At 36.8% G+C, this 144179-nt stretch overlaps 5 protein-coding genes, 1 long non-coding RNA gene and 1 other non-coding gene across 8 annotated transcripts in view; 4 read left to right on the forward strand and 3 right to left on the reverse strand.

Moving 5' to 3' along the window:
• Positions 1-5359: 5359 nt before the first annotated feature.
• rrs1 (ribosome biogenesis regulator 1 homolog) lies at positions 5360-6687 on the reverse strand. Its single transcript, NM_200062.1, is given in 1 exon segment — positions 5360-6687. A coding segment is annotated over 1 exon segment (1041 nt). The 5' UTR covers positions 6679-6687; the 3' UTR covers positions 5360-5637.
• A 259-nt stretch (positions 6688-6946) lies between these two features.
• Positions 6947-7036, forward strand: trnar-ucu (transfer RNA arginine (anticodon UCU)). The gene is given in 2 exon segments: positions 6947-6983; positions 7001-7036. It is a non-coding gene; the product is annotated as a tRNA-Arg (tRNA).
• An 824-nt stretch (positions 7037-7860) lies between these two features.
• Positions 7861-99579, forward strand: pola1 (polymerase (DNA directed), alpha 1). Its single transcript, NM_001305464.1, has 37 exons — positions 7861-8040; positions 8762-8886; positions 8954-9050; positions 9952-10026; positions 10152-10267; positions 10475-10537; positions 10666-10767; positions 12618-12765; positions 12845-12995; positions 14891-15066; positions 16674-16786; positions 16862-16972; positions 17064-17138; positions 17238-17376; positions 18341-18495; positions 18598-18682; positions 21599-21660; positions 21765-21854; positions 21933-22049; positions 22127-22302; positions 22841-22970; positions 24747-24866; positions 24966-25062; positions 25139-25263; positions 26535-26681; positions 27298-27420; positions 46881-46913; positions 47018-47110; positions 49461-49666; positions 49789-49921; positions 51206-51337; positions 51421-51595; positions 58886-59064; positions 62595-62726; positions 77510-77626; positions 85738-85834; positions 98690-99579. The coding sequence occupies exons 1-37, from the start codon at positions 7992-7994 to the stop codon at positions 98830-98832; spliced, it is 4407 nt and encodes a 1468-aa protein (NP_001292393.1). The 5' UTR covers positions 7861-7991; the 3' UTR covers positions 98833-99579.
• Positions 99580-102276: 2697 nt separating this feature from the next.
• On the forward strand, positions 102277-104287 carry LOC141380702 (uncharacterized). Its single transcript, XR_015525027.1, has 2 exons — positions 102277-103651; positions 103927-104287. It is a non-coding gene; the product is annotated as an uncharacterized LOC141380702 (long non-coding RNA).
• Positions 103883-109668, reverse strand: arxa (aristaless related homeobox a). The gene is made up of 5 exons (NM_131384.1): positions 109485-109668; positions 108348-108897; positions 106615-106660; positions 104824-105149; positions 103883-104190 (listed from the first exon to the last, which is right to left on the reverse strand). Exons 1-5 carry the CDS (start codon positions 109666-109668, stop codon positions 103935-103937), a joined length of 1362 nt encoding a protein of 453 aa, NP_571459.1. The 3' UTR covers positions 103883-103934.
• A 21239-nt stretch (positions 109669-130907) lies between these two features.
• On the forward strand, positions 130908-142406 carry hgd (homogentisate 1,2-dioxygenase). 2 transcript variants are annotated; one of them, NM_152966.2, is made up of 13 exons: positions 130908-131029; positions 132250-132321; positions 132409-132497; positions 132932-133097; positions 133183-133274; positions 133872-133906; positions 133996-134075; positions 136380-136479; positions 136564-136688; positions 137658-137762; positions 137841-137967; positions 141867-142048; positions 142126-142402. In NM_152966.2, the coding sequence occupies exons 1-13, from the start codon at positions 131015-131017 to the stop codon at positions 142267-142269; spliced, it is 1332 nt and encodes a 443-aa protein (NP_694498.2). In that variant the 5' UTR covers positions 130908-131014; the 3' UTR covers positions 142270-142402. The 2 variants fall into 2 exon arrangements, with proteins under 2 accessions (NP_694498.2, XP_087164244.1); XM_087308118.1 differs by lacking the exons at positions 130908-131029; positions 132250-132321; positions 132409-132497; ... (2 more) ...; positions 133872-133906; positions 133996-134075 and adding an exon at positions 134848-135426 and having other exon boundaries at positions 135593-136479; positions 142126-142406.
• Positions 142407-142411: 5 nt separating this feature from the next.
• The window catches only part of ndufb4 (NADH:ubiquinone oxidoreductase subunit B4), a 3435-nt gene continuing 1667 nt past the window's right edge, over positions 142412-144179 (reverse strand). Inside the window, 1 exon segment of the mRNA NM_213033.1 lies at positions 142412-142578. Within this exon segment, the coding sequence (NP_998198.1) occupies positions 142516-142578 (63 nt within the window). The 3' untranslated portion in view covers positions 142412-142515.

Below are 144179 nucleotides of genomic sequence, written 5' to 3' on the forward strand. Positions count from 1 at the left end.
TTGAAATAATCTTCTGTGCTCAATATGGATGGATATATTTTGAGAAACATGGTAAAAAATGCAGTAAAAATGATGGGGTGAAATATTATCATTTAAAATGTGAATGTTTTATTGTTATTGTGTTTAAAATGTAATTAATTATTGTATGTATTCATTTATTTATTGTTGCCAGTGATCTTTTACTTTTCCTAAAGTTAAAACAAAACATTTATACAAATTAGACATTTAATATGAATTAATAAATGAATGATTCATATTAATATTGAATCACTTTAGTCCCTTTTATTTATCTGGGGTTACCACAGCGGAATGAACCACCAACTTATCCAGCAACTGTTTTACACAGCAGATGCCCTTCCAGCTGCAACCCAGAACTGGGTTTATTCAATTCCCCTATAGCGCATGTCTTTGGACTGTGAGAACCCCGGAGCATCCCAGACGAAACCCACGCCAACACGGGGAGAACATGCAAACTCCACACAGAAATGGCAACTGCCGGGATCAAACCAGTGACTTTTTTGCTGTGAGGCAGGCAACAGAGCCACTGTGTCGCCCCCTAATTCATTCATTCATTTTCTTTTCGGCTTAGTTCCGTTATTCATCAGGGATCACCACAGCCGAATGAACCATCAACTTATTCAGCATATGTTTTACGCAGCGGATGCCCTTCCAGCCGCAACCCAACACTGGGAAACACCCATACACTCTAACATGGACACTCATACACTATGGCCAATTAAGCTTATACAATTCACCAGTACAACATGTCTTTAGACTGTGGGGGAAACCGGAGGAAACCCATGCGAACATAGGGAGAACATGCAAACTCCACACAGAAAAGCCAACTGAAACAGCCAGAACTCAAACCAGTGACCTTTTTGCTGTGAGGCAATGGTAGTCACTGTGTCGCCCCCTAATATTGAATTTAAAAGTTTCGTTAAATAGAGAAACAAGTTTGGCTAAATCAAATGTCCACTAATACTAATTCAATAATAACATTAAGTAATTAAACTAAAAAAAAAACAACAGAAAATGTATAGCAGTATTATATATGATATATGAGCAATTCCATGCATGTCAACTTTGCCAAAAAAAAAAAAAAATTCAAAAAAGTTTTCACCAAAATACAGAATCTGTTTCTAGGTTTTTTGTGTAAGCAAGTATTTTACAATGCTTTAGAAATCCTCAAGAATGTCTCTATCAGTGTTTTCAAACTATAATATTTGATTTGCCAAAGTCACACAAGTGCCAATTTCATATCTGTCACATCCATTACAGAGAGATGTCACATCCATAACGAAACTTTTTCCTCATAAATTCAAAAATCTTAAATTTAAAAAAAAATTATAATAATTTTGTTCTATAGAGAGCCAACTTTTCTCCTTTTGAATAGCATTGTTTCTTTTGGGTTGTGCAGTTTAATTCAGAGAATTTCTGCAGAGTATGTTTTATGCTGTAAACTCACTGACTTTTAGGTCACATCCATAACACATGTTTATTTTCCTCATTTAAATTACAAAACATCATGTTTACAGTTAGATATTTCTGATCCAATAGATATGTGGTAAATTGCTCTGGAAATATATCAATAGATGTTTCGATATAATGTTAACATATGCTTTCTCTGTCAATTTATGTGTTGAGTTTTTAGACTTTTCACTGCAAATGTCACATCTAAAACGCTGGAATTGCTCACACACATACACACACACACACACGCACACACACACGCGCGCGCGCACACACACACACACACACACACATGTATATATATATATATATATATATATATATATATATATATATATATATATATATATATATATATATATATATATATATATATATATAGCTATTATTATTATTTAGACAAATTGAATGTTTTTGTTTGTTTGTTTTCTACAAACAAAATCTAAATCTAAATCTAATCTAAAACTATTTAAACAAGAAAATGATCAATTACATTTTCTAAACTAAAATCACAACTATTAATAAAACTACAATAATAACTGTAAAATGCCACTAAAACATCTTTTTCAACTTTCATAATAATAAGAACTGTTATTAAAAGCACAAATAATAAATAATAATGCATCAACTCGCGTAATTCAGATGAGTTCTGAAGGAAAAAAGAGTACCAGTCTGATGGCACCAGGCAATTCAGCTTTGCCATCACAAATAAATTACATTTAAAAAAAGGTAATAAACATAATAGCTCACAATATTCCTACAGACTATATATCTCTAAATCTTTACATTAAATCCATCACCAAATGTTAATTGATCAGTGTGCGTGTGCGTGTGTGTTGTCAGCTAATGGCTGTGCGCCACCACCTGTTTAGGGAGTGTGTCAGTGTGACGCTGGCAGGAGCAGCAGCTGCCCGCGTGTGTCGGTGGGGGGTTTGATGGGCGTAAAGATGTGTAATTTGCAGACTCATTATGTGTATGGTGGCATTACTCACCCCATGCCTCCCTAGGGGACTCACTACTGTCCCGGTCCGCTTTAAACAGCGAATAGAAACAAAAGCACAGAGAAAAACAGATTAGCTGCATTCGCGCGCTGTCCTGAAATGCACAAATTTACGCCTCCGAAGGAATATGGTTTATGGAATGGCGCATGTTCATGAAATACACTAAATGATAATATGACTCAGCTCAGAGACACAAGTTGCCCTGTTGACCCCCCAAAAAAACACCGCTGTCAAGCTTTGAGAGAAAGTTTGACGTCACCCATTCAAAATTTCAACTTGGGCCCCCATTAGTGTAGCGGTGGTGTGTTACTACCATCTAGTGGATATATTGCGCATTACATGTCTACTGGAATAGTGCTAAGGTGAAATATGTGGACTAATTCCCACACACAGTGCCTACAGATTTGACTTTAATATACAGTATGAATGTATTAATTAAAACATTTTAATTATTTTAATTATGACTGTTTTGTTACCTTTGAGTAACAAAACAGTCATAATTAAAATAATTAAAATGTTAACAATGTTAACTGTAAACTTTAAAAGTAATGAAAAATGAGTGTCAATTTAAGTACATTTTTGAGTGGCACTTTAATAGGATTGAAGTTTGTTTTAGAAGAAAACACCCTTTCAGGTTTTCTACTTGAACCTTTTAGACTTCATTCAGTCCATTACTTTAATATAATATACATTAAATATTTATGTAACTTAAGAGTATGTTTGAACTTCTTTATGTAAAATTAAACATGAAATAAAATTGTACAATATATGAACAAAAATCTCTTATTTGGAATAGCCTGCATCTTAACTGATAATATTAATATGTATAGAAAGTATAAAAGCAACTTAATGCAAAAAGGTCAAATGGAAACCAAAGGAAATGCAAAACATAGTCTACAAAGTATGGCACATGAGTGACAAATTACTCAATAAATTGAAAATAATTGTTTTAATTTGATTTATGTTAAACTCTGACTATGAGCAACACTCACTGACTTTATTTGGCTTTTCGTGTTTAATTTGACAAAACACATAACTTTATGCCAAATAAGTCACTGACGAAAAATGAAGCCATTCAAATGCATCAAACTGTTCATTGCCCTGCATGTAAATGTGCTGTTGCATCCTAACAAAGATCCCTCTGTCTCTCATCCATCAATCTGTCCTTTAAAAATGCTGCTCACTAATCCATCACTCCTTATATATGTCTGAGGAAATGATAGCTTTTTTTTGTTATACTACAGCTTATGTTTCATGTTTAACTGGTATAAAACAATATTAACGTTTTTAACCATTTGCCTCTTCTTAATCCCACATGCTGTATCAATAATCATTCTGCATTCTAGGCACAGCAGTGCTAATTGATTTTGGCATTAAATGTGCCCCATTTTTCTGTCCATTGGCGTGGGGTGTTTGTGTCTTGATTGTTTGACTAATGATGTTTTGCATGCCTGACAGCAGTCAACAGATGGGTACCTTCCCCTCTCGAAGCCCCCCTCACCATGATCTGAGATTATGTCGCTGGTCAAACACCATCCATCAACTCAAGAACAGGTTATTAATTTGTAGAAAGAGCCACCAGTTCTGCAGACACATCAATATTTCGAACATATGGTGTCTTGTTTCTCATTTGGAGTGAGAGGGTTTCATTTACAATATATTATTATAATACTGAAGTCTTGTCTTTTTGCATCAATTTGAAAGAAATGCATGTTTTAGCATGATCAAAGGTGGTACTTCATATATTCATTTAAAATTGAACAAGCTTTCAGATGCAATTAATGAAAAATGTATTTTCTGTCAGCAGGTTGACAGGGGATATCTCAGTACTGCACCATGCATACAGTATATTGAACCCATTTTGACATTACAGTTTCAGCAAATACATAAAAAATAAATTCCCTTTATTTTTAATAGAATATCGTGAGTTAAAACTGGTCTGAAATTAAGAAATGTTAAATATGCAAGAATAAAAGGTTTATATGTTGCTGACATAAACTGCATGATCAAAAAACTTTTTTCATGATTTATCAATTCAAATCAAACAATGAAATCTTTAATTAATCAAAATCACTTGAAACCCAGTATTGATTTTTTTAATTTGAATATTTTAGTTTCATAATTCAAGAAAACACACTTACATGAGTATTAATTGGATTATACTTTATATTAAATTATATGAACATTCTATTAAAGTGCAGATTTTACCCATTAACAGCAAGATTTTTCTAATTCAATACGTATTTAAGCTTTAAAAATTATGTATTTTATTTTCGGCTTAGTCCCTTTATTAATCCGGGGTCGCCACAGCAGAATGAACTGCCATCTTTTCCAGTTTATGTTTTATGCAGTGGATGCCCTTCCAGCTGCAACCCATCTCTGGGAAAGCTTTAAGTTATTATTTTATACATATTTGTCACATCACAGATCAGAATAACAGTAGGTTTCATTTTCACATAACACTAAATGACAATACAGCGTTTTTAACTCATATTTTTAATTTCACAAAAGTTATTTAAATCACTAAACAATTTAATTAGATTTAATTTGATTGCTGTAATTAAAAATCACATTTGTGAACTTAGGTAGACACTGAAATGGGATGTCTCCTCTATTTGATGGTATAAGATAAATCTAATCATATTCTTTTCATTAAAATTGCTCAAATACTTTATTAATTGAATCTTAGCTTCAATTTTTTAAGGTGATATTTTAGCTTTATAATTCTAAAATACACATTTGATGATATTTTATATTACATTATAAGAACATACTATTTAAGTACAAATGTTACCCATTAACAGCAGGCTTTGACACATTTATACTCATTTTTAAATAACTTTGGGGATGAAATATAACCTCATTATTCACAATATCCAACCAGGAACTGATGGCAAATCAGAAAGAATTTTAATTTAATGTGAAAACACAATTACGAATGAATAACAGGAGTCAATATTAGATGACATTTATGAAAACGGTTCAATGATCTTAATCCATGACATATGTAGATAAAGCCTAAACACATAAACAAACCCGATTCCTGTACTGAATCAAACTCCAGCCGCAAGGCACTCAAAGTCATGACTTAAGAGAAGTTGAGTCGTGTGCAATATTTATTATATTCTACAATAAACATCATAAGTCCACCACACTGCTTTAAATGTTAGCGCTTTCCTTGCTTCATCTGAGGTTTGCGCCCTTTGCCTTTAGGAGCTTTTCCCTTTCCTCCAGGTTTTCCTTTGCCTTTTCCTTTACCAGGCATGCCTCCCTTGCGTCCCTTCTTTCCAAACCCTTTCTTATTATTCCGAGCAGACTCCGAGTCCTCTTCCCTCATCTGCTTATTCACAGCTTTAGTGATATCGAGACGGGGCTTCTTACTGTCCATCACCTTCAATAAATCCAGCTGTTTTTGCTTCTCGCTACTGAAGTCCCCAATAAGAGGCTGGAATTTCCTCTTCTTCCCAGTGTTTCTGGCTGGTTTTTCCTTGGGCAGCTTCTCCTGGAATTTGCCAACCGATGCGGTGGATATTTTGGCCAGACTGACCGCTTGTGCCAGCTCCGCTTTGGTCTGCTGGGATGTAGGCAGGAGTCCTGTTCCAGGAACCTTGACCTTCTGAGCTCTGGCGATGTTTTTGAGTCTGTTGTACTCGTTTCTGGCCACTCTTTCCTTTTTGGCTTTATTCCTTTTGGCGAACTGGTCTTCGTTTGGATCTGCAGTCGCCGGGACCTCAATCAACCACTCTTTGGTGTCATCTTTGGCACGTTTATACCCCCATCTCCTCTTCCACTCCTTGTGAACTTCATCCCAGACCAAGTTGGTCTTCTTTTTCTTCTGAATGCCTTTCAGCTTGGCAAACTGTTCCCATTTAGTAGGAGGCTTAGGTTTCGGTGCTGGTTTTTCTCTGGGTAGTTTAGTGGTCGGTTCTGGCAGCTTGGCGACGATCACTTCGTCGACTCTCTCTGTGGGTAGTTTCCATATCTCGTTGATGAGAAGTTGTGTGTTGTCTCGCGCTAAAGAGCGAAGACAGTCCTCCCGTTTGTTGCCTTTAAAGTCCCGTGTGTCAAGTCGGTTCTTGTCAAACGCCAGCAAAAGTCCCGGGTCGAATTCAAGATCCAACTCTTTGAGCACCGTAATACTTTTGAGCTTCTCAGCCTCGTCTCTTTCAGCTTTAGCGAGCACGTCTTCAATACTGCACGAAGCCATTTTGGTTCTACTGACAGACAACGTGGGTTCCCACATGTGCCGCTAAAAGCGGAAGTCTGGTATTTCAAAATAAAAGAACTAAAAACTAACTTAAAAAATAAAATAAACATTTCAAATGAGTTAAAGAAATATAACAATCTTTAAACATGTTTTAGCTAGTAAAACGTTTATCCTAAGTGTATATGTTTATGATACTAACTAACTTACTTCGGACGAAAGTTGTTCGGTCGAATGCAGGAGTAGCGATAAACCGACAGGACGTCCCATCGGCTCTGTGGCGCAATGGATAGCGCATTGGACTTCTAGATTGTTGAATGGGGTCATTCAAAGGTTGTGGGTTCGAGTCCCACCAGAGTCGACATTTTTGTGATCAGAATCAATAAAGTGGCCACATGCCAGAAGTTACCTGAAGTGCTCGAAGACATGATTCAAACGAACCTGACTCAGTGATTCAGTTTGTGGATGCGTGAATCTTATAGCCGAACCGAACCGGTGGGTTAAGCATACGGAGCAAATGGTTCGTTTTGATAAAATATTAAATTTATTTAGATATATATCGGTTCTGTGGATGTGTAACCTGGGACAAATGATTGGTTTCTAAATGCCAGTAAAACCTATAAGTGAAACCCATAGTTGTGGTAGAAATATTGATTTATTTATTTTGTTGCAGTTATACACACGCACGGTTGTATTTGTTTTATCATCGACCACTACAAATATCTAAAAATAATTAATTATCCTTAATAATACTTAAATTGTGTTTTTGGTATGATTTTAAAACTGATTTTTTGGATCTGTTTGGATTATATTATTACTGAACAAGTGATACTGAACTGATAATATGATTTCTGAACTGATGCCAATGTTATTCTTGAAAATTCTAACAGAAAAAATCTGGAAATTGCCTCTGCATACAGTATGCAAACAAAAACAAACTTGTTATTATTATTATTATTATAATTATTATTATTATTATTATTATTATTAGTAGTAGTAGTAGTAGTAGTAGTAGTAGTAGTAGTAGTAGTATTTGCATTACTGTTCAGTTACGCAAACAAAATGATCTTTAATTGTAAAATAACAAAAAACTCAAGTCTCCGATATAAAAAAATGAATGTGCTAAAAAATACACTGAATAAAGTCTGTCTACAACAGTTCGAATCAACTTGTTCAGATTGGTCGGCTGGTGAGAACGTCATATCCGCTGCTCGAGTTTCCCCGGGAAGACACTTTGGCGCGGAAATCTGTTGTTTTGGCTTCGCCCTTTGTAAGGAGAGAGAAATTCTACCTCGACTCAACCGCATTTTATATCAATGGCTCCTGTTTCAAATCCCGATAAAGACATGGACGGCGGAGATTGTGGTGAGCGTGTTTACAGGGATTAGTGTTGTTAGCTAACACAATATTCCAGCTTTCAGCTTAGCGGATGCATGTAGTGTACTGACAGCGCTAATGCAACATGAAATACAATACATTACATTGATTTATCTGAGCTAACTTAATCGTTAAAATATGCAAATACATTACCGTGTATCATCATTTTGTCGAGTAAACGTGATGTTTCGGTCCTTAAACATGAAGTTTGAAGCTGAACATGTCAGTATTAAGGCTGACAAATGTTTCTCAGTTCTCAGCTAGCGTTAACGTTACTCTTTCCTGGATAATACTTTAGTGCTTCTTTGGAAGACGTTTATGTAACATCCCAGCGGATGCCCAGCACTGGAAAAAGAAAATTAATAAATCATAAACAATAATAATGTAATATACAGTGACATAATAACACTACTACTACTTACTGCACTACTAACACTACTACTACAATATAATAATTATACAATTAAAAATATTCTTATTGCCACAGATGAAAATATCCTTTATAATGAAACAATATTGAAAAAATATGATATAATTATAAATATTCTAGTCACTTAAATGGTCTTTTTAACAAAGAAGTTAGCAAAATTTCACTGAATCACATTTGTGGATTTATATATATATATATATATATATATATATATATATATATATATATATATATATATATATTTTTTTTTTTTTATGCCACATTTGTTTATGCCTTTAGATGCATCCGACACATGTGGCATTGCCGCCTCACGTTCCAGAAGGGAGAAAAAAGAGAAAGTCGGGCGCAAGTCTGCTTTAGAGCAACTTAAAAGAGCCAAGAAAGGAGAGAAAGTAAAATACGAGGTGAGATTCAGCTGTTTGTACATTTCATCTCTGCTGTTTCAGCGCTTTGACATTGTGTTGTGATCAGGTGGAGGAGTTCACCAGCATTTATGATGAAGTGGATGAAGAGCAGTACTCGAAAATAGTTCGGGAGAGACAGGATGATGATTGGATCATTGATGACGGTCAGTCATATTTTCATACTTCAATCTCCAATATGCAAATTTCAGTGTTTAATTGGTTGTCAGATTAATGTGCCTGTAAAATGCTGGGTTCTACACAATTCATGTCTTCATGTGTCCCAACACAAATCGTAGGGGTGTCAAAAGTAAATAAAACGCTCCTACTACTTATCCTACTTGATAATTATGAACAATTCAACTGCTTGTGAGTTTGTTGGAAAGTCTTTCATTGACACTAAAGAAGGCACAGCACACAAGCCACTATTTCACTACTTTTCACTACTCTCTTCTAAAGCCAATCGCCACCTTTTCTGTTGAGTGGGCGAAGACAACAACCAATCATATGGGTTTAAGACCTCGCTTGACAGTGCTCAAAAAGCAAGCGGGATAATATTTACATTTAGTTTATTTGCAATAAATGCTCATGCTGTTTTCTGTGCATGTGTTTGAGTTTTGTTTGATACATTCAAAAAGAGTGTTTTCCTTGAGCGGGTAAAATAATAGTTACTGTACATATATCTTACTGCTTGTTTTAAAGGACACATATGTATTACAAATAATCTAAATATAAATATATTTATAGATTTTAATGAAAAAAAAAATCTTGTGTTGTGAAGAAAAACTCTAATTCTGTATGGAAGGCATCGTCAATGCATTGTGATGCACAGAGATATCGAATTGAACCCTATCGATGGCATGATAAACATAACCAAACCATGAGACCAGTATAGATTCACACCCCTAACAAATCAAATTTAACATAATGGATTTTATAAATTTAAGATGATTTAACATTGAAAGTTGTCTTTAAAAAAACTCAAGAATTGAGTTGATTCAGCTCATTTTAAATAAGTAATTTAAACAAGCAGCAAAAATCATTTTTTAAGTGTGTGTCTTTTATCAGATGGGACAGGTTATGTGGAGGATGGCAGAGAAATCTTTGATGAAGAATTGGATGATGATGCATTGGGCCCTAAAAGTGAGTGTGGGAAAACCAGCACCTTTTATTTAAATTTTGTCAATTTGCAATATTAACCAGTGTGTTTGTGTTTTATTTAAAGTTGTCTTTACCAATTAATTATAACTTTATTTATATGTGAGCAGGTAAACAGGCTGCAAAAGGAGGTGATTCGAAAAAGAATGTGAAGAAATCATCTGTCAGTAAACCCAACAGCATTAAAAGCATGTTTATGAACAGTAATGTAAAGAAACCTGCGGAGGTAAGAGCTTTTTTAATTCACAAGATGCTTCTGTTTGTAACTGGCCATTATATTAACTTTTTTTTGGTGTGATTTTATAAAATTAAAGATTGGTTAAACCAAAAAGGAAACTTGTCAATGTTTGTAATAAAAACCCAAGTAAGGCAAGTAAGGTAATGCTTGACTAGTGTGTAAACAGAATTTTGTTTACCCATGTTTGCATTGTAGAAACATGTGGATTTGTCTCAAGATGATCTGCTGGGAGATATTTTGCAGGACTTGCACTCTGAGGTGAATCATTGTGACATTTTGTAATAAATGGATGTCTTTCTGCTTTTAATACAAGCATGCTACAGGTGCTTTCAATGTTGTTATTCATAACTTATTTTACACCTCATATTCATTTGAATGTTTCACAGAAATCAGTTGTGCTCACTCCACCACCGATCATTACTCTGAAGAAGAAGAAAACACTGGGCTCCCCTATGAATCCATTTTCAGTCAAACCACAGATGCCAAAGGTAAAAATCCCTAGTTTAGCAATATAAAACTTTGTATTGGTGTGTTATGAGTACTTTGGTCTTCTCTCTTATTTCCTCATGCACTACATCACTTTTTGGATGGGTGGACTTGTGTGGCTATTCCAACAAATTCAACCACTTGAGTGTTTTACTACTAAAGCAAATATATCTTATGTGTTTTAAACTACCTCAGTAAGTGGTTGAAAGTGGACAAGCTCAAAACAATTTAGACACCTAATCATGCTGCTTACTTGACCAAAATGCGTCTTAATACCTTGCATTACCCTTCCATCCAAGTCTACCTCAGAATTAAAAAAAAAATGCTCCAAAATGGGTGTGGAGCTTTGCGAGCAGCGTGAGGAATGAGCATGGCTGGCAGAGCATGGGAGAAAGAGGGGAGCGAACAACTTTTGTCAGTTGGTTCACAAAATGAGACAAAAGTACTGAGGAGACCCATGATTTTATTGGTTACAAAGTTAAAATGCAAAGAAATAAACAGTAATTAATCTAATTTCCTGCTGCATTTGTTATTTGTAATATCATATATTTAATAACGAGAATTTGTTATATCATCATAAAGATAATCGTGTTTTTAATTTAATCGTCCTCAATCCCCGGGTCTGAATGCAGACACAGTGGATAGCAGTGCAGCAGGTCTCTTTTCCTGTCTATTTTAACCATTAGCCTTGCTGGTAATCTGGAGATTTTAAAACATAGGCGAACACAGCAGCACAGATAAAGGTGACATGCCTCAATGATAACAAACTCAACACCATTCTCCAATCCTCATACAGCTCTCCCAACAAAAATGCTTGCTGCAAGCCACCAGCTGTGCTGTATCGGCCCTCACAGCATCGCAGGGAAAAACATGCAACAAACCTCATGGATCATTGAAACAAAGACATATGACCCGTGCTGTGCAGACACTCTCTAACCAAGTCATTGGGTCTCACTGCTTGGCAGGTCTGCCTTGGCTTTGGAAAACTAGTACTCTCATGAATAATTAAGAAGCAGGGTCTTCTCATAGGATAAGAAAATTCTGCTATGAATAATAATGAGAAACTGACGCATCATCGTTCCACTAGCAGATTCGAGCTACATCACTGATTTTGATCCGGCCCCAAAAATTATTTCAAACCCGAAAGATGAAATAAGCTGACAAAAGCTCAAAATTATCCAGTTTTCCCCACAATTAAAGCTGACTGCTGCTAACATTCTTAACTGATGTTCAACACACACAAATCTGTTAAAAAAAAAAAAAAGTACTCCAGGGTGTCTTGGACCTTTTAAAGACTAGAGCAATGCCTTATAAAAATAAAACTTTGCCACCACCGCAATGAATTAAGAATTGTCTGAAATTAAAGTGAAAATGTTTTTTTTGCTAGTTAGTCCCCTTGCATCAATTAAGTTCATGGTGCATACAAGTTGCTTATAGTACAATTTACAAATACACATACAAATACATGCATATATTTATGCACATACACGTATGTAAACCTCACATACATAAACATGCATACACAAATATAACAAAACTTAAAGGTAAAAGATAAACCAATCAATAATTAACATTTAGCAGCTGGACCGCGCTAGGAATAAAAGTTGCTTTGCTCTTTGAGTTCTGCAACCTGGGCAGCAAAGTTTTCCTTCTGATGGAAGCCATTCAAAACAGACCATTAGAGGAATCCGATGCTATCCTATTGGCTAAAATAGTTTTTAATTTGCAATAATTGACCATATTTCTGTATTTTTTTTTAAATGAATATGTGCAGTTTGGATCAGCATAAAAGACCCCTTTAAGACCTATTTGTTATAAACTGTCACTATTAAAGCAACGTCTGATCTGACAGGAGTTGCCTGAAGTCCACGTATCAAAGCCGAGGCCTGTGGTGACACGAGTTCCTCCTGCTGACCCTTCGCCCAGGTCTGCAGCTTCTGTTGAACCTAGTAAAGCAACTGCCGCACAGATAAAGAAACCTAAGATCGAAGAGCCTGAAGGTAAATCTGCCCTCTTTTAACCCTGTAGTATTTGGGTGCCATTTCTTCAATATCAAATTGCTTTTTATTGTCATTTTAGAGGAGGCAATCGAGTTTGATGAGATGGACTTTGATGAGCCCATGGAGGCAGAAAACCTGGAGGAGGAGCCTGTGAAAGAGAAGGCGGAGCCCGAGACCAAGCCCATTGTTAAAGTGGAGCCTAAGACTGAACCACAGGATAAAATGTTAATGTATGCCTGCAGACCAATATATTGTCACAGAGTTTAAATATAATTGGCAATTGGTGATAAATCTGTCCACTTTTTAATTATTTTTTACTAGGGATGCACCGATATGGATTTTTTTGGTCGATACCGATAACTCTTCAGACTTGGAGGCCAATAGCTGGTTGTACTGCTCTTATGAACTGAATAATCTAACTCAAAGCAAAAAAGCTATAATTTCAAAATTGCAAGGTGATATTATAGACATATATTCACGATTTCACGTAAATCAGCATGCAAAAAATGTTTTATTTATTTTTCTTCATAATAAATTAACATGCTACTTGACTGTTGCATAAAAATAGTATGTTAAATACCAAAATGGGATTTAATTAACAAGCAAGTTTAATATATTTTAAATAAAATGAAAATGAAAGAGCTAAGAATTAAAACCCAGCTCAAATGTTCTTGAATAAAACATGTTACAGTGATGAACGTGTACAAATATGTCATGTCCGAAAAAGCCTTATTTAGAGATGTTTTGACAGTTCAGAGCCACCGTACAAGCGAACAGCTAAATACAGACTGTATTTCTTTAGAAAATGTTCGTTCTCGCTGTCAATTTCGGGAAAAACGATTAGTGAAAAGGTTACGATAATCCGCTGCTAGGGCGCAGATTTGCCCCCGGAGTCAGATTTTGATACAAACCTGAGTGTTGAGCACACAGATGACTTTATGACAAACACAGAGCATAATATCTAGACAGACTGTGGCGGCGAGTTGAGGGCGCAACTCTCCTCCGTGCTGCCGTGAAAGTTGTCAGATCACTGTGTGTGTGTGTGTGTGTGTGTGTGTGTGTGTGTGTGTGTGTGTGTGTGTGTGTGTGTGTGTGTGTGTGTGTGTGTGCGCGCGCGGTGACTGCTCTCACGCAAGCTTGTTATAATCTATGAATATTCCTATTAAACTGAAAACAATCTTACATCAACAACACATGGCAAACAACGCATGTTAAACGCATGCATAATAACAAATAATCACTTTAGATTATAAACAACCCATCAAGTTGTTTAGCACTTGTGCAGCGCTTATTTTATTTTACACATGTAATATTTTTTTCTGAGGTGATTTTAAAGCAAAATACACTATGGCACTCAATTAAACATATCTACAATGATAAGGAACATGGATACTTACTAAGTTATTAATGCACAGCAATACCACATGAGGAAAGGATGGACTTTGAAGTATTAAACAATGTGAGAGAGCTCCATTGTAGTGCACAGGTTAAGTCTAAACACGTTCCGCCCACACATGCGCGAGGCAGACAGTTCTGTACAATTACGTAATTTATCCGCTTAAAGATAACGGACTAATTTAGACATCGAATTGATAACGATAATCTTAAAAATAGCATTTAGTGGCCGATAACGATATGGACGCCGATATATTGTGCATCCCTAATTTTTACATTTTTATTATGACACCATGTTGTATATCAGCACTGCTTATTTATGACAAGCCAATCTGACATGAAACCAGATATGACCTTCATTCACGTTCCTAAAATGGCTCCTTTATTACATACATTAACACTCATGCATCAACGTCTTATTTAAACAGTACTGTGTGTGTGATGTCAGATCAGGAGCCCAGTGGAAGTATAGATGTGATATAAATCAATTCTAGCAAAAATGTGAATGTGTTTACTGTACAATCAATAAAAAATCCTGTGACTGACTCTTCTTTAGATAAGCGCATTGTTCTCAGTTATTTTTAAACACTGATTTTCATTTAGTTATATCTATTAGTCAGCAGGAATGCTTTGTCAGTATTGGCATCTGCTTTTAAAAACAGTATATCAATTGACCTCTACACTCATAGCATGAATTAATGCAAAGGATCTCCCTGTTTGCCCTCTTCAGATCTGGACTGGTTGGGGGCATGGGCTGGGAGAAGATGGAGGAGGGGAAACCCATCGAGACTCCGGTGGAAGTGCAGGTGGACTCGAGTCAACTCCCGCTGGTGGAGGGACCAGATGGAGATATGGTCTTCCGCTTCTACTGGTTGGATGCTTTTGAAGATCAGTATAACCAACCTGGTGGGCATCTCTTTTTGTATGCTTTCTATCTAATGCACAGGAATTGAAATCCTAATTCCTAATGTTTTTTTTTTTTTGTGATTCTGATTTTCATTTTTAATTGATCTTTGTGTATAGCACGTCTTACAATGTAGGTTGTGTCAAAGCAGCCTAACATAGATGAAGGGGAATAAAAGGAAGAGTAAATTCCATATTACAGTGGTCCCTCATTTATTGCGGGAGTTACTTCTAAATATAACCCGCAATAGGGGAAATTTGCGAAGTAGTCAGCTTTATTTTTTACAATTATAGATGTTTTAAGGCTATAAAATCCCTCACTGTACACTTTATACACTTTACTCAGACAGACTTTAACATTTTCACACTTTTCTAGTTTAAACACTCTCAAAGTTCAAACTTTCGTAGAAAATAAGTTCAGTATTGTAGAATGAAACAAAAGATCAAAGCATGTTGTCGGGCACAAACATTGCTGCCAGCAAAAGGTTTATAAAGCTTTTTAGCTTATGTGTGGATAATGTTGGCATCCAGCGTAATGTTCTTTTCCTGCTGTCACTGATCCACAAAACAACAGCAGACTCCATTCTTAAGGGGGTCACAACCCAGATGGACCGTGCTCATGACAAGTAGCACACACACACCGGACTCACTCATTCACATGTTGTTAAAAAATGAAATTATTCGGACGGCGCTCTGTGAGGTAGCAGAAATATGGACAGTGTCCTGAGTCGTCGCTGGGCACCACAGACAGACCCTTACTTGGGGGTGACCAGTAGGCATTTTAATTAAAGGACCATGGCGTGATTTATGCACATGACATATGGCAATTTTATATTAGTTTATATTGGTGGATGCCACTCTCTCTCGCTCTCTCGCTCGTTAATCATGCTTAAATACTTGTGCTGCATGACAATTTAAAAGCTTTTTTAGTCCTCGTGCACGAGATTTAAGGTTTGCACTGTGCTGAAGTCTGGTCTGAAATGAAACGAAAGCGTAGAGTTGATGTCATTTGCTTTGGTTTTCAATGACGCATGACTCGCATTGACACTGCAGACACGATGGCACAGATCTGATTCATATCGGATAAATTTCCACGTGTGAACTAGGCCTGAATCTGATTTGAGTAAAAAAAATCAGAATCCATGTGATTTCTTCCTGCTTACATGTACATGGCCTATATCTGATCTGTGTCACATGGGAGGAAAAAAATTGGAATTGAGTCGCTTGAACCATGCAGTGTAAATGCAGCCTAAACGTCTCTGTTAAAGTTCAGTTTAGTTTGGACAAGTGTAATGCAAATGTCACTGCTGAAGGGCGATCTACTAAAGAGCATGGTCAGCTCCACCAGTATCACCCAAGCAAGCTAGAGGTGACCATGGTCAATTGATGAAAGTGAAAAGGAAAAAACCTTGAGAGAAACCAGGCACAGCTACGCATAATCAGTTCTCCTCTGGCCAAATATCTTGGGCAGAGCTCCATTAGAGCTGCATTTCATGCTTTTATAATTAAGACAAATGCTAGAATTACCAATTTACATGTTTATTTCCTCATGTTTGTCGAACAGAAGCAGTGTATGTTTGCAGTATGGTTTATTTGTGTTTTCTGTACAGGAGTGGTGTTCCTGTTTGGAAAAGTTTGGATCGAGTCTGCTGAAGCACATGTTAGCTGTTGTGTTGCTGTAAAGAACATAGAGAGAACGATGTATCTCCTTCCACGAGAACATGTGAGCCCATTCGTATTTAGTCAAAACTAATATAAATTAGTTTATGTATTATTTATTTTATGATCTGCGTTTTAGAAAGTAAATCTGGCAACCGGCGAGAAGGGCGTTGCAGTAGGAATGATGGATGTGTACAAGGAGTTCAATGAGATCTCTGAGAAGTTCAAAATTATGAAGTTTAAATCCAAGGTAATTGCTGCTAACCAGTAATTACTGCTTTATGGGATATTGGAGCCCCATACATAAGTGTTTAAAATCATGCTTTCCTCTTTCACAACAGCCGGTGACCAAGAATTATGCTTTTGAGATCCCAGATATCCCCTCTCAGAGCGAGTACCTAGAAGTCAAATACTCTGTGAGTAGTTACACACACAAAACAGTCATGTATGTTTTATTTGAAGTTACAAGAATGAGTCTGAAGATTGTTTTGTTTTGTTGTGTTGTGTTTTTGTAGGCTGAGATTCCTTCATTGCCATCTGACCTGAAGGGCACTACATTTTCCCATGTGTTTGGTACCAACACCTCCAGTTTGGAACACTTCCTTCTGAATAGGAAGATTCGTGGGCCTTGCTGGCTTGATGTGACAACCCCTCGTAAGATTGAGATCTTTTAGCACGAAAAAGAGAGTTGTGCAGTATTTGTTGACATTTGTTACTTCAGTCATCCATTTTTAAACACTGTGGCTGCATCCAAAGTAGCTACTAACTTTGAATTGGCCATTATTCCACAACCATTAAAGGTTACATTAAATTCCAGTTTATCATATTCAGCATTTTGTCATTTATCATTTGACCTATCCTTGCCAATTTCTTTGATTTAATGCAATTCACAGTGTCTCCCATGGCCTATTTTTATGAGTGCTATGAATTTAGACATGCTACTTTTCTGACATAATTTTTGTTAGTTTGTTTTTATAGTCTATTGTATACAGAGTCTCTAATGGCCTGTTTCCAATGAGCAGTACAGTACTGTGTGGATTTGTTTCTATTTTCACCATCATAGATAACAAAATTAGAGATACCATTCACATGTCATATTTAAAGGTGTAGAGAGTGCATGAGGCAACACTTGCACTCTCTATTTGTGCATTTACCACACATATACATTTGAAATCATGAACTGGAGTCAGTAATTTGTTAATGGCTTCTTACACCTACCATGTTAGTGAACCAATAGTAGAAAAACAAGTGATGATCAGTGTGTCCTCATTACCAAACCATACTGTACTGAGCCATGCCACTTAGTTGAAACAAGGCAGGAATAAATCAGTCATTGTAGACCAATCATTCACTAACTAAGTGCCACCGACTTGCAATATCACCTACTTTTGTATTTACAAAAAGCCTAACTGATCATGCACTAAAACAGCAAAATGCTATTAAATGTTATTAAAAAATCCAAAATATATCGATATATTGTTTGTCAATATTGCACACCTTTAATACAAACCTACCATTGCTATTTCTATATTTTTTTCTGTCATCACACACTTGGTAACACTTGATAATCATCATGTTCTGTAGTAATTGCAGTGTCCTCTTTCTCCATGCCCTCTAGAGTTAAGCAATCAGCCTATTAGCTGGTGTAAAGTGGAGGCCGTTGCACAGAAGAGTGACTTGATCTCAGTAGTAAAAGATCTGTCGCCTCCTCCACTGGTGGTCATGTCCATAAGCCTCAAGACCGTGCAGAACCCCAAGACTCACCAGAATGAGGTAAAAACTGAATCTGGGTCGTCTGAGCCGTCTTATTGTGGTAGCTCAGCAGCAGTTATTTAGCTTTATAAATTGTTCATCGTTTTGTCTTGCTTTGAATAGATTGTTTCCATCGCTGCCCTCGTTCATCATACATTTCCTCTGGACAAAGCTCCTCCACGGCCGCCGTTTCAGACTCATTTCTGTGGTGAGTTTTTCCTCTGGATTTTCATATGCGAGAGTAAGATCCCAAACTGAGTTCAGATTTGTCCAGATTTGTGTTTTTGAGATTTAGCCATCAGAGTCAGACACTCCCATTAAAAATAATTTTCAGATTGCCAGTGCTGGCTCATCACTAAAGATTAGAACTTTATTTTATGGTCATTTGTCTATATGTGTGCAAATGTGATCTTAGAATCAAGAAGCTAATATGATATGGTATTTAAATCCATCTTTTGCTCAAATCAATCGATTAACCGTTAACCGAAAGGGTGCGTTTGTAACCGATTAATGGTATCAGTTAAATGAGAAAATATTATATGTTTTTAAAGTTTTGGCTGCATAAGGCACCGATCACAGCGAATGCGCTTTTACATTGAGAGGCGCATCTTTTAAATAGTTTATTAACGGCCGCGAGTGTTTTACGTGCTGCTTATGTGCTCTGCTTTTGCCATTGCTCGAGCAGAAAAAGTGCGTTACGCGAGTCGCGTCTTTTTCATTCTTCAGTCAAATGAAAGCAGAGCAGGGTTTCCATTGAGGTGACTGCAGTGTTTGTGTTGTCAAGACTACTGTGGTGAATTTTTAATGATATAGGAGAGACTTGTCACAATGTTTTTTTTTAGCTGCATTCTTTTGCTAAGTTATTTTTGTTAATATGGTTTGATAATCATCCTTTACAAATAGCACTGTTTTAATATGTAGTAAGCATAGTTGACTGGTGATCTGGACTTGTTGAAAGTGTAATCTATCTAAAATATAGTAAATTATTGATTGTTGTTTAAAAGTGGTAAATTTAAAAAAGAATGTATTGCTTTCATAAAGCACGTTTTCTTGAAGTTGTCATGACTTATAAAATGTTTTATTTATAATCTGGATAACTTGTAAGTTTTGTATTAAATTGATTTACATTTTATATTTTTAAAATATAAATAAAAGTTTTCTTGCATTACAGAGAATACTTCATGTATCTTTTCAACCTGTGGTATTGACAATAGGAAAACATTCTCTCGTTAATGGGAAGATATTCTATTTCAATCTTTTTTATTGGTCTTTTGTGTGACAATACAAATTAAATATTGAGAGGTAAACAGTAATGCATTATCTATTTTTAATCCCTCCCCCTAACCTCTCATTCATTAACTCAACAAAACAAATACATAAATACCAAATTAAGAAAATTAAATACATAAGAACAAGACATCAGAATAACTGGATACAGATGGGAAAATTAATAACAATTAAAATAATTATAATGAATAATAATAATAATAATAAAAACTTCTGATAAAATGATAAATGTTACAGGTTGCTAGCACCAGGTGTAATAGGCAGGCCTTTGATGTAATCAAGAAAGGAATCCCGAGTCTAATGGGAAGATATTCTATAATACAAGAAACCGAGTGCTAATTATTTAGCTGTTTTATATGTATTATAAGGGTTGAATGAATCTACTTTTTCGATGGTGAGATTATTAAATATAATAGTTCTATATTAATGCTATATTTGAAATATTTAACGTGTTAAAAAAAAAATTAACACAACGTAGTTGCAGTTTTTTTATTTCTTTTTACGGCCGTGGTGTGTTCAACATGCAAAGAAATATGGATAAGACCAAGGAAGCACTTTTTGAAGGCAAGTTTCATACATATAAAACAGTATAAAACAATTAATGTCGCATTACCAGGGTATCCAGCATTTCCTCCAGAGTTTCATGCAATTTCGGGTGTTTCATTTTTAACTTTCAACTTCTGATTTAATGGAATTTGATACCGCATGGCAAACGAAAAGAAAAACCTCCAAATTTCGTGACTCTATGGTCCCTTAAGGTAATCAAAAATCGCTGCTTACATGGTAGAATGGTTTATTAAATCAGAGTATTGGTGTCCATGTAAATTAAGTGAATGTTTTATTAAGTTTGACCTGTTTCCCCCTTAAATGCAACTTTTGTAAAACGGCTGCTTAGCGTTGTTGTGTCAGAATCCCTGTGAAATAGGCTACAGCCATACGTTAGAACGCTTAGTTTAAGCAAATTTGATGAACCGTGTGTTCATGCGTGTTAAATTTGAAGCTAGTCGCTCCAGCTGCCCTGTCCTGTGCGCGGTGTTTGTTTGTTTGTTTGTTTGTGTGTTGGTGTGAGGGTGTGGGTGGGTGGGTGCATTTCTTAGCCACAAACCTGCCTAAACGTCATTATCCGTAGCCACTAAATCAAAAAGTTATGAATTGCCGTAAGATTGCGTTGCCCACTCAGCTCACATCATTCAAAAGATAAGGTCCACATTGTCCACCGATAGTGTCAACAGACTGGCTGGTTTTAGCAACTGGCTGAATGTAAAGGAGGACTAAGCAAAATTGTTTCTGCTTTATAAATAATGTTCTCAACTCACAGCAATACAACTTTACAATGAGTACAACTGTTTGCACTCAATACTTTATTGTTATTAAAATTTTCCATTTTCCACATCTGCAATTGCCTGTATTTTGGCATTTTTTTGCAGTCCACTTAGAATCTAACTTGGAAATAAATTTTTTCTTTATTGGCATTGATTGTTTTGAAATTCAAATGGCATTAACATGCCTGTGTTTTAATTTCTGTAATAAATATGGCTGTCAAGCCAGCATCTTGATAGTTTATTGTGGGTATGTTGTTTACATGAAGAAATCTGTGTTACAAGTTAAACAAAAATTCTAATAAACAATTATATTTTCATAAATTGTTTTTGTCTTGCGTTTACCTTAATTTTACATTTAAAATGGCAAAATTACAAGATTCAGTTTTTTTAATTTGATTTATCACCATTAATTTTCAAAAAAAAAGTGTGATTAATTAGTAAAATTTTTAATCGATTGACAGCACTATTCCATATAATTAAATATGTTATATTTAACTAATTACATTCTTTTGCAGTGGTGAGCAAGCCTAATGACTGTGTCTTCCCTTATGACTTTAAGGATGCAGTTAGGAAAAAGGTTATTTTTTTTAATCGCCTACATTTCTATTATTTTTGATTTCTGCATGAGGTTATGGAGCATTAAATAAACCTCTGCGGTCTTTTTTTGTTTGTTTACCTCAGAACGGCATTGTCGAGATTGCTGGTACAGAACGTGCGCTTTTAGGCTTCTTCTTGGCCAAGATGCACAAGATCGATCCAGATGTCTTAGTGGTGAGATTAAATGCTTGACTGGAATATTACTGATGAATTTTATTAATTTTTAATTCAATCACCTTTTTTTTGCTGTAGGGCCATGACATCTTTGGTTTTGACCTTGAAGTGCTTTTGCAGAGGATCAATGTGTGTAAAGTACCTCACTGGTCAAAGATCGGCCGTCTAAGAAGAGCCAACATGCCCAAACTGGGGGTGAGAGAACTATTTGGAAGCACTGAACTCTTAGCACATTTTGAATTCAGTGTTTTTAATCTATCTGTGCATTACAGGGTCGCAGTGGCTTTGCTGAGAAGAGCGCAACTTGTGGGCGCCTGGTCTGTGATATTGAAATTTCAGCCAAAGAGCTGATCCGGTGCAAGAGTTATAATCTGACTGAGCTGGTGTCCCAGATCTTGAAGGCGGAGAGGCCGGTGGTGCCACCAGAGAACATCAGGAATTTCTACAGGTGTGGTTGCACACAGTCCTGCTTCCGTTGTGTAGCACTGTTAACCCTTTCACGAGTACAATCACACCGTTCAGAGCACACATCATCAGCTGCTAAAGGCACTGAGGCATAAAACGAGGGTCTGGTGCTTGTCAGAAATAATTGTTTGTTTCTGTTTAACAAATATTTTATTTTGTGTTTCAGACCTTCAAATACACATAAAAGCAAGCAAACAGAATTTAAGATTTGACAATGGAGATGGCAATAATAATTATTTTTAAATATAACTGGACTATGTGCTTTATTCATGTAGTATACACTGTTTATGTTTCTTGAACGTTTATTCTAATAATCTGAAGAAAATTATAAGTAAATCCAGCAGCTCTGACCTCTCCTGCAGCGTAGACTAAACCTGGCAGTGCCCATTGTATATCAAATAATATGATATATTATTTCGGGTGCTCCTGTTTACCCCTCAAGTCCAAAAACATTTGGTATAAAAAGAAAACGAATGAGGGTTAAATTATTCCTATTTGTTTCTTTCTTTCTTTTGCAATAGTGATTCCACACATTTACTCTACCTTTTGGAGCTCACCTGGATGGATGCTAAGCTCATTCTACAAATCATGTGCGAATTAAATGTACTCCCGCTAGCACTGCAGATCACTAACATCGCTGGTAATGTCATGGTAAGATACATTTATAAATGGTTATAACTACACCAATGCTAATCACATTTTAGCTTGGTTACTTTTGTATTTAGAATGAAGCATACGTTTTCTGTTATTATAGAACGAGTCCCCCTGTTTGAGTAAAGGTTTGGGGGTGTTTACAATGTAATCTTAAGTTGCATTTTACCTTTACTCAAAAGTTACAATAATAAACAATTGTTCACAAAAAAAGATTGAAGCATGAATGTATATGTACGTTTGTGCAACAGTAGACCATTTTATTTGAATAGTCTGTGGAGCCATTTAAGGTTGCATGTTTTCTGATGTTTCAAACGCACACCTGAATCTGTTCATTTCTGTTCCTGTCAATATGATTTAGTAGCTACAACAGCTGCAACAATCCCTTAAAAAGAACAAAGTTACATTTTGAATTACTTTGGATTGTTACTTGATAAGACAGAAAAAAAAGAAAAGAAGAAGAACCCAAAATAGCAACATGAAACATTGAAACAATTTCTGACCACTTCATCTTTTTGTAACCAATTTCGTTTGGTATAATTTGTATATTTATTTTAATGTAATTTTTGTTGGTCAGTTATATTAAACAAAAAAAAAATTAATACATTTTAGGTGAAATGACGAACAAATGACGACGTTTTTTTCCAAAAATAAGGTAATTATGTATTAAATTCAAGTAGACCTATTATAACATCTAAAATGTAGTAATTCTGACAAGTTTCTTTATAATTCCTTGATAATTCGAGTAGTATCACAGTACTGATTGGTATTGTGATACTTCACCTGGTATAGTATCGTAAGATGAACTAATGGACTAGCATGCATACGTAGTGCATCAGGAAAGTATTCATAGAGCTTTACTTTTTCCACATTTTTTTATGTTATAGCCTTATAACAAAATGGATTCAATTAATATATTTTCTCAAAATTCTACACATAATACCCCATAATGTCAATGAGAAAAAAGATTTTTTTGAAATTGTTGCAAATTTATTAAAAATAAAATAAAAACTGAATAATCACTTGTTCATAATTATTTGGGAATCTTTGCCCATTACTCTTTGCTGTACCTTTCAAACTCTATCAGGTTGGATAGAAAGCGATGGTTTACAGCCATTTTCAGATCTCTCCAGAGATGTTTAATAGGATTTAGGTCTGGGCTCTGGCTGGCCCACTCAAGCACATTCACTGAGTTGTTGTAAAGCCACTCCATTCATATTTTGGTGATGTGCTTTGGGTTATTGTCCTGCTGGAAGATGAACCATTGCCCCAGTCTAAGGTCAAGGGCGCTCTGAAGCAGGTTTTCATTCAGGATATCTCTGTACATTGTCCTGACTAGTCTTCCAGTTTCTAGTCCACTATGAATACTTTCCGGATGCACTGTACACACCCATGCACACATGCTTGTAAAGTGTTTTTCCATCGATTCTCTTGTGGTGTATATACAGTTTATTTTTACTTTAATTTTATTTTTAAATAAATTATAATTATTAGTATAATAAATATAAATTATTCTTTTTACAAGTTTAAATACTTGTGACACTTTGTAATGCATTTTATGTTTTTGCAAAAGAAATTTCAGTCAGGCCTTACAGATTTCAATAAGGCTCTGATACCGACCATGTTCATTCTACATTCAGTATCCCTCTAATCCCAATATAAAATTCAAAATTTGGCTGCTGATTCATCAGTGCTTCTCTAATTTTGTATTTTTGAGATGCATGACTCCTAGTGATGCGTGTAATTCTTTTTTTCTGTAATGCTGTTCTCTTGCAGTCTCGTACTTTGATGGGTGGACGCTCTGAGAGGAATGAATATCTTCTGCTCCATGCTTTCCATGAGAGGGACTTCATTGTTCCAGACAAGCAGTTCTTCAAGAAGGCACAACAAGATCTGGTATGAGATCTTTTCTCCTCCATTACTCCAGATGTCAGACCATTTTAATGGTTAATAATTTCCTCCCTGAGCCTTTTCATCTTTTAATCCCGATCTCAGGGTGAGGATGAAGAGGGTGACTCTGGAAAGGGCAAGTCAAACAAAACTAGGAAGAAGGCAGCATATGCTGGAGGTCTGGTGCTCGACCCAAAAGTCGGTAAGTCACTGTTTCTTTGTTTCTCATGCTGCATGTTTGAGCTTCCCAAATCATCTCATCTTTGTTCTGTCCCAAGGTTTCTATGACAAGTTCATTCTGCTGTTGGACTTCAATAGTTTGTACCCCTCCATCATTCAAGAGTTCAACATCTGCTTTACAACCGTTGAGAGAGGAGCTACCAACACACGCAAGAAAACTGAGGTGGGTGTCTAAGGGCGTACTCGCACTATGTACAGTTGCATTGAACTGGGCCAAAGCACGCTTGTCCCCCTTCCGTCTCCCCCGACGGCCCTCACTCATATTACATTCGGGCCTGGGCACGCTTACGTCATCGATGATGTTCAGTAAGCGCTCTCGCTCAGCACACTGGAGATTTCTTCAGTTATATCGTTTAAGTCGTTTGATATGCAGTAGTGATGCGCGGATGGCGGTTATATCCGCGGGCGCTGCGGATAATCTGTGGGTCTGGATTAAAAATACATTATGATTAATTGCGAGTCGGTTGCGGGTGGACATAGCGAGACATAGCAGTAGACCAGCGAAAAAGCAGAGAGTGGGCTTTGCAGAATGGGAAGATGAGACGCTCAAAATAATGGATGAAGTGCAAGAGTTGCCTACTGTTCAAAGTTTCTTTTTGTTATCTTGTTCTTGTATCTGTAAAAGCTAAAATGTCTTATTTTTACTTTCTGTATCTTTTTGAAAATGAAGAAAATGATGTCTAAAGACAAACCTTTGTTATAAATAAATGTTCATTTAAAAACGTTCACGATTAACGTATTATTTTATTTTCAGAGATGTGCAGATTTTAGCTGATTGAATCTGCTGTTAATATTTAAGGTGGCCTATCATCATGCCTAAAACAAAGAATTACATTTTTAAAGTGACCATCGGGTGCGGATACATATATCAGATTAAAAATATGTGTGAGTGGGTGGATGATTGGTATGAAGCCGCGGATTCGCGTGTCATTTCAGCTGATCCACGCGTCTCTAATATGCGGTGACACACAGTCAAATATTTCGCCGAACAGATCAGCCACTTTTGTCGCTCATAAACAATCGTAAAATCCTCGTGCTGCAGGAATTAGGAGATTTGCTGAAGGTGCAGCTGTTGTGCAGTGAGGGGTTTGTGTCTTTATTAAACTACGACAGTTTGCGTTCATTGAACAGTAAGAATGATTAATAAATCCATATCAAACAAGCCCTTAAAAGTAACTTCTCACTTTCAGTTTTGGACTTAAGCACGTTTAGCACTCACCCACAAGCGTACGCCCCAAAGTCCAAGTGAACTTCACTCTTCCAACTGGGCCAGGGCCAGCCAAGTGAACCGTGCCTGAGCCCGATTCAGAGCACTCACACTTCTCAAATGATCTGGGAAACCGTTCGGATAGCATAGTGTGAGTAGGCCCTAAGAGTGTCTGCGTAGGTATGTTCATGTATTTTAAATATTAAGATCTCTTCCATTTATTATAGGAGGATGAAGATGAGATTCCTGAGCTTCCGGATCAGAGTCTGGAAATGGGCATTCTTCCCAAGGAAATCCGCAAACTGGTGGAGCGCAGACGACAAGTCAAACAGCTAATGAAAGAGCCAGACCTCAACCCGGATCTGTACTTGCAGGTAAGTGCAATACCAGGCAGGATGTAAAAGGTGTGTTTGGCAATTCAAGCACTTGCATGTTATAAGACTAAAGGCTGGTTTATACCTGTGATCGCCGTGACCCTTGGTGCATACCTTGTGCGTAGCTGTTGCTCTGCAGTAACACTTCCGAAACGCTAACTGGCAGTAGGTTACGTTCCTTTGTATCGAGTGTTTTTTTTTTTTACAGTTTTTTTTGTTTATCCTGAATGGTACCTTAATATTCAAGTAGCTAAAACTTGCCCATTCTGAGCTGGGAACTGGCAGACATGCAACAACTTTAATCATGAAGTAAACACAAAACTTCTGGAGCTCCTTTACAGCACTCCACACTTGTAAACACTCGCTCCAATGGGCTCACAGCTCTCAGCACTGCCCACACTCATCACCGATACCAACAGAGCAATCACAGTGCTTGTGCTACACGTAGTTGCGACTTGTAGTTACAGTTTTTTGAGAGGTGCGCATTTGCGTCAGCCACCCCAAGGCTGCGCTGGACCATACAAATGCGTTTGATGTAGAAGTATAAATCAGCCTTTACTTCTTCTTGCTCTGTCATTGTTAAACGCTAAGTGTCTTTGTGAATGTGCTCTCATAGTATGACATCAGGCAAAAGGCCCTGAAGCTGACAGCTAACAGCATGTACGGATGCCTTGGCTTTTCCTTCAGTCGCTTTTACGCCAAGCCTTTGGCAGCATTGGTCACGCATAAAGGAAGAGAGGTATGTGACAAAACACTGTTATATAAACTGTATTGTGTATTTAATAGGAATGTACCAGTATGTTTATGTCTGTTGCATGAAATGATTTTTTTATTTGCAGTGTTTAGCAGTGTCATCTTTCATAGCTGTTGCAGTGTTTGGCGCATGAATACAATGGCCTATCAGAGGTGTTTCAGGGTGTCCGTGGGGTCTTAAGTATTAAAAGTTTATTAATCAATTATAAGAAAATTAAAAACCCCTTAAAAGGATTTCAAAAGTCTTAATCCTAATTTTACGAGGTCTTAAATTTTGTTCAAGCTTTATCCAAAGTGTTTGACTCCAAAAAAGCATAAATATTTAAATTTTCCTCCTAATATTAACAGTGGCCAAACTCCTCAGTTAAGGTGATGTGTTGTAATTTGCGACAAACGCCAGAAGGTGATGTCACGCTCTCCACATGTAGCCAAACCATAGAGTGAAACAGACGGCAATATGGGAAAATAAAAATGTGCAAACTCCAGGTTGAAGAAAGACGAGTTTAAACAGTGGCTGAAGCCTGTCGCTGAAAACAACCACGTAATTTATTCTTTCAAGCTTCATTCTTCTTATTGGAGTTCTGTTGCATGATTGTGCTCCATTTATTTAACTACAACTGTTTATTAAGTGAAAGGTTTGATGCGGATTAGAACTTGAAGTGGCGATGAGGTCTTAAAATATTCTGAGAAGGTCTTTGAAGTCTTAAAAAGGACTTGAAATTACCTTTAGGATTCCTGCATATACCCTGTGTTTGTGCAGTGGTTAAAATATCAATTGAAAGAATTATGAACATGGATATACAGTATTTTAATTAAAAATCCATATCCTCATTGGAATAAAGGATAAAACAGGATGTCAGACAGAACTGGAAGGAAAAGTTCATTTACTCATTTGCCCTTTTCTTGTTTCAAATCTCGAGTTTTTTTTCTTCTCTTAAACACACAATATATATTTTGTAAAGCTAGAAACCTGGAACCATAAGAAAAACAAATACTGCTGAAGTCAGAGGTTACAGGTGTTCAGCTTTATTTAAAATATCTTTTGTTTAATAGAGTAAAGAAACTCCCAAAAGTTTGGAACCGCTTGAGGGCGAGTAAATATTGAAAAAAATTCCACCTGGACTACTGCATTGTTTTTCTAGCAGGTGTTTTCAAAACTAACATCAATAAACTAAAATATGGCCAGAACTCTGACAGGGACCAAAATCAGAGAAAACTTTACTCCGGTTTTGGAATCTCTCCATTGTCTACAGATTCAGTATTGATTAAAAATCCTTATGCTCGCATACAAGGCCCTTCGTCATTTGGCTCCACATTAATCTGTCTGAACTTTTAACAATACTCCCCTTTGGTTTGTTTTATGTTTCTAGATATTTGAATGTTTTTTTTTTTTTGAATGTTTTATTTTGAGCGGTTAATTTTTACTGTTATTATAAAGTGTTTTTTATATCTGTATCGCTTTGAGAACTAAGTTTTAAAAGTGCTATATAAAAAGAAATTATTATTGTTGTTATTATTATTATTATTTTCTTAATAATGTTATTAGTACTATTATTTTATTTTTACTATTATTATTAGTAGTAGTAACTTATTCTTACTGTTATTTTATAATTTTTTACTATTATTATTAATGTTATTATTATTAATACCATTTTTCCTATTATTATTATTATTATTATTATAACTATATATATTTTACTACTACTACTATTATTATTATTATTATTATTAGTAGTAGTAGTAGTAGTAGTAGTAACGTATTCTTACTGTTACTTTATTATTTTTTTACTATCATTATTATTATTATTAATACAATTTTTATTATTATTCTTATTAATATTAGTACTATTTTTTACTATTATTATTAGTATTAATATTATTATTTTTTACTATTATTAGTTTTATTACTACTATTATTTTATAAATTTTTTACTTATTATATTTTTACTATGATTATTTTTACTGCTATTATTAATACTTTTATTATTAATATTATTAGTATTATGAATATTTTTTACTTTTAGTATTATTATTAATAATATTGTTAATACTATTTTTGCTATTATTATTATTATTATTATTATTATTTTTACTTTTGTTATTTTATTTGTATTTTTGTAACTTTTATTATTATTATTATTATTATTATTATTATTATTATTATTAGCTTTTAATGTCTAAAAAGTGCAATTTTCTTTTCTTTTTTTGAAATTTAGAATTCCACCCTATGGTTGTCCGTCTCTATTATGTATTTGGTCTCCTGTGTTCCAGTTTTGTTTTAATATGGTTTATAAACTACAATTTATTAATATTGTTGTTTTTATTTGTTTTCAAATTTTTGTAAATTTATGTAAACATGCGAATATTTTTGGTACTTTTTATCTTCTATCTGTGCAACTTTTATAATACATTTCTAGTTTTCGTTTTTCTGAAGTAAATGTTTTTCCCAATAACTGAAATTTCAGCAAACAATTTTATTAATTTTAAATAGTTTTGTTTTAAGTTTTGATATGTTATTACTTGATTTTCAGTGTGACTTCATAAAACCAAACCTAAAATAATTTTCAAATATGCGGTTAAAATGTCTTGAGATGATACCTTTTCCATTCATTAGTCAACAACATCACCATGTTCATTTCCTGCCACTAGAGGGCAGTCTAAAGCCAGCGTTCCCCGTGTCTCCACTTGCGAGCTGCTCCTCAGGCCTCTGGCTCTGATTTCACTCACCTCCTCATGAGCCTCTGTTCTCTTTTGTGCTTTAACCAATTTGACTTGATCTCTTGTTCCTTTTATGCCACCTCCTTGGCATGATTGCCGGCTACCTGCTCTTGACTTTAATGAGACCAGACTTTGAAAGCCCACTGGGGTGCAGCAATACAAACGGCGACACATTCACATTCATACCCCTCTCCCGTCTTCCACACTGCCGCTGGGCGTTGTGGGGCATTGTTTGAAATGTGGGGGGGAACCAGTAATTACAATCTCTTTGCATTAGCCACAGCATTCAACACGCAGGCTTTCACTGCCTCGTTTGTTAGGAGAGCGACCGAAAACCCAGTTAATTCAATGAAAGGACGTTTGCCGCATCGATTTATGCGTTTGGAGATGCAGATTTGCAGTGCTGAAACCACTTCACTGGAGTCCGCCGATATTAATTCTACATCTCAGCTTGACTCAACAACTCTAATTACTTTGATTAGTCTTATTGTGATACATATTCTCCACTGTCAGCCAGCAAGGTGCCAAAGCGTACGCTAAGATGTTTTGATGGCGATCAATGGGAATTGGAAAGAGGGATGGTAGTGGCACATACTTGCGTTACGTTGACCTCAACATTGGTCGAGTGATTTGAATACTCGTTCATTCAGATGCCGTTTATATTTTGATTGAGTAGCTTCTTTCTCTGTTGAGAAGCGTGTTAGCGATAGGCTTTGGTGTTGCGGATGTCATTTTTTCCATGGCGATAAAGATGCTTGATTTGTCCCCCTTCTCGTCTTTCCTGATTGGCCTGTGGTAAGGGGATCTGGACAAGCCCCTGGTGATTCTCAGCTTGTTGAAATATGCGGCTTCTCAAACTGTGATTGAGATGACGGCTGTTTGGCAACAGTGTCCGAGAGATTCAGCGCTCAAACTTTTTTAGAGGGCAAGAAGTCAAAGAGGCAATTTTCCCTTCGACATGTTTCGGCGGTGCCAGACTCGCAGAACGTGGATCGTAACCGTTGTCTAATTTGACAATTGGGCTTTACGATCGTCAAACACTAAATCCTGTCAGTCAGACGGTGCGTCGGTCTGCTCTTCTGATGGATGGTCTGCTGTCTGCACCATCATTGTTTTGGGATGAGAACTACAGGCGCTCTGCTTTTAATAGAGTTAACTAATGCTTTCTGAGAAGCTAGCTTAGCGCTAACCTGCCACAGGGGTGTAAATTCGGCCAGCAGGTGTTGTAAAGTGGGTTGATGTCTGGAGGTGCCATGAGGGAGAAAGTTTTTAGCTTTATTTGTTGCTTGCTTTGAGTGAAGGAATGAGGTCTGCTTCTTAAAGCATGGGTGTCAGCTTTTTCAAATTTGATTTGGGTGCTATATACAGTGCTCGGCATAATTGAGTAAACCTCATTTTGAAAATGAATATTTGTATCCATTTCTCGGTGAATATAGGTAATGTATTTTGGTCCCTTTAAACAAAACAGATTTATTAAACAGATATATTTATTAATTAATATTTTAGTCACAACATATTTAGAAATTGAAAGATAATACAATTAAATTTAAGTAAAATATTGCTAAATAAATTACAAACTACAAAATTTTAAACTTAATATTTCAATTTTTTTGCTTCTTGATTTTTCCTCTTTTTTTTAAATTTGTATTTAATATTTTTTTTATAACATAAATTTGGCTGTACTAGTTTTTGGACCCTTATTGTAAGTTATTTTGTTAAATAAGTTCCAGATTTGGCTTCAGTAACAACTAATCTAATGTATATGCACAAATATAATATTGTATAGCTTCCAATTAAAAATGAATTTAACAGAGAGATTTGTGAGGGCTGTGCTCATATATGCTGAGCACGGTATATATATTTCCATGTGGATAAAGATACATTTATACCATGTCAAAAAATGTTTAGTACAATTTTGAGGGAGTTTTTTTTTTAATATTATAATTAATTAATTAAAGGATTATGGTATATAAATCCAGCTTTTTTTTAGCATTTTGAAATTGATATTTATTTTGAGAAATTTTAAATAAATACTTTTTAAAGCAATTAAAATTTTAATGAAAAAAAATGTATTTAGCTTAAAGTGCAATGTAAAGGCTTAACTTGGCGCAAGTTAATTAGGCAGGTCATTGGACAACAGTGGTTTGTTTTCAGTCTAGAAAAAATTCTTAAGGGGGGTTGATAATATTGACATGAGCTTTTTTTTAAATAGGGGTAAAATCCCCTCACTGAAAGCATTGAGACTTTCTCTGCAAGACAAGTACTGCAGTAAAATTTAAAACGGCAACTGTTCTTGCTGTTTTAAACATCACTCGGGAAATAATACAAATTTCACATTGTACAAATATATGTGCTAGAATGTAATCTCTTAGGGGGCGTCACAGTGGCGCAGTGGGTAGCACGATCCCCTCACAGCAAGAAGGTCGCTGGTTCGAGCCTTGGCTGTGTCATTTCTGTGTGGAGTTTGCATGTTCTCCCCGTGTTCGTGCAGGTTTTCTCCAGGTGCTTCGTTTTCCCCCACAGGTACAGGTGAATTGGGTAAACAAATTTTTCCGGAGTGGTATGTGTGTAAATGGGAGTGTATGAGTGTTTCCCAGTAATGGGTTGCAGCTGGAAGGGCATCTGCTGCGTAAAACATATGCTGGATAAGTTAGCAGTTCATTCCGCTGTGGCGATCCCAGATTAACAAGGGGACTAAGCCAAAAAGAAAATCAGTAAATAATCTCTTGGTTTTTGGACTATTTTATTTACAAATAAAATTTACTAATGAAACTTTAATAATATATGATGAAATTAATATATTGAATTTTAAACTTTTTGAATTCAGGTTCTATAAGAAAATAATTTTAGTTAATAATAAAAATATTGAATATAACAATTTATTCACACAAAAATTCCTCAAATGTTCAAATTATTGCCGTCTCTCTGCACTCAAGCTCGCAAAAAAAGATGTTTTCAATTGTTTTATTTCACTTTTTTATTCATGCATTGTACTAAAAATCATACAAGTATTAAAATAGTTTATTGCAACTTGTAATATAAGTATTGAAGCCAAAGAAGACAAGATGAGAGCTTATTTGGTTTCTATTCTATTTGTTTGTCATTTTAAACACCAAATCGACTTAAATCATACCAATTCATTTTTGCCTTACTTTGCTGGATAAAATCTTGCTAACCCCCCTGCAGGCCAGTTAGCAAGAGCCATGCGTATTTAGCCCTTTACTAGCGCTTGTGAAGTGACGTCTCGTGGCCCTTGACCTTTCCAGAGAAACATTTGTTCTGGTGCGAACCCTGTACTCCCCTGGTATGAGATGCATGCCATGGAATAAGCGTTTAGGGTTTCATGCTGAGGGCTCCGTCCTGATTGATGTGCCTGAATTTTATTTTCAGCTCTTTGTGCGGCAGCCAGTGTGAAAAGCGGAGCTTCAGCTGTGGAGTTTGGGAGGGGGTTTAAGTCCGGGGTTAATCGAGTGATGTTTACAACTTTTGTCGCTACGGACTGCTGATGGTTCAGGAACGCCAGTTAGCTTGACCCCTCACCTTGTACTGCCGCCAGGCCCCGGACTCCTCTTTACCTAGTGTAAAAAGGTAAAACAAAACACATTATGTCATCATGGATGGCATGTCCTTGTGTCGCAAATTCCTCAGATCTGGAGCGGCTGTTGGAGAGACGGTGGTGAAGGGGAGCTTGAGTTAGGTGTCATCTGAGCAAACATTGTTTCCTTGCTGATCTCTCAGACGACACATCCAGTTGTCCGAATCACAGAGGTCATTTTTAACCTTCCCAGAATAAGATGTAAGTGGCCTCCTCCCCCAACGGTAGGCATTGTTGCACGCACCGTTTGACCCTTTGGGATTTGCTCCTGATATCACTGGACTTAACAAATAGTCACAGCGGCCAAAGCATATTTTTGGATTTGGGCGCGAGGCCTCACGTTCCGCGCACAAGTTCCCTCAAGAGCTTTGCGCCTTTTAATTTAGGCTGGCATCGCGAGTGAGGTGTTATTCTTGACTAATGCCTTCTGCGGACTCTTTTAATGTTGTGTTTGATTGAGCGATGCATGTTTGGCGTCAATTCTTACTGAATCTCTACTGATGTATTGGTCATCTTTTTCTCAGACACTGGTGTCACTGTTAATGAATAGGTGGAAAGAATATCGTTGCCCTGCATGTGTTGAGGTGTCACCCAGTTTTCCAGTGACGACATGGTGTTGTGTTGCACCGCAGCCTCCTTTGGGAATAAAGCAGAACAACTTGTTGATTCTGAAGTCAATTAGAATGAAGACATGAAGAATTAGAGGTTTCAAATAAAGTATTATGATGATGACTGCATCTCTAATCCTTATTCTAATTCTAATATAATTTTTTTCTCACAAAACACCCATTTACTTCTATTATTGCTATTTTAGATTTAATTTGAATGGACTCAGACTATCATTATGAATCAGAGGTTAATATACAGTATCAAATCCATAGATTCAACAAGGTACTGGAAATATATCCTCTGAGATTTTGGTCCATATTGACCTGATGGCATCACGCAGCTGCTACAGATTTGTCGGCTGCACATTCATGATGCGAATCTCCCGTTCCACCACATCTCAAAGGTGCTCTATTGGATTGAGATCTGGTGACTGTGGAAGCCATTTGAGTACAGTGAACTCATTGTCATGTTCAAGAAACCAGTCTGAGATTACTCGGATGTATCCAGTCTCTTATGACATGGCCCGTTATCCTCCTGCGAATTTTAGCCTCAGTTTCCTGTTCTTAGCTGATAGGAGTGGCACTCGGTGTGATCTTCTGCTGCTGTAGCCCATCCGCCTCAAGGTTTGACGTGTTCTGCAGACCTCGGTTGTAACAAGTTGTTATTTGAGTTACTGTTGGCTTTCAGCTTGAACCAGTCTGGCCATTCTCCTCTGGCATCAACAAGGTATTTGCACCCACAGAACTGCTGCTCACAGGATATTTCCTCTTTTTGGACCATTCTCTGTAATCCCTAGTGATGGTTGTGTGTGAAACTCCCAGTAGATCAGCAGTTTCTGTAATACTCAGACCAGCCTGTCTAGCACCAACAATCATGCCATGTTTAAAGTCAATTAAATCCCCTTACTTCCCCATTCTGATGCTCGGTTTGAACCGCAGCAGCTCGTCTTGACCATGTCTACATGCCTAAATGCATTGAGTTGCTGCTATGTGGTTGGCTGCTTACAAATTTGCATTAATTAGCAGTTGGGCGGGTATACCTAATAAAGTGGCCGGTGAGTAATTAACGGATGGAGTTATAATTTTAGTAATTGTGGCAAAATGTAGATATTTTACAGGTCCCAGTTCTTTCAACCAATGTTATTTATAAAAATATATTCACATTATGTATATGTTTTTTTTATTTATTATAAATTATTTTCTATTGTATTATAGACAGTCTCTGTGCTTTTCCTAGGTGTTTTGTTTTTAATATTAATAAGTCTGTATTTATCATTTTATTATTACATGTAGATATTTGAATACTATGCATAAAAATGAAAATGAGACCTGCTATACAACTAGCTCGTGCTGGTTTGTTATTATTATTTTGATAGTTAGCATTTTGTTTTTGTTTACGGTTTTATTTAACTATAATGTCCCTGCTTTTAACTGCCCCAAAATATTCTCCCACTGACCCCGACTGAAATAAAAGCTTCAAACCCGTGTTGAGTTTATTTTTACAGTATGAGAAAATAGAGTGCATTACTGTGCAAATGTATGTGTAAGGTCAAGCTCATAATTCAGAAATGAGACCTAATAAATTTAGTTTGAGCTGTAAATATTGATCAGCGGTGTTATGTTGAGGTTTGGGAAGGGGACGCGGTGCTCTTTTTAGTGGGATATTTTTACCTCCGCGTCTAAATGCCAGACTGCCCGCTGAAGTGATTTCAGGCGGTCGTATTAAATCAGAGAGGGGATTTGCAGCAATATTTTACCCCCTAGAGCTTCGACTCCATGTGATCTGCCCCGTTAGCTTCCACATGCACCTGTGTTGCGTAAACGTGTCTTCATAAATGACTGTCAGTGCACTGTTGTCTTCGTGCATGTTGCGTTCTTGAACTGCTGATTTTCACTTGGTCAGAAAGATGACTTTGCTGATTTCCCCATATACATAAAAGGTGTGTTTGCATGTGACGGGGGCAATTCATCGTTGCGCTTCCCGCTGTGGTTTAAATCTGCCCGTGTATGTGTGAGTTTTAGGATCCTCTGGGCAGAGGATAGAGAGATGACAGCGGACGTATTTCACCCTGACAGTGCTGTGTGGCTGTTGCTATTTCAGGCGGAGGACTGTCATCCTCAAAATGCTTTTCAGCAGGACGCTTTTCAAAACAATCGTCACCAGATACTTTCTTTTACAAGGTTTCTGTACCGCTCCAGGGCTTAAAATGCCTGCTATGATGTGCACCGAAGCCAACAGAAGGCCAGATGCCCAGGGTGAGCAAATGGCACCGCGGGGCAGGAGGAATGAACTGTTTACGAGAGCAGCCGCAGACTTTAGTTTTTCTCTATAACCATTCCGTCGGCCGCTTGAAATGGTTGGGAAGAGATAAATGAATGTGTTAATGACAGACCTGTCGATTAGGGCACAAAGATGGAGGGCCTTATGGGAAGACGGGGCCAAATGCTGCTGTCTTGCCAGTCAGCACGATCAAAGCCAGTTGCTTCAGTTCCTGGGTGGTATTTTAACACCATTTTAACTTTATGATGCACTACTTGGTATTAGCCTTCATTGAATGCAATTAGGAGTTATTGGCTGGGTTTTCAAATAAAACTGTTTAATTGAGTAATAAAGTAGCAAAAATTCCTGAATTTGATTCCCTTTTTAAATGATCTTAACTGTCTTGGCTTGTATTACTCGAAGCAATTTAGATAAAGTAGCTAACACAAGTGTGAAGTGTTAGCTTTTAATATTGTTGGGATAAACAATTTAACAATTCTGGGCTTAAATCAAAAATCCTGAATGAACTAACTGGCAGAAACCAACGCTAAAAACTAATTATTGTAAATGTTTAATGAATTATTATTAGATTTTTCTAATTCTAAAAGAAATCTCATTTAATATTGTAATTAATTGTAAGATAATAAAGGACATCCGCTGAATTTTGATACATTTCTTGTGATACTTCACACATTTACATACCTAAACAAATCCAGAACAGATACTGGCCATACCACAGACATAATCAGTGTTGGGGGTAAGGCATTACATGTAATGTGAGTTACTTAATAATATTACTTTTCCAAGAAGCGAGTAAAGTAACACATTACTTTTAAAAAATAAGTATTAATATTTGAGTTACTTTTTAAAAAATATAACACAAGTTAATTTTCAGTTTAATTACTTAATCAGCTTTAAAAAAATAAGTTGCTGAATTAAAATTAGTCAGAATGAATCATGAGAAAATCAATGAGAAAATGTGTTTGTTATTTTGAAGGCATCGAAGAAAAGGAAAAGCGGATTGTCTCAATGGATTATACTGAAGACAAATAGCACAAAAGCAGCAAACACATTGCTTTAAACTTCCAATAATCTGTATACGGGCCCTCTGAGGAAGGGAAGGGTTGATCCTGGGGTCCTAATAATCTCTGCGGCCCTCAAAATGCGTGGGCCCTTAGAATCGTCCTAACACCCTCCACCCCCGAATTGAACTCGATTAAAAAAAAATTCATTACCGATGAAAGTTTTTGAGGCAGTGTGTCATTATGATTGACAACATGAGTTCCAATTAATTTTTTTAATGTGCGAAAATTACGGACGAAAATTTCGGATTCAGTGTGCAATAATCTTAAGGAATCTTAAGGTTTTTTTTTTTTTGTTAAGCCCCCTCACTTGTGTGAAGTATACTTAATAAATGCATTTTTTTGTTTAGATATGATAAAACATTATAATAAAAACAAAGACAACCCCTACACACAATTGCAGTGGCCCATTTTAGCCTCTTTAACACTATGACCCAACTTTATCCTGGAATTGTTTGATTATGTTTGATCGCTTCACATTGTACGACCAAAATTTTATATTTGAAATTTATTTAAAGCAGTGATCATGTCAGAGCCTCCAATGCACATACTATTTCTTAATGTTTGTGTGTCTGTGTGTGTGCGTGTGTGTGTGTGTGTGTGTGCACGCCAAATATGGTGCATGTCTATTTATTTTTTATATATTGTCATTTATTTATTTCACTTTAAGTTGGATTAATGTGCATTTTTAATGAACAGCAAATGCTACTCATTAGTAAGGTTGAGGCAACTAAGTGAAAAAAAACTGTGTTTACTGATGCATCAAAGAAGAACAATTAGCCAGGCATTTCTGCACAGATGTGTGTGTGTGACAGAGGCATTAGTGATCTGATGGTAGGCTCCATAATGGCCCTCTGCTGACCCTTTATCATGTCACGCTCCAGATGTGTCCTCAGGCTTGTGACGAAGAGGGTCTAGTCCCCTTTTCCGTCTTACTAGCGGGCGGCTTTTGCTCCAACACAGCCGCTAATTCACTGAGCCTTGTAATTACAGTCCACTTTCGTCACTTTTGCCCACAGTCAGACAGGGAGCTGAGAAAAGGCTAAATTGGGGCACTGCCGGCCCGCTGGACAAAAGTACAGAATGTCAAATATGTTTACAAAAGAGTTAGTGCTGTCTGCTTGTTAAACGTTTCCTGAACAGCTATTCAGGGATGGTGCCCTGACCAAAAAAAAGGCACTTTTACTAAAATTAGTTTGCTTAAAATCTAAATGCAATGTGTGAGGAGTTAAATGGGTTAACTTGAAGTGTTAGTAAACCCATACTGTAAAATCCAATAAGTTAAGGTAAATCAAACCATTTGAGGAAACCGATCGCAACAAACCATTTGAGCTAAACTAATTTATATGGGTACTGTGAACTCTTCCACACTGAGTTCATTCATTCGTTCATTGTTCGGGGTTGCCACATTTTAAAACATGACCAAGAATGTGTGTGTGATAGGCCATCTCGACTTCACATCCATTACATGAGGGATTTATAGTGGGTGAAAATTGAGCTAATTTTGCTTTTGTTCAATGTAGGCAATGGACCACTTTAAATTAAATAATTGTATGTCGAGTGAATCTAGTTGAGTGAATCTTAATTATAATTATAGATAAAATATTAAGATGATGTTACAACGTCTTGTTTAAAAGACAAAGTATTAATATGTGAAAAGAATATAATAATAATTTGTGTTCTGAAGACAAAGGTCACAAATTGAGTAAAAGTGAAAAACCGTTGCAAAAACTATTACTAGTTAATGCTGTTCTTTTGAACTTTATTCCTTGAGGAATCATAAAAATATCCATCTGAGATTGCACAGGAAATAGTAAAAATGATTAGAAATATTTAATTTTGATAGCAAATCGCAATAAAGTATGCAGTATTTTTTGTTAAAATAATGACTAGGGCTAAATTAAATAGTAAAATTTCAGTTCTTTTCATCTTAAAAGATATATCACATTAGTTGTTGTTGGGAATAATTATTATTATTATTTTTTGTTTCAGTCTGTTTGAATGATAGTATAGATACCGAACAGTCTTTCGACTACTATATCAAAGTCTCTGCGCCTTCTGTATGTTAACTCTCAGATGTGTTGGTTGGCATGCAGTGTTGTCCCGCTCTCATTTTCGAGCCATAGTCAAATGACTTGTCTTTCATCTCCGTGTCCCCCTCCAACCTGTGTCTGTTGTCATAATACACTGACATACAAAACAAGGGCCATGGAAACCAATTTAAACTTAAACAAACTCATCACTGTAGCCTCTTTACCTTTTTCTGCTGCCGTTTGCTTGGTGTCTTTATTGATTAATATGCGACTGTGTAAGCATTACCAGTGAAGCTAAATGAGCTGTAATACAGTATACAGTTGCATTGCTAAGTAGCTGTAATTTTATGGCTCCCTGTGAAGTAAACTCACACCTGCTCAAGGTCAGAAACACTCTCACACACAGACAGATGGTGTAGCAGTTTAAGGGTTGGCTCTAAGAGTACCACTGGAGAGCCGAGTGCGGAGAAGTCAAAGAAAAAAAGCTATTTCAACTAGGGTTGGGCGATGTCGACCAATTTGGCAACATACGATGTCTAATGTGAAACATCGCGATGGACGATGACATCGTTGTCATAGGCGGAGTTGAATTAATTATTTATATATAATTAACTAATTCATAATGAATTAATTATTTGTAGCCGACCGTTTCAACTACCTGACCCGCATGGTCTTTAGTTTACTTCTAAACATATCATAAATAAATAACGATAAGTTACACACAAATTGCCACCTGTCAATCACTTTTTTTGCGAGAGGTTGGTCGGTAAATAAAGGTGCACAGCCAACAGTATCTAAGGTTTATTCAAAAAAAATTTTAAGTACAAGTGTGAAAGTGAAAGTGAAAGACTAAAGCAGTGTACTGATGCTGTGACGCGTTACCTGATAGATTTAAAAGACTGAAGAGTCGTTAGATAGAGGCTGTTTCATAATACCAAGAACGCAAAGTTCGGACTTGCATCCTTGGAAGATCAGACTTGCCAAGTTCAGACTTGGAAGAACGAACTCCCGAGGACGCGAGGACACAAGTCGGGTACTTCTTCAAATAGAACAGCAGTTTACTTCATAACGTCACTCGCCTCACCATGGATTCATCAGTTTCACTGTACATTGACAATAAAATGATTTAATTAATATTATAAATCTACATTTTTGATTTAAGAAAATGTACACGTATATTAGTATAAATGTTAATTAAAATGTGTAATTATACACAGACATGTGTCTTTGATTATCAGATTTATTAAACTACATTGGTAATTATACACACAATAAGAAATAAAGACATACACGAAAAGAAATAAAGATTAGGTCAAACAATTTGGTAAACAAAGACAAACAGCGTACAATACGGCAACATAATTGAAGACACTTATAAAAGGTAACAAAATAACACGCCTGAGAACAAATAATAGATTTATAAGACCAAAAACTGTCCGTTAGATATTCACAAGATGTATTAAATATCATGTTTTAACTACAATTGAGTGATGAGATCCAGCGGTACGTCCGAGATCGCCTGGCCGAAGTAAAGCTGCTCTGGCGGGAGAGCTGATGACAGAGCTCCCGCTGGCAGGCTGGGTGTCAGAGTCTGCATAAGCTGAGGCACGTCGTCAAAGAAGCGCTATCTTTGTGAATAAACTGCAGATTCCAGTTTAAAACGACTACATTCTCGCCTGAAAAACTGTTAACTTTATTTTGTGACACAGTAAAGGAGTATTTTTAAAACTGTGCGGGTTTCCTCCTCCGCCATTAGCGCTTGCTGGTTACGCTGCAATGCATTCTGGGATACCCAAGTTTCGCAACCTCACGATTCATCCTTGGCCAAAGGGGCAGTGCAAGTACACATCCGGGAGATTCATCTGTACTTGGCAAAATTTGAACTTTAGAATTGGAGCAATACTTTGACGACGGTTGATGACGTTTCACGAGGACACAAGAACTCAAGTGACGTATTAGTGTAAATGGGGCCTAAGTGTATTTTTCGCGTGGGGTTGGGCAGAGGATCAGCGATGCCGGCTTAGCATTGTGTTGTCTATTGGACATCAGCGATGGACGATGGCATCGTCTATCGGCCTAACCCTAATTTCAACCTTTATGATCCCACCTAGCTTTTATGAAGTTGAGTTCTGCATTATTAGTAGTGCTTACCATCTCATAGGGTTGTCAAGATACTGGAACTTGGTGCCAATCGATACTGAGGTTTTAAAAACATCTATTACCCGCTAACATTTGAGTACTGATGAGCATGTTCTTAAACAGCGCTGATGTGCTCAACAGAAATGATTGTGATTGGCTGTGAAGGTCATCAGTTTACCTAACTCACCGCTGTTTACTGATAGAAACCACAGATACAGGGACACTAGAGTGTTTCAAGGTCAAGTCGATCAGCTGGTTCGTCTATAAACTGACATACGAGCAATCCGCTGTATTGGAGGTTACACACAGTAAACAATGGTAAGTTTAGTGAACCAATGAGATTCACGGCCAATCACAGTCATTTCTGTTGGGCCGGACATGCTAAACAGCGTTCATGTTAGCGGGAAATTTTCAATTTCCGTTTTTAAAATTTCAGTATAGATTGGTACCGAATTGCAGTATCGTGCATCCCTACTATCGCAAGTATCACTTATGTTGTTAATACAATGTTTTATGGATTTCTACTAACCCCAACCCAAATATGAAACTTTGTGATGTAGCTCATCCAAGCATGATATGTGTCTTAGAGTTTAATAATACTTGAAGTTGTTAAAGAAGTTTTTTCGCTAATGATGGGTAAAATGATCAGCCAATCAAGACTTGAGAATTGTTCGCTCGTTTTCAAATCTGGGCATTTGAATATTATTTTCCACTATTAGGACATTTTTGAATGTCAATTTTGGTACATGGACCTTGAAGGCTGTGTGGTTTAGAAACAACTTATGCAAATGCTGTGCTTAATTGATCATAAACCTGTTGACATTGGACAATAGGCCTTTTTAGCCATGAAATCTCTCAGAAATGTTGCTGATGCGACTGGGTCTTTTTGTCTGTACATTCTTAAAATCGTTCAGAATAACTTTTAAAAGTTCAAATTAAGGCTGCATTTACACTGCATGGTTCAAGTGACTTAATTCAGATTTTTTATTCAATGCGAGCCACGCGTCATTAAAGACCATAGCGGATGATTTAAGACGCTTTTATTACAGAACAGACTTTCCAAAAGTCCCAAAACTTAAATCTCACACACGAGGACTAAAAAGCTTTTGTGTTGACATGTAGCACAAGTATTTAAGTATGGTTAACGAGAGAGAGAGATGAAGAGAGAGAGATCCACCACTTAATCAATATATGCTAATATAAAGCTGTTGCATACATCACGTGCATAAATCATGCATGGACATTACATTAAAATACCTACTGGTTTAAAAAGGTCCAGATTAAAAGAAGATGGCCAAAAGAGAACTTTTCTGTCATAAACTATAGTAAAACAATTTGTCAGAAAGAAAATAACAAAGTTAAACCCTGCAAATTAAATACAGGAGTAGAGAAAAAACTGCTTTTTTATTATCAGCTGTCTGTCAGCGCCCGCTTTATTTTTTCTTTCTTTCTTTTTTCCCCCATATCATTGCTTCTTTGTCTTGTGCTGTGTAAATGCAGACAATCAGATACGTGCCACTTTTAAAAGATAATGTAAGCGGGTTATCCAAAAAACCGGATACCATCACAAAATCGGAATTGACCATCAAGATCTGCTGTGTAAATGCTTCCTAAGAACCCATTTTGAGAACACAAACCAGAAGGCACACCAACAGGAAGCCACAAATGAGAGACGTTTAATCCCCATTAATTAAGTGTGTGTTTCTGTGTGTTTTGAGGTGACCTTGGCTATGTTGGTTAACGCCGACAGCTATTTTGTTATTACTCAGACCTGACCTCCTACTTCCCTCTGGGAGGCATGTTACACCTCATAAAGCATGCTTAAGTCCTGCTCCAGTTTCAAGGAGTGGAGCTTCCCATGCTCTGAAATAGCTTCGTCCTTGTCCCTCTGAGGGCTTGAGTTTGGCTATGATGTGTGCGAGCTGAGGGGGGGGTTTATGAATCCTGCTGTCTTGCTCGATTGCTGTTGACAGGCTGCAGTGTGTCCCTGTCTCTTTGAGGCCTCAGATTAGCGCCCCTTATTCCCCTGCCGACCCCCCCCACCTGTCCGAGTCCCTCTCCCATAGAGGTCACCCTGCATGCCGGCTCAGCGGCTGTGGGGTGTGTGTTTAAGGCTCGACTCCCTGAGTAAACAGTCACTGTTATCATGACACTTCAGATATGTACAGTCTCTCCAGCTACCTGACACTGTCCGCACTGGGTTTGTGGGAGGGATTTGTCAGCTTTCCTTAATCCTTGTTGGGGTATTTATTATTTTTAAGAGGAAATTAGCCCGAAAAAGAAATGGTGTCAATTTTTTCAACTAGTTATTCACTGTAAAAATGCTGGGTTCCACACAATCTATTTGTGTTGGCACAACATAAAGAAATTAAGTTATTTGCTTTTACATGACATGAAATAGCTCATTTTAAATAAGTAGTTTGAACAAACAGCAAACAGTTTTTTGTGTGTTGGCTGTTCGATAAATAGATGCCTTTATTTTCCTTTTTGTTTTGGTTTCAGCTGAAAATCTTTTACTCGTCCATCAGTGTCTAGTGGGACTTTAAAGGTGTAATTCACCCATATATGGGAATTTCCTCATCGTTTACAAGCACTAAAGAGGTTCTAAACTTTTATTTTACTTTTATTTTATTTAACCATTATAATTTTTTGCTTCTGTTGAAAACAAAACAAGATATTTTGAAGAATGTTGGAATCTGTAGTTGGAACAAAAATACTATAGATGTCAATGGCAGTTTTTTCCAGCATTCTTCTGTTTATCTTTCTTTGTGCTCAACAGAAGAAAGATACTCGCATAGGTTTGGAACAAGTGGACAATGAGTAAACGATGACCAAATTATAATTTTTAGATGAGGCTCTGATTTAATGGTAATTAATGTAAATGATTACATTATGGTAATTAACATAATGGTAATTAATGTGATCTTTAATTTTAGTCTTTTTAAAAACTGAAAATCCTTTACATTTATTACTATTAAATCACCGCCTTGTGAATGGTCCTCAGTTGATTTTAATGATTAACATGAGTGTGAAGTTTACATCCATTTGTTTGAATAAAAATCATTGTTTACTTTTATATGTGAAGCTCCTCCCTGGGTTCTTGTAGTTTCCCTCGCATTCACCATAGAAACATATAAACAACATAAAATTGAGCCAGGACAAACTCTATGCTCTATGAAACTCCATGTTCTGCTCCATGAAATGAACAACACAGACGCCAAAAAAAAAAAGAATGCATCATTTACAAATTTACCGTGAAAGACACGCGATTTGAACTAGCTCATGAGCCACACATTGTATTTTGCATCAATCAATTATTGGGCACAACAGACAAATCATAGGAGCTGTTTCCGATCTAATGTTGGAATGTTGCTGTTTTCGTAAAAATTACGGGACCCCCGCCACAAAGACATTCAGAACTGTAAATCTCAACACTGCGACAACTTACTCAGTGCAGCGGTCTACCAGATGCAGTGGTAAGGGCACTTTAATTTTTAAAAAAAATTAATTTTGTGAAATATTTATTTAATTTAAATTCACTCGCAAACAGGGCCTAGCAATGCAAGAGGGGACAACAAAAGGGAACTTTCACATATAGCGTCTTTTGCACCCTCAGTTTTGTTATTTAAAAAAAAAAAAGGCAAATGAGTTTTAGGAAGGGATGAACATGAAAGGGATGTGGTATGTTGGTATCTCACACTTATGTTTTCCAGGAGCCGCAAGTAAAAAAAAAAATCAAAACATTTCAGAGTACCACGAATGAACCACGAGTCATGTGACATGTCATGGAATTACACAGTAATAAATATAGACTAATTACCTCAGATTAACGATTTATACAGTGCCTCTCAGTGATGATCATTGCATCACATATCAAACTCTCGTTCAACCTGACTTCAGTGCACTTGTTCAGCCCAACACAAGCTTGAATTCTTTACTGAAAAATCAAATAAATGAAGGAATAAATAAATAAGTAGTTAAACAAAACATGTTTATGATGGAATTTTGGGAGGGGAAAAAAGCTAAATCTTAACATAACATCAATAGTCATTCTAGTAAATATATTCTACTAATAATAAAACTATATAACAATAAACTTTGTTCACTATAGAGATGCATGGAGCAGTGGCTATTTTTGATTTTGTATGATGTCAAATATCTACATTTACTTTGTTTTTGATCAACTAAACATTATGCATAATAGATTTAATACTAAAAGGTAAATGAAGAGACTCAAGTCTAACTGATTTCAGTTGCAGCAAACCTGTGTTCCCCGAATGAACACCAATGCTCTAATCACACTTTATTAATTCCTTTTTTTATTGCTGTTTATTTTTTGCTCTTGCTTCTTTTATGCATTTTTTCTTTATGCTACACTTCCACCTCCCTCTGTCTGCCCTTAATTTTTTCCTTTTGTCTGCCTTTTTATTTTTCTCTGACAGCTGTGGTTTACATGGGTCTCCCTCTGCAGCTGGACACCCCCCCTTCTTCTCTCATTTTTCTCTCTCTCTTTCTCTCTCTCCCTTTCTCTCTCTCTCTCTCTCTCTCTCTCTCTCTCTCCCTCTCCCTCTCCCTCGCTCTCGCTCTCTCGTCACGCAGTCCAGTGGTGATTAAGACTATTAGGCCTTATAATGACTCTGCTGGTGTGTGGGTTTGGAGCCCCATTTCAGTGCAGCTAATAGACCTCTTAGCCAATTATCCTCCATTTAGAAGCAAATCACAGAGGCTTTTTCTCTCCCCTTTGATAAATGTTGAATTACTGAATAGATTTGCTAATTAAATTCTTTGTGTGTGTTGCATGTGCGAGTCCTCATGTTCGTGTGTTGGAGTTTACATGTTGGCGCTTGCTTGTTGCCGTAGTATTTCTTGCTGTTAGATGTATATTCACCAAAGTGAGTGGGTTTGTTTGACGTTCCGGTTTGACCGATTTGAAACTGATATTGTTCTCCGCTTGCTGTGTTTAGTGTTTATTGTGTTTCCCGAGTGACATGCGGTCTTTTGTCTCCCGCAGATTTTGATGCACACCAAAGAAATGGTACAGAGGGTGAGTCATGATTAGTGTACGTTACAGTAATAATTAAGCGGCACTTGCCGTGTTTGTTATTTGTAAGCCGTGCGTGGGTTTGACGGTTTACTGCTCTCCCTCAGATGAATCTGGAGGTCATATACGGGGACACTGACTCCATCATGATTAACACCAACAGCACCAATTTAGAGGAGGTCTTCAAACTGGGAAACAAGGTACATTTGGGGAGGAATATGCTTTATTTAAAGGTACAGTGCACCCAAAAATGAAAATAAAGTCACTCTCAAATGATTACGAACTTTAACACAAAATAAGATAATTTGAAAAATGTTGCAAACTGGTAACCACTGACATCTATAGTACGAAAAAAAAATGATATGGATGTCTATAGCTATATTTCCATCCAGAGATGCTACTAAAATTTAAGTGCAAAACTGGTAACTTGTAATATAGCTTTGTTTCCATCCAATCAGACAAAGAGAACAAAATGGTGACTTCCTGATAATTTGGTAACACCAAATATCAAAAAATGTTTGCTGTGGTAGAATCTTTTTTTCACCTGCACACAAAGAACACGCGGTGTCTTTTGGAGGCCTGAGATCGCTTTTTGGGGCGCAGCCACTCTGGAGAGTTCTGTGAGCTAATAATACTGAACCACTTTGATGACAAACATTGGCTAAGACATATTAGAATGACCAATACAACATTTCAGATATTTGATAATGTGGTTGAACTGCTGGTTTGTCTATTAATAATAATTGTTTTGAAGAACTTTTTAAAATTTTACCATAGAACATTTTACATTCAAAAAATATACAAAAATTTAGCAGATTTCACATGAAAAAAATAAATACAAACATAATAATAAATAAAAGACACAACATTAGGGAGGGGGGATTCAACAGTTCTGAACATTGCAATAATCAATCCATTTCTTCAAATGTTTTACAAATAAGTCCTTTTTAAGTCTCAAAATAAATGTCAATTTTTCCATATTGCTTATTTCCTTCATAATTTCTATTCAATCACCAATACAGGGGTTGTCATGCTTATACTAGTATATGGCAATACTCTTCTTGCTTGCCACACTTATTATATTTACAAGGTAAACATCCTCCTTCACTACAACCTCTTCATAGTTTCTAAGATAATTTGTAATAAAGTCTTTTAGTATATTGTATCCTAAGATCTTTTTCAATTTGCGATAAAACCTTGTTCCAGAAAGGTAATATTTTTGCACAAGTCCAGAAAATATGGAGATGATCTACATCAACCTTCCCACATAATGTCCAGCAAGTTTGGGGTTTGGACTATTGTTAAATTGCTTTTAATTACCAGATTTTGCCAAGCAAATTCTTTCCACCTCTGCAAACAGGTATCTTACAGGCAGAAAGCCATTTTTCAATTGGATTTTTCTCCCCGCTAATTTTCTCTTTTCCATTTCTCCCTAACTGCTTGGTAGAATGAATGAATTATTTTATTATTTTTTTGTATAGGAATCTATAATTAGTTTTATTTATTCATTCAAATCCGAAATGTTCTTTACTTTATACTCTCTTACAAAGTAATCTTGAATATGCAGATAGCAGTAAAAGTCTTTTTTTCTCCCAATTATTATACATTTTTAATTCTAAAAAAACTATCCTTAATTTATCCATCTCTTGAAACCGGCCTCATCAAGGCCCGGTTTAAAGTTATGGTCCATCACATAATTTTTTGTAACAAAATCACCTGACTATTTTTTTTAAATGCACATCCTAAAATTTTTTTGGTAAAAGAGTTCCCATTTTAGTTTGTGCTTTTTTTATCTGATAAACAGTTTATCCTACTTTGTGCGCACAAACTTTTCTTTTAATTCACATTTTCTAAATGAAGCTATTTTTATTGCAATCCAAAATGCACATGAAAATAGGTGGATGGAAATATTGCTAATGACTACCAGATTTCAGCATTATTGAAAATATCTTTCTTTGCGTTCAACTCAAGAACAAAACTCAAAACAGGTTTGGATCAATTGTTTTAATTTCAGGGTCAGCTGTCTCTTTAAAAAAAAATCCATTTCATTTTTTTATTAAATGGACTTATTCAGCTAATCTCTGAGTCTGGTATGAGCACTTTTAGGTTAGCATTCATCATTGAATCGGATTAGACGATTAGCATTTCGCTCAATTGACCAAAGAGTTTTGGCTATTTAAAGCTTGAAACTACTGTAGTTTTTGAAGCTATTTTTAGGTTGATGTGGCTAGGAACTATACACTCATTTTAGCATAATAATCAAGGAACATTGCTGTCATACCATGACTGAAATGCCTAAAAATTGGCTAAAATTGTGCCTGATGCACCCATGATGTTTTTGAGTGAGATGCTAATGCTCTAATCCGACTTAAAAATTTATGCTAAACTAAGCTAGAAGTGCTCTAGTCAGAATCGAAGATCGGCTGAATGGTTTAAAAAATGGTAAAACTTAAATGTTTACCTTAAGGGGCGCTCTAAATTGAGCCTTTTTTATAGTGTTGACTGAATGATTGAAACATTAATGGATAAATCATGTGTCTGTCTGTGTAGGTCAAAAGTGAGGTGAATAAACTCTATAAGCTCCTGGAGATAGACATAGATGGTGTATTTAAGTCCCTTCTGCTGCTAAAAAAGAAGAAATATGCAGCACTGATGGTTGAGCCACAGGGAGATGGCAAATACACCACCAAGCAGGAGCTCAAAGGCCTGGACATTGTGCGTAGAGATTGGTGCGACCTCGCCAAGGAGTGTGGAAAGTCAGTGCACTGAACTACAGATCATTAGCTCCATTAGTCTTTTAATAAGTGCAGTAATAAAGTAGCAGTATTCTTATTTATCTGTATACTGTATTTTGACACTTCTTTTCCTTTTCACCTAGTTATGTTATTGGTCAGATTCTGTCAGACCAGAATCGGGACACCATCATAGAGAACATTCAGAAACATCTGATTGAAATCGGAGAGAAGGTGGCCAACGGCAACATCCCACTCAACATGTTTGAGATACACAAGGTAAAGGCCTGAATCAGGGATATATTATTATTATTATTATTATTAATATTATTTGACTATGGTTTGTTTGACAATAATGTTCTATGTAATTTTAGCAAAAAATTCATATTGTATATTTTACAGAGGGCACTTAACTAAAGACATTTAGGCTAAGTCCACATGTACACAGGTATTTTTATAAACTGAGTTTTACCTGCTTTCGTTTTATAAGAAAAGCGCTCCGTTCACATAAACACACAAAAATGCACTATGATGCATCTTAAGGGCATGCTGAACCAGCAGGCTGCGATTAGAAGCCTCTTGTGCTGGGTTTATACCAAATAGGGAATTGTGTTTTCGTAAGTAAATTTCATTCAAGTCAATGTAAATGTGAGAACAGAGGTGGAGTACAGTCCCACAGTGCAAACAATGTAAAATACGCAATGCAGAATTTGCCTAATTCATGTCTTCCGTGTGTGATGTGAACCCAGCCATGTTGGCCAAAAAGGAGAAAACAATGTGCATGCTGACATCGAGGCAAAAACTCCTGTTTACCGTCAATGGGAGCACACTGTTCCCTGAGTTTCAGAAAAACTTCACCCTTTCTGGAGTTTTCAAAGAGTTTTGTTTTTAGTCATCTTATACTGCTTTTTTTGTGTGGACAAACAGCAAAACTGCAAAAAAATTGCGGTTATGAAAATACCTGTATTTATGTGGACAGGGCCCTAAATTAACAATTGCTTGTATGGCAAAAAATCTTGTTGCCATATTTACAACATAATTAATTTGATGACATATTAATCATAATTTTAATATGCAAACATGTATTACAGGCCGAAAATATGCTCAGTAAGTTTCATGTTAAGTGTTTATAGTTTGTCCTTTTGCCCTTCAAGCCTGTAAAGATTTTTTTACTTCTTTTAAAATTAAATAAAAGTATATTTTAGTACAATGACTTAATCTTTGTTAATTTTTTGCACAAATATATTAGTTACACTGAATAATGGAACATTATTCAGACAACAATGTCTTGATTTTTATTTTATTCTATTTATTTTTTGGTCAGCGCATCTTTGACTTGTATATTAATAAAAAATAATGCTATTAGACATAAGGAAATCGTATGAAAACTAAAAGGAGAATAAATACTTTTATTTAGCATGAATACAGTCAGTAAATAATACCTAAGCTCACTGTATATGTATTAATATTTATGTATATACACTTTTTCCCTTTCTTTTTAATGCTGTTCTTATGAACTTTATTAATCAGAAAGTATATTAATAAGTAGTTTTTTGGTTTCAGTCTCTGACAAAGGAACCTCAGGACTACCCTGACAAGAAGAGTCTCCCTCATGTCCATGTTGCTCTCTGGATAAACTCCCAGGGTGGGAAGAAGGTTAAAGCGGGTGACACTGTTTCTTATGTCATCTGTCAGGTGAGCAGCCAGTGTATTTGCACCTCTTGCTCTATAAGCTGGTAGTACAACCCACACTAACTCTCCTGTTTTCTTTTTTTTAGGATGGTTCAAACCTGGCTGCCAGTCAGAGGGCATATACCTTGGAACAGCTACAAAAACAGCCAGGACTCAATCTGGACACACAGTACTACCTGTCCCAGCAGGTGCACCCTGTGGTCGGCCGAATCTGTGAGCCTATTGAAGGCATTGATGCAGTGCTTATTGCTACGTGGTTAGGTAAGACTGTCCAACTGGAAATCTGTTTATTATGTTTTGCCTCTAAATTAGGATTTTTTTGTTTTTGTTTAGTTTAAACATATTTTTAAAGGCCATTTTAAAAGTCACCAATCCATTTATTTTTCGTTACAAATGAACGAACTTTGTGGACTAGAAAAAAAATACATCTGGGATTGTGAGATCACAAGAGTTTCTGGTTACACGTATTCATCACGCGCAGTGAAGGGGCTTGGCCAGAGCTACTGTAATGTTATAACAGAGAAAGCTAAAATGCCGTCCAAATGCTGCTATTTTCATAGAGCTTGTTCTGTTTCTGTATTTGGGCTTCCAATTGACACAACTATAAAAGAGAGAAATGCTTACAGTTCAATTTAAATGATGTTACAGAGAATTATAGTAAAAGATGTAGCTAGCATTTGGCAAAGGACAATTTCCAGAATCTCTCCCATTTCAGTGCTGGATTCAGCTAAAACCTCCTCCAACCAACAAAGCTGTGGATTGTAAGCCACAACCTGTAGGTATTTTTATTTGTTGAAATTGATCAGTTACATGCACAGTTTCTAGTGTTATAGTATGTTGTAGCGAGGACGTAAATCACGGGAAATGCTGTTTAGCACCGCTACCAATTTAGCTACAAATTCATATTTATTAGTCGAACAGCTGTAAACACCCACAATCTTCTGCAGTGTGTGCGTTCTTCATCTCAAATAACAAAACTCTGCAAAATGTGAGCGTTTTGTATAACTTACACATGTTTATTTCGAATATATGTGAAAGACACTTGTCAGATTTATCTTTAGAGAGCAGGCTTAAGGTTCAGCTGTGTGCTTTTCATTTTTTGTCTGATTCAGGCAAACATTCAGGCAAACATACAAACATTTTGTCTGATTCAGGCAAACATTCAGGCTCTGTGTAAACATACGTTTACACAGAGCAAAAGCACATGTTTGTATGTTAAAATTGCAGAACTTTTTTAGATGCGTTTATTTGACTTTTTTTGTATAGGTTTATTGTTTTCTATTTTTATCCCACTGATGTTTTTTTTTCTTTAAATGAAAAGCAATAAAAATGTATTTATTGCATTTTAATTAAATAATTTAAAGTATTTTTTTTTGTTTTCTTTTAGTTTAATATAATTTTTTTATTTATTAGGTTAACAAAATGTTTTTTTAAATAATGTTTTTCTTTATATTTGTGTATTTTATTTTTGTTTAAAAAAATGTTTAAGTCCGTATATATAAAGTTTTGTCATTGTCTTTTATTCCCTTTTCTTGTTAAGATTGTTAGTAAACATAACATTTACAGTGTTTCGAAATTTCAGCTACATATTATTTTCTTTAGCCTAGCAGCTTGAGACCACACTTACCCCTCTAGATGATAGTTAAGTTAAAAAAAATAAAGCAAGTGTATGAACCCTGGCACTTTGTCTCCATGACAACACACCCTGCTTGTTTGGTATCCTGCAGTTGGGTCCAATACTCACACACTAATTCAATCTACCCACCATGTCACCAGACCCAACTAGCGGGATTTCCCTAATTACCAAACCATTAGCAACACATTTGTACCAGTCGCTTCCAGAATATATCGGTCAACTGCATCTCACATAATCCTGTAAAACAGTCATGCTATACACGCCACAATCAGTGTCCATTCCTAACTCCACTTTACGCACCACCCTGTGCCCTTAGCGAGGCATGGCACATGTTTGCCTGTAGATGGCAGCAGCACTCGGGCATCAGCGGCCTTGGATCCTCAGAGACGCCGGTTAATCCCCGAAGTCTCATAGTCAACACTTACTTATGTGCTCATTTATTCACTTAGCCAAATTACCCAGGGGGACGTAGGCTGTTTTTCCGTGCTCTAGTAGTGTTCGGTGTCACCTGGGGGGATTAAATGGAGATTCAGCTGCTGTCTCTTAATGATTTGATGATCTCAGCTGCCTGGGAAAAATCGGATAGCTGTGCTTTCTCTACCCCTCCTCTTTCCCCTTATTATGTTTCCAGTTTATTCTTATCGTTTGCGAGTCTCCCTCCTCTTGCCTCCTGCAGCCGTGCCATCTTCTCTTTCCTCCCGTCCCTCTCTCTCTCCCTCTCTCCTCTTTCAGCTGTAGGCCTCTTTCCATCACTGTGTTTCAGATGTCCATAAATACATCCATGGGGAAGTCTGAGTTTGCATGGCTTTATCATTAGGCCCATACGAATCTGTGCCCACAGAAATGTCCCCACTGAACTTGCCGATTGTTGACCCTGTCATTACATCTTTATTTATTTTTGGTTATTTTTATATACATTTATTTATTTATTGGGATTTTTCATATGTTTATTTGTTATATTGAACAATATGTAAATGTTTAGATTTTCTGTGTACTTTATGTACGCGAAAAAATGCACAAATTGTGGTGAGAGAGGATTCTGACCCAATGGAATAACAAGATAAATAAATAAATGTTATATAAATTAGATTCAACTTTATAGTCATTACACATGTACAAGGCAATGAAATGAAATGCAGATTAGCCAGGAGGGCAATATTAGCAAGAGCAGGATATAAGTTCATTCGTTTATTTTCTTTTCGGCTTAGTCCCTTTATTAATCTGGGGTCACCACAGCGGAATGAACCGCCAACTTATCCAGCATATGTTCCACGCAGCGGAAGCCCTTCCAGCTGCAACCCATCTCTGGGAAACATCCATACACACTAACTCACACTCGTACACTACGGACAATTTAGCATATACCCAATTCACCTGTACCACGTTTCTTTGGACTGTGGGGGAAACCAAAACACCTGGAGGAAACCCATGCGAATGCAGGGAGAATGTGCAAACTCCACATAGAAACGCCAACTGACCCAGCCGAGGCTCGAACCAGCAACCTTCTTGCTGTGCGGAGAGACCTGCAGTGCCACTGCGTCACCTAGATATAAGTTCTAAAGTGCAATTATATAAAAACTATGGTAAAATTTACAGATGGATGTTCTATGAATGTTATTTACACGTTGTATTAACTGTGATCGGAGATTTACAACTGATGAATATATGTACAGGTTAGGGTTGTCACGAGACCATTAGTTCATCTTACGATACTATAGCAGCTAAAGTATCAACATACCAAATAGTATTGCGATGCTACTTAAACTATAAAGAAAATAGTCAGAAATACTATTTTCTAAATGTTAGAATAGGTTTACTTGAATTTGATTCATAATTCCCTTATTATTAAAAAAAGTATTATTTTTATGTCACTTCACCTAAAATGTATTGGTTCTTTTTGTTTATTTTGTAGATAACTGACCAACAAAAAATACATTTAAAAGAAGATACAAATTATACCAAACAAAATTTGTTACAAAAAAGCATTTTTTCAACAATATTTTAATATATGAAGTGGTCTGAAAATGTTTTAATGTTTCCTTTTGCTATTTTGGGTTTTTTATCTAGATTTTTTCTGTCTTATCAAGTAACAATCCAAAGTAAGTCAAAATGTAACTTCTTAGGAGGTTGTCGTAGCTACTAAATCATATTGACAAGAACAGAAATGATCAGATTCAGGTGTACGTTTGAAACGTCGGAAAACATGCAACCCTAAAGGGCTCCAAAGACTATTCAAATAAAATGGTCTGTTGTTGCTCAAACGTGTGAGTATTTTAGTGACTTTTCCACATGCAACATTATCTACTATAGACACACCGTTAATGACGATACTGCCGTTTACAAACTACAGTGGCACCACCAGTATTTTGGAGCCTTAGAATTGTGATACTACCATAGTACCGTAAATCGTGCATCTCTAGTATAAATGTATAAGCACAGTGAATATGCACAATTCAAAATGAATGAATGTACAAACTGAATATGTCCAATTTTAAATGTGCAAATATTAAAATGGTGCAATGATTATGGAGAGTATAAGTTATGAGGAGAGTATGGGCAGGGGCAAAAGAGTCAGTGTAACATTGTAACAAATGTTACAATGCATGTTCAGTTATTTTGCAGTGTGTAAAAACAGCACCATATTGTTTTTGCAGATTCGTCTCAGAATGAATTGTGGGTTTAACTTTAGCAAAGTCCATGTCAACTGCCTAAATTAAATTGGTCTATGATAGAATTTAACAACAATGGTGCAAAAAAGTACTGTTGATATGCGTTTATAATGATAAAAAAGCTCCAAAGAAGGCCACTATAAACAAATAGAGCTACTGTCTGTTCATTCTGATAGATACCTAATATGAGTCCTCTAACATAAACCAGTGCACTCTGACCAATGAGGTGAGAGTTTACCTGTGTATAATCTGGTCAGTTGAAAAACTTTGCCTTTTTAAAGCCAAGCAAAGCAAGATTGAACTGTAACACTGAGATTGAATCCGTTTTATTCATTCATTCTTTAATTAATTTCTTTATTCATTCATTCATTCATTCATTTTCTTTTCGGCTTAGTCCCTTTATTGATCCGGGGTTGCCACAACATAATGAACCGCTAACTTATTCAGCACATGTTTTTATGCAGCAGATGCCTTTCCAGCCGCAACCCATCACTGGGGAAACATCCACACACATTCATTCACACACATAGACTAAAGACATTTTAGCCTACCCAATTCACCTATAGCGCATATCTTTGGACTGGGGGGAAACCAAAGCACCTAGAGGAAGCAACGCAAACCCACAGAAACGGCAACTGACCCAGCTGAGGCTTGAACCACCAACATTTTTGCTGTGAGGCAAACGTGCTACCCACTGTGACACCACATCGCCTAATCTGTTTCAGAAGAAAGTAATTAATCTACAGGTGTGGAAATAGTGTACCTTTAAAAAAACGAATGTACATTACTAAATATCATATAAACTTAAACATTTTTACTCCTTTGAGATTTAGGCAATATTGCAATTGGACTTCTATTAAACTCAATGCCTCAATAAAACAGAGATTAATTGTTTTCACACCAGCATTTAACAAAATTGCCATCCAATTTTGATGATTTTTCACCTGAATTTGACCGCAGAAAATTTTCTGCTAAGAATAAATGAGCAAACTACTCCAAAAGAAAAAGATAAGGAAACACAGTGTGTCTGGCCAAGTAATTAAAATGTCAGTAATTAAAATATACGCTATACCGGACAAAACCACAGTTTACAAAAAAAAGTTCTGGAAGTTACAAATCAAGTTGTGTATTGTGAAATTTTCCTTATACATTCAATTGCCAAAGTTTGCTCCATATCTTCATCCGGAGATGGCACAATAGTGATTAAGTGAAGGCAGTCACTACAACAGACAAATCATCATCCCGTTTGCCTTCTGAATAGGCAGAAAAATAAACTACTGAATTGCGTGTGGATGGCAACTTTTTATTTTAATTGTAATCTGTGCTTTGGTACAGCGCAGCAATGTATAAATACTTTTCTTTGTCAAGTATCTTCAAACGCTATCTATAATGATCAAGCGTTTGTTACTAGGTGAATAGTAGATCATTTTTTTGTGGCTGTCCAAACACATTCCCACTACATTAGTGTTGATGCTACAAAAGCAATCCACTCAATTGTGCTTTTGAACAAATTTGAAAGTGGTAAAAAGTAAGAGAGCTTAAAACATCCTTTAAAACTAGTTTTAAATGCTAACAAAACAAGTCCTATGTTGTTTTCAAAGTCAGGTCAGACCATCAAAGCCTCTGTTCTTTTCTTAAGCTTAAGCAGTAAGTTTCACTACGCTCTTTTAAAGATGTAAAATGTTTTGGAATCTAACTTGAGGTCTGTAGATGTTCTGATTAGTTATAAATGTCATTTTATGTGTGCACTGATGGATGAATGATTTCTGTTATTTGTTAAACCACATGAGCTGCTGTTAATCTTGGCCAGGACGCTCTTGTTAAAGATTTTTTTTATCCTAAAGTGCTTGTTCATGGTCAAATAAAGGCTATCATAATAATAATAAACCATTAAAACACATATTTAGCATAGTCCACTTCAGATTCAGATGAAGAAAAATGCTTCTTAATACTATAAATATTTTGTATTTTAGTAGTATAAATATGTTGCAAAACAAGTTACCTCATTACTTATGCCACAGGTGTCAAAGCCAGTTTTTGGAGGGCCGAAGGTCTGCACAGTTTAGTTCCAACCCTAATTAAACACAACTAATCAAACTAATTGATTCCGTCAGGCTTGATTGAAACCAACAGGTAAGTGTGTTGAAGCAGGGTTGTAACTAAAGTGTGCAGAGCTGTGGCCCTCGAGGAAATGGCTTTGACACTTCTGCTCTGTGCTAATTTGACTCTTAATAGGACCTTTTTTCTTTGATTGATTGCCTTTTTAAAAAAGTGACATTTACATTGTGAACTTTTACTTATTTTTATTTGTTTTTAATTTAAGGTATTTTATGTAAAAAAATTTTTAATAAATTGAATTTATTTTGCAATTAAAAAAAAACTTGGTAATAAGTTGGTTATTCTATGTGATTTTTTGTTTACTTTATCAATTTCATTTTATTTTTTATGTGTAACTTTTTAATTCATTCTTTTCATGGTGTTTTTTTACTTTTGTTATTATTAAATATTTAAAATATTTCTTTTTTTGGTTCAAGCGGGTGATAACTAGACAGAATGTACAAATATTTTTTGTTATTTCTGTAGAGTATTTTGTAAAAAAACAAAACAAAATTAAAATCTGGATTTATGTAGGATGATTTTAGGAGTATCATAACTAAACTTAACCTTAACATTTATTGGATTCGCCAATCCAATTAGATCCACTTATTTAGTAAACAAAGCAAGTCTCTCATATATTTTATTTACTAAAAGACAGAAAATATTACTTTACAAACTGTATTGTAAATAAATCATGAACATTTTCATGTTAGTCAATGATATTATTGAAATTTAAGAACTGAATAAAAATACATTTACACACATTTGTAAAATAAAGTAGACCTACTTAAAACTATTTCAATTATTCGATAAACCACATGAGTGGTGTATTTTAAATCTTGGCCAGGATGCTCTTGTAAAAATGTTTTTTATCTCGATGTTCTTTTTTCCTTGTAAAATAAAGGGTATAATAATAATAATCATCAATGCATTTATTTAGCATCATTAACTTCAGATTAAGGAAAATAATGCTTAATAGTATAAATATCTTGTAACTTGGTAGTATAAATAGGCCTTTAAAATGTATTCTGGAGAACATGGTACCTTATTTCCTTTGCTATTTGACTCTAAATATGAACTTTTTGCTTTGATTGCCTAAAAAAAGATTGTGAATTTCAACTTATTTTAATTTCTTTATTTCTTGTGTAGGACTTGACCCAAGTCACTTCCGAGCCCAACAGCAGCAGCGCGAGGACGAAGCAGACGATTTCCTAGGTGCTCCAGCCCAGCTCACAGACGAAGAGCGTTACCGAGATTGCGAGAGGTTTACCTTCACCTGCCCTGACTGTGGAACCGAAAACATCTACGACAACGTGTTTGAAGGGACGGTGAGTTATCAGCACTCAAATTCACATCCATTAGCAGGCTTGATCTTATCAGTCAGCGAAATGCCAAGCAGTCCATCCCAATTTGTGCATTTCTTACTCTTCAGTTGTGTCCTACCTCAGCTTCCTGTTAAATACCGTGTAATGACAGGTAACAATAAATTTGAGCAGCACAGGTGATTGCTTCCTTTGCTTCGTGCTTTTACCGCCCTATTAATTTCAAAGCCACACACTTTATTTATAGAGGCTTGGCAGAGCAGGACATTGATTGGGGGGTGGGGGGTGCATGTGGTTTTGTCGGGGTGTATTCCTGGAGCTCTTCAGTACACAGGATGTCCGTCATGCTCGGTCGAGGTCAGCAGGGGCCAGAGGAGCATGTGTAATCTGCCTCTAATTAAGGGTCTGCACACACACAGGCTCATGCACAGCTTTCTCTTGTCCAAGGCTCATAAAAAGTGACATTAACCCCCCCTCTCCTCTAAGCTGAGCTCTATCCTCCTAGTCTTTTGAAGATTTTGCACCGTATGGGCCAGGGAAGGCTTGGAATGTTTTGATGGTATTTGTTTGTATCATTATTTTGTCATGCGTTCTAATTCATTTTGGAGTTTAATCAGGGTAGATGCTGTATTTACACTCACCAGCCACTTTTATTAGGTACCGGGTTGGACCCATTTTTGCCTTCAGAGCTGCCTCAATCCTTCATGGCATAGATTCAGCAAGGTACTGGAAATATTCCTCAGAGATTTTGGTCTGTATTAAGATGAGAGCCTCACGCAGTTGCTGCAGATTTGTCGGCTGCACATCCATGATATGAATCTCCCGTTCCCAAAGGTGCTCTATTGGATTGAGATCTGGTGACTGTGGAGGCCATTTGAGTACAGTGAACTCATCATCATGTTCAAGAAACCAGTCTGAGATGATTCACGCTTTGACATGGTGCGTTATCCTGCTGGAAGTAGCCATCAGAAGATAGATACACTGTGGTTGTAAAGGTTATGGAGTAAAAGGTTATGGTTAGACAATGCTCAATTGGTACTAATGGGCCCAAAGTGTGCCAAGAAAATATCCCCCACACAATGACACCACCACAACCATTCTTGAGTTGTTGATTCAAGGGAGGATGGATCCATGCTTTCATGGATAAATGTTGACACCAAATTCTGACTTTACCCTCTGAATATCACAGTAGAAATCGAGACTCATCAGACCAGGCAACGTTTTTCCAATCTTCTATTGTCCAATTTTTGTGAGCCTGTGCGAATTGTAGCCTCAGTTTCCTGTTCTTAGATGACAGGAGTGACATCTGGTGTGGTCTTCTGCTGCTGTAGCCTAGAGATGGTTGTGTGTGAAAATCCCAGTAGATCAGCAGTTTCTGAAACACTCAGACCAGCCCGTCTGGCACCAACAACCATGCCACGTTCAAAGTCACTTAAATCCCCTTTCTTCCCCATTCTAATGTTTTTTTGAACTGCATCAGATCGTCTTGACCATGGCTGCGTCCGAAACCGCATACTTCCATACTATATAGTACGCTAAAATCAGTATGCGAGCCGAGTAGTATGTCCGAATTCATAGAATTCGAAAATCAGTATGCGAGAAGTACCCGGATGACTTACTGCTTCTGGCGAGAAAAATTCCAAATTCCATTCATACTTTTCACATTCATACTGTATAGAACATTCTTTTGTATCGGCCGAGTAGTACATTTAAATTCAAAAACAGTACCTACTAAGTAGTTGGCGGTTTTAGACGCAGCCCATGTCTACATGCCTAAATGCATCGAGTGGCTGGAATGTGATTGGCTAATTAGAAATTTGCGTTAACAAGCAGTTGGACAGGTGTACCTAATAAAGAAGCCAGTAAGCGTATATATTATAAATCTGCATCTCAGTGTGTGTGTGTTTGTGTGTGTGTTTGCTGCAAGTTTTTGCTGCATTTCTACAATAGTCAATTAAACTGAATACTCATTTTAATTGGTGTTTCTGTAAAAAAATAAAATAAAATTATTGGTGTATTTTTGCATTTATAATCTTATATTTTTCTGTTTTTTTATTTAAATTTTGTTTAATTTTTTTGTAAGAGTTATTTATGAAAATTATATATTTTATTTATAAAATATTATTATTAAATATTATAATATTATTATATTATTATATTTATAAAATTATTTATTTTGTCAAATTTATTTTAATTTGTATTTATGTAATTGTAATTGTATTTATGTAAATTTTAATTTGTATTTATGTAAATACTGTAATTGCAGTATTTGAACAGTTCTCTGTTCGGTTCAAGTGGGTTACAACCAGTAATTAAATGCACAAATTGTACTTTTTGGACTATTTGGGTGGAAAGTGAGTTGTCTTGCTGCTTCAGCACATGTTGTTGTGTTTGATTCGCCTGTCAGTTCATTAACAAAAACATGACTAAGCAGTTCATTCACTTGTATGCTTGTTTACAAATATTTTGACACCCATCATTGCAGATTCATCAGTGATTCAGCCGCACTCCAGAATAGTTTTCAAATTCAATATGGCATCTACCTTGACTGAACCCTAATGCCACTTTTACACATATCCACATTCACAGTACACGGTTAAACATGTGGATGCTTTGTTGATGAATAAACACCCTTGTTACATATACTCCCGATAAGCTATCTAATAATTAGGAGTGCAGAGTTATAGCGGAGCTCTGGGTAAAGGGAGTGGGCTGATGAAAGGAAGGCTTGACCGAACAGCCTTGACTCACAGACACAGCAGATCTTTTTCTTATCAGAGCCGCCGAGGACCGAGAGAGAGGAGGACAACAGGAATGCAAACAGACGATACTACAGACGCTATTTGCATAGACAGAGTTCCCCTTAAAGTGGCGCTCTGTGAGAGATGTAAAGATCATAAAAGCGCTAATGGCTCGCAGCGACTACCGGAGGATGAATTGTACGGTGCTTTACCACCGCCGTGCCATAAAAGTGAGAGTAATGTGTTTGTGTGATACGGTGAGCTCCAGCAAGTGTGCTGACGCATTAGACACACACACACACATACTCTGTTCTTCAGCTTATTTGAGGCATAATGAGCACCATAAACATCTCTGCTTGTGCCCATGTGAGGTTAGATTGAAGGGATATCAGGCTACCGTAGTTTTTATCCAGTGTTTAACTACAATCGTTGCCGCTGTTTCTCAATGGGAGGTCTAAGGCCTTTTAGATGCAGAAAAGCCGGCAAAGCTTGCAAATCATCTGCGCAGTATGGCATTTGTTTCTCGCTGTCAGCCCGATACACAGCTGAAAGCTTAATGCAGTGCCTTTTTTTGCTCTTGTGTTGCCTTTCCTACCTGGATACCCTAGAGCCTTAGTCTGGGGCCATGACATTATATTTTTAGTATGTTTGAATGTCTAATAGGTCAGGTCTAATAGCCTTTAAAAGCTTCTTTGGGCAATGCCAGTCAACAAGATAAATGCCCTGATTATGTTGTGTTTTTTTGTGTGTGTCGTAATCAAATGCGGTGGTAAAAGTGAATTTGTTTGCTTCCAGGGGAGCACCTTGCAGCTTAGCCTGAAGAGTTGCTGCCACGTTCCCTGCGGGGGCAGTCCGATGGACCATCAAGTACAAATTGGCAATAAACTGCAGTTGGACATTCGCCGCCACATCAGGAGATACTACAGCGTGAGTATTAATAAATGCTTCTAGTAATGCACCGCCCATGTGTGCCAGATTGGCCACTACTTGTGTAGTGAATAATGGTCAGTGGAGTATCTGTAAAGGTGCCAATAGTGTTGCAAATTATATATACATTTTATATACATTTTGTTTTATTTATTTAAAGATGCTGTTTGTAAGTTTTTGACTCTTCTAAAGCATAAAAATACCCTAATGTGATTGCAGATATTTAAGAAACATGCCAAGAGAACACTCTTGTTTAACTGAAAAACAATGCTGAAGTGAGATATTCTGCTTTGAAAATGTGCGTTACGTGCCGGACTGGGTGTCTTTGTTTTGGTTTCTTTTAACCTGCCCAATGCCAGCTTATACAATCTAATTTTAACACGCCTCGTTGCCTTGTTTACCACATATATCATTCATTCAGTCAGAAAGACTCTTAAAGCATGCATCTGTGACCGAAATGCAACCTCCGTTGGACAGTAGCAGACTCCCAAATGAAACGCAGATTCAGAGTTCAACATGAGGTTATTAATTAGCAAATAACATAAATATTGAGAGCGTAAATATTATAAGTGAGCAGGTTACATTGCAACCCTGTGTCCTAACAACATGCTATGTGACGAGATTTGTAGTGATAAGCAATTTGGCTGTTTGCACCAGACGAAATACGACAGAAATTTAAATACAACCATTCAGAAGCACAGAATAGTGCACTTACTGCACTCCAACAAAATGGTAAGGTTTAAAGTCTAATTAGTAAATAGTAAACCTCTTTAACACTATTAAATGTAGATGCTGAATCATTGATCTGTGTTTGCATTATTTCACAGCTCTAAAGTTCAATTTCAGACAGTTTGTTTTATTTTTAAGATCTGAGGTGAACTATCTGCTGCTGCTTTCAGTAGTATGGCAATAAATGTCATGTAAAATGGCATTCAAACTCGCATTGTTAGCATTTAGCACTAAATAAAGCACGATGAGGTGTGCCTGAGATGATCATTGTCATTCATCTTGTTGTTCAGCTGCAAGAAATAGAAGCCGTTTCTGATATATCAATTCGAGGTGTTGGTTAAAAACAATACCTTAACATTTATTTAATGTTTGTAACATTTTAGATATTTATTTAAATATCTAAAAATATTCCTTCTATCTCATGTTGTTTCTTTTATTGGGACCAATTCGCTGTTGGTTGTCAATCTGACAACCTGCGCTTTTATTTGTTTTGATCCACAAATGCAATATCCAGTTCAATCACTTGGCGTCAAACTTACATGCTGCACCTTTTATTATTTATAACTCTGATAACAGATTTTTTTTTTCTAATATAACTTGTTCTTAAAAAAGGTCAGAGTTGTACACTCTGTAAAAGAAAAGTTTGTTAACATGTCTAGGATGTCTTCCGTCAGGGTGATAATACATTTCTTGTCAAAGAGGTTTCATTTTGTACCCTAAAAGAATTTGAGTTGATCGTACATTTTCTGATAACCATAATCTCTCCCACGTTCACTTATGACCACCTGTCTGCTCCGCACATGACATGGGTTAATTTGAGCTCACCTTCCTCATGCTGTTTGATTATTTCCTGTCTTTATTGAATTTCAGAAGCGTCCATTTGCCTCTGAATGTTGCTCCTAACAGCCAGCGCCACCTCCCGCTGCGTCACAAATAGAATTAATTTTGTGCACGCTCAGTGTCTTCAGAAGTGCAGGCCCTGGCGATGTGACAAGCGTGCAGATATTGGGCCTACGTTAAGGGCGCACATAAAGTCTGTGTATCTAATTTCCCAGCTGAGGGTTGTGATGGACAGCCGTAATCACTGCACGCTGTGTCCAATCGGGACGAGCGAGCCATGTTTTGGGAAGTTCTGGAATGCCGGAAACTTGCGGATCTGACTTGAAAGTTTGCGGGGGTATGCTCTCCCCACAGTGCCGTGCAGAAAAATCAATTAGCGGCCTGAATGTAGCCACCTCCCTCGCTGGGACAGTGCCTGTCGGCTCTTTTGTCAGTATGTGTGAAACAGCTGCTGGTAGTGAATGCGGCCCCCCTCCTCGCCCAGGCCCGGCTTCAGTGGACACAGCTCAGCCGTCCCCTCCCACACTAGGAGCAATGAAGAGGCTGATATTGTGTAATTAAGGATTCCTTTCAGCTGAGGGGAGAGCTCAAATAGAGTTGTTTGTTCGCAGAGATAGAGGGAGAAAGCCTGCCTGCGTGAGGGAGGACTCGACGCGCACATGGTTACAGATTGGAAGTCAGCAGTGTTTGTTGAGTTTCCTACTGAACACCGGCGAGGCATTAATCATGAAAGAAATCACTGCCACCTCCACCTTCAGCCCACCACCATTACCAATAAAACCACCCTTTAGAGACAAAGCAAATATGCTTTGCTCTCGTCTCCCCTCCCTTCCCCCTTTTCACTTCTTTTTCCTTGTCATCCGTTCTGACTCCTGGCGTCTTCTGCAAAATGAGAGCGTGGCACCAAGTGGCACCCCCCGTATTTACCCCATTCTAATGTGGGTTGCCATGGCGTTTAACAAATTATTGCAATTATCTTCGTCATGTGCTTCGCCCTTGGTAACTGGCTTGGGGATGTGATGGTGGTTTGGTGAGGGGGGGGGGTTGACCGAAATAAATAAATAAAAAAGGTGATAATCCTGTTTTGAACAAAAGGTCAGATTGCTGAATAGAAAAGGCTTGATTAAAGCAGAGATGTACAAAGTGGACGCATTTGCGTCCATTCAGCCGCTCTCGGGCTCCGCAGCCACTGTGTGAATGTACAGCTGTTGATTACCAGGGCACAAAGCCTGTGAGAGGCTGTTGTCTTGGAGGCTTTTTTTGAACCAAGCCGCTTGTAATCGCAGCTTTTTTTTTCTGGGCTAAAAGGGGCAGATCTGGATTAAGGGCATCTGAGAGAAGAGTTGTGTGCGTGTTTAGTGGAGCTGCTGCTTGGATGGTGAAATTCCTTTATTTAGTTTTGCTTGCTAAAATTTGCATCACTCTTGCTGAGGTTTTAATTAAACTGTTGATTCATCAGGCATTATTCAAGTATCTTAAAAAAAAAAAAAATGAATTTTGTATTTGCCATATCTAGAGATTATGGTAAGACATTATTTTGATGGTCTCTATTGCACATTTTGTTGACTAAATGTTACATTGCAACTAGAGATGTCCTGATCAGGTTTTTTTGCCCTTGATTCCGTTTAGGAGTCATTTGATTTTGATTATCTATCGATATCGAAACCCGATCCGATACTTCTATAATAAATAAAAGAATAAAGAAGAGCGACGGAGCAGATCCAGGATGTTTTATTATTTAATTCACCTTATTTTAACATTCAACAACTTTGTTGTGTTAAATGTAGCCTCTTGCAATCCCAAGTTTACATATCTCACAGTTTGCTTTGGCAATGTTGTCATCATTAACTTTATAATACCACCAGACCGCAGACATACTCCTGCTTTCCGCTTCAAACTGCTTTGGTGTTTTACTCTGCTGGCGTTTGCTCTGCAACAAAGTGATGGCATGCCGCACGCGTTGTTGTTTCCGTGTTAAGTCAAGAACAAGGTCTGTGCCACTTCATAACTATAGATGTTTTAAAAAATTGTGTGTATATATATATACAGCTTAAAGTGACATTTAAAGGCTTAACTAGGTTAATTTAAGTTAAGAAGGCAGGTTAGGGTAATTAGGCAAGTTATTGTATAACCATGGCTTGTTAGACTATCGGGGGAAAAAATAGCTTAAAGTGGCTAATAATTTTGGCCTTCATTTGTTTTCATAAATTAAAATCTGCTTTTATTCTAGCCGAAATTAAACAAATTAGACTTTCACCAGAAGAAAATCTTATCAGACATACTGTTAGAATTTCCTTGCTCTGTTAAACATCATTTTGGAAATATTAAAAAAAGAAAAGATATTTATATATATATATATATATATATATATATATATAGAGAGAGAGAGAGAGAGAGAGAGAGAGAGAGAGAGATATGCCTTCATTTAGATTTGCTTTATTTCTTCAACCTGTAACCATTGACCTCTTGTTGGAAAAACAAATACTATAGAAGTCAATGGTTCTTCAGCTTTCTTCAAAATATCTTACTTGTTCAACAGATGAAAGAAATCCATAAAGGTTTGAAACAAGTAAAGGCTGAGAAAATGACAGAATTTTCCGTTTTTGGTCAACTATCCTAATAAGAAGATCGTTGGCTTGATACTTTATTAAATATAAAACAGCAAAATAATAAGCAACATAGAATTGCTGCACTTGGCATGACCTGTTGCAGTTTTCTGCAAGCCTCTCTGTTATCATGAGCTGCTCAGTTTTAAAGAATATGCTGTGCTTTATTCTGAAATGTCCAGCACATATAAAGCCATATTGTGATTTTGGTTTTGTTCTGAGTGTCTGCATAACTGTGAGAGCCGAATATCATACACACATACAAATATCTGGGCAACTAGAACAGTGACGCAGCATCTAATCACAATACCACAGCCATCACATGACAACCATTAATGGCCCGTTTCCTCAGTGCAAACCTCTCATCTGTATCTTTTATCTTCACCAGCACGTTACCTCTGTTAGGAAGTAATTCAATCAGTTCATAATAGTCCAGAAGGTGATGATAATAGTTAAATATGGCAGTTTGTTCATATTTTAGGTTGCTGAAAAAATCATTTACTCCTTTGATTTTTTTTATTTTTATTTTTTTATTTTTATTTTTTATTTTCCGGCTTCTCCTTTGTTTTTTCGCACTTCACTCTCACGTTTGTCTGTTTCTGAAAGGATCGGATGTCAGAAGCACTTCAATAATTACAAGCACGTTATTATCATCAGCTCTAGATGTTAGTTATTTCTAATATAGATGCTCAGTGAGCATATGCGAAACAGCAAAACCGCTCGCGCTTTAGATGGCCTTGTCAACAACTACGGTGCATAGGGTAGAATCTGCTCCTCTTCTTGGCTTTGTGGTTGTTCATCAAGATGATGACAAGGTTTGTTTAAAGGTGCAGTAGGTGATCTGCCAAAATGCTAACCGCTTAGCATATTATCTTTGGACGGCGGGGAGGGACTGTGATTCAAAACCAAACCCCTTGTCACAACAGCAGACAGACAACCCACTAGTTCATGTCATTCACCAGTTAGTGCCAGCGCCTTGCAGGAATTACATTTATTACTTTGACACACTTACATGCTATTTCAGAGCGAATATTCAGAGTAGCATGGTTAACAGTAAAGGAAGGCTGTCATTGTTCAAAAATATCCCAATGTGAATATAAAAGCAACTTCAGCTCAATAAAGCAGGTTAGGCGGAATAGCGCTATTTACTGATGTTTTGTTGTTTAACTAAATATAAATCTACATTATAGATGCTGTCAAAGGACCTTATGAAACTGAAAATATTCACATCAATCTTTCACCGGGAGATTTCAGTGGCTGAACAACACGTCTGTGCATATAAGTCAATCATAACACAACACAATCTAACATAAGCTTTTAAAACAACATTACCTGTCTAACAGTAATACTTCAGCCATGGTGTCGTCCTTCCTCCAGTGTGCTAAAGTAACTCCAATATTGATTCAGGTTTTTAAAAGTTTCAATTCTGCATTTGATTTTTCCCGGTCCGTCTCGTGACCGCGCGGCCGCTTTAAGGGTGAATTATACTCGCGCCTGGCTTTACAGTAATCGGCCCGAGCTTGTCTGTCCTTCAGACTCCGACTCTGCCTCCGACTCTGCATCGGCGAGCGGCCTGCAGCTCGCTCGCGCACATGCGTTTGTGATACAGACGGGCAAGCACTAATGGCGGATCTGCGTGAACAGATGCGCAGAAGTCCGAATCTACATATGCTGACAGACAGTCTGACCTGCTTATCGGAATTATGGGAGATGACGGTCCGACTCTATTTAATTGGATGAACATTTTTTAGTTTTATCTCTTACCCAGAATATAAAAATACATATAAACACATTTAGATCATTTACTGTAATCATTACTATTGGACTGTGAAGAGACTTTCAACCAGCACAACAGAAAATGTTTCTGAAGACAATCACCTACTGCACCTTTAAGCTTTGGTTGACCATGCCTCGTTATTATATGCATGTATAATTGCGATGTCATGTCTCGGCTGTGTCTTTAAAATGGCGCTTCCTTTGTTTTCATCCTCCTGCTTGTGCACATGCTGGTGATGTTTTTTTTGTAAACCAATAGCATTCAGCTGCGCCTCTAGCGCCACCTTTTGGTACCCTTTTGTGGTGCTAGGTACCCTTTTAAAAGGGTACCCATAAAGGAGTACGGTACGGTTCGCTTTTTGGTACCTTTTGACAGTAGAAATGACCATAAAAGTGTACCGTATCAAACCACTCAGTGGAAACAGGCCATTAGAACGCCCTTTCAGCGGTACAGCAGTACCCTGGGAACCACCCTATCAACAAGGCATGGCACACGAAATGAAACCGTACAAATCTAGTTTACTTTTTCCCATCGGTTGCATGAGTTGCATTTCTCATACAAAGCAGTTAAGAAACCACACATCTCCTTACAAACCTGACACTGAAATGAAACCTTAAGTGCTAAGTTCTGATTGTAGTCAGAGGTGAACCGAAATACTTGGGTGAAACCGCTGTAGAAAAAGACCTGCAGGTATAGATGCGACAGTGAAATTGTGAAATGGAGAAAGAGAGGAGGAGAGCGAGAAAGTTTTTCCGGTAGCTTGCACTGATCTGTGGGCCCCAGTCTTTGCCCAGTGTTTGGTTAAATTATGTGGAACTCATTTGACGGCTGCAGAAGTGGCTGTATTCGCAGTGTCAGGTATCGACTGGTATAATTATGCAATTATGAAGCTTTATCCTGCCTCTCTCTCTCGCAGAGCGAGCTCTTAGTGTTTCAATTAGATGTTTTTTCTCTCTTTTGCTCCCTGATTTCTTCTCTTTTTTTATCCCCCTATCCTCCATTTCTTGGTTACAATGAAGATGCAAATGAAGTCTGTCTATAAACCAGGTGACACAAACAGAACCTATTTAAAGGATTTTGTCTGGGTGTGTGGTTTCTAGTTTATTTAATGTGAATATTCACAAATTAAAGGAAACATTCTGAGATTTTCTGAGTATCCACAGAGCAGAGACAGAGATAAGCAGGGAATGAGCCAAAAAATACTCATTCTGGTTCACCAGATATTATAGTTCTGGACCATTATGCTGATATTATAGTTGTGGGCCATAAAAGGAGAGTGTCCATTGCAGGTCGGTTGTTTCAGATGTTTATACTTGTATAGTTATACTTATGATGACAGTGTGACCAAAATTTCACGCTATAAATAGTTTTATTTCACGAGAACTGTTAAAGTTAGTTATTTAAATACGTGGTTATTGCAGAAAGAAATTAACTTAAGTCAGAAATTAAAAATTGCTGCATTTTTGCCAGTATTTTATAAGTTCTTTTGGCTGAACTGAGCTGATGCCCACATCTTTTCTCTTTGTGTTTGGAGAAGTGTTAATTCACAGGTTGAGTCAACTGGTTTAAGATTTGTATTCCTCACACATGTTAGCTTCTCATAATGATAACATTTAAAGTAGACTGGTGATTTTATGACCTTTTTTGATACTTTGTTCCTAGATATAAGTTTGTTTTTCTTTAATTGTGTTCATGTAACACAGCCAATAATATCCAGCGGCAGACCCTGAATAAGTCTCTTATGAGGCAGGCACTAGGACCCAGCGGAGGCTGCTTGGAGCAGTATTGTAACGAGAAAAAAAGATTAATAGAGCAGATACTGAATTCTGATACTCTATGATTGGCGTCACAGTCAACAAGTCGATCCTTTTTATGTGTCTTTATGAATTCTTGTATGTATTCTGACTAATATATTTAACCCTCTACTGCATGCATTATGATGGATCTAGAAAAAATATTTGACTTTTTCTTTTCTTAAATTGGCTTAACTTGAAGTACTATAAAAAACAAATTGGGAAAATGTTTGTTTTAAAGTACTTTATGATACATTGTCAACTGGCAACAACGTCTAATAGTGGATCTAACTTAGAAATTTCGAATTTCGAACGTTCCTTATATAATTAATAATTTTGTTGTTTGAAATTATTTAATTGTAATTATAAACTTTCACAAGGAACTTATAATTGACACCTTAAACATACTTTCCAACAACTGATACTCCAACAGCTTTCATTTATTCCATTAATTTTGCTGAATTTTTTTGAAAAGAAACATAATATTGTATTATCATTTATAAAACATACAGTGGGTATAAATATTTCCTTCATTAAATAATCCTAAATAACAAGTCTAGTATATCCAGATGCATCAGAATAATGTATGTTTGTATAGTATGCTATATACTACACTACACCTGTCTTATCTGTCTCTGAGCTAACTTACCTGAGCTGTCTCTATCACTGCTCTTATCAAATGTCCAATCTGGATTATTCTCATGGTCACTAAAACCCGTCTCATCCTCAATTTCATCTGCAGGAAGAGCCAGTTCTGTCCTTTTCTTCTTGCACTTACCGCAGAACTGGGTGTTCCTCACTAATACACTGTTCTCTGTATTTATATCTAATCAAAAGTATTGTCATTAAAATGTGATTTTATCCATAATGCAAATTACATTAACATATGACCAATCAGCATTATAATACTAGCATTCATGTTGTTATTGTTACAACTTAAAAGATTACTGTTGACCTTGCTAGCTAGATAAACTATTGCAATATTGCACATTTCACTATTGCAGATAGCAGATACATTTGATTTACATAAAGCTAATCTGATCACTTTAAGTTGTAAATATGTCATAACTTAATGGAGTTGATGTCTCAGATTTTTTTTTGCGGATCTTTCATGAGTTGATCTTTTGTTTTTATTGACGTTTACTTTTGCATTCAGCAACTACTCATAATAAACGCCAGTCTGTCAGAAATTGCACCACAGAAAAACACTGCTTGTGACTTAACCGAAGCACATCATTAGCTAAACTAAGATCTGCTCTTTCCAACAAAAAATGTAGAACATTGGTCTTAAAAAAACAGTGGCAGGGAAATGAACATAAATATAATGTTGCCATATGGCAACACTGTGCAGTAGAGAGCTAATAAGACTTTTTATTTTATTATATTATTTGAGCATGGTATTATGGTATTTGTGTATTTTAACTTTACATTTAGCATTCTTTCCTAATTCAAGGTTTACAGCACACTCATGTGAATCAAACATGTTCAAGATCTGGGGAATCCTGTTAGTCGGCAGAGGCTGTAGCACTATGCAAAAGTGACTGTTTAATTTACTAAGGGATATTGTACACACAATCTGTCTGTCTGTCTGTCTGTTGAGTGTGACGAGACACTTACGAGATAAGACACAAGATTAGGTTCACGAGAATGAGCCGAGACTATTTTTAAGAAATCGTCAATGATGAAATATATGAATGGAAAATTATCTTTTATTTAACTGAAAAAAAAATCACAAATTGCTAAAAATTTAGGTGCTTTTAAAAAAAAAAAATTAATGGTGTTTTATTTCTATTTTGTTTTATTTCTATTTTTCAATTATTTCTATTTTAATGAATTCTATGCTGTAATGGACCTGCAAACACTGCTAAATATTTAACTGTAAATTCTACTGACTGGCTTCTCGGTACAATTTTACATAAATCAAATTTCTTTCACAAATTGAACTTAAAATTCATGTAATTTTTGGGATTAAATTTTTAACTTTTTTTTTTTTTTTTTTGCAGTTTTACTTTCATTCAGCAAGACTTCATTCATGCCTCCCTCACAAACTCTGAGCTACTGAATGCAAATATGAAGTAAGGACTGATAGGAGGCAGTTGTTTTAATGTAATTTGATACCATACACCGAAAGTATAAATATGTTTTGTGATGATGAAGGCGTGTGCCTCGAGTCTCCAGAAGTTTACTGTCTGTGTGAGCGCAAGGGTATGTCAGTGGTATTTTACTGTCTGTGGTATTTTACTGACTCTTTAGGTGCAGAGAATAGTGTCAAACAGAAGTATGTGTGTCTTATCCTAACACAAAATGTGGCTAAAAGACCTACATGATGGTAATAGTTTGATTACAGTCTTTACGCTCCACTTCAATAATGCGACTGAAGTAAGAAAACTCCACGTCTTAATTCCAGTTGTTTACGACGATTATGACTTTAAAAATATCTGAAGTGCTATCCTATCTCATGGATATGAAGCATGGTTAATGTGTGTGGCTGCAGTTGGAGCCTCTGTTGGACGCATCAGCCAAAAAAAAATTGGTAACGTCACATTCGCCCAAGCAATTGAGTGACACGCGCAACTCCCGAGCCCAGCCTGGGTTGCCAGGTGTGTGCAAGACACTTGATTTGCAGTTAAAATCAAATCCTGCCTCCAATCTTCAGTGCTAAATTCACCCTCATGCTCTATCATAACATCACAACTCACGAGACAACTTTTTAGCCTGACGAAAAATCTCTTTGAGATTAATCTTGCGAGATCTCATCATACGAGATCTTGTCTAACTATCTATCTATCTATGTGTCTGTCTGTCTGTCTGTCTGTCAATCAGTGTAGGGATTAATGGATAGATAGAAAACATTTGTTAATAAAAGCAACTTATGCATTTTCACCCCTTCTGACTATCTATCTGTCTGTTTGTCTGTCAATATAGGGATGGATGGATGAATAAATGGATAAATAGATAACATTTGTTATTAAAAGCTTCTTATGCTTTTTCACCCCTTTTAACTACCTATTCATCTGTCTGTTTGTTAATCTAAGGATGGAAGATAGATAGATAGATAGATAGATAGATAGATAGATAGATAGATAGATAGATAGATAGATAGATAGATAGATAGATAGATAGATAGATAACATTTGTTAATAAATGCATCTTATGCTGTTATTAACCCTGTGTGTTCAAAAGAATCAAATCATCAATTCCTATGAAGCTTTTGACAAATGCTGTCATGTTATCTTGTTTTCAGATACAATTAGAAAAAGACAAGATGTTTAACAACAGTGCTTTGAGATATAGTGGATGATTTTTAACAAATCATTTTGATAAATGGATGGATGGATGGATGGATGGATGGATGGATGACCTTTCAATTGAGTTAATATAGCATTTAATATTATTTGCATTGAGATGCACTGCATTGTACAGGTTAAATCAGTTATCCTGTCACAAGATCTGTTGAAGTCATGTGACATTTTGAAAGGAAGTTTACTCATTACATGTTGCCATCATAGTTTGACTCTTGAGCACAAAGGTATTACATTATTTTACAATTTATGCACATTAAGAAAATATGGACTGGAATAATAGCTACTGATAAGAAATGTTTACTCCTGCAGCAAATTGGAATGATTAATAAAGGATATTGAAGATATAATGGGTAAAATGTTATATATTCTATATAATAACAAAAGTCAGTGGTTATAACAATAATAAATTACAATTTTAAATATTGCATTAGAAAAGTTGCATTTATGGTTTACCCTGGTAATACTAATCTACCATTTACATTTATTTATTTATAAACGCATCATTACACCCCTACTTGTATGGCTAAATAAAGGATATTTCTGACTTTATTTATAAAATTTGCACTTACACTGATTACACTTTGAGTTCTTTTAACGTTGCTATGATGACAATACATTATATTTTACTAGATATTTTTCAAGATACTAGTATTCATCTTAAAGTGACATCCAAAGGCTTAATTAGAGTGATTAGGCAAGTCATTGTATAACAGAACATTCTTCGGCAAACAATCAAAAAAAAAAAAAAAAATATATATATATATATATATATATATATATATATATATATATATATATATATATATATATATATATATATATATATATATATATATATTGCTTAAAGGGGCTAAGAATATTGAGCTATTAAAATAGGTTTCAATATATTTTAACCTCCTTTTATTCCAGCCAAAATAAAACAAATAAGCCTTTCTCCAGAAGAAAAATTTTTATAGGAAATACCGTAAAAAAATGCATAATTTGGGAAATATTTATATATATATATATATATATATATATATATATATATATATATATAAATTCACAGAAGGGTGAAGAATTCTGACTTCAACTAATAATTGTTTTGAATAATCGTGATTACAATTATGACAAATAATCATGATTATGATTTTTCCCATAATCGAGCAGTCCTACTTAAAAACACCACAGATTTATCTGAGTGTCTCAGATTAAGAATGAAGGAATGTGGGTTGGCAAACAGGTGAAATGGCAAGAAGTCTCCATCCCATACATATATTTATCAAAGCAGATCATTCTACAGTGCAGACAATCCTTAATGGTTGTTTCTACTGAATTTTGTGTTTGAAAACAATAGCATACTTGTGTGTTTTTCAGTTGGCCTGTGTGTGTTCCTGTAGAAGCAGTCTTTTGCTAAGCCCATGGGAACAGAACTGTTGGTTTAGTCTTGGGCCTCCAGGAGCACAAAAGATCTGTTAAGGCAAACAGAGGGGTGATAACACCGGAGCTCCCTTCAAAATGAAAGCCAAACAGCTCGCATATGTTCAGATTCAATTACACACTCTGGATTCCCCTCGGCCCTGGGGCTTACTGCTAATTACCCAAATAACATCCGCACAAAATGCCACTCAGATGAGATTAATTGTGAAATTAAAACAAGCCGCTGATTCCGATAGTACGGTGGGGTCTGAACAATAACCCAGGTAGACCGCATGTTTGACAGCACAGGTGGGATGATTGTCTATGGATTTAACAGGAATTATATAATAGATAGAAATTGAAGCAAGATAAACCTTTTTTTAATTGGTTTTGGTGTTATGTAGTGAGATGCAAGAAACTATTTTGATGTTCACTTTAATTTTTTTTTTGTATTTGCAAAAAAAACTGTAAAAAAAATTGAAACAGAATTTTCAAACTCGCTTTGGCTTTTGAAAGTGGACAGAAGATGATTTTATACATCGACTGGACCATGAAAGTAGGCCTTCAATACCAGGAACAGAGTCAGACAGATGTTTGACATTACTCTATATCAGCGTTGGGTTAGTTTCTTTTTCTTTCTTTTTTTTTTTCTTTTTCTTTCTTTTTTTCTTTCTTTTTCTTTCTTTTTTCTTCCTTTTTTTTTCTCTTTTTTATTTTTTATTTTTTTTTTACATGATAGAAGAATTGAAGAAAACTGGATACCTGTAACCATTGACATCCATAGTTTAAAAAAAGCACTGCAGTGTTTGGGTGTTCTGTGGTTGTCTAAGGTAATTCATCTACCAAAATGTTTATATTCCAAAGTATGAAGTTGATCGGTCAGTTCTTGTCACATAACTTGCAGTTTTCAAATGGGTGCGTCTGGGAAATTTTGCCTGTTTAGTAGTTGTCACCATGTTCTTGGCGAGGAGTGGAAAGTTCTTTAGACTGCATTTCACAGCAACATTTTTGTTTTTACGCTCCCATAAATTAAATTAATGTCTGTATTTCCACTGTTGACTGCAACCATTTCAGCTCGCGTTCTCCAATAATTTCAAAGCGCAATGTGATTTTTTTCCAAAAACTATATGTAGTGGAAGTAACGCAATTACGTTGACTTTAGTAACTGTAATCAAATTACACAAATTTAATGTAATTTGTTAAATTACTTTGTTCCTCTAAAATGTAATTACAATACTGTAAATCGTTACTGTGAAACGTGTTACACCCGACTCTGCTCCATATCGTTATTCTGTGATCAAAAAAGGCAAAGTCTTGGAAAAAGTTTGAAGACATTTATTTCAAATAACATGTAGCAGGAACGTGTAATAAAGTAGAAGTTACTGCATGTTTATTGGTTAGAGCCATAGTGCTTCATGTGTTACATCCTGATTACACCTTATTCTACATCCAATTTCTTACTTTACATTAATTTCTGTGATTTCTTTAATGCACTTATAAATTAAAGCTAAAAAGAAATAAAAACCTCAACCTGACTAGGATAGTTTGAGGAAATAAAACACTCATATAATTTAAAGTGTTGATATATTTATAACGATATTTATTAATTTATATTTATTATTTTTATTTATTTATTTAATTGAATTTTTATTTTATTTTTTTATTTAGTTATTTTTCATTTAAATTTTATTATAAATATTTTCTGGTTTAAATACTGTTTTTTTTTTCAACAGATATTCTACAGAAATCATTCTAAAAGCCGATTTAGTGCTCAGTCTGTTACCGCCATTGTTGATAAAAACGTGCTGCTTTTGTGGAAATTTATGTAACATGATAAATGTTATCACTTTTGATTACTTTTTATTATAATGAAATTTATTGTGAATTATTTTTACTTTCTAAAAGTCTATCTGACCGGAAGCTTTTGAATAGTTATATATGTATATCTAATTTTTATATATAATATTTTTTTTCTATATATTGTCATCTTTTATAAGGCCCTCTTTTCAGGCGTCTCTATTTGTCTCCCCTCTTTCTCTCTCTTTTTCAGTCTCTTTCAATCTATAGTAGGGTAGGTGGTAATGCTTCAGGGACAGGTGCTCCTCTGATACTAGGGGTTTATTTAGTGCTCCGTCATTAGCAGGGCATTACCCACATTACCCCCTGGCCCCTGCTGTAATAACAGGGGCAGGAAAGGCAGTGTCAGTGGGGGGGCAGCTGCATCTGCTGCAGGCTGAGGCCTCACACGGCCCCACCACAGGAAAGAGCACCAGCGACTCGTCTACTGGGGGCTACAGCCCTATTTTTAATCTTTTTTTTCTCTCTTTCTACACAGGGATGGCTGCTATGTGAGGATCAGGCCTGCCGGAACCGAATCCGTCGGCTGCCCATAGCATTCTCCAGGTCGGGACCGATCTGTCCAGCCTGTCTTAGATCCACACTGAAGCCTGAGGTACTGCACAAACATTTTGAACATACACAATCAGTCACATCGTCCAGATGGTGGTGCTGTGGAGCCTGTGAAAGTTCCTGCCTGGCCCCAGGCCTTTTATTACTTGTCAGTGTAGGTTTCTGCCTTATTTTCTAACTATTATATATTACCAGATCCGTCTGACCCGTTTGACATGATGTGAGTTTGCTTCCTGCTTTAACAAGCTGCTTCTGATAAGAAGAACCGGCCTCCAGATTGACTTGGCCTTGGACTCACTGTTAGAAAGTGTGGATGTGGGATGTTCTCACTTACTTCATCCAGTGATCATTTTAAGAGCGTCTTCGTCCAGTTCAAAGACACCATTCGGGACGTCCCTTCCAAAAAAAAAAGATGTGTCTACCTTTGTCCCTGTCTGTCTTCCTTATCATTTTCATCCAGTACCGACACATCCCCCCCTACCCAATTCCTTCTTTCTCCTCATGCTTTATTTCTGCGTCTAGTTCTGTGGCGACAGGTTGAAACCCAAAAGGACAATTTCTCTTGTCACCATAGCCACTTAGCTGTCCTCCGCTCTGCCTGGTGAGATGGCAGTTTAAACTGCCGGCTGAATAAAACATTAACTTCCTCACCCCTCTACCATCCCTCTGTCGTTCTGGGCTTTACAGCACGGCTGACAGCAATGCGTCTCCTCTGGTGTCTCCACGGACACAGAGACATTGACTACCATTGTATCCAGATTAAATGGAAGCGTAATAGGCACCCTCGGTTGATTGGCCGGTAATTTGAAGGAGTTGTACACAGGTGCAATTTGTAATATTTTCAGTAAATTAAATTTTTTCTCTCTCTCTGTCTCTCTCTCTCTCTTTTTCTTTATACCGACTCTCTCTCGTTTTTCTTTTTCAGCTGCTTTCCCTCACTCGTAGATCTCTCCAACCACCCCCACCCGCTGTCTCTCTCTCTCTCTCTCTCTCTCTCTCTCTCTCTCTCTCTCCCTCTCCATTTTATTGATGTACGTTCAGGCACCCATTAGGGCTTCCTTTTTTTCCCTCTAGTGGAAATTGCAGCATGTTAATTTTCACACAAATTACAGCAATAGCAGGTATCTCTATTTGATACATTATAACAGGAGCAATCAGGGATAATTGAGTGCCTTTCAGATGGTAACCGGCGCATTCACTTCAATTCAAAGCCAGTCCATTTATCGTCTAATCGCTCTTTAAACACTGAATTTCTGGGAACAAAAATTCTTGTCATAATTTTGCTTAAGTGTATTTGGAAATCACAGTCCTTTGAGCAAGGATAATTGAAATCAAATCCCTTTCACGGGAGCTGACATTTCTACATTTCCCCCCAATTGAAATTAATTTCAAAAATTGAGCATGAATATCTTCAAATAGCAGGCAATTATACCTTTCAATGGGGAGAAATTATGTGCACAAAAAGTGGAGACATCAACTGGCGCTTCAGTTAAATGTCTTTGTTTCCCACTGTGTTTGCCTTGTAAAGATTTACATATATTGACTCGTTATGAAACCTTGTGATGCCGATCGCCTTCCTTTTCCAGCTCAGCCCGTTAAAATTAACTCAGATTGGAGCTTTTTTTTTTTGTTAAGCCTCATTAAAACTGTTTGGAGATTTTTTTTCCACCGTCCTCTCCTTTTGCAGCTGCACAGATCTGTGTGTATTGAAAGAGTAGCCATTTTCTCTGCTGCTCTGCTCAAAGGGGATATTATACATGCTTTATATAAAAGCACTGTGGCCATAAGGAGCTAAAACACTTTAATCCTTTGTCTTTTGCTGATCTGCATCTTAAGTTTGGCCAGTGATCCTCCTTGAGTGCTTTATTTTTACACCCTTTCGGTCATGGAATAAGGCCTCGCGCTTGACACTTTTCCTCTCTTCGCCTCCATGCAGCTCTTCCGGCAGGCTACGTTTGGGCTGTACCAAAGGTTCGGTGGTACGGCACTGGCTGCCATGTCTCTATCAAGGAGGGGGGGAATGAGGCGGGGGTCTCAGGAGAGAGGCAATTTCACAGCTGGTTTGCTCCTCAGTCACTCGGGCCGAAAATGCTGCAGATTTGTGGAGAAAATTGAAATGGTGTCAGTACAGGAACAAAGCATCGAGCCGAGCAAAGCTGCGTGGGGGTGGGGCTTCTGTTTGCGGGATGGGGGGTTAAATTCAATAATGTTTGACGGTGCCTTGGTCACGCCCCTTTTGACACCTGTCAGCACAGCTGTGAAGCTCGTCCTGGCCCTGCCTTGCATGTCCGTCCACTTATTTCTTGGACTGCGCTTTTAGTCCACAATCTCCTTCGCGGGACCGAAAGCGTGTGGCGACCTGGCGCTGATTATACGAGCTCCATTATGGACGCATTGCTGAATCGACAGGCACGGCTGTTGACCAGCCAGTGCATTATGGGTCAACAGCTGCTGGGCTCATCGGAAGCTGTAGAGGGCAATTAAAAGCCGTTGCGCTGAGGAGAGAGCCCTTGCTAAACTCCTCCGGCACCCACATTGCTCTGATTCTATGGTGACACAGAAAGACTGTGACCCAATAACAGCAATTAACATAAAAGTATAATGGCTAATCAAATTGACAGCAACAGTTGTTCATCAGATCCACACACGCTGCCTTATCAAAACAAACTATTATGAAAGAGGTAATTTCAGAGCTGAACGTCTCTCTCTCTCTCTCTCCCTCTCCAGTCTCTTTTATTCTCTCGCTCGACCTGCGCGCCTCTGGCAGTTAGACACATGGCTAACCGTAATTACAGCCGAATTTACAAACCAAACACCGTTTCCTGCTTTTGTGAGGAGAGAAGGTGGGGAGTACGCTGGCTGTTTTCGGCCAATCAGACAGTTTCACAGGTTCTGTGACTCCAAAACTCTGGCTTTGACTGAGCACGTGTGTTTGTCTTTGTCTGTGGCAGTGGAGAATATATGACAAACACTACCTGTCTCCACAGCTGTAATTAACACAGGTGATTCTCCAGCTTTCCCTGATTGAGCCGCACCAATCTCATTACGCTTCAGCCTTTCATTTTCCCCAGGACAATAACACGTAGTACTAAACTACATCCGTATGATTTTAGCTAATTGGTTTTTCCCTTTTCTTTTTTTTTTTGTTGTATTGAATATGTGAAGGAATAATCAGCAACTGCAGAGTCACTAAAGAATTTGTTAAGAGCTTTGAATGTTAAAATAATAGATGTTCTTTTTTATAATTAGTACTTCTGGAATTTCTGAAGGTTTTTTTATTTTACACTAACCAAGCACTTTATTTGGTACACCTTGCTAGTATTGGGATGAACCCTTTCTTGCCATTAAAACTTCAATTATTGTACATGGCATATGTTTAACAAGGTGCTGGTTCATTTAGAGTGGAGGAACCATGATGTCACCTTGTAGGCTAATCGGCTGCTAGCATAAAACTGGTTCCCTCGATAAAATCCCCTTAGGATTTTCCCATAGGCTTTTCAAAGATTGCAAATAATAAGCTCTGTGATCAAACCCTGTTCATTACACTTTCACGGACAATCCTCACACGAAATACATCTTTGAGCACTTTTTGGTCTTAAATGCAAACACAAGAATTGAAAAACTAGCAATAGGCTATAAACGGCCTTCGGGACGCTCGCCTGTGACGTCAGCACCACCCTTCTACAGAAAAATTTTCAAGCTTATTTTCAGAAACATGGTCCATGACAAAGATTTACTCTCCCCGTTTATTATATTATACTCCACACTATATATTATAAACAAATAAATACGCAAAACACATCTGTATAGACATGCGTGCCTTTTGGATAGTTATTTTTTTATGTGTGAAATACATTTTGTTTTGCTTTACGGTTGTAAAAGTTTTAAAACTGTATGTATAAATGTGCCTACATAGTATTATCATACTACATATTTAATTAAGTGTATCGCTCACGTGCACACAGCCCGCTTACTTTAGTAACAGACGACAGAAATGAGACGTGAGGAACAAGTCTATATGCCTCCAAGTTCCATGTTACGTGTTTATGCTGTTAAATAATTAAAGGGATGATATGTAACAATCAGTGAGTCTATTGATGCTGGGTGAATGAGGAGAAGACACATACGCTTGATAAGTGAAACAAAAAGTAAGTATTTATTAATGGATATTGTCAAACAATGAATATAAGATGGAAGATAAATGTAGTTTTAAATAATTGAATTAAATAAAGAAAAATAGGAGTGTTGCCAAAACAAAGAAATAAATATTACAAAACGAACTAACTAAACCCCAACCCACTAAACTGACTGAACAAAGAAAAATGCAGAAACAAAACTGTAATCTTCAGCACGTAGCTTAACTAAACTTCATAACTCCCAAACATAATTACACATGTGGCAACGCCTCCAAATACTAACTAATACAAAATTATACTAAGCTGCTCGAAATGCTAGAATTCTCGTAAAGTACACACTTATCCATTAGCAAAACAAGATCTCAGGTAATCCAATTCTCATAAAGATCGTTCAAAATATCACTATACATTAACAAGAGCAGCACCAGTTTAACTGATATATCAATATAAACAGGGAGAAAACTAGAAAACAGCACTTGCAAACGAATCAAGCTGAACAAACAAACAAACAGTCCGGCCGACACAAGTGAGGAGATTGGCAGGCCAAACGCTCCTCTAAAACAGCGCAAGCGCACCGGTTTTATACTGCGCGGACCCGATCCTTATTGGCGCGCTGATTTAGTGACGAAGGTGAATGACAGCTCACCCGACCAATGGTAGCACAGCTGAAACAGGATAGGACCACAACAAGAGAGAGAGAGAGAGAAGAGCGCAAAGCAGAAAACAACAAAAACCACAAAACATCGTGAAACGTAACATTCCATCATGGACACAAAACAACATTCAATATTCTTTTTTGTCACAAAGTACAGTGAAAAGCAGCCCATACAGTCACATATACTATAAGGTGGAGTGTAAATACTACAGTTATGACAGAGTTAAATGTGTCAGACCGTGAGTTAAACTCCAGACCAGTTCAGCTCGATGACGTATAATGTCTCCGACACCGCATATAGTCCCATTTAGCAACTTGATAGCAACTGTCTTTTTAAAAGAAGCGTAACCGATTTAAAAAAATCAAGATTGTGACGTAAATGATGTGTTTTATGTCATAGAATAAAACGTGACGGTATCTTGAGTTTGTTTGCCAAGAACCTTATTTAAGCAATTTAATTTAAATCCCTTTGAAAAAAACCCATTCATTGACTTTAAGACAGGGAAACCAGAACTGCTAAAAAGGTAACTCGCTTTGGAGTTGTTGCATACAAATTGACATCATATTTCCTCCACTCTATTGTCATCACACAGTTGCTGCAGATTTGTGGGTTTTACATCCATGGTGTGAATCTCCTGATTCATGAAATTCCAATGCTGCTATATTGCACTATGATATGGTGACTTTAAAGGTCATGTGATTATAGTGAACTTACTTATGTTTAAGAAACCAATGTGAGATGATCTGAAATTGTGACATGACATGTTATCCTGCTGGATGAAACCATTAAAGAATGGTCACAGTGCTCAGGTAGGCTGTACCATTTAAATGATGCTCCATTAGTACTAAAGTGTCAAAAGTCTTGAGAAATTCTCTCCCGCACCATTAAACCACTTGCTGCTTGAACTGTTGATACAATGCAGGGTGGATCCATGCTTAAATGTTGTTTAGGCCAAATTCTGATATCCACATTCTGACCTTTATCCCCAACTTCTATAAGACAAATATTTTGAGCATGTGTAAATTGTAGCCTGATTGTTTCCTGTTATCAGCATATAGGAGTGACACCTGGTCTGGTCTTCTGCTGATGCTCATCTGCTTTGAATGCTGAAATTGCATGATAAACCCCTTTGGATTTATTCACAGCATCAAAGAATTGGATTCTCATCCAAATAATGCTCTTAAGTGCTTGAAAATGTTTTGTACATATTACAAAGTATTTTTTGTCATAATTTATGTTTTTTGGGTGGAGGTTTGTGTTCAGTTTTTTTTTTTTGGAACATGGTTCTAGTTGACATCATTAAAGTTGGAACTCTTTGTATGGGCACTTATGGTAGAGCGTACACAAATCGTCACCTTAGAATTATAATTATAATTCTATCTGCGTTCTGAATGATTTTGAGATATTGAGCTTCAAAGATTTTGCATTCCATATAGAAAACAGTATGTGTGTAAAAGTTCTCTTTCATACATTAACATGACAGAGACCCTAAGGGTTCTCTAAATGTAAATTGTCAAAGTACTCTTACATTTGTAAATTGGAGTAAAAAAAAAACACGGTAAATGCAGATGGAACCTTCTCATTCTGAAAAGTCATTTTCTACTTGGAATTATAAGGTTCTAACTGGCAAATCCAGTCGGATTCCGCTGTGGCAACCCCAGATTAATAAATTAAAAGGACTAAGCCGAAAAGAAAATGAATGAATGAATCTCAATGTCAAGAAATGTTTCCAAATCATCACATTTACACACAACTCAATTTTGTGTTGTGCAGCATTATTTAGCTGACAGATTTTGTTTGATTTTGTCTTTCTGGTGTTTCCCGCTGTCATTGGAGCAGTCTGCGAAATGACAAAGAAAGCTGATCCTAATCCTCGTGCATGCATTAAAAACGGTGATTGACTCGCTGAAAGAACCTTATAGAGCCAAGCTAGAGTTCCACTGTAGATAAAACCTTTTTTGTTTTTTAAATAAAAAGCCTAAAAGTGTAAACGCCTTATAAAAAAACATCACATAATAAAAATAAGTTTTATTTAAAAAAAAAATTTAATTAAGAATATGTGAGTAACTCAATTTTGACAAAAATGTCAGATAGAACCTTATAATTCTAAGGTGACGAAATGGCAAGAGCAGCTCATCAATCTGCTTCACTCAGCATAAGGAGGGCTCTGAACTATGTTTTTGGTTGTAAAAAGAATTTCATTTAAAATTTAGAGTTTATTTATACAGCCATATCACAGGTTGTAGTCAATCACTTGGTGGAAGCTGAGCCACAATTGTGTGCCATTGTCCTTCATCAATGGCACCCCTCAGGGTGTGTTGCTTTTTCCAGAGAGTTTATTTTATCCTAAAATTATTTTAAAAAACTAAAGAGTTATAGTTACTCTTAATATGAGATTGGGCAAAATGAGCATGATACCATTCACAAATGTTAACACGTTTGTTTTTTTGTGTTGGTTTTAACCATCATTATGCCTGGAACCTCAGTCTGTTATTGGTATTCACATTTATGTCATCATATATTTGACTTCAGACAAATTTACTTTTATTTAATTAGTATTTATTTCCTTTATGGGAATGAAAAACTGAATTGCAAATTAAATTTATAGTACGCCTCTAGTTATTGAAGGCCTTTTTCAAATAAAGTTATATGGGCAAATAAGTTGTGAAAATTAATGATCTCAACTTTTAAGTTTCATGCCATTGGAGTTACTCTTAAGTCTATTGACCTATTCACAATTGAGCGGGGGCAGCCATCAGTAACTTTTTGGCTCGAGACTTCCTGTCTCATTCACTTCCATTTGATTTTTAGACGTTTAAAGAAAGCACGTTTTGCTGCTTGTTGCAAATTGATATTTTCTCATCACATTACTGCTTTTTATGTATAGTCATAAACACACTTGTTTGTAGAGCAAGAAATTTGATAATTTTCTGCTATATATTATTTCTAGTCATTTCTATAGGCAACTGAATCGGAAGTTCTAAAACAATTGCAAAAGCGAGTGCACTTCCACATTGAAGAATAAGGTCAATAGCCTTGTTTTATTTGCACTAAAAGGATAGCTCAGACAAAAAATATCATTTACTCACTCTTCACTTGTTTAATACCAATTTGCATTTCTTTATTTCTTTTGAACACAAAATATCATTTGAAGAATGTTTTTTTTGATGGCACCTATTGTCTTCCTTTGTATTTTTTTTCCCCTTTAAGTCGGTGTGTCTCAGCCACCAGCATTTTTCAAAATATTTATTTTTTTGGGTGAACTATTCCTTTAAATTTCTGATGGCATCCAAGCTGGCTAAAATGATTGCTTTGTTTTACCCAGTTTAATCTGTTATTTGTCTTTTTGTTTCTTCTTTCAGTATTCTGAGAAGGCCCTCTACAACCAACTGAGCTTCTACAGATACATCTTTGACTGGGAATATGCCATCAACAAGGTCCTGACAGGAGATGATAAATGTAAGACTCGCATTAACATTATTAGCCATTACTAATTACCTGGGAAATTCACTCAGAAGCATAAGGCGTAAAAAAAAAGCGCTCGTCCAGCGCTTATTTCCAACACTTTAGGCACACACCTCAGAGCGGCTGGAGGCGGCCACTAGGCTGGGTTAAGAATCTTCAGCTCCTCGAGTCGACAGCCGTAATTCAGGCGACGGATTCAATCACGGACCGACGCGGTGCAGAATGCAAAGCGGTCCAATCAGTTGGAAGGAAGAGGGGAGTGAGTGAGAGAGAGCCTCCTCTCATCCAGTAGGCCCTCGGTAATCGCGCTGGCTATGTTGATTGAAAACAGTTTTTAGATTTTGGAAAATGATAGGGCGAGTAATTGGAGAGAAGGCTAAAGGATAGCCCTTCATAAATAATGGGACATGGAGCATATGTTTTCAGCGGGCCGTTGGAGGATCCAGACCGCTCACGGCCGCTGCTAGCTGAGCCGTGGCTACTTACCCACAATCCTTTTTGATTGATGTCACTTGATTAAAAAGGACCTCTTGGAATAGACTTATACATTTATTTATTTATTTTTACATGTGCCGATGAGGTTCAGAGCTGGCGCGAGAGCCGTAGATAAATATAATGTGTAATCAATAGATGACCACTCAGGACGTGGAGCGGGCTGAGGGGAGAGTGTATCGGGGGGCGGGGGCCTAACATGATTATAGACTTGGCTTCTCTGGCGAATTTTATTTCTTTACTTTTTTTCCCCGACTGTTGTTTCTGCGAGTAATTGTGGCCAATCTGCGGCGTTCTGTCAGCCACACTGCCCATCACTGCAGCCGGGCCTCTAATTCCTGAAGGAGTGATTTTAACCCTCTAGCCCTGATTTTCACCAGGCAGAATGAGAGGTGACGTTACTCCTGTCCTCCTCCTCTTTGTTTTTTTTTTTCCTTTGCAATTGTTCTCAGGAACCATTTGTTTATTCCGTTTCTTACTTTGATTTCTAGTTGCATTTAGGCCCAGAGGATTAGGGGATTTTTCTATAATGTGCCGTATGCATTTGTAGCTCCGCCATGTAAATGTTGTATACTGTGGGATTAGTAGAGGACATCACACACAGCTTTGAAGTATAGCCCTGCTACGGTTATCTCCCCTCTCACTATAATACTACACATTACTGTATTATAGACCGCAGGGTTTTACTGGGGGCTAGGGGTGAAATTACAGGGCTGCGTGGCTTGTACTTCCTTTTACCTGGTCCAGTTTCTTATTTAGACCCTGGGATGTAACTCTGAAATGGGGGTCCTGAATATACTGTCTTTTGTCAGACTTGCTTGCGCTCATGGTTATCTGTGTATTGTGGGTAGGGCTGCATGATTCGGTCAAAAATGAGAATCATGTTTTTTTGCTTAGATTCACGATTTTCTCCCGATTCTGTAGATGTAAAATAAGGTTAATATGAGTCGGCTATTATTTTTGTTCTCAAACATATGGTAAAATATTGAATATAATATCAAAATGAATATTAATTTTAGACCTATGTGTAGATCTACTGTTGGTTAAAATTCTACGTTTCGTATAGACTTGGAATGGTGGACTTGAACAGACTTTTATATTTGTCCTGGTTGTTAATTCACAGTAAGTGATGACATCAAAAAAAAAACTATTCTGAAGATGAATTATTATTTTTAAGACATCTGCTTGCAATCTGTTATTGACAATGTTATTAGACAATTATTTTTACTGGTAAAATGAGACATTTGTCATTATCAGATTCCCTCTTGCATTATATTCAGCATTATATAGGCTAGAGTAGTTATACTGACACTATTAAACATTTATTCTCATGCACAACACTGTGTTCACTATGAAAGAAGAAACATTAAATGCTTGTCAAAATCATAACTCTAAAAAGCCATGTGATCATTTGTATGATGTGCGCACTTTCTGTTTTACTTTCACTGCCGAGTGCGCTCACATCATCTTGGATGGGGTTAATTTGAAGAAAAAAAAAAACATATATGCAATGCATACTTCCTGCGCGGCTCCCAAACGATCGCTCTGTGCAGCAAACTAAACATTTTTTACAACTTTATAACCTATTGTTCACAGCCTATGCAGGTTCCGTTCACTTAAGTAGCCATCATCTTGGAAGCAAACAGTGCGTCAGCTCATGTGTGATTTTGGGGCCGCGAATACATCATTAAATTAGGAGAGAAATTACATTTTTGGGTGAATTTTACATTATTAATACAGTATGCTACATTTTTAACACCATTTGGAGTGTTTAAAACAATGTGAAGACGACCGCCTTAACGCTTCTATCCTGACCTTGCATATATAATTGGCTGAATCATAGGAATGCTAGATTAAGATCGAGTGTAGGGTCGAAATGAGATCGCGATCTTTTTCCAATTAAAGGTGCAGTAGGTGATCTACTTCAGAAACATGTTGTTGTGCTGGTTGAAAGTCTCTTCACAGTCCAAAAGTAATGATTACAGTAAATGATCTAAATGTGTTTATGTATTTTTATATTCTGGGTAAGGCATAAAACTAAAAAATGTGCATCCAATTAAATATTGTCGGGCTGACATCTACTATAGTTCCGATAAGTACCTTAAACTGTCTGTCAGCAAATGCAGATTTGAACTTCTGCGCATCTTTTTTCACGCGGATCCGCCATTCAAGCGTGCCTGCCTGCATGAGCGCCGCGCGTTCACGACACGTGCTGCGCATAAGAGACAATCACAAAAATCAAATGCTGAATTTTTTACAAATTCTGAATCAATATTAGAGTTAGTTTTGCATGCTGGAGGAAGGACGACATCTTAGCTGAAGTATTACTGTTAGGAAATGTTCTGTTTTAAAACTATTTTAGTTGGGCTAAGCTTATGTTAGATTTTGTTGTGTTATGAATGGCTTATATGCACCTATATTTTACAGTCTATGACATGCATAGGCGTGTTGTTCAGCCACTTAAATCTCCCGGCGAAGGATTGAACTATTTTCAGTTGTATAAGGGCCTTTTACAGCATCGATAATGCATGTTCTTATTTAGTTTAACAAGAAAACATCAGTAAATAAATAGCGCTATTCCGCTTAACCTGCTTTATTGAGCTGAAGTTGCTTTTATGTTCACATTGGTTCAATTTTGAACAATGACAGCCTTCCTTTACGATTTATCATGCTACTCTGAATATTCGCTCTGCAATAGCATGAAAAGTTGGCTTAGTAATAAATGTAATTCCTGCACGCCGCCGGCCAAACACTAATTACAGTTTTAACTGGCAAATGAGTTTTAACTGACATGAACTAGTGGGTTTTCTGCTGTTGTGACGCGGTGCGCACATCTGAGATTTCAGGAAGCGTGGCTTTGAATCACAGTCCCTCCCCGCTGTCCAAAGATAATATGCTAACCGGTTAGCGTTTTGGCAGATCACCTACTGCACCTTTAATCGTACAGCACTAATTGTGGGTACAGTACTGAGCGAAATCTTGGTGGCTATGTACTCTAGCTTTTCCTAAATATGTAAAATGGTAGAGAATTTGACTTCAGATCACTTTTTAAACACTGAAGTCTTTCCACCTTTAGGGCAAAAATAATTCAAATGCTCTGTGCCAATGCACAGTGGTTAGTGCATCAACACATGGTACTCCAGCAACGGGAGTTCGGTCCTATGCTGATCTTTTCTTTTCTCTGCTCCCCACACTTTCCATTGTATACTTTCTACTGTCCTATCAATTAAAAGTGAACCCCCCCTTAAAAAATTATATACAGTGCTCAGCATATATAAGTACATCCCTCACAAATCAATCTATTAAATTCATATTTTTAATAGGAAGCTTTACAATATTATATTAGTGGATCCACAATAGATTAGTCAGTACTGAAGCCAAATCTGCAGCTTATCTAACCAAATAACTTATGATAACGGTTCAAAAACTAATACCCAAATGTAAATGTTATAGAAAAATATTAAATACTAATAAAATAATAATAATCAAGAGAAGAAAAAAATAAATTTTGTTGAAGATTTGTAGGTTGTAATTTTTAATTTTTTGCAATATTTTGCTTAAATTTTATTGTATTTTAACTTCTGCATATGTTTGTTGACTAAAAGATTATTTGAATAAATATATCTGTTTAATAAATCTGTTTTGTTTAAATGCACCAAAATACATTGCCTATATTCACTGAGAAATGGATACAAATATTCATTTTCAAAATCACTCAATTATGATGAGCAATGTGTATGTATGTATATATATATATATATATATATATATATATATATATATATATATATATATATATATATATATATATATATATATATATGATATGTGGATATATGTCATCTGTAAATTGATGGTAATATTTATAATATTCCTTCGCCATATTTTGTTCTCTTGTAGGTAGCTTTATCAGTGTGATTCTAGACATAAAAAAGCAGATGCGGGTCACAACAGAGTATGAATGGTGAAATGGTAACATAAAAATCACCATGGAGGGTTGCATTTGCAGATCTTTCTGGAAGCTTGTTATGCTCCACCACCACAGTGTTTTGTTCAATGCATTTGCACCGATTACCAAAGCACGGTGAACAAAGGTAGAGGGCTGAGCGGTGGCCTGTTGCTGCTGTCGGCGATGGAAACGCTCAGGAGCGATAGTGGAATAAAGTACAGTTCAGAAAACTTTTAGCTGCCCTCTTCCCACACACACATCCACACACGCCTTCTCGTAATTTACCAACCACCTCCCCCTCACACCATGAGACATTTAGTGTCGTATCTGCCAGATTTTCTGTCTGTCTCTGATGACGGAGGAATTGCTTTTAAAGTGGGCATTATGCCAGACCAGCAGCACAATAGAAAAACCAATCTTCCCCCTATTCTGTCGGCTCCGCTGTTATTGTGGAGCTTTAGATAACTGGAGACGCACATTGCTGGTAGATTGAGCAAGAGAGAACCGTTTCTGCTGGACGCCGAGGCTGGAGGTTAGAAGTCTCCAGCTGTCTTCGGCCACGGTCACTGGAAGCCGTCTGCACAATGCAAAGGGGTGAATGAACCTTTTTTGGTCAGTCTGGGAAGTTAAGCCAGAAGTGGTGTTAACATTACACGCCGGCTTGATGGAGTTTGTTTGGACGGCTGCAATGTGCGCTCTCCGCCAATGGTGGTGCTATAGTTGAGCTCTGCTGGGATGCATTGCAGAGCTGTGATGGAGGAGGGCCGTGGTGAATTCATCCCTCTGTTGCTTGATGGTGAAATTGCTGGTCAGTGCTTTATCCATTTGCAGTCTTTTCCTCACTAGATTACCTGATTCCTTCAGAGAGGAAAGACTGATGGAAATTGGCCTCCCAACCCCCCTTCACACAAATACACACTTTCTTTCTCTTTCTCTCTCTCTATATCTCTCTCTCTCTCTCTCTCTCTCTCTCTCTCTCTCACTCACTCACTCACTCACACACACACACACACACAGGTAAAGGACAGAAAATTCTTTTTGTCAAGTATCTCTATCCAAGGAAATCACCAAAGAATGACCGTTCCTCTGCTTGTAACCGGTCTCTCTTACAGTCTTATTTACACCACCGGACACAACATAACCTCTGATCTGACCAGTGTTGTGTTAGTTACTGGAAATTAGGAATTACAGTTACTAGTTACTTTATTTAAAAAGTAACTCAATTACTTTATTGATAAATTACAGCAAAAAGTAATGCATTACTGTTAAAAGTAACTTTTAAGTTACTTTTCCAAAGAATATTTTTAATGCTCCCATTAATTCCCCTGTGTCAATTCAGTGCTGCATGAGGAATGCACTGTTGATCAACTTAAATAATTTGCATTCTCACAACTAAAAAAAGACAGACTTTAAATTAAAAAAGTAATTTTTAAAAACTAATTTTAAGTCAGACCAGCAGCACAAAAATGAAAATATCACAAGGTGATAAACCAGCTGAATAACAGAGTGGAGGAACTAAGATGTGAATTTGAATGCAAAAAAACGCAAGCAAGTTAACATTTTAGCAGTTCAGGTTCCCTCGTTCCTAGGTCAGTGTTTTTTTTTTCAATGGAATTTCAATTAAATCACTTAAATAAGGTTCGTGGCTAACACAAACTCAAGATACCTTCTACGACATAAAACACATCAGTTACTTCTCACTCTTTGATTTTTTAAATCGGTTATGCTTCTTTAAAAAGTTGGTTGTTGTCAAGTTGCTAAACAAGACTACAGGTGGTGTCGGAGACATTATATACGTCATCAAGCTGAACTGATCTGGAACTTAGCTCTCTTGCGTTTGGCATTTGGATTTGTCTGTGATTTAAGTATTTTCATGGATAGTATTTTATAGTTTGTAGTATTTGTCTAATTGGGAATACCTGTTGTGTGTAGATAATGACTTAACTTGTAAAGACCATCAAGGGAGATTAAGTTGTTGATCATTTATTTTATTTAAACAATATTATGAAGATACTGCTTACCAGTGCAGCTTGTCTCTGTTCTGCTCTCAGTAATGCAAACGTGTGAATAAATTTGTAAAAAATTCATGCATATCAACTGTCTCTTTATCGTGATCAATAGATTTTTCTGCGTTTTTTATTTTCATCTGAACACATTTAACTGTGTCATAACTGTAGTATTTACACTCCTTATAGCATATGTGGGCTGCTTTTCACTGTACTTTGTGACAAAAAGAATATTGAATGTTGATCTGTGTCCATGATGGAACTTGCAGGCATATAGACTTGTTCCTCATGTCTCATTTCTGTCGTCTGTTACTAAACAAAATGTATTTCCCATGTAAAAAAAACTATCAAAAATGCACGTATGTCTCTACAGATGTGTTTTGCGTGTTTATTTGTTTATAATATATAGTGTGGAGTATAATATAATAGACTGGAAGAGTAAATCTTTGTCATGGACCATATTTTTAAAAATAAGCTTGAAAATTTGTCTGTAGCTGTAACAGGCAAGCGTGCCGAAGGCGTTGTAGTCCGTTTATAGCCTAATGTTAGCTTTTAAAATCTTACGTTTTGTATTTAAGATCCAAAAGTGCTCAAAGTTGTATTTTCATGCGAGGATTATCCGGTTCGACAAAACGTGTAAGTGTAATGAACAGTGTTTGAACACAGAGCTTATTATTTGCAATCTTCGAAAAACCTAACGGGGAATCCTAAAATGTACAACATTAGTAATGGTTAATCAACGCATTTGCCTTTTTAAAATAATTTACACAATTAATCTTGTAAGTTTTATCATTTTTAAAGATATTGTCTTTTTTTATTAACTTTTCTGTCATTTATTTCTTATTTGCTGATTATTTTATTTATATGATGATTTTAACATATTATATAGTAATTTGATACACCTATCTAAAATGTTTTGTCATTCAAGTTTGCTTTAAACTTGAAAGAGAGAGAAGCTGATTTGACCTGTCAGTGGGTGCACATGGCTCCTGAATAGCATAAAAGAGAAATAGTGGATTTCTTTTTTATTTCAACACTCTTTTTTAATTTTACTTAGAAACTATATAACAGTGTCATAATAAATAAAATTATTGTTAAATTAAATAGTTTTCCTTGTCGCATATAGTTAACTATTTAAAGTTAACTATATACAGTTGAAATCTGAATTATTAACCACCACCCCCCCAACACACACACACAATTTCTGTTTAACGGAGAGAAGATTATTCTAAACATAATAGTTTTCATAACTCATTTATTTTATCTTGATAAAAAATTTACTGGATGTTTTTCAAGACACTTCTATACAGCTTAAAGTGACATTTAAAGGCTTAACTAGGTTAATTAGGTCAACTGGGCAGGTTAGGGTAATTAGGCAAGTAATTGTATAATAATGGTTTATTTAGTAGAAAATCAGATAAAAAATATTGCTTAAGGAAGGGGCTAATAATTTTGACCCTAAAATGGTTTTAAAAAGTTAAAAACTGCTTTTATTCTAGCCGAAATGAAACAAATAAGACTTTCTCCAGAAGAAAAAAATATTATCAGACATACTGTGAAAATTTTCGTGCTCTGTTAAACATTATTTGGGAAATATTTAAAAAAGAAAAAAAATTCAAGGGGGGGCTAATAATTCTGACTTCAACTGTATGTGATGTGGGTAAATTGTGCGTTTCAATCTGGATACCACCACAAGTATATTTGAAACCTGTGGAAAGCTCTGATATAAATACACACTGCTAATGAATTTCTAATGTATCATCTGGATTGAATATTAAAACTTTTTCTACGTTAAATTTTCACTGCATTCCTACATTCCTGTACTTCTGCCTAGAATAGCACTGCAAAGTCACATGAAGAAAATGTCTGTTTATTGCACTTCCAGACCTCACATTTTGGTCTAATTCTACATAGCTCACATCTACAGAGCCACTGGACTGGACCGAATCCAAAAGTCCCGTTTGACTGGTGATCCTCCTGTCCAGCTGGCTCTCAGAGTGTCTCTGCGAACGGATTATATCGCACACATGCATTGTGTCTGCACGCAGCATGCGTGGGGTGCTTTTTCTTTGTGTATATCGGCCACGTACGCATGTGAGAAATGAGAGACATTTAGATGCAGACTCGGAGTCTGATCTACATGTAAACCACAGTCCTCCGCCTGATTGCAGCTACTGAGTTAAATGTGGAGGCAATTTCATGCACGGCGGGAGTCCTTCCATAATAAAACAGTTTTTTTCCTTTTTTTTCCCACAGTTTTCAACAAAAATTAGATATCCCATATCAATGACTTCCAAATCATGTTGAACTCTGATTTCATTCTTTTCATGAAGAGCAATTCATAACGTCTTTTAGGCAAGCCCTTTTGCTCCCCTCCGTTCCATTTCCTCCCGCGCTCGCTCGGCATCCGTCGCTCTGCGTATCTCTTGCTCTTTCTAATTCGCTCTCGCTCTCTCTGCCTTGTCTCCTCTTAAGTGTGGGCAGTGTGATTATGTTCAGGCAGTAATGTAATTTCACTGCATTGATAAAATAGAAATTGTCCTTTATATGTGTACTGATAGTGCTCAATTTGCAGGCGAGCTCCTCGGCAACCTCTTCAGGGCACGACGCGCATGCCCTCCCTCAGCCCTCCTCCCCCACGCTCTGCCTGCCTTGAGCTGCTGGAAATCCACGGGTGCGATTGTCAAATCAATTATTCATTCTGTGCAATTACACTCGCACAAAGAACTTTTCTCTGCTCGGAATGATGATTAAATTAAAAGCTATTCCAGCTGCCTGATAACATCTAATAGAATATTCATAAGCAGCCCAAATGGAATGTATGATCCCCATTAACTTCATCATGCTCACTTAATTACATGCTTGTTATTGTATTTACACCTTGTTAGAGCACATGGAAGCTGATACACTCTCTCTCTCTCTCTCTCTCTCTCTCTGGACTGTCTTCTGCGTCCTCTCTCTCTCTCCTTTTCTCCGTTCTTTCTTTCTGCTGTCTGCTCACCTCTTCCCTCACTATCTCTTCACATCTTTTCTCCCTCTTAAAAATGCTATTTATTTTAAACGCGACCCCTGCCGGGCCGGGAGGGAACACGAGGTCTCTGACAACCTCTGTGGCTTTTAGGTTTCTTTTATACATTCTGCACACAGTGATTGAGGGAAGAGAATGAAGAAGAGGAGAGGAGAAAGAGGGAAAGAGAAGAGAGAGAAAAAAAATTATTTTCTCCCACCTTTCAAAAATGATGACATGATTGCTTTCCCTTGATCATGCATCATCATCTTTCTTCAGCCCCCACTTTTTTTTCTTTCTTTCTTTCCTCAGGTAAATAGTCCCGTTTTCCCTATTCCATGTGCCAGTGTTCTGTTTTCTTTCAGAGCCTTTCTTCTTCTGGAGGTAAAAATGTGCACACAATAATGGCAACCGGCTCCGCAGATGATGCGTTTGGAATACTATCCCCATTTTTGATGTCTCAGTTTGGCCATTTTCTGCGATTGACCTTTTTTCCCTTGTGGGGCGACTCTGAAACTGTTTCTGCTACACCTGCTAATGGAGATGGACTGTGATCGAGTCCACCAACAACATTTAAGGTGCACCTATCAAGCTTAAAAACACGAATTCACATTGCACATTTACATTTTCCCAAGATCCATGTTCATCTTGGCAGGATCTCCTCGTTCCCTTCAAAGCAACGACTTGCTTTTAACAAAAGTCTTTGGTTAAAGGCTTTTGATTCAGTCTGTGCTTCTTATTCAGTCCTTCCAGCCCGCCGGTGACTCCTCTATCGTCTCTATGGTATTGAAGGCCCTCCTGATGGGATAAATGACCTTAGATATCGACCCGATTGCGTGACCCCGTGGCCCCCTGGCAGAAGAGTCTATTTAGCTTGTGCAGACTCCAAGCCCCCTCTCGCCAGCGCTACACCCTCAAACTGCCTGGATTGCTGGTTCCTTATCGATTCTCAAAGACTTTCATTTGAAATGATACTTGATAGACCTCTCCAAGCACATGTCTGTGAGCATAGTTCGATATCATGACTGATATTTTTCTTTTTTCGTATCAGTTTTGATGGAGGTATGGATTCACTTCAGCCCTGTCTGCTGTCAGGGGCTCGTGTTATGTAGTAGGTGCGCATAGGTAGGAGTGAATAAAAATCTGATTGATATCTTTGCTAAACTGTAAGTTTTGACAAGCACCTGTATGGTTTCTAAAATAAGTACTTTAATAATCTTACTCTGAAAAACGTACATATGGGTCTAAAATATTATTTAAAAACTAGTTTTCTACGCATCGAACTACTCACTGATTCATATTTAAATCAATTTGGTATAATTTTTTATTATATTTATTCAGAATTATATTTATTATAATCTAATTTGTATTTGTGTTTTTTAATTTCCAAATCACACATTTGATTAATTCTTATGGGATCATTTACAATAGTTAGTGTGTACTTATCTTAATTAAATGTTTATTATTTTTTATTTGTTTTTAAATGGTTAAATTGTAGCTCTGAACTTTAATCTGAATTTCGCTGTCTCCTCTCCACCAATCAGCTGGTGTGTGGTGTGCGATCCAGGTGGATGCTGCACACTGGTGGTGGATGAGGAGATTCCCCCCATTGTGTGTAAAGCGCTTTGAGTGCCCAGAAAACCGCTATATAAATGTAAGGAATTATTATAATTATTATTATTAATAAATAATCTAGACATTAAGACCTTTAATATTATTAGTTACAACTAAAAGTCTTCATGAAATCAAAACCACATGATTTTGTTAGCTCACATCGGCAGTTTTGTGTTGAACATTTCACCTGTGCATGTCATTAAGAGAAATAAAATAGTTTGCTCTTGTAATCTTTAATTAAAATCTGACAATGCACTTCCTGTTGGTTTTCAGTTCAATTATCAGATAATGGGTGTGGCTAACAAACTTAACCACGCTGGTTCAACTATCAGTTTTGACAACAAACAGAATTGGTGAGCAAAAGGAATCTGTTAGGTTGTATCAGGGTATATGCGGAAGTATGCAGAAGGACTTTTTTGTCAGTAAGGTTACTGACAAAAGGAACTAGTAAGGGTCAAGCGATTCCGGTGAACTCTATGCCATTACAAAATCAGCAAGTTTAAGGTCTGTTTTCTTTAAAAATCTCCACTGGCTGAGTAATATACGCAATAAAACAAGCCACGCCCAGTGTTTTCATATTTAATATTCCATTGCTCTAGTAAGCACATTGAAAAAAAATAACAGTGGAAGCTTCCGGTTCATTGGGACTTAAATGTCTTATGACAGTCACTGTTTTTATTGTAATGTTTGTTTAAAGTAGTTGTTGTTGTTTTTTCTTTTTCAGTCCACAGTCTGTTAAGAAATTTTATTTTTATATTATATTTACAGAAAAATCATTTTATTTACTTAACAAGTACTCTTTTCTTGGCTTATGAGGCAATATTCTCTGTAAAACTACTTGTATTATATATATATATATTATTTATTTTTATTATATTCTAATGCAGCGGTTCTCAAACTTTTTTCATCAAGTACCACCTCAGAAAAAAATTGTCTCTCCAAGTACCACCAAAATGAGCAGTATTGAAATACAGTAGCGTAGTAGGCCCAGTAAAGCAGCTACAACTCTGCACAGTTAAAAAAACGTGGCAGATTACCTCAGAAATATAGGTTATATGTCATATATGGCATATTATATACATCATTTTCGATAAATTCTGAAATGTGTGTAGCATGTACATGACATATTTCATTCCTCCGCGTACCACTAAAAGAAAGCTTGCGTACCACTAGTGGTACACGTACCACAGTTTGAGAACCACTGTTCTAATGTATTTTTTGAATGCAATGTATTTTTTGATTACATTTCTTTGTTTTTCTTGTTTGCAGTCACAATATCAAAGCCAATATTGAATCTCAAAGCACCAAACACTGTGCACCAGTCTTCCCCAATATCTAGTTTAAATAGAATCAGCTTTTATTTGTTGGATGTATGCGTTTTTATTAATTGGTTGATTGATAAATGAAGTGAAAGTGGGTTTATAGATTGGAAAAAATAGTTTATTTTATTTTAATAGTTCAGTTTATTTTGATGGTCCATTAGAGTATTAGTAGACTGTCTGCTTAACATCTGTAGATACAGCTCCTTCAACAAGCATTTACCTGACTATAAGAAACTTTGCAAGTACATGTCAACTTACCCTAACAGTGAACTTATAATCTCTTGGGAATTAGTTGGCATGTTGATACAATGTAATTTAAATTCAACAAACAGACCATCAAAATAAAATGTGACCAAAAAATATTTTTATCATTTTATTTTTTGAACTGGCATGCGCGTCTTGATGTTTGTGGTCTGTCATCAAAATGTGTTTTAACATAATTTCTTGTTCTTTTTGCAGTAAAATTCAAGAGTAAAGAATGGAAAGAAGAAATGGAAGTGTACAAAAAGCTGAAGGGTGTAACAGACAACATCCTCGCCACCAGCGGATACTCTGAAGTCAACCTTGCCAAGCTTTTCCAGGCCTTTATAACCCTCAAGTAAAAAAACTGTCATTGAAGCAATCCTGGCTAATCAGATATAGCATAATATTTATGCATTTCTGCTCACCAACAGAAGCAATCTTCATCTTTTTAATTCCTGTCTGCTGTAAATACACCTTGCGATTTTGTGATCTATGCCATTTTCTAGCTCACTTGCCTTACATTTGTAATCCCAGGCAGCTTTTTTGTGTCTGACGGCTCGGACGTGAATTAAGGGCAAAGGTGACGAGCTCGCAGTCAATCTGCATGTAATCACCAAACCTTTCCATGTTTGAGCACCTGTCTCTTTCTCTAATCTGTGTTCTTGTGTCCCATCCCATTTAGCCTTTGTGCAGGTCTAATCGATGATGAATCTGTGGTAAAATGGCCATGATAAGGGGCTAAAGACTCTCAACGCAATCCCCCCCTCCCTGATAGCACCACACACACACACACACACTGGGGTTTTTAGAGATAACAATCAGGGGTAATGACAGGCAAGTTCATGGGGGGCTTGTAGCGGTTTTGAAGGGGCCTTAGTTCAGTAATGACTTCTCTACTACCCCCTTCATCCTTAACAGCACAGCAATTAGCCAATGATACAGAGGTAGCCAGTGATTTGTGGAGTTTTGAATGATTGAACTCAGCTCTCAGCTGGATTTATCACATCGTTCGCTGTGCGTCTTGCAGCTTTTCCATGTTTGTTGCTAATAAATAAGATTCTTAATTGGTTTTGATACGGAAATGTCAATAAAAGTATTTCATAACACTTTCACATTTCCTTTTTTTTCCCCTCCTCCCTCGTTGATTATTTTATTTCGCCGTGCTGCAGGGAGTGATGACATTTACACATTTGAAGAGGGCGAGTTAACTTCTCCAAATGGAAGGCTCCATTTTCAAGACCTGGAGAATGGCAAGCCAAGAGTGTGTGAAAGCGAGGAGATTAGTCCACTTAAATCGAGTCAGTTTTAAGAATGTGGTGCTTCACTCACTCATTCCATGTGTTTATAATGACAGTTAGACGATGTCTTAAACCATTTCATCAGATGTCAATTTCCATAAATGCCATGCTTGAAAAAAAAATCGCCTTAAACGGCTGCGACTAATGGCAGCGACCTTGGAGAGAGCGGCAACACTTAAGAGCTACTTTCTGTCTGCGACATGACAGACGGCATTGTAGGCCTTTGCCGTCTGTATTAACCACATATAGGCTTACATTTAGCTTAATGTAGGTAGTTCCCGAATGTTGTGTCGCACTTCTGCAAGATTATGATGTTGGTCTTTCATCAGGACATTCCTTTAAGTGTGAACGCGCTTTTGTCGTGCCCGCGGAGGCTGTTTTCAAACTGCTCCACTCAATGCAGACGAGGCTTTGCATTAATTTACCCCACTAAGCTAATAAGAATGATTCGTTTTTGTTATGCTAAGCTTTATTGCCTGTCTTTTTGACCAGAATGGTGGTGTTGAGCAAAGCGGTGGACAAGGTTCTCTTTGATGAGGGAATTAGTGGCCTATTCTTTCTCTATTATTCATGGCATCGCAGAATATGTAAGTACCCGTGGGTGTCAAAAGGAAAGCCGGCCCTATTGCAAAGTGCTCCTCTTGTTTCTCTGAATAGCAGGCTATGAGATGATAAACCGCTTAATACACTGGACTAATTGGATGAGGGTAAAAGAGACGAGGGAATTAAGGCACACCAAAAGGGGACAGGGTTCCAGTGGCCCGCCATTCAGCCCTTTTCACCGTGATTTCTTACTCTACTGCTCCAATAGGAGACGAGAGGCTCATCAAAGCGCCTTTAGTGCTTTCACCTTCCCCCGGTGTCTCGAGCTGTGGCGGGATGGAAAAGCGTGATTATTCGCTGGTTGTTGAAGCACAGCCCAGTGAGCTAAAATCAAGGGAATGCATGTGAAACGTTTTACCATGTGCTTTTGAATTGTTAATATATACTTAATTTGAAATGTTGTGCTTTTTGCCTATCGGTGGGTCTTTGTACCAAAAAAGTTGATTCATTTTGAATGGCTAAATTCTTAAAATACGACATCTGTGTCTACAAATTGGTAATGTTTAGCAAATAAGCACTTTTTTACATTTTGTGGGATTTTCTTTTGTTCTTTATTTTTTTTAAGTGCACGTTTAGAAAAAAAATACTTATTTGTAATAGTTGTGTACCCTTTTACCTTCTTAAAAGTTGGTAATGTTGTTTTAAATTTCTGAAAAACAACAAAAATGCCAAAATTATCTTTTAAATCACAAGTTTTGACAATACAGGGCTATTTTAATCAAATTATTATAATCATGGTCTGTTGAAAACCAAAATATGCCATTGCAGAAAATTATCAATACATTTTTTTGTTAAAGTTTTCTTCAAAACATAATGCAATGCACAATTACAAGGCAAAACTACTTTAATTTAAAAAAATCCTTAATATTAACAGTATTTTGTAAACTGTTTTATACACAATAAGAAGATAGTTAAAACATGTTTGTTCTAATAAGAACATTCTGGCATAACCTTCAGTATAACTAACTGTTCATGTTATTGATAAGCCTAATTCTAATAAATTTTTTAGCTTATGATACCACAATACAATTTATGAACACACAAAGCCATTTTTGTCTGAACAAAAATTAAATATGCACGCATTTGCTGGGATGACTTGACTTAGTGGCTGTTCCCAAACAGGTGTTTTTCCCACTTTGAGTGTATTTTGTGGTCAGCTCAGTACATTGCCAATGAATCATCTGCACACTCTCCATAAATAGAGAAGCAAATTTAGTCTTCACAAAGCCTATTTCTTCATTCATGCATTGTAAGAAAAGAGTTGAAGAAAAAAAAGTCGCCCTAAGCACTTCAGGTCAGTGCCTCTCCAATTGTGTCAAGCATTCCCCAGATATTAGGAGCAAATTGGTTTGCGATTCATTAATAATGTTCACAATAAGATTAAGGCATTCTGGAAAATCTCATAAAAATCCCAACAGAAGTGGGCTGCACGCTCCAGTGGTCCCTTCTACAAAAAGAGGAGAAAAAAAGTGTATGGCACCTCTCTTGGAGGTAGAAAATTGGTTTCCTTAATGCTCCTTTGAACATATTCTCGCATGCCAACATGTTTAATATGGACTTGCTTGCTAGAGAAGGGGGTATTTGAGAGACGAATTTGTTGGGCGTTATAGGAGCCCTGATCCCTTCACGCCTCCCAACCCGTCTTCATTTCGTCCGCTTCCATCTTCACTGATCCTGCTTGTTTGTGGCGTTATAATGAAACGGATTAGCGCGGGTAAAACAAGGAAAAGAGAAATCTTTACAGCGGCGCGCGCGATAAAGGAGAAAATTAATCCTTGAGGTAATTTCACGCGATTTGCTTCGACACCATGGACGGGTCAAATGGGCGAAAATGACTTTGTTTGAATGGAGCGCATTGATTGCTGTAATGGCATCGCTTCGCGCGTGAGACCCAACGGAGAGGGATTTGGGGGAATTAAATAAGGAATCCGAAAGAAAGACTTTTGATAAACTGCTTGTTACTTCATTAATGAGAAAGGGACTTAACGGAGTTGGGCATTTACAGATGTTGCGTCCAATTTAGCGCCTCTACAATTTGTGAGGCCTGCAACGGTTGAAATGGCGGAATAATTACAAGCCGCTTTGGTTAATAGAGGCGTAATGAATATATCATCTGAATCATTTAACATAAAGGTGTTGTTTTTGGTTATCTTTAATATAAATTACTCTCATCCGTTTATCGCAATCTGAAATAAGCAGCTCTTGGCACAGGAAACAAAATGTTTACTTCTCTGTATGATTGCAGTTTGTCACATACACTGCATCCTTGGGATAACTGATAAGTGACCACTTAAATTACCATTTTCTTATTAGCGACCGGACTCCCTACTGAATAATTCACCCAATAATTGCTCGTTTACTTTTATAAATAAGCTCTTATATCTTTTACATACAGAGATTAGTATGATTCGGGGTTTTTTTTTATATCGCAGCTATTCATGCATTTACAGTATTAAAAACTAACACGTCACTGATATAAAACCTCACAAATCATCTAACAATTTTGTCTAATTTTAAACCCTTGAAAACATTTTTCTCAAAAAGTTGAAAAAGCTAAAAAGAAAAAGACAATCTAGGTGTAAACCTTTTCCCCAGGTCATTTAAATTTAATTGGAATTAAGATGTAAATAATACAGAAGGGTTTATGTTTCACCAGTTTCGTTTATTTTCTCGAACTCGTCCCCCTGAACTTGTCAGGAAAAACTCTTCACTGAATAGCAAAACTTTCCGGTAAGGATTTCAAGCTCTCTAACCGGGCAGACATAAATAATCATCTAAAAATCTAAAATCTGAATCAAACGAACAGAGGATGAATCTACGTGAAACCATTCCTACAGTACTACACCGAGAGCATATTCTCAAAACATCTTTTCAAATAAACTATTGTTTTTTTTCTTGTCATTTGCCCCCCTTTTCGTTGCTTTTTTTATTAAACAGAGCTATATATACAGGATACCCTTAACAGATCAGTAAACAGGCTAAAGTTTAGATTTTCACATTGTTCATCCTTAAACAAAGCATTTCTTTTTCATTATTATTTTTTTTCTCCTAAATATCATATTTAACATAAGAGTGGGAAACAAACAGAAAGTAAAGCTGTAGTATTCGTTTTTTCAGAAATGTGCCAATATTGAGGCCAAACGTGAATGGACATGGTTCGAGATGGGTAGCAGTTTGTGGCATTTCCCTTTGGCATATTGACCCATCTCTGCTTCAGCACTGAGAGAAGACTAGGAAGAAATGAGTCCATGTGTGTATTGCAGTGTAGTTCTTCTCTGTAAGTGTATATAGTCTTTTAACACATTTGACCCAAAACACTGGTTACCAATCACAGCCTCCCTAACTTTACCATCTGAGGTGCCTACATTACACTCAGAAAGGTTTTGAAACATGTTTGGTGCACTGTATAAAATTTAGTGATGACGTCCTGGGAGGTGCTGTGATTTGGTGAGGACTCCAATGTCAGATGGGTCTCCAGTGTGCTAGTGCTATATGGATTTGGTCGTGCTTTTTGTTGAGATGGTTTCTTTAATCATTTGTTTTGTTTTTAAGGAGAAGGATCAGCACACTTCTTTCCCTGCAGTGCCGGACGGCAGGATGTTGAGTTGGGTCAATTGGGCCGAATGTTCCTTTGCTTTGAGACGCAGAGCTGCAATGCTGGATGCCCTGCGGTCGGCGGCTGTAGAGGATGAGGAAGAAGGTGGTTCTGGGAGGGCTGCTGATGGCTGCACTGGACTCTCCACTGGTGGTGCAGTTTGGCGCAAGAGAGCGGCCGCTGTGGAAGCACTGGTCAGAGGACCCATACTTGAGAAGAGTCTAAACAAGGAGAGAAAGGTTCTGTGATGCGGAGTATTGTACTCATACATTCATATACTCTAACAAGTGATTAAACAATTTGTTTTGGGGTACAAAATAAGACCCAATGCATTTAAAATAGGACTATTGTCATTTACTTTATATAGCAATTCAATGTATCATAGAAAATATGGAATATTAAGGTGTTTTACAGGGTAAAATGTATATTTCAGTTTTCCTAATTTAATGCAAAGTAAGAAAACTTTGATCCTACTTTAATTCTTAAAAATGAAGCTTCCAAAAGATTTCATGGTATTGTGATAAATATTTTGGGTTCCCCAAAAACCTTCTAGTGAACAGTTTTTAAAATAATCACATTTTAGCAAAGAACAATTTTTCCACTATAAATACATTTTGCTTGATGGAAAGGTAAGATGTTACAGGTTCCTTACAGAACCATCAATGCCAGAAAAGGCACCTTTTAACATTCATAAAACTACTGTGATCATAAAAGATTCTTCAGGATTTAAAAAAAAACAGTTATTTACACTGAAAAAGGTTCTCCGATAAACCTATAATAGTTCTTATATGGCATTACTGTGAAATGTATAATTAGAACATCTTGACTGATATTGTGACAGCAAATGATTTTACCTGCCAAAAGTGGGTCCAATGAAGGCTGGATGCCTGAACATTGCTGTGCCCAGGAAGGTTCCAAGGCCAAGGGGTGTGGCAGGAGGGAGGGCGGAGCTATTTGGGGGTGGGGCCAGGCCTGGAAACGCAGCAGCAGCTGCTGCTGCAGCGGTCCATGCTGACTCCAGAGCTGGGTGAGGGTGAGGTGGGAAGGGTCCTCCTTCCAGGTAATGACTCAAGGGGTGAGCAGCTGCCAGCGGCCCAGGAAAAGGCAGGCCTGTGGGGTGAGCCTGAACACCTGCCTTTTCACGTTTCCTCCACTTTGCCCTTCGGTTCTGAAACCAAACCTAAAGATGGGAAAGAAACATCATTAAAGCCCAAACTCTACTGTTTTAAGATGCATGCATCTAATTGTACTTTCACCCAAACATTATGTGCTTGGCTTGAAGTTAGGGACATGCCTAAATAGCTGGCCTTGAGAAGTTGAAAAATGATCCAGGGCCATTAATATTCCACCTGACAGCCTGTATGGTCATTTAAGCATGAGCTTGTCGCTCTTGTTCATGTGCAATATTTGGTTCGCTTTAATGAGGTGACAAATAGGCTGGAAGTCAAGGGTAATTACATGGCCCCAAACTTACGGTCTGTTACCCTAACTTTGCTAATTAAAATCTGGTTCGGCAGAGGAAAAAATGGGGTGGAGCGTGGTAATTAAGAGCCGTGTTAACAAAAGATGTGGGAATAACAGCTGAATGGCATCCAATAACAATTAATGCATTTTAAATTAAATTCCCCCAAATGTTGGTTGCTTCCAAGAGGCTATTTAACTTTCCCACGATCCCCCTGGTATCCCTCTAAACCCCACCAGGTTGTGGTACAAGAACATGACCTGCAGACAGGGACTTCAATAATGAAGGAAAAGTGTCAACAGACGAAGCAACAAGGACCTTGGCCCCTCTCACATGCTTCAAAACCCGGCCCCTGGGGCATTTATTAGCTTTATCACCTCCTGATCGAGCCTGTTAAGTGATTTGTTCTCCCACATCTCCAAATTGACATCTGTTGTTTTACACGGCCAATAACCCTGGTAGCTTCCTCATGTTTGCACTGTCTCTTTGGTTATGAGAGTTGGGTTTGAACATGCGAGCCACGCTTTGAATAGAGAAAGGAGGGGTGGCAAACACCCTTAATAGTCTCTCACTCGTTCCAAGTGCAAAGCATCGGATCAATGCCGGTCTATTGCAATCACAAAATGGGAAATCAAATAGCATTATCCCCCCTGCCCCTCCCTCTCCCCCGCGCCGGCGATGAGAATTCAAACACCATTTTCTCCCTGGAATAGCAGTGTTTGCTCTCTCGCTAAGTGCGCTTTTATGAATCAGGGGCGTCTGTGTAATTGCCGCTAAAATGTTCGCTCTATTGTGTATAATAACTTTCGATAACAGGAAAGACCTTGCCATGACGTACAGGGTCATTTAACCAAGTTTACGATTGTCACTTTAAAATGAAATTAAATATAGACCATTAGCTATATTGTCTTAACGTCTACAAGTAAGCAAATTGCAAGAATTTCGCAGGCTCACATCATTTAGTTAATCTTTACCTTCAAAATGTCGACAAGTTGTCATATTATAGGTAATTTCTCTCAATTCTCAGCAATTTAAATCCTTTTAACAGGTGAATGCAGTCAAGGTTCTCGACTGTGTTTTATACAGTACGCGTTAATATTATTGCGCATTTAAATTCGATCTATTTTGCAGCGTTTTATTTTTGTGCTAAAGAAAGAAAGAACAAAGTAGACTAGGCACTCACTTGAACGCGCGCTTCTGTCAGATCCAGCCTCATCGCGAGCTCCTCTCTGGAAAAGAAAATATAGATCCTCAAAATATGTGCAAGGATATTTTTTTCTTCACAAACACCGTAAGAAAACAGATTTTGCCTAAATTGTCAGAAACCTAGGAAAGCAATTTGGGGCTGATGAGAATCGAACGGATAACTTGTACGTTTTTCATAATGGCTCGTTTCGTTGGGCGAGGCTTTAGTGCAGTGACTGTAACAACATAATGATGGAAATAATGGCATCTAGACTATTATACGACAATTGCGCATTTACTGAAAATATACCTGGCTAAATTTATGACAATTATCTAGCACGTCAATATAAACATCGATAGGCTATTTCATGATCAACAACGAACATTTTGGTTAAAGAAAAACGGTCCACGGGTAAATTTGTCATTAGGCAGACTGTTGATTTTTAGATTTAATAGACTTATGTTGTTTGGCATATTGATTCATTTTCTTTCATGCAACGTGACTGTACGAATACCGAATACATGTGGGGCAATATTTAAAAAAATGAAATAGCCTAAATCTTTATGATATATATTTTCATCAACTACCAATTCCATTCTAAAGTAAGAACATGAATTGCACAAGATTTAATAATAAAAAGAATAACTAAAAAGTAAAATGTTAAATGCATAACAAGTAAAGACACAATACCACTTCAAAATGCACTTCAAAAAGGCCTATTATTATTGTTGTTGTTTTTTCAAACAAAATAATAATAATAACTATAATTATAATAATAATTGTTGATAAAGCGGTTGTATTTCACAGTTGGTCTGGTCGATTCTTCTCTGCCATCCCATGAACCTAAATAAGCATTTTAATGACATTTTAAATGAGCCCAAAACTCCAACAACAGCCACACTTAAATAAGTTAATAAATCTATTATTTTGTTTATTTCTGAATGTGAAGTAGAATAGGCCTACGATTGACCACGAGCTCTTTAAATGCCCACATATTTATTTTGATTATAACGAATGCTCATAGAGAATAAGATGAGAAAACAGACGTAAAAATAATCAAAAATACACTACATTTCAGTCACTAGTTTTTGTTCTAATAATATAGGCCATAGGCCCACAAAATTGTACGCTTGTCGTAACCCCGATTTAATGTAAATCTATTAACCGGTGTTATTTCATTTCTTGGAAAGAGAAGCAGAATTAAATCCCTTTCATAAAGAATAAACGTAACTATTAAAATGCGTTTAAATATTGTTTCCTTCAAATATTTTGTTTCATTAATCCAACCTTTTTGAAATTACCAATGCTTACATCGTTTACTATTTTTTATTAATATATACAGAGGATTTTGTATTTGTGCTTTTAACGTTTTAAATGTTTAATTCATATAACCGTTACTTATACGTTTAGTTTTACAAATGATAAATTATTCTGAATAAAAAAATTACACTACAGCAATTCAGCTGCAGTTTAAATTAATGTTCTCTTTGTTAAAAATAAATACGGATCTGAATGTCAAAAAGTTGGTGGGGTTTTTACGTTTTTTAAATCTACATTTAGAAAAAAATGTCAATGAAATATCTTTCACATTTTTCAGGCATGCAATTTTTTATACAAACAGTATTTGTCTGCCATCGTTGTAGCCAAATATGTATCACAAAACTGCAGATTCTGTCCAAACCTTCTTTGAATAAACCGCGTAAAAAAGCTATACTATGCGTCATATTTACCTGGTGAACACATCGGGGTAGTGTGTTTTCTGGAAGGCCCTCTCCAGCTCCTCCAGCTGATAGCTGGTGAAGGTAGTCCTGTATCTTCTCTGCTTCCGTTTAAGCATCCCTTCCTCCGAGTCGCTGCCGGCCGACAGACACACACTGTCCTCTCCATCTTTTACATCCCCATCGTTGTGTAAGCTCTCTTCATCCTTGGGAGACAGACTGTTGTCTCCGCACGCCTCCTCTTTGACTACATCCTCTTCAAACTTCAGGGTGCTGAGCTCCACCAGCTCCTGCGCCATGTGTTCGGGACTCTGGCCTTCATCACTCTGGCTGAACGGCGCGTTTTCTCTGTACGACTTGCTACGGCTGATGCTGACTTGAGGCGCTTGGCTGATTTTGAGACTCTCGCAGGCTTGGTCCAGCAGTCTCTCCCTCTCACCCTTTTCTAGGTGCTCGTGAAACCCCCTCCCGGAGTCCAGGTACTTCCCACCAGGGCCGTAGAGCCGGCGCAATTTGGGCGGCAGGTGCATGTCCGAGTCAAACGAATTCTCTTTGGAGGTGACTAGAAAAATAAAGAATAGCGTATTTTTAAATGCACCAATTAAACATTTTAAATGTACATATTATATGCATGCATTTAAAGTACTTTTAGGACTGTTATAATGCAAAATATATGTCTTATAAATATGGCCTACGTTTTTATTTAGTTTCCTATATTGGTGCCTAGGCTAAGCACTGATACAATGCATTATATATATATATATATATATATATATATATATATATATATATATATATATATATATATATATATATGCTATTTATTACTTCTGTTTTGTGCTTTTTTCTATGGGCTACCTTAATATGCAATATTGTTTCTGACCATCGTTTTTTATGGAGTTTAAAAAGATTGTCAAATGGCATAATCAAGTTATTGCAATAACGCGTTTCAAGATTGTTCGGTCTTATTCTTTATTTAGAGAGGTTTTTAAAACTTTGTTTTTCTTTACACTCAGATGCGCTCCAAGTGTTGCTTTTTACATTGTTTCTGTAGACTTCTACACACGTTGTAGTTAAACATGCACGAAATCAGTAATGTCGCATTTGTTTTACAGCGTAAAGCGTAGAAACCGCGAGAAAGGGGCTTACCTTCGGTTGTCATTTCGTGGTCCGGTCTGACGGGTGCTGGTAAACTTTGCGCTCCCAGTTGTCTGACTTTACAGGGGCTTCTTCTGCCCAGTATACTGTCTATGCAGTAGGAAGAAAGCACGGTGGGCGACTTGCTTTTACATTCGCTCCGATCGCGGCTATCGTCGTCGTACTGACTGCTCATGTTTGTATCGTCCTCAGTCGTGCTCGAGTGGGTGACTGTTACTCTCTCTCGCACTGTATCTGAAACGTCTCTCTTGCCTATCCCACCCTGGCCGCTAATGCCATATGCACTGATCCGGAGTAGCTCCGCTCTCCATTCTGTTGCATTGACGTGTAACGCAAATCTGATTGGCTCCCAAGGGAACAAGGGGGATCTTTATATATTTTTCTATTAAAGTTAAACGGTATGAACTCAGCGCATGTTATAATGGATTACTGAAGTTACCGAAAAAGCACCTCCACATTTAGACTGAAATTAGATTAATATGATGACTAAATGGATGTAGATATCTAAAATCTCAGAATTTAAATAAACTTATTTATCTAAACAAGTGTCAAAGCATATTTTGAAACACTTTTTAGGTGTTTTTATTTTTTAATAATAATAATAATATACTTCACATAATTAATCGTACAAAATCTTAAATATATAATATATGTTAAAATAAATCAAAATAACATAGGTTATTTAGTATTAAAGATAAATTAAAAGAGTATCTTGATCTTGCTTTTTAGTACTGCTGTTTTTATCATTGCATAATCTTTACATTATTGTATACTCTTGCGCCATCCGGTTTTGGTCTTGTCTTGTTTTCTTTTGTCTAATATTGGTCGTTCTGTCAATCTCTCTGTGGTGTGATATTATTTGGTGTTATTTTACTCTCTGAGCCATAGTCATTTCAAGAAGGAGCCACAGCAAATTTAGAATAGAGGTAAGGCCTGACCGGGTGCATGGTTCACCTGGTTCTCCTGTGCGTGTATACACACACCTAGGCCTAATTGCCTGTCCTCAGAGTGAAGCGATCAGATAGCCATAGATGATTGACTTAAAAAGTGAGGGTGGTGATAATAGGCCGCTGAGAGCGTACTGCAGGCAACTAGACTCCAGAAGACCGGAGAGACAGATTGAGAATGTAATTTTAAATGAAAGTCTATTTAACCTGCTGCGGATGGCGTGACCCTATGCGCCGCTCAGACCTATCAATGTTAAAAGGATCATTTTCACAATTCAATCCCAAACTTGCAACGAATGTGCAATTTACTCTCTCCTCTTCATAGGTTATATGATTCTGCTCTGGTACTGACTGAAATTAGGCTCGTGAAAATACTGTATGTGAGAATGCTTAAGAGCACGAGTAAAAGTTTGATGTTTAGCCTCAATGAAACATTGGGATATCAGCGCTTTATCATTATGTAAAACAACATGTATTAAAATAGATAAATAAATTGTTTTTATTAGCATTGACGATTCTAATAAAAAAGAATAAATAACTTATATAAGTGCATGGAACCCACAAAATAGTGGAGAACGGTTCTGTTGGTCATTAACTCTTTAACCGCCTCCTCAACCAAATGGTTGACCATATTTTGACTGTTTTAAAGAATGACTGTTTTAAATAATGGTTTAAACACACAGCCTGGTTGGTTTACAATAAAACTAAACAAACATAGCCCCGTTGCACTACTACACTTGGTTTTGGTTTTATTGTTAAAAAAACAAACAAGAAAACATGTTAAATGAGAATCTAAAAATTGGCATACTTTAATTGGCATATGGCATACTTAAAAAAATAAGGACGATTTTGTAGTTTTAAAATGTTTTGTTTTGATTAGGTTTTGAAATATATTAGTCTTACACTTCATATTTTCAGATTTTTCATAGTTAGTGTATTAATTACGTAGTACTTTTACCATAAATCGACAGTCTTATCAACCATTTGTTAGAGGCTGATATTTCAGAAATTATATGATGTTGAAAAAAAATCATTGAGTGTATTAACTAGCAAATTTGGGAGTTAAAATACAAAATTTTATTAAGTTTATTAAAAAAGATTTAATTAAGACCTTTTACATTCTGTAAAAGTTAATTATATTTTTCCTGTTTTTTCCTGCATGTAAATAAAAAGTAGTTATTTAAAGAGCTTTTCATTTAAAAACTTCTTTCTGTGTCATCAAAATCATCTTTTGCTATCTTTATTTTTTAAAGTGTATAAACAATCCAAGAGACTTTATTTTTTCCTGAAACTTCAGCACCAACTAAGCAGATCAACAGAACAGAGTAATGACAATAATAACAATATAAGACATTTTTCCTCGTTCCCAAACAGCCGCGTAATGCAGACGGGTATTTAAAGTCGCTATGTAATTTGGGGGCACAATTTGATTCATTTATACGCGCTCTGTTATTAACCCAAGAAAAGAAATGTCAGGGACTATTACCGCCAGCAGGACATCCGCGCTTTGTTTAAATGCACTAATTACACGCACGCATTTGAAAAAAATGCGCAATTTTCCCATATTCAGTCCTGAGTCTATTTAGCGCTCTACGTGCGGGCAGGCAAGCTGTTAGTGGGTGCCAGTCAGTTTCACGCTCCTCTATTACCCGATACCACAGTGTGTCATATTTTCACAACAGCCTAACTTGATAATTTCTACAATCGTCTTCTGTTTTGCAGGGTTTACATGGCCCATAATACGTTGGGTTTTGGCTACGCTTACGCAAACCACCCCTTGTTCCGAAAACAAGACGCTTTTTTTCCCTCAAACAGTAAGTAACAGTACATGACACTTACTTTATATCGTTTCGGTGATGTTATACCAACAGCTCAACAGCTGTGTCTGAATCCCTAAAGTAGACCCTGGCTATCATTCCCAAGTTTTCAAGCAGCGCCATCTCCTGGTGTTAACAACAGCAGTCATCAAGGCAAATGTAAGTCAGTTGAGCAAAAAAAAAAAAAAAAAAAGAAAAAGAAAAAAAAAGAAAGAAAGAAAAGGAGAACTGCATCATTATTGAAGCATTTTTAAATCATCAGCTGTAACTCATGTGGAAGGTTTCCGCCACACTTCGTCTATTAGACATCTTATAATCGCTAAAGACAGATTGGCTAACAAGACTAATCTTGGGCTGTCAGTGAAAATATAATAGACAACGAAAGATTAGCCCAAAACTAGACTAGTCAAATATACAGTTTAGACAGACTTTATATGTCATTAATTTATGTTTATTTTATGACTAGTCTAGTTTTGCCTATTCTTAGACGTCTATTAGATTTTCACTGACAGGCCAAATTTCTAAACTAAATGTTGGACATCTTTTAAAAACATTTTTTTTATCTATCTATCTATCTATCTATCTATCTATCTATCTATCTATCTATCTATCTATCTATCTATCTATCTATCTATCTATCTATCTATCTATCTATCTATCTATCTATCTATCTATCTATCGTCTGTCTGTCTGTCTGTCTGTCTGTCTGTCTGTCTGTCGTCTGTCTGTCTGTCTGTCTGTCTGTCTGTCTGTCTGTCTGTCTGTCCCAAAACAAAAACGAGCAGGAAGGTTCAGGTTATTAATTAGTTGGCGTTGAGGTTACTGTGCGGTTTAGCGGCTCAGTGTTGAATTTAGGAGCCACACTGATGACAGTTCTGCTCCAGAGGTGGTGTGTCTTCATTCCTGTTGCTGTGACTTAATTGGATGCTGCTCTGCTTGAAAGGGCGAACAAAAAGACGTGCTCTCAGACGCGCGCGTAAGCAAAGTTAATTAGTGGTTATTAACACCACGCATAATGAGAGCGCGAGGGAGTCAATTTAATGACTTTGTTAGCTTAAGTTTAGAATGACAGTCGATGATCGGAACAACAATAGCAATCTAGAACGCAATGATCATCTGTAATTTTCAACAGTAATACGCACTAATAAAAACAAAAGGACTCTAATTTTGTTCAACTGACTCGATAATTTGAATTTATTTAAAAAGGAGGGAGAGAAAAGGGAAGGAAAAGACAACTCAAACATTTTATCCAAAGATTATCTTGTCCTTGAAGACACAAGTAAATAGGATCACAATTGTTTAGTGCATGCATGCCGAATTGTTATTGTTTATTTGGTGGGGTTCCAGATCTGAGCAGGCTGAGCCATAACAGTTGATTTCCATAACAGCATATTCTCCCGGCATTTGTGAGGAATTAAAAGCCTACAGCTCCCAGATTTGCATGGTACAGACGCATGACTTGCAGTGGCCTTCACAAGTTCACAACCATGACCAAACATCATTTAATGTTGGAGTTATTTTGGAAAATTGTTGTTTTATTAAGAATCCCCATGACACAGATTTTATTCACATACTTTCCTGAAGATGAAAGTCTAGATTGACAGGAAAATGAATGAAATACATTTTTATTTTTGGATGCCTCTGCCTCTTTAAGTGTCATGATTTGTGTTGTTTGCTATTAAGTAACTCATCATGGATAAACAATGAATATGATTCTTTCTGACATGTTTATAGAGAATGAGACATCTGTCATTGGTATAATTGCTGTATTGATGCAGAAGTTAATCGTGAATCTCTAAAACATAGTCGGCTAAAAAGAAACTAAGGTTACACTAAAATCCTGGGTTGTTTCAATAGAAATTTGGGTTCACATATAGCCAAACAAAATAATTAGGCTATATAGCTAAAACGAATTGTTTCTTGTTGAGTTAGTCCTGTTATTTCCCCCACACCTCTCAGAAATAAAGCTACGAGAGCTTTCACTGTGGTGGTACCTTTTTAAAAGCTATACATTTGTACCTAAAGGGTCCCTATTAATACCTCAAGGCTACATATTAGTACCTAAAAAAGTACAAATGTGTACCTCTTAAAATGTTTAAGCCGTCGAGGTACCAATATTGACCCTTAAGTAAATATGTAGCTATCTTTTGAAAAGGTACCACAGTGACAGCTCTTGTACCTTTAATTCCGAGAGTGTGAGGTTGAAATCCCAGAATTTGAAAGCTGAAACTTCTCTTAACTCTTCAATAAATCTTAACTTTAATCTTACCACATACTAAAAAGGCGATTAGGCCTATAGCATAGCCAAAAAGATGTCTCATAGCATGTGTCGTAAAACTAACCATTTTAGCCCACTTTGATATGAATAGAGTTAAAAAGGCAGTTTTTAGCGCACTTTTTCTTAGGCCTACTTTTCTTAGGCCTACTTTGTTTTTGCATAAGTCGCCAAATGTGAAATAGGAGCGGATCTGACATCAAAAAAAGGTTTAAAATAAAAATAGCATTTTGTGATGTTTTTTCATTTGTAAATCTGTTTAAAATATAACCCTATCTGTAAAAGAAATATAGTATTACAATTTTTGTCGTTGCATAACCCAATATGTATTGATAGGTGTTTTGAAGACCTATCATAAGTGACCACTAGATGGCAGTACGAGGCCATGGTAAGCCTAGTTGAGTTATGTGAGAAGAATAAAGCATTCTGACAAAAGTACTCGGTGTGTGAGCCTCGTCAATACATGGTACCAGGAGAAATAACGAAAATTAAAAAGAGAGATGATGAATAACATCCGTTCACCAGAGGAATTGAAGTTGACGGGAAATGTCAATGAGAACTGGAAAGTTTTTAAACAAAGTTTTGAACTTTATGCGCTCGCTATAGGGCTGGATGGAAATGAACGGAGGAAGATTGCGTTGCTCTTAACAGTGGCAGGACGCAGTGCACTAGATGTGTATAACACGTTTGTCTTTACTGAAGAAGAAAAAGATAAATATGAGGCTGTGATAGAGAAGTTTGAACAATACTGCACACCGAGGAAAAACGAGACCTATGAAAGGTATGTCTTCAGAAACAGACTGCAGAAGGAGTCAGAATCCATTGAGCAGTATGTTACAGATCTGAGATTAAAAAGCCAGACATGCAATTTTGGAACGCTGTGTGACTCCATGATTAGAGATCAAATAGTAATTGGAGTACAAGATAAAAGAGTGAGGATGCAACTGTTGAAAGAGACTGACCTCACATTAGATAGGGCAATAAAAATTTGCCAAGCGTCAGAGTGTGCAATGGCACAGCTGAAGACATTCAGTGAAGAGAAGGAGACAGCAGAAGTGGATACAGTACGTAGTGCTTCAGAGAAAGCCATGTTAAATAAGAAAAAACAACAAAAGCCAAACAAAGAGAGCAGGGCCTGTGGAAAGTGTGGCAACAAACATGCACTGAGAAAATGCCCAGCATTTGGAAAGGACTGTAGAAAATGTGGAGGAAGAAATCACTTCGCAAAGTGCTGTTATTCAAAGAAAAAAGTTCAACTCCTTGAAAAGAGAAGCGACAGTGAGGATGAAGAGGCACCGATTTTCCTGGACTCAATTAAAGAAGGGCAAACTACTTCAAATGATGAATGGATAGCACACATGGAGGTAAATGGTACTGATGTCTTACTAAAATTAGACACAGGAGCACAGGCAAACATCCTGCCGATGAAAGATTTTCAAAGACTGATAAAAAAGCCCAGGATATGTGACAAAAAGGTGAATCTGAAAACCTATGACAACAATACCATACCCACAAAGGGAGTATGCAGGGTAAGTTTGTCCTATAATGGAAAGAAGAAAAATGTTCTTTTTGTGATCGTAGAAGGAAACAAACAAGCAATACTGGGACTGAAAACATGTATGCAGCTTGGATTAATAAAAAGAGTTCATGTCATAAACAAAGACATGACAGTGAAACAGAAAAAGAAAGATGCAAACACCAAAGAAGTTATGCACAGTGACTGGATAAAACAATATAAAGAAGTGTTCAGAGGAATAGGACGGTTACCAGGAGAACACAAGATAAAGTTGAAGGAAACTGCAGAACCTGTTATTCACCCAGCAAGAAAAGTGCCAGTTGCTTTAAAGGAGAGACTTAAAAAGAAACTAGACACACTGATAAAAGAGGGAGTCATCAGGAAAATAGAAGAGCCCACAGAATGGGTGAACTCACTTGTAATAGTGGAGAAAGCAGATGGAGATCTAAGACTGTGTATAGATCCAAAAGATTTAAACAAAGCGATTCAAAGAGAACACTATAGACTTCCAACAAAGTCTGATATAACAAGTGCGATGAGTGGAGCATGTTACTTTTCCAAATTGGATGCCTCATCTGGATTCTATCAGATGGTCCTAGATGAAGAAAGCGCAAAGCTGTGCACTTTTAATACGCCATTTGGAAGGCATTGTTTCTTAAGATTACCGTTTGGCATCAGTTCCGCCCCAGAAGTATTCCACAGAACTGTGCAGCAACTTTTTGATGGAATTGAAGGAGTAGGAGTTTTCATTGATGACGTGGTGGTTTGGGGACGTACAAAGAAAGAGCACGACGCAAGACTTTGCAGGGTCCTAAATCAAGCACAGAAAACAGGATTAAAACTGAATAAAAATAAGTGTGAGTTCGGAGTGAGAGAAATTACCTTCCTGGGAGAAAGGTTGTCTGAAGAAGGGGTACAACCAGACAGAGAGAAAATCCGCGCAATCAAAGAAATGCCAGAACCAAGAGACAAGAAAGACCTCCAGAGAGCTTTAGGGTTAGTAAACTATTTAGGAAAGTTTGTTCCAAATCTGTCAGCAAATACAAGGTCATTAAGAAACCTGTTGGAGGCAAACACAGAGTGGCAATGGAAAAAGGAACATATAGAAGAGTGGGTGTGGTTAAAGGACAGTTTGACCAAAGAACCTGTCTTAAAGTTCTATGATCAAGATAAGCCACTAAAAGTCTCTACGGATGCATCGAAATTGGGTTTAGGAGCAGTTTTGCTTCAGCAACATGACATCGAGTGGTATCCAGTTGCATATGCATCTCGCACAATGACGTCTGCGGAAAGAAACTATGCACAAATAGAAAAGGAAACTCTAGGTGCAGTGTTTGGCTGCGAGAAATTCCATGAGTATGTTTATGGAAGACCAGTGATCCTGGAAACAGATCATAAGCCTCTCATAGCAATCTCAAAGAAACCACTAGGAGAAGTGCCACCTCGCATACAAAGACTAATGCTACGCCTACAGAAGTATGATCTGGCCTTTGAGTTTAAACCAGGCAAGCACCTCATTGTGGCAGATGCCCTGAGCAGAGCTAGTTTGCAGAATAGCATAAGCAGCACAGAGGAGGATGTGCAAGTTCACGTAGACTCTATCCGAGTACAGATACCAGTATCTACTGCAAAGTGGGCAGAGATAGCTAAAGAAACGCAGAAGGATGAACATTTAAAAAGAGTGATAGAAATAATTCACTTGCCTGAGAAAGGAATGTTGGAAAAACCATACCAACATTTTCAAGATGAACTGACAGTGCTAGATGGAGTTCTGCTAAAAGGAACAAAAAAAAAGTCGTACCTAACACCATGAGGAAAAAGATGTTAAAACTTGTGCATGAGGGACACTTGGGAATGGAGAAATGTAAGAGACGGGCACGAGAGGTACTGTACTGGCCAGGTATGCACAGAGACATAGTGACATTAGTGCAGAAATGTGAAGTATGCCAGCAACACAGATACCAGCAACCTAAAGAGCCCATGAAACCACATGACAAACCAAAGGAACCATGGAGAAAGATTGGAATGGACTTATTTCAACTAAAAGACAAAGATTACTTGTTGCTTATTGACTATTATTCAAATTACCCAGAATTTGTGAGACTGTCAAACACAACATCAGAGCAAGTAATTGTAGAAACAAAAGTCATATTTGCACGTCATGGTATCCCAACAACTGTAGTAAGTGATAATGGACCACAGTTTATCAGTCAGAGCTTTAAAGACTTTGCAAGAAATTATGGATTTGACCACATAACATCGAGTCCGCTTTATCCACAATCCAACGGCTTAGCAGAGAAAGGAGTACAGATTGTGAAGCGCCTGTTGAAAAAAGCAGCAGAGACAGGAGAAGATCCTCACCTGGCTGTTCTTAACTACAGGGCATCACCTATGGAAAATGGCCTTTCACCAGCGGAACTTCTCATGAATCGGAAACTGCGGACAAGACTTCCATCAGCTAATCATCACATGATGCAAAGTTCTGTGAATCATGCGAAAGAGAGGCAGATTAACTATTACAACAGAACAGCAAAACCATTGATTCAACTGGCTCAAGAAGACGTGGTACGGGTGAGATGTGATGGACAGTGGGGACCGTTGGCCAAAGTGACAAAAGAGATTATGCCCAGGTCTTATGAAGTGTTGACAGAACATGGAAAGTTAATGAGGCGGAACAGAAGACACCTGCTGAAAGTGCCTCAGAGAGCCTTAAGAAGCAAAGAAAGTGACTTTCCGGATGTGGAAATCTCAAAGCAAAAAGAACAATCAGAATTGCAAGACAAGTTAACAGAGACTGACAGAAAGAATGATGTTGAGAGACTGACAGAACGTCCAAAGAGGCAAATACAAAAACCAAAAAGGCTAATAGAAGAAATGTAAATTGTTCATATATATGTAAAAAAGTTATAGTTTCAAGTTTTCAAAAAAAAAAAAAAAAAAAAGGGAAGATGTATTGATAGGTGTTTTGAAGACCTATCATAAGTGACCACTAGATGGCAGTACGAGGCCATGGTAAGCCTAGTTGAGTTATGTGAGAAGAATAAAGCATTCTGACAAAAGTACTCGGTGTGTGAGCCTCGTCAATACACAATATGAAAGCTATAAGGCTATACCACGCCTTATTCTTGATTATTTGAACTGAACTACTCTGATCCAATATGACCATTTATGTGAAGCTGCTTTGACACAATCCACATTGTAAAAGCGCTATATAAATAAAGCTGAATTGAATTGAATTAAATAATTTTGCGTGTTTCGGCTTGAATCGCGATTTAAACATAGGCTGTTTTGAGTAAAAAATCCATTTAGAAAGTTTAACTTCTCTTAACTCTTCACTAAACTTTAAATTATGTTTACCATATACCAAAGACGATGCTTCATAGCATACCTGTCTCCTAACCTGCTTTGAGTCTAAACGGTTTTTAAGCACATTTTTTCTTAAACTTACCTTTTTGGATAAGTCGCATAATGTGGATTTCAGGGGCTGACTGACATTTGAATAAGGTTTTAATTAGATAAAAAAACTACAGTTTGTGATGCTTGTCATTGTAAATCTGTTTAAATACATGGCACTATGTGTAAAAAATACAGTGAGACAATTTTGTCTTTGCACAATCCAGTATGACAGCACGGAAGGCTAAATGTCACTATGGCAACTTCCTTAGGCAAATACGTTGTTCAAATACGTTCTTCAGTTCTTTGGTGGTTATTTCGCGTATTTTGGCTTGAATCGCGATTTAAACATATAGTGGGATATTTCTTGAGTAAAAACAAATGCTTACAGCTTTTGTTTTGTTGTGGCAAGGGTGTCCCCATGGCCCCTCCAAGCCCGGCTAATATTAACGTGCAATAGAGATTGAATTGCGGCCGACTGGCTTATTTGGAAGTTTCTCAAGTTTTCTATTTTTGCGCATCATTTCATTTGAGTCTGAATGTAATTTTTTTTGTAGATTAGAGGAGACGGTGTTGTCCTCAGCATTCTTATCGATTTGTGGAACATGAAGCGTGGAATGGCATCTTTAATAACAGCTACATTTGGGTGAAAGGTCACAAATAAGAGTTGAAACAATGTTGCGTCTCCGATCTTATTATCTTCTTGTCCTTAAGAGGTGCACTGGGCCTGCTGGACTTAGCATTTATTTATTTAATTGTAGTCATATATTTTTCGTTTTGCCTGTAGAGAGGGTTATGTGCGCTGATGATCTAAAGAGGTGCTCTTGCCCTTTATTGATTGCTTCTTGGAAAGAATATGAATGTCTAAATTCAAGAATGACAATCCTTTATTAAGTTAATCAAAGTAATACATGCAAATTATTCTTCTTCTCCCATGAGCTTATCAAAACCTCTCCCCTTGAATTTGAAGAAGTCCATTTATTCAGTTAGCGTCAATAACGCGCGCAAATATCGCCATGCAAATGAAAGTTGATTAGAGTAAATTAGGGACTTAGCTGCTATCTGACCTTGTCTGAGTTTTATGTAAATTTTGTAAAAACGACACAAGGAAATAAATGACATTTAGACGTTCGTATAAAAGAAGTAATCAAGAGGTTTTCAACGGGAGGAAAAGAATTTCCGTGTCTTTCGCTGAGCTTTTTTATTTCTTATCAGAAGGAGGTCATGTAGGCATATTAGGGAATAATATTTGTTCATCTCGAAACGCAAGAGACTATAGGTCAATAAGACTTTCTTTTTAAAATCCAGATCTATTAAGCAATTAAGAAATAAAATATAAATTAATTGCATACAGAAATGACTTCAAACCAAACAGCCTATTAGACTTCTTTGATGAAAGCCCTTTTTAACCCCTACAAAAAGACATACAATGAAATAAAATATAAATAAATAAATAGGCATGTGTGAGTATTTCTGAGACAAAATACTCTATTTATTCATATATAATTTTATGAATTTAAAATAGGTTTTCATCAAAAAAAAGTCTAAGTAGGATACTTGGCAGAAATGTTGGCAGAAATTATCTATCTATCTATCTATCTATCTATCTATCTATCTATCTATCTATCTATCTATCTATCTATCTATCTATCTATCTATCTATCTATCTATCTATCTATCTATCTATCTATCTATCTATCTATCTATCTATCTATCTATCCATCCATCCATCCATCCATCCATCCATCCATCCATCCATCCATCCATCCATCCATCCATCCATCCATCCATCCATCCATCCATCCATCCATCCATCCATCCATCCATCCATCCATCTAACATCTCTCTGTCTGGTAAAAAAACAATTTTAAAATATTGTTAAAATAATATTTATTTACGTATCTGTCTTTGAATAGATGGACAGTGGACAATACAGTACATGTTGTATTAGTTCTACTGACATCTAGTGGACCAGTAAATCACAACCTGGAAAATCGGGACACCCCTAATTGACGTTGCACTGTAGGCCAAAACTTAGCACCAAAATTTGTCTGCCTATACAACTAATTCAGTGAGGCCCAGGAGACGTTGATAACGCACCAAACATGATGTCTTGGGGTATTGTTAATGAGGTCTGTAGATACTTATAGGGGATAATCCCCAGCAGTTCATCAGAGACTTCATCTCAAATGAAATTAGCTTCCTGCGTGGTGCTGAGATGGTTTCTCTGGAGTTCAGCTGTGATGGTAATGGCCGCTGTGACAGACTCAGTCCAGCTCCGTCCCCATCTCCAGTCTTTGCCTCCACACGAGGCCAGTTATTCTATTCCCCTCTTTCTTTTTCTCCTTCAGGATTCCAGCTCCCATAGTTATGTTTGTTTTGCTTCCCTGTAGCTGGCAGATTGGAAGTGGTCAGGGGTGGCTGACAGTGATAAAAGGGGATATTTTGCTTTGTTTGTGTGTCTTGCCATGGACAGAGATGTGTATGTGTGAAAAGAGTTTTATGTGGACGTATCAGAGGGCATCATTAGTAGAAGCAGCCTGCTCTCCAAGCCCTCCAGACCAATTTAGTGGGAGAGACAAAAACGTTTTGATCCCGGGTTGCAACTCTGAACGACACAATGGGGAGTCGAGTGAAGCCATGCAATCTATATTGGATTTCTTACTTCTCCATTTCTTGGTGCTTGGAGTCCCTGCGGTTAGGAAGTAGTAACAGTAAATTCGGTCTGTCCTTCGGGGTCATGGTGGCTTCACCCCCGTTTGCGACAACAGGAATTTAACAGGGTCAGAAAGCAGCAGTGGACACCTGAGGGTCATCTGCAATTATTTTGTCTCTCATTGGCTCACTATATGTGAACAAAATTTCCTCTCTGGGCTCAGAACAATGAGTTCGAACCGGCTCATGTGGTTAAATGGTGTTATTCAGTGTCAGCGTCTGCAAATCAATCAGATATTACCAGACTCCCTGCTGTTCTTGCATATTAGCCTATATTGCCACATCTGAACCATTATAGATGGCTTGTGTGATGTTATAGTGAATATATTATACTTAATGCTTACGTACTGGTGTGTAAAATGCAGTTTTATAAATTGTTCTTAAGCATTTCCATACATAAAAATGCATAGATGCAAGCTATTTTTTTCTTTAAAGCAACAGTTCACCCAAATTGAGAATTTACCTACCATTTACTGGAAATTCTATCCATAGTACACTGTAAATAAAGCAGGGTTCCACACAATACCTTCATGTTGTCCCAACACTAATCAATTAAGTTAACTACGAATTTAAGTAGATAGAACATAAAACAATTAAGTTAAATCATAGGAATTGTGTTGTTTTAACAGATTTTAAATAAGTAGTTTGATCAAGCAACAAAGTCCTTTTTAGTGTAGGAAAAAACTGTATGGATGCTAAGGGTGACATGTTTATTTATTTATTTATTTTGTGCATTATTAATTTATAGATACAACAAAAACAGGCAATTATGGAAATAAATAAAAAAACAAAAAACAAAGGGAAGACATTCACAAGAAGCCTAAACAGATTCATAATTGCTTACAACAGACAGAGCTTTTACGTTTTTTACAGCTTTGAGAAACTTCATTAACAGAATAAGTGTGTTGACAAAAACCTTGTATGAAGGAGGGAATTTTGAAAGTCTACATTTGTGGATAAATAATTAATTATTTAAATGAATAAAATTAACAAAACTGTTAATTTTTTAGCACCATTATTAAAATAACAAATAATTTCTTTGCATTTAATTTTTTCAACATATTATTTTTCAGCAGAATAATGTCAAAGGCTACTTATTTCCAGCATTTTAGTTTGGATGTGAATTAACAACTGCCAAGGAGATTTACTAAACAAGCAAAAAGGTAGATAAATAGGTAAATACAAAAAATTTATGAAACCACTGAATATTTATTTAAACATGTATTAAGGTATATTGGTATTTGAAAGCTGCTTGGTAAAGTTATACAGTTAAAGTCAGAATTATTAACCCCCCCCCCCCCCCTGAATTATTAACTTCCCTGTTTATTTTTTTCTACAATTTCTGTTTAACGCAGAGAAGATTTTTTTCAACACATTTCTAATAATTGATTTATTTTATCTTTGCCATGATGACAGTAAATAATATTTGACTAGGTAATTTTCAAGACACTTCTATACAGCTCAGTGACATTTAAAGGCTTAACTAAGTTATTTAGGTTAACTGGGCAGGTTAGGGGAATTAGACAAGTTGTTGTATAATGATGGTTTGTTCTGTAGACTATCAAAAAAAATATTGCTTAAGGGGGCTAATGATTTTAACATTAAATTGTTTTTTCATTGTATTAAAACTGCTTTTATTCTAGCCGAAATAAAACAAATGAGATTTTCTTTAGAATAATTAGACACACTGTGAAAATTTCCTTGCTCTGTTAAAAATAATTTGGGAAATATTTAAAAAAAGAAAAAAATGCAAAGGGGGGCTAATAATTTTGACTTCAACTTTATATGTAATAATATACAAAAATAAAAAGCTATTTCTAAGAGTCCATGTAATTTCGGCCATCAGTCTAAAGGTGTGTACTCCAAAGGGACAGCCAAAGAGACCCTCTGATGATGGCATGAACAGCAACCATTCTCTGCTTGGGTTAATGTCATGTTAAGAGGCATAAAAATGTCAATCTGATATCCTTATAACAAACTGGCATATGTTTCATTTACACTAACTGCCTCAAGCAAAAATTTTTGGAAGTCTTTTATTGAGTCTTCATGTGAAGAACATTGTATACTTTTGGAAAAAGCATTTAGCCAATACTCAAAAATACTCAATACACTGAAAAAAAATACTTCTGCAAAACTGTTGCAAACAATTTATATGTATTGAATTTAAACAAATTATATTTAGTAATGTTCAACTTTTCTTGTTTGTTTGTTTAAATTTATCCCAATTAAATTGTTTACAACCACTTTAAAAAAATTGTAAATCCAAGGAATCATCTTTGAATATTTTTTTTCAGTGTACTAAGCCTATCAATTCAAAACTCAACAGCTTTCCTCTATTAGCGCACCCTAAGTTGAAGATATTGTAATAAGATATTAGGGAAAGCTTTAGCATATATGGGCAAACACTATAGAGCAGTGTTTCTCAACTAAGTACCTGAAGGGCCACCAGCTCTGCACATTTTCTAGGTCTGCCAAGCACACCTAATTCATATCATCATCTCATTAGCAGAGCCTGAAAGACCTGAAATGCAATTGACAGACAATGGAGACATCCAAAACATGTAGTGTTGGTGTTCCTCAGGGAACGTGGTTGAAAAACACTGCTCTAGAGCATACTTGATTTAGAATTACAAGTTTCTATTTACATTTTCCGATCACAGGTCTGAAATCAGAGGTGTTGAAGTCAGAACCCACCCACAAATCCTCTTATTACAATAGACATATTGCAATCATTGCCTGGCCAAATGAAGTCTGTAGTTAAGTAAGCAAATGATCGATGTCTGTAATAGGATCCTTATTGCAGTGCTTTATTATGTTTCTGGATTATTGTATTCCAGGAAGTCAATGCCAATGCATTCTGTTCATGTATAAAAAGAAGTTAGGAGTAGACAGTAGCTCTCCTCAGGTTCTGATGGAGGAGCACCCATTATTAATACAAGATCTCAACCAAAAATGAGGGCAGCTTTAATGGATCAAAACTTTGAGAAGCTGCATAAGAATATTGAAACAATGCCACATAAGCAAAGATAGAGATGATCCGTAAGATGCTCAATGTCAGACCTTAAAGCAGGGGTCACCAAACTTGTTCCTGGAGGGCCGGTGTCCTGCAGATTTTACCTCCAACCCTAATCAAACACACCTGAACAAGCTAATTAAGGTTTTAAAATGTATACTACAAACACCCAGGCAGGTGTGTTGAGGCAAGTTGGAGCTAAAACCTGCAGGGACACCGGCCCTCCAGGACCGAGATTGGTGACCCCTGCCTTAAAGAGACCCACTCTACTCAACAACATCCCAAAAACCTTCATTAAAGACTGGGTGAACTAGTGATCAATTGATGTGCAGAAATAAAGCCTTTTCTCACTATTTGTGGCTGATAAATCTCATCGTCATCCTGGAATATGGTCAGGTGATGCATTTTCTGACATAATTGTTTAGGAAATAAAAAGCTACACTGTAAAACCCAACAGTCAGCTTTATCAAATGAAATGAGTGTAGTTAACTCAAAATTGACTCAAAGTTAATTCTACTCACTTGAAAAGAGTTTTGAAGTCAATGTTGAAGGTAATGAGTTAATTTAATACTAATATTAATTTAAAACCTTTAAATACTGTCTTCAACTCTCTATGTAGGTTTGTTTTAAGATGTCCGTACAGAACCCATCATTGCATATAATATGAAACTCTTGGTTTGCTTCAACCTAAGTTCCGCAGACAGTATCATTGGTATTTGTTTCTTTTTAAATGTGTTTATTTTAGTTTCCCCTCGTATTTAAAGCAGTTTTTTGTTCCATTTACCTCCTCATATTCTCTTCATCATATCCAACAGAATTATTTTTTCTTCCCAGAATTTCATCTGAAAGTGGCCGTAGGTCCTTTCAATAAAAAGATACTTCCAACTGGAACAATCCCCCTTCTTCTTTTAGATCAGGGATGTCAAACTCAATTCCTAGAGGGGCCGCAGCCCTGCACAGTTTAGTTCCAACCCTGCTCCAACACACTTACCTGTAGGTTTCAAACAAGCCTGAATGACTCAATTAGTTTGATCAGGTGTGTTTAATTAGGGTTGGAACTAAACTTTGCAAGACTGCGGCCCTCCAGCAATTGAGTTTGACATCCCTCTTTTAGATCAATTAAGTCATTTATTGTTTTCAGGGCTAATTTATTTTCTTTTTTGGAAACAACTTGCGGATGTTATTAATATTGGTTCCACTTGAAATGTTTATTATTTTTTTGTATATCAAATTGTTTGTATTTTGATTATATGTTTTGTTTATTTAGGCTTTAGACTGTGGGATATGTTTCAGGTGAAGTGTGCTGCTTGTTTGTTTGTTATGATGTGAAGTACTCTGTTTAATTTATGAACTTCTTAGGGACCCCCTCCAAAAAGAGATGGTTCAAGGTTCAAGTTGAAATTACTTCAACTTAAATGAAGTAAATTCACAGTAATCATATAGATTTTTATTTTATTTTATTTATTTTTCTATTTTTTTACTCAAGTGGTTTGTAGCAATCAGTTTCCTCAAATGGTTTGAGTTGCCTTAAGTTATTGGGTTTTACAGTACTCAGTCTGTGATTGGAGCTTTATTGCAGTGATTGATATATTTCTTGCTTGTTATATGTTTGACAACAATTCGTATAGCTCTAACTGATGCAGTATGTACACTGAAAAACCCAAAAAGTTAAGGTAACTCAAACCATTTGAGGAAACCAATTGCAGCAATTGCCTCAAAGGTTACTTAATTTATTGGGTTTTACTGTGCTCGATTTGCTTCGTTTACTCAAAGTACTTTTGTACTTTCAAAGTACATACTACATCAGTTAGAGCTATAAGAATTGTTGTCAAACATATAACAAGCAAGAAATATATCAATCTGCAATAAAGCTCCAATCACAGACTCTAAAGGATTGGTCTCAAACACAATTCCTGGAGGGCCACAGCTCTGTTTAGCTCCAACCGCCTACAGCTCACGCATGCTTAATAGTCTCTAGTAGTCTTGAACACCTTGATTAGTTGGATCAGCTGTGTTTGATAAGGGTTGAAGCAAATCTGCAGAGCTGCTGCCCTCCAGGAATCCAGTTTGAGACCCATGCCCTAAAATATTTGCTTTGTTTTGTTATTGGCAATAACTCTACAAAAGCTAAAGTTATCGTGCAAATCCATAAAACACGGCCCACTGAGACCCCCGTGACTTATTTAAAAGTGCTTTATTTCGTGTAAGTTCCAGCGCATGTCCAAACATAAACACGCACAGATGCATTTCCGCATAATTCCTTAAATAAATTTCCAGAGCAAGCAGCAGCAACAACTGCCAATGAGATTTTCAACACAAGTAATTATGTTTTCGCATGTTTTTCCCTCCCCTCCTTCCTAAAAAAAATCTTTATAACTAAGCGATTCAAAAGCAATTTTCTCTGTGGGAAGAGAATGTAATTTGCTATTCAGTGACATTCTGATGTGTAAAAAACCAGGAGCCGGTGGTAAAAGGTATCTCTAAAGTCTGTGTACAGTGCATTAATGGGCATAACCGGGGGAGGAGGGGAGAGATGTCAGGGAGGGCAGCATTTAATGACTCCAGAATAATCCCTCTCTCATTAGTGAAGGCTCTGAGGATCCACCGGGGCTTGAACTGGTAGAGCGTGGCATGCCGCTACAGTCTTTATCTTCATATTAAACCATTTGCATAACATTACAGCCGCTGGAGAGACTCCCTTAACAAGGCCAGTTGCTCTTCGTTTTAAAAGGGGACAGTGGGTGTCTCGGCCAATCTATTCAGCGGTAAGTGGAACTACTGGCGGTGCAAATGCAGCAGGAGGTGAGAGGGATCAGGACGCAGCATTTGGAAGTGTGTTTATCATACGCTTGCTCATGCATCGGGCTCAGTTTGGGGTCCTTCCAAAAACCAATCCATATACACGCTAGCTCTAGCGCCTATGCTGAATTTCCAGGATTTGCAGACCGCCCTCCATCCTGTGATTGCGAATTGCACTGAACAGGCTGATTTCAGGTCCATCAACATGTAGTTTGTCTGGGGGGCTGGGAGATGAACATCAAGGCTACATTGTAGAAAATACTCTCGCTCATCTGTGCACCTATCATGAGCCATTTTTGTCACTCTATTGCCTGTGGAAGAACGCAGCTTACTTTAGGGAGAGAGAGAGAGGCGTGACAAAATTAAAATCAGTCATTTTATCCCTGAGGAGCAGATCAATTTCCGCAGACTGGGTCGAGATATTTTCCGGCATTAGTCTTTCTCGACTTGAGCACAGCACCTAAACGGCCTGCCAGCGGGAGTCTCGGCACAGCTGCACGCTTCACTAGAGAACAGTTACTTCTGCCGCTCTGAGTTTATTTGCGCCTCACCATGAGAATTGCCATAATTTACCCCACCAACACATCACCTCCCCGAAAGATGAGAGAAAGGGAATAGTGTGTGGAATGAAAGAGGCAAATTGATTTGACGTGATATTGTTTTCTGTTTTTTATTACGCCTATTCATTTTCTCAGAATGAAATGCACAATTGGACCGGTGCCTGAGTTCAGTGTCATACTGTGGAACCTTTAGACACAAGCCTACATAATGGCTCGGCCTGCTGGCTATGTTTAAATTATGGAAACAACTACAGCATCTAAACGGCACTGGCCTACAAATTGCCTTTGTATCTTTTTAGGCAATCAGACTCCTCTGAGGTATAAAAATTAAGAACTTAGAGGACAAAAAGACTATTTTGGGGATCAAAGTATTTTTACTTTCATTTGGTATCATCTGATTGGATGATAACAGAAGTCATATGCATAAGCACGGTTCCTACATTTCATTTATGGACCAAAGGGGTTTTCTGAAGAAACAAAACAAGGTGTTATGCAGCCTATTTTTATTTTTTCTGAGAACAAAATACCCTCACCTGCCACTTTATTAGGTGCAGCTGTCCAACTGCTCGTTAATGCAAATTTTGTATTTAGCCAATCACATCGCTGCATCTCAATGCATTTCAGGCATATAGACATGGTCAAGACGATTGGCTGAAGTTCAAACAAACCATCAGAATGGGGAAGAAAGGTGATTTAAGTGACTTTGAACGTGGCATGGTTGTTGGTGCCAGACGGGCTGGTCTGAGAATTTCAGAAACTGCTGATCTACTGGGATTATCATGCACAACCATTTCTAGAGTTTACAGAGAATGGTCTGCAACATGTCGAACGTTGAGGCAGATGGGCTACAGCAGCAGAAGACCACACCGGATCCCACTCCTGTTAGCTAAGAACAGGAAACTGAGGCTACAGTTGGCACATGCTCACAATGGACAATAGAAGATTGGAAAAACATTGCCTGGTCTGATGAGTCTCGATTTCTGCTGCGACACTAAGATAGGAGGGTCAGAATTAAGCATCAACAACATGAAACCATAGATCCATCCTGTCTTGTATCAACAGTTCAGGCTGGTGGTGTAATGGTATGGGGGATATTTTTTTGCACACTTTGGGCCCATTAGTACCAATTCAGCATTATGTCAACTCCACAGTCTATCTGAGTATTGTTGCTGACAATGTCCATCCCTTTATGATCACAATGTACTCATCTTCTGATGGCTACTTCCAGCAGAATAATGTGCCATGTCATGAAGTGTGAATCATCTCAGACTGGTTTCTTGAACATGACAATGAGTTCACTGTACTCTAATGGCCTCCACAGTCACCATATCTCAATCCGATAGAGCACCTTTGGGATGTGGTGGAACAGGAGACTCGCATCATGGATGTGCAGCTGACAAATCTGCAGCAACTGCATGATGCTATCATGTCAATATGGACCAAAACCTCTGAGGAATATTTCCAGTACCTTGTTGAATCTATGCCACGAAGGATTAAGGCAGTTCTGAAGGCAAGAGGTAACAGTTACCTAGTAAGGTGTATCTTATTAAGTGGCAGGTTAGTTTAATTACTGTTATACATTTTCATTATTAATGTTTTATAAAGTTTTACATTACTAAAAAACCTTGTGACGTATTAGGAATCATACAATAGGAAACATTTAACAACGAATAAAAAAATAATCTATGTAAGGATCACAATGCAGCCCCAGAATACAAATAATTGTAAATGTGTAAATATTTGTAGTGTAATTTTTTATTTATTAAGTAAATGTCACATTTTATCACTTTTGTTTCATGTAATAAGGAAAATAAATTTGGTATTTAACATCCATAACATCCAAAAAAATAAATAAATAAATGTTTTCATTTACAAGTTACAATAGCCTTCATATGAATATAATAAATGACCAATGTCATGTTTAACCAAATGCACGGTTGTGACTGCTTGCTCATGCACTTCCTGGATACACAAGCCCCAAAAATAAATGTGTGCATGATTGTAGGCCATTTTGCACAGAGTAAATGAGATTGACATATTTTAATCCTTTGATTTGTGTATACGTATCGAATGATTATCAATAAGCTTGGAATTCGATTAAAACGGGGACTTGTCCTCCAAACAAAATTCAACAACACTGGTCTCCCTGATTGACATTGGCCTACGTGCATGTGGTGAAGTCCTGAGAAGTGGACTTTACGATCTTACCTCAACTGACATTTGCTGTAGTTGTGCCAGGGGTCATTCTTTGCACGAACTCTCACTCCTCCCCTCCAAAATGTTGCCCCAATCTCTGGTTGCGTCACGAGTCGCGTTTGAGTTAATTCAAACCATATTGAGAAAAACGTAAATACGACCCAAGTTCCTCCCCCGGTCTTGTGCAGAGAGTGGTTTCTGGGGAGTGAAGATCCTCTGGTACTTTGCGAAAAGTCGCAACTCATTTTGAATAGTTTAATTTTTACAAGTACATAATTCAATAACGCGCAATGGCTGGGCTGAAGGTAAGCGCACTTTGAACTATGTACTAGTGCTTGTCTAAAGTAAAAATGATCAACTAAATACGTAGTCTGTGTGACTATTACAATGCAGCCTGTTTTCATTTTTGCCTTTTTAAAATGCTGTCCTCGGATACTCTTTTTCAGACATTGTGTTTGTTCTCTTTATACAGACAGACTTCATAAAACAACCTAACAATGTTTTGGAATTATGCTGCACACTTCACCCGTGCATCCTTATTACAGAAATAGTGATTCGAATCTCTTTTGAGTCGGATCTTTGGAATGAATCAGAATCGTTTGACATAACTATTAGTAGCATTAGACAAGATTAAATAAAAGCATAACAAGGTTTTTAAGTAAGGTATTCCTTTACTCCATATGAAGCAACCTGCATTTTTCAGAAGTTTTTGAGATGACAGATGAATCCGATTTTACATGAATTCCATCGTGTTTACCAGAGAAAAAAACAAAAAGAAAATTGTGATAGATTTTTCATTTTTGGGTGAACTATCCTTTTAAATCAAATACCACAATCAATACAACTTTTTAAAAAGCAAATTATATACAATGTTGCAGGCACAACGCTCAATTTGTTCTATGAACTAATTTATTTGAGGATTATTCAAAAGAACCGACTCGTGGAGGTGAGTAGAACTCCGCATCGTTTCATGAGGAGGATCTGAGGGGCGTTTCAGTCTGACCAATCAGATAACTGGAATCTGCAGCTGCCCAGATGAGGTTAATCTCGGCTCCGCTGTAAATATGCAGGATACATATAAAACTTTTGCAAGTTTATGATCGCTTTTCCAAACCATTAGACTACTCGTTTTATAAAACAAAGTCCTAATCTGGCATAAGGAATTTAACATAATTATGGAGCACTCTTTTAGATGGTATTAGATAAACGCAAACAAATGGCCAAAATTTGTTGTCAGGTGTTTTTCAGCCGATTTTTTTCCTATGAACTATTATGAATTCTTTGTTACGTTTAACCCCTCGAGAGGATGTGTTTTCAATTAGCCCATGCAATGTTTGAGGTTTTATGAGCTGCTCTGGGCATTGCTTATGCAACATGACTAAGCATATCTGTGTTGTAGCTGAAGGTGGAGATGCTTGGATGGTGCTCCACAGCTTGTGTGTGTTGGTTTTCTTATCCTGTATGTTTTGAAAACAAAGTGAATTCACTCGTCCAGTAGTAACACTGTTGAATTACTGTGTTTTAGTACATGAGTGGCTTTGGCAATGAATTTTCCTCTGAAGACCCTCGCTGTCCAGGATCTCTACCTGAGGGACAGGTAGTGCCAAAACTTCACCTTCACCGTCTTCTTCCTGACCAATTAACAAGACAAACCAAATGCTCAGTTTACATTATTGTCTTTCAGAACAATCCCCAAGTGTGTCCATATGGCTTATATGCTGAGCAACTCTCTGGCTCTGCCTTCACTTGCCCACGCTCAAGCAATAAGAGAAGGTATATGTTTGTAATAGAGTGGTCAAACATTAAACTTTATTTTACTACGGGGACTGGTTAATGCTTGATTCTGATTGGCTGACGAATATTTTAAAGAGGTTATTTTCAGATAAATGTACAGATAAAGTAGTTTCAGTCAATTCTTGACCACATTACAGTTCCATATTATGATATTATTGTCCAAAAACTAAACAAAAGACTTTGATTGAGATGTGGAAGAAACTAGAAGTAAATACAGCATGTGTTTATGCACAAATTCTTGTCTAATGTCCTACAACAGCATCAAACACCACATTTTAACAGTGTCTTTAGCTGTGGTAACTTCAGTATAAGCAGAATAATGACTTCACCCTGTTGGATTATTAGAAGATAATGCACACCCATGAGGAAATTATTTCTCCCTTGTAAATACTGAAATGTGTTTGTGTTCATAGCTGGCTATACCGCATTCTGCCCTCTGTGCGCCACAAGCCTTTCACTCGGATGAGCTGTGGAGATCTGACCGAGAACTGGAATGAAGTAGAGCCTGATCCCAACCAGCTCAGATGGAAGCCATTTAACATCCCCAAATCTTCAGAGAAAAAAGTGGATTTCGTATCGGTAAAGATGTCATAAATATGTGGATCTTTTTACATTCATATTGAACTATTTCTCAGTCTCAGAGATGCGTATTTGATATTTTCAGGGTCTACATACAGTATGTGGAGCTGGAGATTCGAAATCCCGTAATGGAATCGCCATCCACATGTACTCCTGCAACACTTCCATGACTGACAAGTCGGTTTGAATCAGATTTAATTTACTAATCAATATATAATAAATTCTCAGTTGAATTTTTTTCTTCCCAGCAAATAATTTTGTGTTTAATAGATGTCTAATAGACATCTAAATGTAGACAGCTTAACTAAACTTGGGCTGTCAGTGAAAATCTATTAGACATCTAAGAATAGCCCAAAACTAGACTAGTCATCAAATAGACAGACACAGTAAGACAGACTTTATATGTGTAGTCATTCATTTCTGTTTATTTGATGACTAGTCTAGTTTTGGCCTATTTTTAGAAGTCTACTAGATTTTCCCAATAGTATCTGGATGCAGCCTTTATGATACAAGATGAGATTGCATCGCTCAGAGATGCAATGTCAGACACAATCAATAAAGCTAGTGACATCACTGTGAGGGGTAGGGTTAGGGGTGGAATTAGGTGAGCGCATTAAAAAGCATTGGATGCAGCCAGACCCCTCTCAGATTTTCACTGACAGCCCACATTTAGCCTTGTTTTAGCCAAGATGACTATGTTTAGACGTCTATTAGACATCTTTTAAAAATGATTGCTGGGTTGTGAGTTGGTACATGAATTTTTATTTTTTACAGATGTTTCCAAAATGCAGATGGTGATTTTCTCATTGGTAAAATAAATTTGTTTTTCTTTCATAATTAATATCTGAAACAGATCAATTTTCAATGTTTCTAATCAACGCTGCAATCTGTGTTTCAGTGCCTCAACAAGGCGAAATCCTGATTACTACAGAATTTGGAAAGATGATGGTGGAGCCCAATGAGATTTGTGTCATTCAGGTGTCACAATCTAATATCTATAAAAAAAGTTAACATACAATAAAAGGGTGGTGGCTCAGTGGTTAGCACTGTCACCTCACAGCCAGAAGATTGCTGGTTTGAGTCCCAGCTTGGCCAGTTGGCATTTCTTTAAGGAGTTTCTTTTTGCATCGGTTTCCTCCAAGTACTCCGGTTGCCCCCACAGTCCAAAGACATGCGCCATAGGTGAATTGGGTGAACTAAATATCCTGTAGTGTGTGTGTGTGTGTGTGTGTGTGTGTGTGTGTGTGTGTGTGTGTGTGAATATGAGAGTGTGTATGGGTGTTTTCCAGTATTCACTTGCAGCTGGAAAGGCTGCTTAAAGCATATGTTGGAATAGTTGACGGTTCATTCCGCTGTGGCAACTCCTGGTAAATCAGGGATTAAGCCGAATGAAAATGAATGAATAAAAGCTATAATTAAGAAATAACTGTTTAGTTGATTCAAATAGAGTCAAATAATATAACATTTTACATAACCATTTTCTATTTGAATAGATTCGTAATATCATAATAAAAATACAATAAAAGGGACAACACTCAATTTGTAAAACAATTGTATTATTTATTTGGACAAAATCGATAGATTTCATGGCCTATAGTCAGTATTGTTTTACATTTTTTATTCTTTATAAAGACACTGTTTTGATTGTAAATTTTGCATTCAATATATATATATATATATATATATATATATATATATATATATATATATATATATATATATTAGTAATGTTGCCATGAATAAAGCCAATGATCCTGATATGGTATTAAAACAAAAATAATAGAATATATGAACAAATAAATATATGTAATAAAATGGGTTTCCTGCGAGTACTCAAGTTTCCCCCTCAGTCCAAAGACATGCGCTGTAGGTGAATTGAATAAACTAAATTGGCCGTAGTGTATGAGTGTGTGTGATTGTAAGAGTGTATGGGTGTTTACCAGTACTGGGTTGCAGCTGGAAGGTCATCCGCTACATAAAACATATGCTGAAATAGTTGGTGGTTCATTCCATTGTGGCGACGTCTGAAATAGAGACTAAGCCGAAGGAAAATTAATAAATAAAAGCTGTAATAAAAAAAAAAACTTTGTATTTGATTTAAATAGAGTAAAATAGTATAACATTTTACACAACCATTTTCTATTTTAATAATGATTTTATGTGGGGAGGTTTAACCTTTAGTTTAACCTTTAATGGATAGAATAGTGCAGAGAATTGACAAGAAATTATTGGGGATGGAGAGAGGGGAAGAGTTGGCAAAGGACATCGAGTCAGGAATCGAACTCGGGTTTCCTGAGCACCATAGTGCTATATGTCAGCGCACTTAACCGCTAGGCCAGGGGTGGCTAACCCTGTTCCTGGAGAGCCACCTTCCTGTAGATTTCAGTTGCTACCCATGTCAAACACACCTGAACCAATTAATTAGGACCTGAACACCACATGATAATTACAGGCAGGTGTGTTTGATATGGGTTGCAACTGAAATCTGCAGGAAGGTGGCTCTCCAGGAACAGGGTTAGCAACCCCTGCACTAGGCTATTGGCGCCGACAACCATTTTCTATTTTAATATATTTGTGATATCATAGTAACTAATAATAGCAAGAATTAATTAACTGCAAGCATCTTTTAAGTGAGGTTTATTCATAAACTAATTTTGAGAGGATCACATGCTCATCATTGCTTGCGGCTGGTCCCGCATTATCCAATTTATGATTCACCAATCAGACAATTCCTAAGTCACTATAAATACCCTTAGTTCTATATAACAGTCATCTTTGTTTTGAACAATCCCTTCTTCCACCCCTACTCCACCTCCTTTCCTAGATGGGTGGCACGGTGGCCCAGTGGTTAGCACTGTTGCCTCAAGCCAAGAACATCAATGATCCTAGTCCTTACCAAGCCAGCCAACGTTTCTGTGCGGAGTGTACACGTTCTCCCTGTGCTCACATGGGTTTTCACCAGGTTCCCCAGTTTCCTCCCACCGTCTCATAACATGCAATCTAAGTTAATTGACTAATCCAAATTAGCACCATAGACATGCACCTAGTAAGTAGTTATCTCTTAAAAGCAATCACTATCTGTTCATTAGATACTGCAGCAGGGGAGTTCTCGAGACTTACCTGAGCTCAAACTCCCCTCACCTTGCAAACGGGAAGGAGCCCCGGGCTCGAAGATCTTATGAGCTCAGGGCTCTCTCCCGGGACAGGATGCCAAACAAGCTTTATAATCAATCATCAGCTAAGTGTGAACTCTTGAAATTATATAATCTTTTGTCTTCTCAGCAAGGAATGCGTTTTAGTGTCGACGTGTTCGGAGAGACCCGAGGATACATTTTAGAGGTGTTTGGTGCTCATTTCGAGCTGCCTGACCTGGGTCCAATAGGTATGTACAACACTACGTTTTATAATGCATCCTAATAACACATTGCTTTCAAGAAAAGCCTATTCATTTACATCTACACCGCAGGGGCAAATGGACTGGCAAACCCCAGAGACTTCCAAACCCCCGTGGCTTGGTACGAGGACCGCACTATAGCCACCGGCTACACCATTGTCAACAAGTACCAGGGAAAGCTCTTCTCATGTCAACAGGTGCTGAGAAATTATCACAGCATTAATATCTCTCAATGCTAACATTGCCGACATCAATAAAGCACTGAATGTTTATGGATTAGGAAACAGCTCATGCAGGACCGTTCATTTTGGACTGAATCCGTCTTGTCGAGTGAATAATTGACTTGTTATGGTTGTCAGGAGTAAATTAAAGCAGGCTGTATCACTCATTGTAATGAAAAAACGCATCTAGAGCACATCCATACAGTAGCTGAGCAGAAAGGTCTCTCCATCTGTACGGTGCTCGCTTTCCTTCAAGGAGAAGCTACAGCCTTATCCTGTTGTTTTGTCCTCCAACTGAGTGCTAAAATTGCTTAAATTAGCTTATTATTTGCTTGACTGGGAAAATATGTTTGTGTTTTTGTGTGTATGAGTTTTTTTTTAATAGAGTCTGGTAGAGTTATCTCGAGAACTGTTATGCCTGTGAGATTACAAACCTCGGGGTCCCAGAAACCCCAGGGTGCACCGAGAACGTCTTTGTGCGACTGAATGTAACTGTAAAAACAGTCATGTTCTTGTTCGAGTTGCTTGTTGTGTGTACAGTTGTGACTGAGGTTTTATCTGGTGTGTGTTTGTACATGTGGGTGGGTTTGAAACAACGGGAGGCCGCGTGAGGGTCAGGACAGCAGGCAGTCTCTCCTGTAATGAATTATATTGATTTTGCTGGCAGCATTCAAAATGTGTCTCCTGCAACATTATCAAGCGAAAGGTGTATAAAATTGCGCTGTTTTTAACGAGGACTTCTCACTTCGCAACCTAGTATTTCGAGAACAAGAGTATATAGCGACTAAACAAAATGATGTGGCTTTATTGAGGATATTGATCGGATGTCTTAGTGTTTTGAGATTGACATTGCTATTGATTATATATTCGGCGCTTGCAGAAATTCATTATGTGGTTTGTCATTACAGTACACATGTTTTTGTCCTTTTAAATGTGCTCTAATAGGACTTCTCGCCATTTAACGTGGTGGCGTGGCACGGAAACTATGCACCGTACAAATACAATCTGGAGAACTTCATGGTCATCAACTGTGTGGCGTTTGATCACGCGGTGAGTAGTTTGTTTCAATTAATATCTTACAATCATAAGATTTATGCAGTTAATCAAATTAGCTGTCTTTATTTCTAGGATCCATCGATTTTTACCGTTTTGACAGCCAAGTCCACTCGGCCAGGGGTGGCCATTGCAGATTTTGTCATCTTTCCTCCTCGTTGGGGTGTGGCTGATCACACCTTTCGGCCTCCTTACTACCATAGTAAGTCTGCATGTGTTGACAACACATTTTTGCCAGTGTTGGGGGAAACCCGTTTGAAATAAGGGGTCCATTCTTCTTACTTCACCTAAATAATCTAGGATGATTTGGCAGATCCTGGATCATTTAATCTTGACAACTGATCTCTGGCTAATTTGGTTCTTCAAACAAGTTTACGAATCAGATTATGTCTGGATGAGAGCTGAGATCGCTACACGTGTTGATAAGGACAGATGTATTGATTCTTGAAATCATGATAAGCAGTGTAATGATTGGCTGATGGCACAGCAGGGTAATGACATCATCTGATTAATATTCAATTATTATTGTGAGCAAAATTACATAAACTGCGTAGTAAACTTTGTTAGATATGATACACAGTAAATTTACACACTTGTGGGCTACAGGCTTTACACTTACACGTGTCAAGAATATTTAACAATTTATTTAATTTTACTTTTAGAGCAGATTTATATAAATCACTTTTTTTTTTTTAAAGATTTATTTATGGCCTTTTTTAGATAGGACAGTATTGAGACAGGAAGCAAAGTGGGAGAGAGAGAGGGTTAGGGAAATGTCATCGAGCCGGGATTCGAACTCGCAACGCCCTGACGTGCTTTTGCACCATATGTCGGCACGCTAACCACTAGGCTATTGCGCCAACATAAATCACATTTTTAAAAAACTATTTACTATTTTCCCCCAGTGTATATAACCCATAGGTAGGAAAATATCAGCATGCAGTACATACTTTCAGTATTACTTCTGCTTGAAATGACCTGATCTAATCCTGTTTCTATTAAATAAGCCTGCTCCCGAGCAGATTTAAGCTACCAGACCTGTTGCTGTAACAACTCGGCTGGGTTATGATGAACAAAACAATCCTGGTTTGTTAAAATCATCAATAACAAATCCTGTTAATTGAGTAATCCACGCATGAAGAACAGACCCAAGATGTCAAACTACACCTCTAAAAATGTAGCTCGTTACACTTCAAGTTCTTAAAAGGAGTTACGTTGAAACAACTTTTTTCAGGTGTATATTATTTACAAAAATGTGAATAAATGTTTGTTTTAAGTTAAAAATTTGGTACCTAAAAGCCGTACATTACAATTGTCAACGTTAAGACTGTCAAAAGTCAAAATAACAAACTGCAACAAATCCTAGCAAGCAGTTTGTTGTTTTTTAAATAGGTCTAATAAATATCTAATAGACATTTATTGTCTTAACATAATTGTCTTGGCTAAAACGAGGCTAAATTTGGGCTGAGAGTGAAAATCTAATAGACACCGAAGATAAAACTAGACTAGTCATCAAATAAACAGAAATGAATGACTACACATAAAGTCTTTCTAATCAGTCTATTTGATGACTAGTCTAGTTTTGGGCTATTCTTAGATGTCTATTAGATTTTCACTGACAGTTCAAGTTTAGTCAAGCTGTCTACGTTTAGAAGTCTATTAAACACAAAATTGTTTGCTGGGATGTAGCATTGCAATAACTAAAACGTCACACAACATTCTAACATCAGGTCAATTGCCAACTGTTAGAATACTTTATAAATGGAATTTCAACTGTTGTTAATAGAAATGGACTATATAACAGTAATAAATAAATGTAAAGCCTTGAGATGGGTGGTTTACCATGGCTGTAAAAGGGTATATGCACAGCTAGTTTATTCCCCTACTGATAATCTTCTGGTGAACAATGTATGTGACTTTAAAATTTTATACTGTTTCTTTTACAGCATCGATGTTGTAATGTCAATAAAATATAATCCGTTTAAATGATTTCAGCTATCATGAAGTTTTTCAAACATAAAATGAGATGAAAAGCCGTTTACATGTACGCGTCTGTCAGGATCAGCAGGCTAGTGCAGAAGCTCCATTGAATATACTGGGGTAAAATAAATGTTCATATTTTAAAGACATGACGTGGAAAAATGTAATTTAATGCAGTGCTTCTTTTACGTTTTGAGACCCACTTTATATCATATCTCAATCTGGCGGTGGCGATCGTTGATTTATAAAGAAAACAGACCTTAAACACAGTGATTTTGTAACGTCATACAGCTCACCGCAAGCATTTGACCCAGGTTACTGAAAAATTGTAATTCCTTCTGCATATACCCTATACACCATTGTAGCATGTGCTCTTGTAAGATAACACTGTGCTGCATCAGACCATTGCAGGTTTACTAAATGAAATGTATCTGTTGTAAAGCAACTTCGCTACTTAATAAAAAATGTAGCTAGCTAATGGCAAAGCTACATTGTATCGTTGTTTTTAGTTGCCGAACTACTGAAGAATGTAAATGAGCTGCTCCAAAACACGATATTCACAGTGTTTCAATTTGTATTGCTTGCCCTAAATACTATGTAGCTCTTGACTGCATGTATCGTTTCCCAATTTGCACACTATTCACCCTAAATAGTCTTTATTTTAAACTGCATACCTGGGCTGTGTCTTCATTTGAATGCTGTCTATCCTAGTATTTAAAATTAGTATTATTCTTCCCCAAATTGTAGAATGTTGAGCTGGATGCAGATGTGCAGATCCAGTCACACACAATCATTCACATTCAGTCATTGTCACTTAATATTCAGGTAACCAAGTATTTTGGTGTTGTCATCGTTTACTCACCCTTGACTTGTTCCAAAAAACAGTTAAAAATTTTTTTTTCTGTTGAACACACAAAAATAAGATGTCCTGAAGAACGTTGGAAACCTGAAAACATTGACATCAATAGTAGGAAAAGGAGACTTTAAGCAACACATATGAAGAGATGATGCCAACCATCGAGGACACAACACATACACTTATTACACTCTATTAAACGTACATATGGACATCACCTATATGCTGTAAGATTGCAGGTTAACCATGTCTGTACAGGGTTCAACGCTAAGGATTGTTTTCTACTGGCCCAATCGGACCAGTGGTTCAGATTTTTACTTGCCCTGCCAATATTGTCACTGGCCCCACCAAAAAAAAGTTAATAGCTATTTCTTAGCCATAAATAAAAAAAAATGTCAAAATGTTTGTAAATCTAGAATTAAAATTTTTAAAAAATGTTAATAAAGTGTTTTGCAAACAAAAGTAGCAAAATGTGCAGGTATTTTTTTGCAAAACAAAAGATGACTGACCTGCCATCCTAACGGCAAACTGTACAAAACATCACTTCATTTTTTTTAGTCGTGGTGTACCCTCGTAAAAGTCTGGTTCCAAGACGTTATACACAAATGTTTTCGTTTAGCATCATCACTCGATGTTGCCGCCATGTTGCTGTCTCTTAGCTGTACTGGTTGTTATGGAAAAAAATAACATGCTCACAACACCCAATCAGATAAGAGGAACCGAGAAGGTAGCATTTGAAGGCTTAAAAACACAAACGGTTTCTGTATTCTGTCTGTATTTGCACGCAATTGACAAATAGTCACAGGCAAATTAAACTAATAGTGACAGGGCATTAGTGGCCCAATCGGGCCAGTAACGATCCTGTCTACTGTCCCGAGCATCTCACACGCTGGCCCCGGGCCATCGGGCAGTCCTTATTGTTGAGCCCTGCTGTATATAATAACTGGTATTTGATTGTAACTTGAACTTAATTTGATTGTAATGTTATAAAGTGCACCTTTTTTTGTATAGCTGCTTTGAAACAATAATTGTAAAAAGCATTACACAAATAAACTTGAATAGGAAAAACAAACACTATGGAGGTTAACGGCTACATGTTTCCAACATTCTTCAAAATATCTTCTCTTGTGTTTAACGGAGTCAGAATTGAGTAAACGATGGTATTATGTCTTAACAGTAGGCACATTGGGACTCATTGAGCATTACATTGAAAGCAAGTGAGAATTGAGACTAAGCTCAAGAGCGCCCTCTGTCTGTTCTGAAAGGGAACTGCATGAGTGAGTTTATGGGCTTGATCAAAGGCCATTATGAAGCCAAAGAAGAGGGGTTCCAGCCTGGAGGAGGAAGTCTTCACAGCATCATGACTCCACACGGCCCTGACGTTGACTGCTTCGAGAAGAACAGCACTGCTCTTCTCAAGCCAGAGAGAGTTGCTGAGGGCACCATGGTAATGTTTATTATGTATCTGGTTTTGTAATACATCAAAGAAGAAAATCTAATTCTAAACTGTACTGTTTTTGATAGGCTTTCATGTTCGAGTCTTCCTTCAGCATGGCTGTGACTAAGTGGGGTTTGGAGACCTGTCAGCGTCTGGATAAAAACTACTATAAATGCTGGGAGGCATTAAAGAGTCACTTCAATCCAAACTGGAAACCCAGCAGCAAGTAGAGCCCATGGTTAAACCTCGACTGAAATATCTGATTCACTCATAATGGTTTTATCTGTGAGAGGTTCAGTTAATCCCAGATGTTCTGTGCATTTAGAATAAGAACAGCCATACAATTAAATGAAATTACAAAAATGCAGTTGGTGCTTTTCCTTTTTCTTTAATAATAGTAATGACGTTTCAACAATAAGGTGTTTAATATATAATTACAAGTACTGTTTGTTGCAAGAAACAGCGAACTGAGAATTTTAGGATGACAGTTTAAAGGGGCGTTTATAAGTCCCGGCATCTATTTTGGAATCCCTTTTGTCCTAGAAAGAAAAAGAAAACAAAATCTGGTTCATAAAGTCATTTAACCTTTGCATTTTTGCTTAAAATGAAACATTTATTGATTAATTTGAACAAGACATTTTTATTTCTGTTGTTGATTTGTTTTTTTTGTGTGTTGGTTTGGTGATTTGTTCAATTTTCTACATGAACACACAAATTTTAAAATAAAACAGATATAATTTATGTTCAGGGGTTTAAAAAGCCCATTTGGCTGATATGGAGAAATATAAAAACCCTCTTCTGGTGGTCCAAACTAACAATCAGCTATTTTTATCAGATATTGTTAAAATCAAAAATTTACATTTTGCTATGTTTAAATAGGTTTCTTCATATGTTTCTAATTCTTCAATTAACAGTAATAAAAATACCAAAATGTATTAAAAAACTACATCTAAAACTGCTAATATTATACATTATATTACACTGATTTCCTGCTAATTTATTCTATTTTACTTTGAGTACTTCAGCCATATTTGACTGTGAAAGAAACAAGTATTATGCCAAGCCAAAGAAATAAAATCTAAATTGCGTAAATATTGCGCATTTACCATAAATTCCTTTAAAATTCTGAGCAGTAAACAAACAGCAAATATATTTTATGTATGGTATATTTTGTCATTTCAAAAAGTAAAAAAATAACTAAAAATAACTAAAATGATATTTAAATTATACAGTGCTCAGCATAATTGAGTACACCCAATTTTGAAAATGAATACTCATTTCTCAGGGAATATAGGCAATGTATTTTGGTGCATTTAAACAAAACAGATTTATTAAACAGATATAACTATCAAAGTAATATTTTAGTCACCAAACATATTTACAAATTGAAGGATAATGAAATTATATTCAAGACAACCTACAAAATTTAAACTACATTTTTCTTTTTTGCTTCTCTTGATTTTTACTTTTTTTCAAAATTTTATTTGTATTTAATGTTTTACTGCAACCTAAATTTGGGTGTACTAGTTTGAAAGACCCAACCCTCACTGACAAGGGGCTAGAATTTGTCCCATACATGAGCTTATTTGTCCTTTATTGACTGCTGTGCCATTCTAAATTATGAAAATAACTCATCGAAAAAGGTTGTTGTGACTTCAGCTAATCCGTTTGGCCAATGAAAACAATATTTTTTCATGATTTCAACATCCAGCTGAGCAAGAAAACGCACAATCTGATGTAAGTGAAGTCATCTTTCACTATAGTATTGTTTTTAAAAAGAGAAAACATTTTACAAGTGACTTTTATTCTAAATCTTGGACCTTATTCTTGAAACAAAAAGTGATCAATAAAAAAAAAAGCCAAAAGTGGCCCAATATCATAAGTAATTTGAATACTACTTTGGCTATTGTTGTTGTTATCCATAATTTTTCAAATGTATTTTTATACAAAAGAGGTCACAAAAATCGTGAAGCTTTACATTATTATTTTTTAATATAATTTTTAGTTTGTTTTAATTTTTATTCAAATGGCCAAATTCTGAATTGAATGTGCCGGCCAGTTTGTTGTTTGCACAATTAATGACAATAGGTTACAGTTTTTAATTTACAACTTTAACAGATTCCTATTTTTTACTTATGAT

Source organism: Danio rerio, chromosome 24, assembly GCF_052040795.2.
Source record: "Danio rerio strain M-AB ecotype USA chromosome 24, GRCz13ab, whole genome shotgun sequence".
NCBI classification, from domain to species: Eukaryota; Metazoa; Chordata; class Actinopteri; order Cypriniformes; family Danionidae; genus Danio; species Danio rerio.

Coding starts and splice junctions, on each gene's coding strand:
- arxa (NM_131384.1), bottom strand. CDS start 109,668: ATGAGCAGTCAGTACGACGACGATAGCCGCGATCGGAGCGAATGTAAA. Junction 108,898..109,484: donor CCACGAAATGACAACCGAAG/GTAAGCCCCTTT, acceptor TTATTTTTCTAG/TCACCTCCAAAGAGAATTCG. Junction 105,150..106,614: donor TGACAGAAGCGCGCGTTCAA/GTGAGTGCCTAG, acceptor TCCCATCTTTAG/GTTTGGTTTCAGAACCGAAG.
- pola1 (NM_001305464.1), top strand. CDS start 7,992: ATGGCTCCTGTTTCAAATCCCGATAAAGACATGGACGGCGGAGATTGT. Junction 8,041..8,761: donor CATGGACGGCGGAGATTGTG/GTGAGCGTGTTT, acceptor TTATGCCTTTAG/ATGCATCCGACACATGTGGC. Junction 12,766..12,844: donor TAAGATCGAAGAGCCTGAAG/GTAAATCTGCCC, acceptor TTGTCATTTTAG/AGGAGGCAATCGAGTTTGAT.
- hgd (NM_152966.2), top strand. Junction 132,498..132,931: donor CGCTCAAGCAATAAGAGAAG/GTATATGTTTGT, acceptor TTGTGTTCATAG/CTGGCTATACCGCATTCTGC. Junction 133,275..133,871: donor AACACTTCCATGACTGACAA/GTCGGTTTGAAT, acceptor TATTTTTTACAG/ATGTTTCCAAAATGCAGATG.